At 38.8% G+C, this 144,179-nt stretch overlaps 5 protein-coding genes across 6 annotated transcripts; 3 read left to right on the top strand and 2 right to left on the bottom strand.

Moving 5' to 3' along the window:
- Positions 1 to 57,845: 57,845 nt before the first annotated feature.
- On the bottom strand, positions 57,846 to 75,765 carry plek (pleckstrin). The gene is made up of 9 exons (XM_036573694.1): positions 75,637 to 75,765; positions 72,904 to 73,059; positions 69,198 to 69,379; positions 64,838 to 64,929; positions 63,684 to 63,868; positions 61,222 to 61,326; positions 60,959 to 61,042; positions 59,722 to 59,794; positions 57,846 to 58,228 (listed from the first exon to the last, which is right to left on the bottom strand). Exons 1-9 carry the CDS (start codon positions 75,676 to 75,678, stop codon positions 58,089 to 58,091), a joined length of 1,059 nt encoding a protein of 352 aa, XP_036429587.1. The 5' UTR covers positions 75,679 to 75,765; the 3' UTR covers positions 57,846 to 58,088.
- Positions 75,766 to 79,866: 4,101 nt separating this feature from the next.
- Positions 79,867 to 86,175, top strand: cnrip1b (cannabinoid receptor interacting protein 1b). Its single transcript, XM_036573395.1, has 3 exons — positions 79,867 to 80,130; positions 83,852 to 83,996; positions 85,618 to 86,175. The coding sequence occupies exons 1-3, from the start codon at positions 79,952 to 79,954 to the stop codon at positions 85,780 to 85,782; spliced, it is 489 nt and encodes a 162-aa protein (XP_036429288.1). The 5' UTR covers positions 79,867 to 79,951; the 3' UTR covers positions 85,783 to 86,175.
- A 3,286-nt stretch (positions 86,176 to 89,461) lies between these two features.
- ppp3r1a (protein phosphatase 3, regulatory subunit B, alpha a) lies at positions 89,462 to 124,273 on the top strand. Of its 2 annotated transcripts, XM_036573693.1 has the most exons (6): positions 89,462 to 89,668; positions 108,512 to 108,551; positions 118,132 to 118,308; positions 121,150 to 121,209; positions 121,300 to 121,484; positions 122,657 to 124,273. In XM_036573693.1, exons 1-6 carry the CDS (start codon positions 89,666 to 89,668, stop codon positions 122,702 to 122,704), a joined length of 513 nt encoding a protein of 170 aa, XP_036429586.1. In that variant the 5' UTR covers positions 89,462 to 89,665; the 3' UTR covers positions 122,705 to 124,273. The 2 variants fall into 2 exon arrangements, with proteins under 2 accessions (XP_036429586.1, XP_036429585.1); XM_036573692.1 differs by lacking the exons at positions 89,462 to 89,668; positions 108,512 to 108,551 and adding an exon at positions 112,071 to 112,388.
- Positions 124,274 to 124,294: 21 nt separating this feature from the next.
- pno1 (partner of NOB1 homolog) lies at positions 124,295 to 129,958 on the bottom strand. Its single transcript, XM_036573691.1, has 7 exons — positions 129,642 to 129,958; positions 127,588 to 127,737; positions 127,395 to 127,478; positions 126,667 to 126,727; positions 126,460 to 126,577; positions 125,715 to 125,785; positions 124,295 to 124,596 (listed from the first exon to the last, which is right to left on the bottom strand). Exons 1-7 carry the CDS (start codon positions 129,837 to 129,839, stop codon positions 124,529 to 124,531), a joined length of 750 nt encoding a protein of 249 aa, XP_036429584.1. The 5' UTR covers positions 129,840 to 129,958; the 3' UTR covers positions 124,295 to 124,528.
- A 1,239-nt stretch (positions 129,959 to 131,197) lies between these two features.
- Positions 131,198 to 140,343, top strand: wdr92 (WD repeat domain 92). The gene is made up of 8 exons (XM_036573689.1): positions 131,198 to 131,715; positions 135,024 to 135,124; positions 135,758 to 135,888; positions 136,361 to 136,462; positions 136,569 to 136,684; positions 136,957 to 137,091; positions 138,692 to 138,789; positions 139,956 to 140,343. Exons 1-8 carry the CDS (start codon positions 131,530 to 131,532, stop codon positions 140,161 to 140,163), a joined length of 1,077 nt encoding a protein of 358 aa, XP_036429582.1. The 5' UTR covers positions 131,198 to 131,529; the 3' UTR covers positions 140,164 to 140,343.
- Positions 140,344 to 144,179: the final 3,836 nt, after the last annotated feature.

The raw sequence follows: 144,179 nt of genomic DNA, 5'->3' as shown, positions 1-144,179 counted from the left end.
TCATATAATATGTTCTCTGCACATGCAACATACATCAACATACTTAACTGAGGTTTTCTGGGGAGGTTTTTTTAGCCATGCTAACTTATGCTACATCCTTAGGCTTACGACAGGCTTGTTGTCTTCCAGACTATGTTGACGAGTTCACCAGCTGCCTCTAATTTGAGTTCCACCTTCACGAGACATTGGATTGGCTTTGAAACTCAGTGTGTTCTCACTCTAATAAGTCAACGTTCCCACCCACATTTAGCTCAAAATGTCTCATGTTTGTCCCCAGATGTTCTCAATGTGAGATCACACTTGACCAATGTGTAATGTGACACAAGATCAGGGCTCAGAAACAGATTAAAAACATTTTTTTCTGAGCAGAATCAATATTTTAACTTTTTTTTTTATTAAATTGTATTATTTGTGACCAGGGCCCTGTATTATCATAGTCCAGTGAACAACAACTGAATGGGTATTTTGGAGCAATGCCATAGAACAGAGGTCTTTAAATAAGTTAAAGAAGTTAAAGAAAATTTCCTCAAGCAAAGGTCCGGAACATCATAATGTCTAACTTGCATCATGACTCAGTGCCATATACTGTTTATTGAAGTAGTCTTTGTAGGTATATCAACATCTTATACAGTCAACAACTCAATGTCAAATCAAAAAAAGTACAATTCAGTCATATTTCAACAACATTTATTGTCAGTTTTCTCTTTTTAGATCACGCCATGTAAGATAATCTGGCTTGCATTCTTCTCCACCTGCCTGTCTCGCAGCGTCTCCCCTGGGTGTGCACCGATTAAAATAGGACCACCCCGCCAAAATTAATTCTCCATAGTTATCGTTATAGGTCCAGGTCCGCATAGGACAGCGTCTGGGTCCGGACTTGGACTGCAGTCCGCCTATTAGTGACCTCTGCTCTAGAACAATCTTTTTTGGTTCCCTAAAGCAACGTAGTTCTCAAACCGATCCCCAGACAGCCCAGATATTTTTTGCTTCAACCTAACTGTCAACACATAGGGATACAGCAGCAATGTGGACTGTCTTGAGGTTCCTGAGCATTGGTTTGAGAACCACAGTGGATGGTTCTTTAAAGCACCATTGGTAACACTTCATAATAACTTTGTCTAATAAACCTTGTGAATCTTCCGTCAATCAGAATGTGAAGCTGTTTAAAAACAAAAGTAAAAAAATCAAGCCATTTTCCTATTTTTGCCATTTCCCATTTAAGATAAGACATGAAGTATTAAAATGTATGCAAATTTCATCCAGTCTACTTTCACATGGAGGGATCTAAAGTGCGCCTGATTCCCAATCACACTGTTACACAGAAATACATTAGAGAAGTGCCTGTCATGCGAAACAGAGCAACGTGATGTAGTTCATGCACTCGTTTGGCAGAGTCTCTCCATCTCTTCTCTCTCTCCACCCAGTTGTGAAACCCTCTGCAATTTTAGCTCCAATTTTTCTGTCTCAAACAAAGTTTTTGAATATGATAATCTGGGGAAGACATCGCCAAAAGAGTTCAGAAACTACAACAGCACGTTGCTCAGGCTTCATTTTGGTAAAGTCACGACACTTCTCACCTTTCTTTTAGAAACATGAACTAATTATGAATAGTTTCCACTTTAGCTACTGCAGGAAGGTCTATAACTGAAGAAAATATATTTTACACACATCTGTTAGCAGGTTATATATAGTAATATAATTACTTATCCATAAGGTATTTTTTACATTTTCAAATTCTGATGAACTAATGGTTTGTTAATGGCTTACTAAGCAAAGTTATTCTTAATGATTACTGAACCAGTTTTGTAAAGGAGATCTGTGAGTGTGAAGAACCATTTTAAAAGAGCCCCCACACAGTATAAAGGTTCTATGTAGTTAAAGATTTTTTCCTAGAACTGTACCTGAGTGGTGATGTTGGAGGAGCAGAGAAGAGATAAATAAGCAAGTAGGCAAACAAACAAACACAGTTTTGTGTGGAAATGCATCCACATCTACTCCTCCAATCAGAATGATGAACTTCTTGTCACAAAGTAGTGGTTATTATGTTAGCGTAAGAGTTGTTTACCTGAGGTGGTACAACACAAATTAGCCTCCACAATTAAGGAAGAATGTTTTATAACACAGGATTAATATAAACTGGGATTATTTCTACAGTTCATTAACATATGGAACTCACAAAACCTGGGATTATTTCTACGATTAATTTTATAGCACAGATTCCATAATCACTATTAACAAAATTTGGGATTATTTCTATGGTTCATTCCATAGCATGGGATTAATATAACCTGGTATTATTTCTACAGTGCATTAACATATAGAACTCATGAAACCTGGGATTAGTTCTACAATTCATTTTATAGCAAGGGATTAACAAAATTTATGTTGTTAAGTAACAAAATTTTATGTATTATTTCTAAAAGATTATGGTAACACTTTCTATGAATGTCACCTTTGTAAGCATCTATAAACACATTCATAACATGTTATAATGCATTCATAAGGCATTATAAACATGGCTATAAATATTTATTAAAATGCATTATACGTTATAGCCATGCTTATCATGCATTAAGAATTGTTAACATAATACATTATAAGTACTGATCATAACAAATTATAAGAGCTCATAAGTCGTATTTGTCCGCTCTAAGTAAAGTGAAGCATACTGTACTAAAGCCTCCTCCAGTGTTAAGACCCAATATGGGAAAGTCAATGTACACCACCGTTAGCTTGGTATTTGTCTTTACTTTACGCTCTCCAAGCTGGGACTGACTTCTTTGGCACTGACAGTATAACATGTTATCAACACTACTTATAATGCATTATATTAACAATTCATAATGTATAATAAACATGGCTATAAAGTGTAATTCATTTTTATAAATGTTTATAATCATGTTTATAATGCCGTATGAAGGCATCATAACATGTTCTAAATGTGTTTATAGATGCTTACAAACATGACATTCATAGAAAGTGTTACCAAGATTATTTCTATGGTTCATTTATAGCACAGGATTAACAAAATCTGGGGTTATTTCGATGTTTTTTTTTTATAGCATGGGATTAAAATAACCTAAGGTTATTTCTTATTTCTTTGTATTAAACCACCTATCATAGAGAGAAAACGCTCAGTGAGCTCAGAGACTTTCCCTGGTACCATGTTTCACTCAAAAATACACTAAAGGAGAGAGAAAAATGAATTTCCAATTCATATTGACCCTAAATGAACCTTTCTGTTCTGGAACATAGATGGATGATTGTGTTTTCACCATTGTTTCTGGTTTTCGAACCAGTTTTGAGCACAAGATAGAGCAGATTCCATAATCATTATGCGCTCATTCACAGTGAAGACATTCAGAGAACAGTGCAGCATTGAACTTTTGCTGCATATTGGAGACTTTAATGTGTGGCGTGATAACAGCCCCCATTCTGGGGGTAATAATTACACAGGGGTCAGTAAGGTGGCGAACACATTAGCATACAGTGCATTTATTTATTCATGCTGTGCTGTTACTGCTCCTTCAAGGTCTCAGACTTAAAGAAGGTTTGGGGTGATCAGTGCCGATATTCCAGTATGTTCCACATCTCAGAGACATGTATTTTCTTAAATGAGAGTTTAATGGACTTTGTCTTATAAACAAATTCCTCCACACTGAGAGGCTTGAGTAGAGCTGTAAAACTAAACAGAACAAAAAGGCAGCAGGTCAGTACAGCTACTTGAGGACCACAGACTTTAACAAGTTTCAAACAAGGCAACAAGGATATGAATAAGGCATTTACGGAACCATCATAGCAAAAAATGACACATTAAAGTGGCCGTATCCAACATGTTTCCTTAACCTCTTACTGACCAGGGTATATTTTGGTTTTTTCATCTGAATTTACATGATCAAATCGTAAGGCAAATTATTCAGTAACTGCATGAAATAAATGTACATTTTTTATTTATTTATTTATTTTTTGTAAAAGTTCCCCTCAAATTAACAGAAAATGTGTTTTATGATCACATATATTGCTATATGCTTACAATTTACTGCTGAAAGGCAAACATTTTAGACGTTCAGAGCAGATCACTGAAGAGACGCCATCTGTTTATAGTTTATAGCCCAGATTTGTGGAAAAATGGGTCGACTTTCAGTAGACAAAAAAATGTGAGTTCAGCTTCTTTTATTATAAGGGTTTAAAATTACATCACCCCTCTATTTGACTGGAAAGAAGACAGTTACAGCTCTCATACGACCCCCACCTTTAGAATGTAGCTTATGAAATATGAAAGTTATGAAGAATATGACGAGGTGCGTTTTGGAACCACCGGTGGTCTCAAGGAGTTGAAGAGGTTCCACTTACAATGTTATGAGGATTTATGTATCAAAACAGTCATTATTTATTTTATATGACCATTTTCCACCCTTTCTTTATCCGTTAGAATTAAACAGACTCGTTTAGGGCTGCGCTCTTAAACAATAGGGTTCTTCATAGTTTATTCAGCGAAAAAAATGATTCTATATAGAACCAGGACACTTCCATGATTAAAGCGTTCTTTGCATTGTAAAATGGTATGTAAGAATGTGCTGAAGATGGTTTTATACAGAACATTTTTGAAAAAGGGTTCTATATAGTACCAAAAATGGTTCTTCTTTTATTATTACAATGTTAAGCTTGTAACAATAGCAGAACCCTTTTTGGTGCTATATGGAACAATATGCAACACATTGTCCATCAGTGACTATGCAAAGAACCATGTAATAATGCAAAGGGTTCTTTGGATGTTCATTGTTCTATATAGAATTGTTAGATTATGAGGTGTGTATGAATTGTGATTATGTTTAGTTGTTGACGCTTCTGTGTAATTTCCTGTTAAAAGTATGGTTTCTACTTTTATCTTAAGATGAAAAGGTTTAACTTTAACCCCTTAAAAGGCCAGGAGCAACCAGCCCAAAGTTTTATTACACACTTCTGTAATCTAAGAATAGCTCAGCCAGTTTACACTGAAGTCCCTGTAGTTACTGAATAATAAGCCTGGGATTTAAGGGATTAAAAAGTAATTAAGCCTGCTGCCTTAAAAGTGCTTGTGCTGAACTTCAAATACTAAGTTAGCAGAATAAGACTGATTACTGTTTTGTTTATTTAGTTTGAAAAGTTTAATAGGCCATTTTCTTATTTCTGCATTGTCTCTGCTGAAAACAGTCGTTGCGGGGTGACGCTGCTTCCGCTAAAGCAACATCAATAACAACGATGATGAGTACAGCGTGTACAGCTCACTCAAGTGTTCAAGTCTGAAGCAAAAACAACCTAATATCAGTTTCAGTGGTTTGTCAGCTGACGATGAGCAGAGAAAAAATGATTTAATAAAGGAATAAACTTTGTCGTACGGAGGAGAAGAACCTCTGCGTCTGCATTTCACCACTGCTGAGTTCCGTTAATGTGGAGTTTGTGCTTTAAAGTTGCTGCTCCAGCCGCTTTCAGAGGAACAGTTTTCATTTTGTTCCCCAAAAGCTGTCAGTATCTGAGAGTGGGGAGTAGATCTTTGTTCACTGGAGCTGGTGTTTGTGTAAAACGTCTACAGTGGCGCTACAGACCATGATGACCCGACACGCCCCCTGCTGGTGTGTGTACATGTTTACCTTTTTGCCATCTAGTTTATTGTTAGTGATCTGTTTCAACGTCTCCAGCTAACATGGCTAATCTAATGTTTTGGTTATAGTTATTTTCACCTCCATCGATTTATCGCTCTGTATACGTTAGCTGACGTTACTGTGCTCTGATAGCTGTGAAGGAATTTTTCACACATCATTTATATCCTTTGTTTAGTTTGGACTCCCACATTGTTGTGCGTTTGGTTCTCCAACAGTTCTGGACTCATCCTCAAATTCCAATCTTGGCAACTATGACAAAGACAAAGTGACACACCTTTCTGTGTTGAGCTGAAGTGATACAAATGCCTGTATTTCTGAGGTTAATAACTGACCGTAAGGCAATAACAGAACTTATTTTACCCAGCGTTTACGCACTTCTGTTACTTGTAAAAAGGGCCTAGCTAGGTCTTAATTTGTTTTTTTTACTGGGATTTATATGAAATTATTGCCAAGAAGTAAGAAAACTGAAAGACAAATGAATTTTGCATTATATTTTTGTAAAATAATTTATTGAATTATGAACTTGATTAAAATTCTTGTACATTAAATTACTTTTTAACATACATTACATCACTTTTACATCACTCACGATTCCGTTGACTCCAGTCAGATCACTGACCTGTCGCGTGAGAGTAAGGCAGTGAATGAAAGATGAAACCCTGGCTGGAACTGAATGGACGAATGACTCCACTCACTCCAGCCAATCCTCCTTGAGTCGACTGTCCAATGTCACTGACCTGAGGGCTGTGCAGGCATGCAGACAGGCAGGGTTGGAGAACTGGAGAGGAGACCCTGCGGACAGGATGCTGTAGCACAGAGGGAGAGGTCGACTGTGACTCAGATAAGAGAATCCCAGAAGTGTATGTTGACACTGAGTGAGTCTGAAATGTGGAAACTTGATGTAGAGAAGTACCACATCACTGCGTTTCCCCACCAGACACTCAGACAGACAGACTCTAAGCCTCTGTTAAAAGCTGCAGTAAGTGGCTCGTTCTACCTGCTTAGTTTCAGATAAAGGATTTTGCAGTAAAGCTGGAGCATCTAAAACATCCAAAACCCACTTTACGATCAGCTTTAGCGACTAAATCCTACAAAAGCCAATTAAAACCAGACAAATTAGGCAAGCAAAGGTGATGCAATAGCACAACAGCAAAGGTGATGTATAAAATAATGCTCAATACCCAATTTGTTTGTACTTGTGTATTTACTTTAATAAGCATTATTGTTAATAATAGTAATCATTTTACACTTACATTGAGGCACTAATGATCAACATTAAAGAAAATATTGGTTCAAAATGTTCATTTTAGTTAGTCCAACACAATCAGCCTCTGTTCTAAAAACACACAACATATTTAATCAGATTAAATTTATTTGTGCCTGGCCTAAAATGTTGAGTTACTTGAACATCACATAGTGAGTTAACTCATCAGTCTGTCTTACATTCTGTCATGTAAACTTATCTGATGTTCGATGAACTTAGAATTTTAAATCAGCCATATTACCATATTAATATTAACCCTTGTGTCGTGTTGATGGGTTTGTTAGTGGTCTGCTGGACCCACTGCATTATGTTTTTTTTTTTTATAATCAATACAGCCATAACAGTTTATGTAAAAATACCAGTTGTTTAAAATATCACAAGTTCTCCTTTAGCAGCTGTAGCCAGTCAGCAGCCTGTCCACACACACACATATACAAATGCACACACACACAGACACACACACACTAACAGCAGGCCATGTAGGAGGAGAACAGAGTGGAGGACACAGCACCTCCACACTTTTATTTGCTGCGGGTTCACCCAACACCACATGTGGTTGAATGCAATTACTGATTAATGCAATTACTGATATAAAGTAAATGACAGAACAGAGACACTTTCTCCAGTGTGTACAGCAGAGCATCAATGCAATTGCATGTAAAAAAAGTACAGGAAAACATTACACCTTTACCTTCGCGACCAAATCACAGCCATGATGTTATTTCACGATAATACACTCCGGTAACACTTTCTGTGAATGTCGCATTTGTAAGCATCTATAAACACATTTATAACATGTTATAATGCATTCATTATAAACATGGTTATAAATATTTATAAAAAAGAATCACACTGAATTACACTTTATAGCCATGTTTATTATACATTATGAATAGTTAATATAATGCATTATAAGTAGTGTTAATAACATGTCATAATGTCAGTGCCAAAGAAGTCAGTCCCAGCTTGGAGAGCGTAAAGTAAAGACAAATACCAAGCTAACGGTGGTGAACATTACCTTTCCCACATTGGGTAAAACACTGATGGCAGCTCTAGTTTAAACTCTGACATTTGAAGCCTGTAATGTGCTTTACTGTGAATGTTTTAGTGTTTCAGTAAATCCTTCAGTAAATACTTCAACTTGAAGCCTCATTCTTAACTCTGGAGGAGGCTTTAGTACAGTACGCTTCACTTTACTTAGAGCGGACAAATACAACTTATGAGCTCTTATAATTTGTTAAGATCAGTACTTATAATGTATTATGTTAACAATTCATAATGCATAATAAACATGGCTATAACATAATGCATTTTTATAAATATTTATAGCTATGTTTATAATGTCTTATGAATGCATTATAACATGTTATGAATGTGTTTATAGATGCTTACAAATGTAACATTCATAGAAAGTTTTACCAAAACAAACCACACTAAAAATGTGCTATGATATCCAGTGCCACTCTGGGAGAACCAAATTGTGGACAGCACCAAAGTAATGAAAAATAGACATCACCACGCAGCCACAAAACCAAAATCAGACAAAAGCTAACTACTCTCCTCTGCCCTTGCCAACAACGTAGAGTACATGGGACAGTGTCTGCCCTCTGACCTGGAGAACTAGAGTAGAAAACCCAAATATTTCCCTAAAACAAGAGATTAAAAACATAAACCACTAACAAACAAGCTAAAACACACATGTGGTGACAGCCCTCTCCCCTTCAACCACCATGAATACAGCTTTTTAAGGATTAGGATTTAAGCAGGGAGGGAGAGACAAGGAGAGAGAGACAGACACAAAATATGTGCTTTTACAGGACAATAACAAAGTAAAAGCTCTTTCACAGTAATTAGCCTTTTATAAGAATTATTGATTGCAATATATTTCAGTTTTGAAGAACACATTCAAAATGTTTCCACTTCAGGGACAGTATTACAGAAACATCCCAACCCCAAAATCTTATCTGTTTAATCACCATGACAACTTCAGTGAGGACATAATTTAGGACCATAGCTGTTACAGTATAACAGTTTCTAACTTAGATAAGAACTTAATAAGAAAACAGTATTACAGAAGCATCCTAACTAGACTAAATCTCCTAAATACTGTCCTAACTTTAAGACAACCACAAGTGTCTAAACCTCTGTTTTAACTGTCATTTCTATTGTTTTTAGGCACAAACAACAAGCAGCATCATGACGTTACATTTATTTATATTGCAAAACGGAAGTTTCAACTGTGAGATGTTTTTAAAGCCCCAGACTCTGCAGACACGATCTCCACCACCCCATCTTATTGCTTTCACGTGTTGATGAAAACTGGTCAGATGAAATATTACAGTGATGGTGGTGAATAATGAGGAGACAGAGGTGAACGTGTGGCTGTTTATTAGGAGGAATAACATTAGTACAGCATTATCACGCACGGTGGCTAAAGCTTAGATTAATGAAAACCGAAACTGGGGAGTGGTTGACGCTCTGATAAACAGCAGAGGATACTCTCATAATATTCCTAACTTCCAGTTTATTGCACTTTAGTTTTTGTTTTGGCCATTTTTACATCTGTAATCCCTGCTGAAAAATGACCATTAGAAACAATTGAGATTTAAACCTAATGGTTTTGCTTTCTAACAGGAATTGGCTTAATGGTTAATAGATTCCACTAGTTTCCTGTTGAACACCTTCCTTTAGATCCCATTAGGAAATCATCAGATGCATTTAGAATCAGCCATTGGTTACCTGTTAACCCATTAGGATCCTTTACACTGTGATGTCAACCCATTAAAAAAGCCAAAACACATTACAAAACCACCAGGAACCAACAGACACACTTGGACACTTGATTGCCAACTTTGACCGAGTTGGTTAAGATTTCCTAACTTGAGATAAGAAGCTGTAAGATAAAAAAAAAATCCTAAATTAAGATCAGATTTGCTTCTGCAATACGAATCACATTCAATGTTTTATTTTCCCCAATATGTTAAATTCAGCAAATAAACAGTAGCTGTGCATTAAAATGTGCAGAAGTGTGTCTCTGTAGAGAACACGTTAACATACAACTGTACAACATCATACAACTGTAGTTTATCATAGGCTTTTTGAGAAATTTGTGGCATTGCGCATTTTGTCCACTGCAAACTTTGAAATGTTGCTAAAATATATGGATCATTCCACTGAATTAGATTAGACTGTAAAAAATGTAGAAAATTAAGCATTCAGATCTTAGATATTTACAAGGATTGTTTTATGATCTATTTAGTAAAAACCTTTATTCAAAAACTGTTGTCCCATATTTTATGTCACTACCGAAATACGGGTTTTAGTATGTAGGTGGAGCCTTGTTAGCCACGCCCCTGCATTTTAGAGCAGGAAGTGAGGCTGCATCCCTGTCCCTCATGGCCACATGGTGAGCAGTTAGATCCCTTTGTAAATGTGTCTCAAAGTCTGAAAATCAGTGTGGAACATTAAGAACTGTCACTACCAAAATACACATTTCTGCAATTAAATACTTTTTTGTGTTTTAATGAAAAAATATGATGATTTTATGTGTGTGTAGCTGTTCAAAGCTGTGTTTTTTAGTCATGTACTGGCTGCGTTTTTGAGTTCTGCTAAAAATGAGCTAAAACTGTCACCACTGAAACAGTCACTACTGAAACACTTGGTAAAGTTTCAGTGCTGTTCAGTAATGATTGTTTTGTTATTGACAAAATGGAATGTTAAATCATTTGTTTTAATAAAATAAACATAATTAAGGTATAATCAAAAGGATTTTAGTCTAAAGTCGAAGTCAGTTAAAAATCCAAAATGTGTTTGATCTCTGAATTGGAACCAATTTGGTAGATTGATCCATAAACACATTGTACATTTAGAAAATATCAGGTGTCATATTGTTCTATTTTTGTCACATTGCCCACAGTTAACCCACCCACCGGTGCAGTTTCACCTCTGTTAAACGTGAAGATTTCATAGACTCTAGCCTGCCTTCTAAACCCAAATGTAAGTTAAAGCCAGCTGTGTCTGTCCCCGTTCTCTCCACCATTCACATGTATTATTACTACAGCTCCCTAGGAGCGTTCCTTCTGAAGGTGGGACTGGGCTGCCAGGCCGGTTCCAGCCTGGTTCTCTGCAGCGAGGCTCCGAGGGACGGACTGACTGACTGGATGAAGCATTCTGGTGCATAAGACTCGGTCTCTCCACTCGCTAACACCCCACACAAGCGGTGCCTGACCTAACGCTGTCATGTTCAGAGATTTCGCATTTAATGATGAGCAGCCTGACGGGGAGGAACACGGGGAAGAACGAAGCTCTAACCTCAGACGCCTCTCCGGCTGAGCCGAAGCACTAATGTGTTTTCTTGAATAGCCAGACCTCGACATTTAATTTCAGTCTGATTTTATCAGGTTTATTACACCGCAGATGGAAAGAATGAGCAAGGATCATCTCCTAGGTTCTGCACCTTAACATCGGGCATTAGCATGAAATGAAAGTCACCGAATAAGCTTTGGCACAGTTTTGCATTTTCGTGTGTTTTGTGTAATTTTACCCACTGGGATCTCAATGAATGGGAGACATCAGTAAGAAATGATTCATCTCTCTCTCTCTCTGTCTCTCTCTCTCTCTCTCTCTCTCTCTCTCTCTCTCTCTCTCTCTCTATCTCTCCATCTCCCTCTCTCTCTCCCTCTCTATCTCTATCTCTCTCTCTCTCTCTCTCTCTCTCTCTCTCTCTCTCTCCCTCTCCCTCTCTCTCTCTCTCTCTCTCTCTCTCTCCCTCTCCCGCTCTCTCTCTCTTTCCTGTTTTTGTAAAATCAACCGGGAAAAATGTCTTTGTACTTTAAAAAACCTTCCATTGAAATGCCCATTAAAACCTTCTTATGTTTGTATGACTCATTTTGAACAGCGTATTGTCCACGGAATCATACCAAATCCTGAAACACATTGTGATGGATCAAAGAAGAAATCAATACATTTAAAAAATATCAGAGCTCTTTGAAATGGCTCATCCCCTTTAATGTGAGAGCTCTGTTTTTCACTTACATCAGCAAACTGTCGCAGTCCTTTGATGCAGCTTTTTTGTCCAGCCGAACCAAAATTAAAATAATAATTGCAATTGAGTTCTGTTTGATAATTGGTCTGATGCAGAGACGCTCATGCTTTCTCGTGAGTCGTTTCCATTACCGTGTGGGCACTGATTAGGCTGACAAACAGATATTCTGAAATTGAACATTAATCTGCTGGATTTTGCTTCTCACACTTGGAAAAAGGAAAGCACTGACTGTCACACCTATGAGCTTGTTGGACATTCCATTCCAAAACCATGGGCATATAATATGATGTGCCCCCCCCCTTTGGGGCTATAACAGCTTTGACTTTTCTGTGAAGGATTTCCACAAGATTTTGGAGTGTTTCTGTGGGAGTTTGTGCCCAGTCAAAAGAGCATTAGTGAGGTCAGACACTGATGGGAGATAAGGCCTGGCTCGCAATCAGACAGTGATTCATCACTCCAGAGGATACATTTCCTCTGCTCCAGAGTCCAGTGGCGGTATGCGTTATACCACTCCAGTTTGGGACGATGTTTGGAAACACCTGAACTCAATAATTAGGAGGGGTATCCATACTTTTGACCACATAGTGTGTATCCATAGAGTCAAATGCAAAGGTTTGAACCTTTTGGTCAAATGACATGTTATTGTTGATTTCCTAAGTAAAAATATGTTAACACAACCTTTACATAGAACACACTTAAACGTGGCATTTCCTGCTAAATCTATTGCACAATTTTCATTTATGTGTGATAGACTAGCAGCCTGTCCAGAGTGTTTCTTGCCTTCCATTCAATGACTGCTGGGATAGGCTCCAGCACCCCTGATGACCCAGGAGGATAAGCGGCTTAGAAGATGAATTAAATAATTAATTTTTATTTATTCGCTAAGTTTAACATAAAATATAAGATGTGCCATAACTTTTGCACAGCCACATTTTATGTTTTTCCCCTGATATGTTCAATTCAGTAAATAAACAGTAGGTCTGCATTAAAATGTGGAAAAGTGTGTTCTATGTAGAGGATGTGTTCACTTCTTTTCTCTTAAAAAATCAACAGTTTGACTAGGGGTCCCCACACTTGTGCATATGACTGTATATAAATCAGTCACATAAATGTTTTACACGGCACAGTTGAACCTTTTTTCCATATCTGTTTCGAATTCTGAGGCGATGCAAGCGCTCTGAGGCCGCGTGGGGATATCAGAGGTGATCTATGGGGAATAAATGACCTTGTCAAAGCCACATCTGCCGCTTGTTTTTCATCCAAACAGTCCGCCAAGAGTTTGCAGAGTCACATAGTGAATATGACCTTTGTAATTTGTGAGCTGATCCAAATCCTGAAATGCCAAACCTCTCTAACTTGGTAGAAGAAGCGTTTTAGTGTAGTGTCAGGAATGAAAAATCCTCAGTTGACATTTGCTGTTGTTTTTTTACCCAACTCAGTAATCTTCAGTTGCCAATCTTTGTAAGCTCACCCTACATCATGCTGGCAAGAAAGCACTAAACATTTCACTTACTCTGTGACGAGATGGATGCCTGACTGAATTAGTATGTCAGAGAGGAGAGACGGAAGGGGAGAGATTGATTCATATCTTCAAGTCCAGTCGTATCCCTGCTCGTAAGGCATTAGAGGCCTGCCGCCTAATCTCATCCACAGACAGCTGAGTTGCTGGTAGATTAATATATTTCTGCACTATGTTCATTGTCAGGGTTCTGAACATTATGTTGGGTCATCTTTTTATCGGTCATCAATATTGCTACCCCACATGAATGAGAATGATTTAGACCAGGGTGAGAATTACGAGGGAGTTTGGAAGACTCTACTACTGAATGTCACCCAATCCTCTGAAGTACAAGTTCATTAAGGAGATGAAATATTAATTTTGCTACTTTTGCCACTGACAATACAAACACTGTAATGTGCCTGACTGATATTCTCTCAAACTAAAAACAGTCTGTTGTAGAGACGTTTGAAAACTAGCATTGCTGGCCTTGATAAAACTCACTGGTTTATATGGTCTTTTTCAGCTGCTGCCTGGAAAATGACTAATAAACAAACTGTAAATCTAGACTTCTGATTTTAATGATTTTCTTTTGGTTTCTTTTTGGTTTTCATTTGGTAGGTGAACCGTTAACAGAAAAGCATTTAGTAGCTTTTGTAAGTAAACTTAATTTAGAGAATTTGCTAGACAATAGAATCACATTCAAATGTTTGGAATCAGTGTTTTCAAATAAAAATAAAACTCATTTGGATGGAGATAAATGTATAAAACAATTCAGTAACATTTTCTATGAATGTCACCTTTGTAAGCATCTATAAACACATTCATAACATGTTATAATGCATTCATAAGGCTTTATAAACATGGCTATAAATATTTATAAAAATGCATTATACGTTATAGCCATGCCTATTATGCATTATGAATTGTTAACATAATACATTATAATTACTGATCATAACAAATTATAAGAGCTCATAAGTCGTATTTGTCCGCTCTAAGTAAAGTGAAGCGTACTGTACTAAAGCCTCCTCCAGTGTTAAGAGTGAGGCTTCAAGTTGAAGTATTTACTGAAGGATTTACTGAAACACTAAAACATACACAATAAAGCTCATTACAGGCTTCAAATGTCAGATTTTACACTAGTGCTGCCATCAGTGTTTTACCCAGCATGGGAAAGTCAATGTACACCACCGTTAGCTTGGTATTTGTCTTTACTTTGCGCTCTCTAAGCTGGGACTGACTTCTTTGGCACTGACATTATAACATGTTATTGACACTACTTATAATGCATTATATTAACAATTCATAATGTATAATAAACGTGGCTGTAAAGTGTAATTCATTTTTATAAATGTTTATAACCATGTTTATAATGCCTTATGAATGCATTATAACATGTTATAAATGTGTTTATAGATGTTTACAAAGGTGACATTCATAGAAAGTGTTACCAACAATTCTAAGGCTGGTCCTGTGGGCCTTCACATGCTTTAAATGAGCAGAAAACTGAGAATCCAAAAAAGAAGAAGTAAGCAAGTGTTATATTTGTCCAGAATGTAGACTGATATATTTGTATAATATAAAGAACAACAGTATAATAAATTAACCCCTTAAATGCCCCCTAAATTAACCCCTAAAGTTTACTACACACTCCAATAACCTAAGAACAGATCAGCCAGTTTGCACTGTAGTCTGTGTAGTTACTAAATAATAAGCCTTATTATTGTATGTAAAACAAAGTCTGGGATTTTAAGGGATTAACATCCAAAAGCCTCAGGTGTCAAAGGCGGTGGTCAAATTCAAGGCAGAAAACTTTCTAAACAGATAATTACAGTAAATGTTTCAGCATTTTATCATTACTTTTTGACCCCTTATGCTTAAATATCCTTATGCTCAAAATATTGAGTAAAACATCATTAATGCCTTCTGTTGTGTAGTTAAAAATATTTAAATTTACAATAAATTATTAGTAAATACAAATGTAATGTATTAATATGGCTTCCAAATTTTGAACTGCAGTTTATTCATATTCAATTTTTTTTGCCAGTAGATTGTCATCACTGGTGCTTCCCCAGGTCAGAAAGCACGAGCCGCCACTGGTCTGTATCCCCCAGGTAGCCCTACCACAGATACAAGCCAAGCTTCACTGCTACCAGTTGGAAATGGTCTCTTGATCTCACCCTTTGCTGCTACCAGATGTGCTCTTTGCTTACACAAGTAAAATATTTTCACCCCACGACATGAAAATTGAAGTTCCTGATACAGTTAAAAATATGCAGCATTAGTCTGAATCCAATAACACGTGGGCTTGTCATATCATGAAGCTCTCCATATGATACTGCCTGTACTGGGGCTGTGTTATAACACCTCTACTTCGCAGGTGATGTCTTGATCATACTAATCAGGAGCCTCCCTATTAATGGATTTGCAATAAAGACATTATTATGAACTTCTGGATGTCTCGTCTTTGTTACAGAGACGTGTGCAGCTGTTTAAGCCCCTGTCTGAGTGTGAAATGGATGAACGGTCGGGGGTGGGGGGTGGGGGGTGTTGTCTGTGGGAGGGTGGAGGAGGATTAGTTTTGTACTGCTGTCTGTGCTGCTAGGAGACTCTGCTGAGTGCTTTTCATTTTCTGCTTCTGTTAAGGAGACCTCATCTCAAGATCTCTTTAGAAGAAAAAGGTCTGCCTTTGTGTGCCTTTCACAAGCTCGCACGCTGCTTTTCCATCAGTGTGCACACTGTAATCAATGAAACTTGCAAACCGGTCAATTTCATCAGCTTTTAAGCCGTAAAATACGATTTATATACAGTAAGTGGTGCTCTGGGTCTGACTTTGATGAGCAGGCTATACAATGATGGATTGTGTGGTATCTATATGTAAAAATATGTCCCATGTATAATAGGTATGTATTATAAAGCAAAAAGTGCTGTAAAAAAGTGCAGTTTGTTGCTTATCCTGTCGATCTTTCATCCAAAATATCAACAAAATCTAACCTTTATTTGAAGTACAAAAAACAAATCTTGTCATGAAATAAATGTTTTTCTCAAATCTATGTGAAATCAAATTAAATTTAACTGTTGGCACCCTTTCAATTAATACTATGTGCAACCTCCTTTTGCAACAACAACAGCTTTTGAGTCTTATCTTTTAAAGCCTGGAGAACACATGGCAAGGAATTTCAGCCCATTCCTCCATACAGAACGTCTCCAGATCCTTCAGATTCTAAGGTCCACACTGTGGACTCTCCTCTTCAGCTCATCCCTCCGGTTTTCTATTGGGTTTAGGTCAGGGGGCTGGGGTGGCCGTGGCAAAACCTTGAGTCCGTGGTCTGTGAACCATTTATGTGTTGAATTAAAGGTGTGCTTTGGTGCATTGTCCTGTTAAAAGATCCAACCACTGCACAGTTTAAACCTCCTGGCTGAGGTAGTCAGGTTTTGATTTAATATATCGCTGTTGTCAGAAAAAACCTTGTATCTCCAAAATGATGACTTTACAGGAAAAGGAAAAAAACTTTACTTTTAATGTAAGTCAGTAGAACCAGACATTTTTCCAAGTCATTTCAGGGCATTTCTTTTGGTCCATTCTTCATGAAATTTACATACTATGTAAAGGGCAACAGACATTTTCAAATTATGTTAAAAACAGAAAAAAAACTAGAAAACACAAAGAAAAACAGCCCCACAACATCACAGATCCACCACCATATTTCACAGTGGGGCGAAGGTACTTTTCTGCATGCTGTCTTTGTGTCTACACCAAACCCATCTCTGGTGTTTGTTGCTAAAAACGCTATATTGGTCTCATCTGACCACAGAACATTGTCCCTACTGACAGTTCCAGTATCGTTTGGTGAACCATAGGAGCTTGACTTTGTTGGTTCTTGACAGCAGATGCTTTCTTCTAGCAGCCCCCACAAACAGCCTGTGGTTATATAGGTGGTGTTTGCTGTATATGAGATGCTCTGACCCCAAGACCAAACTAATTTCTGTGATCCATGTGATTCTTTGTCCACTCGAATCATCCTACTCAGTGTGTGTGGAGTCAATATAGACATACATTGTCTTCCCGGCAGATTCTTAACATCTCCAGTCGTTTTGTCGTACATCACTGCTGTTTTCTCTGGTCTTTCTTATAGTGACGGATGACTGAGGGCGATTAGCCTGTGTGTCACCTTATATTTATACCCCAGTTAAGTGTTCCTAATCGCTCAGGCGAAGTTTGAAATACTTCAGTTAGATTTCACTCATGAGAATTTTTAGGGGTGTGAACAATTGTTGCATCTCTTCTGCTAACCAGACCTCAATCTGCTTCATTTTGATTTTGCACTAATTCTGGTTTAGGTGTTGTTTGTGTTTTGTTGCACCATCAATGCTGACAGATAGCCAGCGTTTGCTTGATGGTCAGCTCTGCAGCTTTGCACAGTGCATAGTTGGGATTGAGGATCTTTATTTTAAACATAAGAAATAATTAAAAATATTTAAAATAAAAAAGACATATTATATTATACATACATACATCATCTAAACCGCTTATCCTTCTGGGTCGCGGTGGGGTGCTGGAGCCTATCCCAGCTGTCATTGGGCGGAAGGCAGGATACACCCTGGACAGGTCGCCAGTCCATCGCAGGGCAGACAGACAGACATACACAATTACACACTCACTCACACCAAGGGGCAATTTTAGCATGTCCAATCAGCCTGACTGCATGTCTTTGGACTGTGGGAGGAAACCAGAGTACCCGGAGGAAACCCACACAGACACGGGGAGAACAGGCAAACTCCACACAGAAATGACCCTGGTCACCCAACCAGGAATCGAACCCAGGCCATTCTCGCTGTGAGGCAACAGCGCTACCCACTGCGCCACCGTGCCACTATATTATATTATATTATATTATATTATATTATATTATCATTATTTAATAAATAAACATCCACTTAAGTAATACATATGTACACTGCCCTGCACAGATATTGGCACCACCAGTAAACATACTGCTATATCAGCATCAAAAGCTAGACCTTAACCAAAAGAAATTTCACAATATTACAAAAGTGTCAATTTTGATGCAATTCTAGCTTTGATCAAAATGTATTTGTTTTTTTGTGTTTTTTTTGTTTTGGTTTTTTTCATCAGGAACAAATGCACTCAAACACACTGTAATGTCTACAGAGTCTTTCTATTAGCTCATTTATTCCAGTAGCTAAATGTCCATATGTGTAAACCAAAGCCTACCATGACCACAGGTGGAAGATACTTGAGTGATTGTGCTTCATACTTCAATACAATATGGGGACCAAATCTAACAAACAGCAATTAAAATGTACCTTGTGCAATTACTTATTTAACAACAGAGATTATCTTGTCCTTGGCAGAAAAAGTGAGGCATCAACAACCAGGTGATACAGAATAAGTGTTTTTATGGGTTTTTTGGTCTCTAAAATCAATTGGGAGCAATGTTGTTGGAAACTTTGTGATGTTTGAAGGTTTTCTTGCACAACTAGCCCACCTTAGGTACACCCCCCTCAGCATTTCATTTGAATTTAGACTTGGGCTTTGCCTGAACTAATCCAAGACCTTTTTTTCTTCTTGAGCTTTTTAGTTGAGGATTTCAAGCGTTTCAAATTGTTGTCCTACAGCAAAGTCCCGTTTCAGTTCAGCTTTTTTTGACAAAAGCTTCATTCTCTCAGTAATAACTTTCTGCCTTTTAATCTGCTTTTATCCTTTAATGAAGTGATTTCTCAGTGCTGTTGTCACATTTACTTTGATTTGTAAAGAACATGAGCTAACAAAGCTAAAAATGTGTCCTATTTTAATTTTGTTTGTGTCACAAAGTGCCACTCTTTTAACAAGAAAGCACATGAATGTGAACATATTTCACAATTCAGTGGACTTTTATTGTTACTCAATTGAAACAGATCAATAATAGCCATTTTCATAGAGATGTGAATTGTGTTCTGAACGTGTATGCATGCTTGAAACGCACAGTGACAGAATAAATCATGAGCGAGGCATCCGAAAACCAGGGAGGGGCAGCAGCATTTAGAAAAATTGCCCGACACACAGCATATCCCAGTAATGCAGCCAATACAGAGAGTCTGAACCACAAGAAGTCCGTCTGTGAGGAGTTGAGCAAAGCAGAGGCAGAGCAGAGCGGATCTTTATGGGTGGGAAGTTCAGCTAAACAAACCAACACTTATTGCACTTTTTGGAAGAGAAAGATCAGGAGAAAAAACGTCCAGCAGGTTCTTTTCTACTGAGCTCATGTGACCATTAGCAAAGTACACACCATCACATTTCTACCTTACAGTAAACTACTCCTCCAGCTGCGGTGCTGAGGGGCACTCATTGTCTATTTCTCAAGATCTTTTAGCAAACCTCAAAGCATAGATAGCAACGGAGAGGATGCCGGTCAGTTAACAGTCACTTTAACTGACTTCGCATTAATTCACATTTATATTTTTATACTGCAAATGAGAGCAAGACTGTACTACTGTACAGGCCTGTGTCTGCTCTCCACTTCGGTTTAATCCCACTTTTTTGACTGGTTATCTCATGAAAAGTGGCTCATGGCGTGCAGAGCTTATCTGCTTAAGCATATTTCCAAAAACTCAATTAGCAGCAGAACGAGAGGAGCCCACCAAATCCAAGTCATGCTGTGGGATGAACAGCAGAGGCAGCACACACAAATTTCATTAAAGCATTGTATGTTTTCTTTTCCCTCAACTGTGGCTTTAAAGTTTAATCTGCAGCACCTGCAGTATCAATCAGGACCCTCTGTGACTGTAAAGGGAGTGAAGGGAGACGTGGACATGCTAACACATTTTGGTTTTGATTCAATAAAAATATTAAACAAAAACCAATAATCAGTTTATATACAAGCAACATATACATCTCTGCTACAAAAAACACCTGAACTTTGTTTCTAGCACCATGTTCATGTACAGTCTCACCCAAAATGACAGGAAGTGCAAAGCTATGGTTTAGCATATGGGTGGGTTAACTGTAACAGACAGAGGGTCAGTTTAACTCCTACCAGAAAAGTCTGATGAATTAGTAGGCACTCACACATGCTAGCACTTTTACATAATTTGCATCTGTGCTACCTGTGATTTTCATTCGGAAACAGCTTTGTAAGCTTGATATTATCTTCTTAAAGTTTTAATTCAAGGCAGCTGTTTATTTCTTTCTGCTATTTCTACTGACTAGTTTCTTGGTTTTCAAACAGCCATTCATCATTTCAATCAGCAAAACTGACTGTGTCTTATTCAAAAACAGGAAGAGTGGCAGACCTTTTAAGCGATGTTTACTGTGATCAGGTATTTATTATTAAATAAAGGACTAAAAGGACTATTCCCTTTGCTTTTCAGTTGGTACAGTCCCACAAGGTTCCGTTTTAGGGCCTTTGCTTTTCTCTTTGTACATGTTACCTCTAGGTGATGTCATTAGGAAACATAATGTCAATTTTCATAGCTATGCTGACAACACACAATTATACATTTCCAAATCCAAAAAGGATTCTGTAGACAGACTAACCAGCTATGTGTCAGATATTTCTTAGCCACAAAATTTTATACAACTAATCACAAAAAACTGAAATACTGATCCTTGATACTAAACCTCTGCAGCTTTATGAGAAGCTTGGCTCTTTAGCTTCATATACCAAACCTGAAGTACGAAACCTGGGTGTGATCTTAGACTCTGAGCTCTGTTTTGTCCCACATGTAAACACAGTAACTAAAGCAGCTCTTTTCCCAAGTTCAGCCTTTTCTATCTCAGAGCGATGCAGAAAAACTTGTTCATGCATTTGTTACAGCAGAGTTGATCACTGTAATGGTCTTCTTACTGGACTTCCTAAGAAAACAATACATCTCTTACAATTCGTACAAAAGGCATCGGCATCCTAACAAAAACTAAACAGAGATCACATCACTCCCGTTTTAAAAGGGCTACGTTGGCTACCTGAATCATTCAGGAAAGTTCTGCTACTAGTTTTTAAGGCTCTAAATGACCTTAAAGCACCGCTTACATCACAGAGTGTCCGTCTGTTTATGATCTTAGATCTGCAGATACTGACCTTCTGCAAACACCTTCTGTAAAATACAGAAAACATGGAGAGACTCGTTCAGTTATTCTGCCTCTAAACTCTGGAGCTCAGTTCACCTTTTATTAGACAGTCAAGCTCTGTGCTCACTTTTAAGAGGCACCTGGGTCATTCTACAGAAATGTCCACTTTTTACCTATCCTGAGGAGTCAGTGGTGTTACTGATCCTCATTGGTGTTACACATAAGAAAGGGAACACCAGAGACATTTTTAATGAAAAATGCTTTTTACAAAATGGCTGCTACAGAGCATCAAACCACATGTTGTCAATCATGGAAAATCCACTAAAATATGTAATTTGATCCATTTGTATTCTATTTTTTCACAATGACCTCAGAATAAAGTAGATCACACCAGTGACTTCAGCTAAAAGCTTCATATGAAATCATGAGCTAAATGAGAAAATCTCTGATAACTGAAAGACACAGTGGACTCACCATGTGCTTTTCTTCATGGATAAATAAGAGATTTTTAGTTACGCAGTAACACCAGTGACACGACTCCTGGGGACAACAACTATATTATATATTTTATAATATTTATTTGGCATTTGTTTTCTTTATGTCATTTAAATCATATATTTTATGGTCATGTATAGATTATTGTAGTTAAAATTGCAGAAAAACATGTTTTTTACCTCAAAATATGGCCTCATCCTTCACACATGACTGTGAAGATGAACACTTCTGTGGTGCGTGGAATTTTAGATAATTGATTTAAAAACTAATATTGATAAATTGAGGCTCAAGAATGTGTAATAGTTAAAATAACATTGTTTTATTTTAAAATATAAATAAATAGTAATCCTAATGTTTTTCAAGTGTAATATATCTGTAAATGCTTTTTAATTTGATCTGTCATTTTCTTATATGATTCTAAATGAATACTGATAATTTCTTCTATTACTCTTAAGCTGCATCACCTGTCTGTAAAGCACTTCGAGCTGCCACCGGCATGAAAAGTGCAATATAAATAAATATTATTATTATCATTATTGCCACACATCCCTCTGGCTCCAACTCACCATGGGACTCCATTTCCCAGAATCCCCTGGGTGATCATGTGACTGTAGAGCCTCCGCAATCCACCAATTACCATTCACAATCACCTGAATACTGATGTTTCTCCTGCTGTTTGTCATGTGACTAGTCCTAGTTTAGTTTTTAAGCCTGGGCTTTAGACTACATGCTTTGCGAGTTATTGCTTCTCCTAGTGGAGCTACTCAGCATTTCTTGTGTGCTATTTTGTCTTATTGTGAACTTGCTGGTGTTTCTGGACTTTCTGGCTTTGCCTTTTGGCCTTTTCTCTTCTTGTGGATCTTGTTTGCCTGAACACATCTTTGTTACGTTTGTCTGCTTCTGTATTTTGTCTTTTTTGGATTTGACCTACGCCTGCTTACCGACTACAAGTACTGTCAAACCCTTTACAAGTAAGGCCTCATTTCCTGTTTTTTGCCACGAGCGTCTGGCTGATTCTGTCCTGTTACAATCATTATTATTATTATTTTAGAATTGGAATTTAGAACCGTTGGCCAACTGTGCTTTAGTCCTCCTCATTTTACCCATCTGTGCAGTGCAACACCCACATACATGCACACTAGTGAACATACACACTAGGGGGCAGTAAGCATGAGGAGCGGTTGGGGGTTAAGTGCCTTGCTCAAGGGTAGTCAAGGCCAGCGGCCTTCCGGTCAAAAGGCTGGTTCCCTAACCCTATTATTGTTGTTATTATTATTATTATTATTTTTATTTTTTTATTTTTTTAGGTTTTAGAGGTTAACATGGAACTAAGGTTGTGAATAGTTTGTGAATAGATCCAATTCCACATGCCAAGTCATTTTTCTGCACATGCACATGTTCTAGCTGCTCTGTGAGCAGAGCTGAATGAGACAAAGCCAAACTCTCTCAAAGTTCTGCTGACGACTCTTTAGGGTCAGGTTATTTATATGCATCTTGCTGAGCAAAGCAATGACAAAGCACACATTTTCACCACACTGTACTAGACTGTTTAAACGTGTCCACATATATTAGGAAAGGCATCACTTTTCAGAGGAATTATTTACTTTCTCACCTCGCTCACCCTGGGTACTTTAGCAGCAGCGCAGTGTGTTGATCCAGCCCATATTCCCTGCTCTATTAATATTTCATAGCAGCATGAGTTACACTATCACTGGCCTTCACGCATCAAGCACATAATCAGTCTCCTCACCAGAACAACAAATGCCTCTGTATGACATTATTAGATTTGTAGATCCAAGCTCCTGATGAAAGCAACCACACTGATCATCCAGAATGAATCCTACAGTGGGATTCTATACACTGTAATAAGTGGAATTACAAGATGCTTTAATATCTCAAAGCCATTCAGTCTGTAGGGGGTTCCTCCAGGTACCACATATGGTACCTGGCATCTTCTAAAATCCTGTGATTTTATTTTTGTAACTATGTTAAAAATTCAACACCTATTCAGAAAGGAGGCTGATGATTCATAGGCCCTCCTACTTCACCTGTTCAGGTTGTAGTCCTTCACTGAGAGGGGCGAAAGGTCTTCTTCTGTGGGAGAAAGACTAAGTTTATATGCAGTATTGAAGTGGTACACTGGCCTTTTCAGAGTGAATAACTAAAGGTTATGGTGCATTATGCAGCAGTCTGCTGGAAGCACTGTCCGCACTGATTTAGTGCAAAAGCCAATATAGTTCTGGTCTTTGGTTCTGCAGATTAAACTAAAATTTATAGCTGTACATACCAGCGCAACAGACGCTTCAATGCCACCACCACGTCATTGTCCAATGATCCACATTTTGGCCACATTTACATTTTTCTTGTATTATTTCCAATGATGTCTACTTGTTTATGTGACGCACAATAAACTAAGTACAGCTATGCAATTACTCAAAGGCATCACCATCTCCTGGGTATTTAAAGTTTGATGTAGAAGGATTTCATTTGTCTTGAAACATGTGACAACATCAAATGTATTAAAATGAAATAAAATCATTTTTAAATAATTTTATTTTGGTTTTTAAATAAAAAAAAAAATGAATGCAGTTAGATTTGGTTTCATTTAGATGTTTAGTTTAATATTTAATATTGTTATTATAGACAACATTGTAACAGCCAGGCAACCTGCTAGGCCACCTCCGGCCACTAGAAGGGGCCAGAGAGCCAGGACTGAGTAATTAAGGCTAAGTGGTTGCAGCTGTGGGCACCCTACTTAAGGGATGCTCACAGGTTGCTTGTGGCTCAGTCTTGAGTTCATGCCGCTATGTGCACGGTGCTCTGACTCAGTGCTCTGACTCGGTGCTCTGACTCGGTGCTCTGACTCGGTGATCTGTTTTAAGTCGTTGCTTTTCTCAAATTGTTCTCCAGAGTGATTATTAAAAAAATGTAGTTAGCACAACTAGTGATGGCCGTTACGAAGCTTTTCGAAGCATCAACACAGTTGAACCAACTGTATCGGAAAATGGTTCAGTGTTTTGAAACATTTGACACCTGACTCCATGCTGCCATCTACTGTCCAGTTCAGTTTCCTACAATGAATGTTTCCTATTGATTGTCATGTTTTTATTAAAGCTTATTCGCACAAATAAACCTTTATTACAACACGAATGTGTTAATTTGATCATTTGAACATTAAATAAATATACCACTGACATATGATTTTCATAGTTAGAAAGAAAATCGTATTAAAAATAACTTTATTTGTCTTCTTATCATAAACTTAAGCGTACATAAACTTCCTAAGTAATGGAGAGTCATATTGTAATATTTGTGGTAATGGAAATAATTATAATGATGTCAAGAAGCATTGAAGAGGTGTTACTTGAGTATCATTGCATTTGGTCACATATCACACATCTCACTTTATTTTGGCTGGCTAAATGAAAGTGATCACATACTTGAGGCCTGAACTCTCACCAGTTCACCAGTTTAACTCCATGGAAGAAGCCCAGGGTATTTGAATTGGTTTCAGTGACGTACCGAAGCTGCGTTGGCAGTTATCACGTGACTCCAGCATTAAAGCGAGGCACCGAATAATTGTATTGACACAATTCGCAGCGCGAAGTGTCGACACTGATTCGATGCTCTGGTGTCAAGCATAACATCTTTAAGCACAGCCATTGCCCTTTTTGGTTGGACGCCGCATGGCATGTTAGTCTGGCAACGCAGTGATTGAGGGTTCAATCCCCCCTGTGACCAGTTGCTTTCCATGTTTATTGTGTTCCCTTTTTAATTTGTTTCTTGTCTTGTTTGTTTTCGGCTCTTAGCCCCTTTCAATTGCATTTGTGAGTTGCACCTTTTTCCCAACCCTCAGTTGTTCTGCACTTGAGGCCTTCCTCTAGTGTCTGCCAGGTGGTTCGCCCCTTAGCGCTCCTAACTACAAACATAAGGGTTATGAGTTTGGTCCCTTCTTAGGGCGAACCCGCTTGTGTGTTATAAATATACTTTTTTTTTCACCACTAGTTTTCATTGTAGTAATAGTTTTTGTTAATGTAAATAGCATTGATGTGGTTTTATGTACCAAAAATGGTTTAATTTTACTCAAACATTTTCTGGCTCCCCTTCATCCCTTAAAATGAAAATACTGTTAAACAGGACACCACACTTTTCAACTCCTATTAGAAAAAGGAGGTGGGTGATGGAAAACCTGTAAAGTGTAATAAAAACCATCAGTCAATGTTTTTGTTTTGCTGTCTTTAAGGGCCCTGACACAGCAGTCCCACTGTTGACCATAAAATTCCACTGGGCCATCACTGAGCATCTGTGGCCAGCCGCCACCGCCTGTGTGTTGGTGGTGTGTCCCGCACCATTGGCTCTAGTCGACGCTTGTCAGCACCAGCTTGGCCAACTAAGCATTTTGAACCCACAGTGGGAGAGAGAGCTTGTTGATTGTCTTTTCAGTCTAGCCAGTCAGCACATGAGCAGAGCAAACAACACTTCAAAAGAGTCGCCTAACTTTCCAACAGCAGTACAACTTAATTGTTTTATCATGTTTTATCATGATATCAGTGATGGGCATTGGGCTATTTTTGCTTGAATATCTGAATTTTTCAACAAGACATATTTTAATGTTTTAATCTCAGTGGAAAATACATTATATTGTTATGAAGAGACACACAAAAGCTATTAAGGTGCTCAGGATGGCAACACACTAAAATATAATAACACATTGGAGACTCAGGGACTTCTTATTTTCAAACACATAATATTCATTTAAGTACATAATTGTGCCAGCTGTGCATTTATTTTCAGTGTTTAATGTAGTAATCTTTATTTTGTAAATTTTAATCTGAATAAAGCTATTTCTGCTGATGTCTTTATGGGATTTTCTATGTTTTGTTAGCACTGAGCTACATTGAAAACATATATAGAGCTTCTAAGACATTCAAATAAAATCCTCTACTTTTTATGTTACAGTTACAGTTTACACTGAACCCTTCAGTAAATGTTTCATCTGAAAGCATAACACCAAATATTACTGGAAAAGCCTGTTAACCTGTGGCTGAGCTGGTCAGCCTACATTTTTGCAGGATGTGCAGTTTTCTTTGTTTTATTAAAATTAAAACTACAGACTACTGCCACCTCCAGGTGTGGAGAGTTATTTCCTTCCACGCAGGTGCAGAATTTATTGTGGCATCTGCCATGGGCTGCATTACTGTGAGAAACTTAGGAGATGTGGCTATGCAAAGCGGCTCTCAGGAGGTGCCATGCTCCCAGGTTTAAAACTGTATTGCTGCTGCTGCTGCTGTTATTGTTGTGTCTATGATGATGTTAATGTAGTTGTGTTGTTTGGAGTATTTGTGACTGAGGAGGGTGGGTTAACGGTGTGTTGAAGTGTCCACCCTTCATGCAGGTGATGTCCTTATGTCAATGTTTACTAGCTTTCTCTTGTTTACACAACGTCTGTAAATGACTAGTTCTTGTGACTGAAGAACTTCTTTCCAGCACTAAAAGAAATATTTTGTTGAGTTTGCCTAAGAATGTTTGTTGTCCTTATAGGTACAACTAGTCAAAACTCATCCCAACTTTGCTCCTTCCACATTTACAGCATTTTGCAGATGCCCAGTTTGCTGCTGTAGAATCTGGTAGTAGGGAAACCAAGGTAAACGCCTGAGTAAAATATCTTCAAGGAAACGCTGCATCACAAGTGTCCAGCGTAGGTTTTCCTTTAGCAGCTGTAGCCAGTCAGCAGCCTGTCCATGTTGTCCACCCTCACACACACACATATACAAACACATACAGACACAGACACACACACACTAACAGCAGGCCATGTAGGAGGAGAACAGAGTGAAGGACACAGCACCTCCACACTTTTACTCCCCGCAGGTTCACCCAACACCACATGTGTAATATAGATGTGTGGGGGGTGAACAGAGTGAAGACACTGAAAATGGGTTATTTTATATGTTCTTCACAGAAAATGGTCAAAGGCCAAGAATCTGAGGCTGAAATAATAATAAATCTCATCATTTTTCTTTTGGTAAACTTCGAAAATGGGTCCCACAGACCTGAACACCACACAAGGGTTAAAAAAAAGCAATATGGGGGCTTTAGAGTCAAATGATAAAGTGGAGGTATGAACTTGTATGAGGCTACCAGCTTAAAGATGTCATAATTTTTTTGTAAATAGCTGATGTGCTGTTAATCATTTATGTGCAGGTTAGTGAGCCTCGGCCTGAGTTGTCAGCTTCATGTGAATTCCTCATTGCGCTGGGCTGTTGGAGCTCTTGTGTTTAGGTGTACAGCATTCTGGTTGTCTGAGTTTCTTATGGCGTTGAAAAACACAGGAATGCGATATTTTAGAAAATCCTCCTGAGTTTCTATGAACTCCATCCACACACAGAAAACTGATGTTCTGTTCGCTAAGTTTCTCCCTTCTGTTACTGTTGGACCTTTTTGCTGTTTTCACAAAGACCCAGTCTGGGCAGCCACAAGCTTTCAAAGCATTTCAGAGATATTTGATCTCCTTGAATCTAATGATTTTCAGCTCAGTGGTGTTTTTGCTCTAATTACCTCTGCTTGAATTCAGGTCTCTGGTGGGAATCAAGCAAATACTGATCTGTATGAGTAGGATTAGTGTAGACTAAGTTTCCATATTCTTTTATGAATACTGAACCATATTAAAAGGCCATTGTGTGGTCTTGTATGTCCTTCCAAGAGAACCTGATATAACTCTCCTACGAGTCAATGTAATTCATTGACCTTGACCTGAGTGTCATCTATGTACCTACAAACCAAAGATAAGACGTTTTTCCACTGCACAAAGTACCAGAACCTTTGGTACCAGAAAACTGGAACAGTGCTTTTCCCACTGGTCAGTGGTCCAGCAAGGATTCAGTTTTATGGTTTTTGAACCTAAGGGCAGGGATGCGGGGAGATTTCAGGGTTGGTTAACTGCAACAGCTAATAATAATTTAAATAGATCTGAATTTGAAACTAATTTAAACATAGTAAAGACCTACATCTGCTTGTTTTGTATATTTATGTTTTATTCATATATTTTAAAAACGTGCAGTAGCTGCACTGTTTATGTTAACAGTGTATTTTCATTACAGTAAGCCAAAAACGCTTTCCTCGCCCCCTGCTGGCTGCTTTTTGAGTGCGACACTAAAACACTTGTGGGTTGAGGTGCAACAAGGGAAGAGTGTGCAGAGCTTTAGGAAATTTTATGAGCCACAAAGCAGTCTAATATTGTTTTGGAACTTAAAACAACTGCAGTGAATGAATAAATTCTTGTTTCATGAGTGCACTGGAGTGTGTGACTGACAATTGGTTACTGTGTCACACATCAACAATCTGATTGGACGTAGCTCAACTTATCTGCATAAAGTTCATCCAGAAGGAAAAAGAGCAGAGAAACCAGGGTGTGCATCAGCAGTCTGAAGGGTCCATTATGGGTGTATATAATCAGCAACACTGACGTGGTGGTGGTGTGTTAGTGTGTGTTGCGCTGGTCTGAGTGGATCAGACACAGCAGTGCTGCTGGAGTTTTTAAACACCTCAGTGTCACTGCTGGACTGTATATCCAGCCAACAGCGTCCTGTGGGCAGCGTTCTGTGACCACTGATGAAGGACTAGAGGATGACCAACACAAACAGCAGCAGCAGATGAGCTATCGTCTCTGACTTTACATCTACAAGGTGGACTGACAAGGTAGGAGTGTCTAATAGAGTGGAGAGTGAGTGGACACAGCTTTAAGAACTCCAGCAGCATTACTTGCGCCAGCGCAACACACACTAAAACACCACCACCACGTCGGTGTTACTGCAGTGCTGAGATTGATCCACCACCCAAATAGTACCTGCTCTGTGAGGGTTCGTGGGGGTCCTGACCACTGAAGAACAGGGTAAAAGGGGGCTAACAAAGTATGCAGAGAAACAGATGGACTACAGTGTCACCATGTTATACCACCAAAACCCCCTACTGCCCACCTCCACGAAAATAATAACATAGTCTTAGCCATTTCCTCACACTCTCAATTCTGCCTGTAACTGCTGTGGTTGGAAATAATGATATGATGCCATAGGACACAATTTCTCATCCATTTCCTGTTCCACTCTTGAACTTTGTTACCAAATCCTAAGACCTCTGCATATGATGTTCCATGTTGCTCATGATGGCTCAGTGTTTAGCACTGTTGTGAAATAGTTCATCATGCTGACAATGGACCTGACAGGGGCTCCTTCTCTGTGTGTCTAAGGGATCTTCAGTATTTGGCTGGACTTTCAAAGAAACTCAGGAGAATTTTCACCAAACATCACATTCCTGTGTACTCAAATCAAACAATGCGCTAAGACAGACCCCTCAAAAGACCTACACAAAACAATTTATGATAAGTATAAGATTTTCTAAGCAGTCTAGAACAGGAGTGGCCAACCCTTCGAGCCACTCTAGTGAAACAAAGTAAGACAGTCAATTATAATCAATGAGAATCTGCCATCAGTTATGATCTGAGGCTGCACTCAATAATCAGTACAACTCCTTGTACATAAACAAGCTCCAGATGGTACAGAACTCTGCTGTCTCCTCACCTGCACCCGTTCACACCGTCACATTACACCCGTCCTGCAAAATCTCCACTGGCTCCCTGTAAAATATCGCATACAATTCAAAAGTCTTCTCCTCAATTACAAAGCCCTACACAACCTTGCTCCTTTCTACCTGTCTGATCTCCTCATTCCCTATAAACCAATACGTACTCTCAGGTCCTCATCTGCTGGTTTACTCACTATCCCACCATCCGACCTACATGGATATGGCAATCGTGCTTTCTCTAGGTTGGCTGCCTGACTCTGGAACTCTCTTCCTCCACATGTCCAACAGGCTAATAAAAGGCTCATAACTATCCACAGCCTTAAATTTGCTCTCTACCAAGTCCCTGCTTGGGATCCTATGTTTTGTGTTCTTGTCTCCATGTCTGTCTCTTCTGTTTTGAAAAATTTGTAAGTATCTTTGAGTTTGCAAAAAGTGCTATGTAAGTATGTATGTATGTATTATTATTATTATTATTATTATTATTATTATTATTAGTAGTAGTAGTAGTAGTAGTAGTAGTTGTAGTAGGAGTAGGAGTAGTAGTTATAGCAGTAGTAGTGTTAGTGGAAGTAGTAGTAGTAGTAGTAGTAGCAGCAGCAGTAGTTATAGTGGTAGTAGTGTTAGTAGTAGTGTTAGTAGTAGTTTTAGTGGTGGATGTAGTAGTAGTAGTAGTAGTAGTAGTAGTTATAGTGGTAGTAGTGTTAGTAGTAGTAGTAGTAGTAGTAGCAGTAGGTATGGTGGTAGTAGTGTTAGTAGTAGTAGTAGCAGTAGTAGTAGTAGTTATAGTGGTAGTAGTGTTAGTAGTAGTTGTAGTGTTAGCAGTAGTAGTAGCAGTAGTTATAGTGGTGGTAGTGTTAGTAGTAGTAGTAGTAGTAGCAGTAGTAGTAGCAGTAGGTATGGTGGTAGTAGTGTTAGTAGTAGTAGTAGTAGTAGTAGTAGTAGTAGTAGCAGTGGTTTTGGTGGTAGTAGTGTTAGTAGTAGTAGTAGTAGCAGTAGTTAGTAGTTTTAGTAGAGGTGGTGGTAGTAGTAGTAGTAGTTATAGTGGTAGTAGTGTTAGTAGTAGTAGTAGCAGTAGTTATAGTGGTGGTAGTAGTAGTAGTAGTAGCAGCAGTAGGTATAGTGGTAGTAATGTTAGTAGTAGTAGAGATAGTGGTAGTAGTAGTAGCAGTAGTTATGGTGGTAGTAGTGTTAGTAGTAGTAGTAGCAGTAGTATTAGCAGTAGGTATAGTGGTAGTAGTGGTAGTGGTAGTAGTAGTAGCAGTAGTTATAGTGGTAGTAATGTTAGTAGTAGTAGCAGTAGTAGTAGCAGTAGTTATAGTGGTAGTAGTGTTAGTAGTAGTAGTAGTAGCAGTAGTAGTAGCAGTAGTTATAGTGGTAGTAGTGTTAGTAGTAGTAGTAGTAGTAGTAGTAGCAGTAGTTAGGGTGGTAGTAGTGTTAGTAGTAGTAGAGGTAGTAGAAGTAGTAGCAGCAATAGTTATAGTGGTGGTGGTAGTAGTAGTAGTAGTAGTAGTAGCAGTAGTTATAGTGGTAGTAGTAGTTATAGTGTTAGTAGTGTTAGTAGTAGTAGTAGCAGTAGTTATGGCGGTAGTAGTGTTAGTAGTAGTAGTAGTGGTAGTGGTGTTAGTAGTTGTAGTAGTAGTTATAGTGGCAGAAGGTGTTAGTAGTAGTAGTAGTTGTAGTAGCAGTAGTTATAGTGGTGGTAGTAGTAGTAGCAGTAGTTATAGTGGTAGTAGTGTTAGTAGTAGTAGTTGTAGTAGCAGTAGTTAGTAGTTTTAGTGGTGGTGGTAGTAGTAGTAGTAGTAGTTATAGTGGTAGTAGTGTTAGTAGTAGTAGTAGCAGTAGTTATAGTGGTGGTAGTAGTAGTAGTAGTAGTAGTAGTAGTAGCAGTAGGTATAGTGGTAGTAATGTTAGTAGTAGTAGAAGTAGTAGTAGTAGTAGCAGCAATAGTTATAGTGGTGGTAGTAGTAGTAGCAGTAGGTATAGTGGTAGTAGTAGTAGTAGTAGTAGTAGTAGCAGTAGTTATGGTGGTAGTAGTGTTAGTAGTAGTAGTAGCAGTAGTAGTAGCAGTAGGTATAGTGGTAGTGTTAGGAGTAGTAGTAGTAGTTATAGTGTTAGTAATGTTAGTAGTAGTAATAGTAGTAGTAGCAGTAGTTATAGTGGTAATAGTGTTAGTAGTAGTAGCAGTAGTTATAGGTGTGGTGGTAGTAGTAGTAGTAGTAGTAGTAGCATTAGTTATAGTGGTGGTAGTGTTAGTAGTAGTAGCAGTAGTTATAGTGGTGGTAGTGTTAGTAGTAGTAGCAGTAGTAGCGTAGTAGTGTAGTAGTATAGTGGTAGTTAGTGTGTAGTAGTAGTAGTAGCAGTAGTTATAGTGGTGGTAGTGTTAGTAGTAGTAGCAGTAGTTATGGCGGTAGTAGTGTTAGTAGTAGTAGTAGTAGCAGTAGTTATAGGTGTGGTAGTAGTAGTAGTAGTAGTAGCATTAGTTATAGTGGTGGGTAGTAGTAGTAGTAGTAGTAGTAGTAGCAGTAGTTATAGTGGTCTTAGTGTTAGTAGTAGTAGTAGTAGCAGTAGTTATAGGTGTGGTGGTAGTAGTAGTAGTAGTAGTAGTAGTAGCATTAGTTATAGTGGTAGTAGTAGTAGCATTAGTTATAGTGGTAGTAGTAGTAGTAGTAGTAGTAATAGTAGCAGTAGTTATAGTGGTAGTAGTGTTAGTAGTAGTAGTAGTAGCAGTAGTTATAGTGGTCTTAGTGTTAGTAGTAGTAGTAGTAGTAGCAGTAGTTATAGGTGTGGTAGTAGTAGTAGTAGTAGTAGTAGTAGCAGTAGTTATAGTGGTAGTAGTGTTAGTAGTAGTAGTAGTAGCAGTAGTTATAGTGATTTTATTCTAGAGCTTTCCTATTGGTCCACTCATTGTAACATTTCCATGCATGTAAAGTACAGGTGCAGTGTTCAAATGATGTGAAAAAATCTAAATCAGGGAAAAATGAGATACATTTTTCTTTTATGTTGTTTTTTGATTGTTTGTTTTTGGACAGCGACACTATGAAGTCTAATGCAGTGTGGATTGCTCAGACTTCTACACTGGTGAGACAAAACAACCGCTCCAACATGCATGTCCCAACATAGAAGGCTAATTTCTGAGATCAGCAACCTGCATCTAATGAGGAAGAGACGTTCCTTCAGTGACACCAGTGCAGACATTTTGAACTGAGCAGATCACTGGTTTGAAACAAGTATGAAGGAGGCCATCAAACCAGCTAGAGACACCACTTGTCAGCTACTAAACACTGTCATATCATCTTTACCTTGCCATTTTAGACCAGTTCACACCCTGAATGTCAAAGGCTGTCATGTGACCTTAAAAAATTACTTGACACCATAGGTGTGTATCCTGTGAGAGGTCTGAATTCAAGAGAATATTCTGACCACTTCTTTGAACTGATGAAGGCCCCTTAAACATTTCTGCACAATTAATTGTTTAAGACATGAACAAAGTCATTCAGGGTGGTTCGGTGTGAAATGCTCCGTTCTAGAGAAATGAATTATGAATACACTGCCTGCTAACGACACATTATAATAATTTTGGCATGAAGGTTTGGCCTACATTGTATATTTTGTTTTTCAATCCATTCGTGGTGCAGAATGGATAACTTGTAGGGCATTCTAAGGCAAAATATTCAGCCAATTACTATTTTACCATCAATATTACACATAAAAACTCTTTTTGGTCTTTTTGGATAGTAAATAAAATGGTTAGAAATTGTGACCCCTGGTTCTTATCAACACCACTGTAAAGGAATCTAAGTTGATCATTTTCACTACAGTGAACCATTTCACATCAAACAACTCCTGTGACGGTTTAGATCTCATCGACTTAATTATGCAGAAATTCTGAAAAATCCCTTTAAATGAGCAGCAAAATATTTGCCAAGTCAAGTTGCTTTGACCTACTAAACTGCTAAACTATATTATAATGTGTTTTATTCACTAAAACTGAATACTATTTGAAAAACATATATAGATTGTGTTATAATAGTAAAGATACACTACAAAAAGTATTTAACAGTGTTATATTCAAGAAACATATATAAATAGATACTATTTAATAGCAGGTAAATGTTCAAAAACTGTGTGGGTGTATCACATATCATCAACAATGACTGACAGTGGCGTCTCTCTGGAAATGTGAGAGACGCCAGAACAACCTGGCACCAGTGAAGTGGTGACTAATACCAGAGCCGGTTTATGAGGAGCCTGGCCTCTTCCTGTTTCCCCTGTTATATCAAAAACGTGAGTGCAAAACAGCAGAGGGCGCCCACGAGTGAGTCCTCAATGAATGGGAGTAAATGGAGCTCAACGGCTAAAAATGAAAACTCAAAACAGTTTCTAATCACTGAACCAGAACGTTTCTTTAATTTTAGAGAGTAGAAGAATGTATTTAACTAAAAAAACAAAGAAATCTCACCTGTATGTTTCCTTTTTTCTACAGCAAACGGGTTTTGGGCAGCGGGAGGCGGGCTTGACTGCTGCTGAGTGCTGATTGGTTGGCGAGTGGAGCAGTTTATTGGCTGTTCACGCTCACTGACGTCATGAACTTACATGAGGCACGGTTTTAAACTCCTATAACTCGCGTTTAAAAGCACTTAGAAATATAACAGCGGTGTTAAAATGCTTTATGCTGTTCTGTGTTCAGGAAATGAATGAATTCTTCTACATTAAAATATTTAAGCATTTATAACTATGATTTTGCTCAAATGTTCCTTCTTAACCCATTCATTTCGGAATCACTCGGGAGCGCCCTCTAGCGTCTAGAAACCCAGAAGACATTACAGAGCGGTAATTCTCTCTACAAGCTCTCTGCTGACACCGCCAACAATACTAATGATGGCACCTGCTGGACTGAAACTGAGGTCACATAAGCTCTCATTATGGGTCTGCATGGTTGCATTTGCAGACACTGTGGAGAAATTTTGTGTGTGCCGCGTTGTGCACCATGTCTAGAAAGTACAACTGCAAGGAAACACTGCAAGCCTTGATGTTGGGGAGGTAGCTAACATAGCACTAAGCTTATTTAATTAATAAATTTTATTCCTACAGTGGACTGCAAGCTATCGCACTCTCATAAATGAAGCTAATCACTTACAGTAGGATCCTGCAACAGGACGCTAACACAAGTTGGAAGCACAGTCTAGCTTTAGTACAAACAACGGTGTAATAAACCTTCATAACAAGCACTATTAGCAAATTTAGAAAAGCTAAAAGAGTCATGTCAAAGTTTATTTATGTAACGCTTTTTACAACAGGTGTTGTCACAAAGCAGCTCTACAGAAAAACCCGGGTCCGAGCCCCCATGAGCGTCGCCAGTGGTGACAGTGGCAAGGAAAAACTACCAAAGAGCAAGAGGAAGAACCCTTGAGAGGAACCAAGACTCAAAAGTGGAACCCATCCTCGTCTGGTCGACACCGGATAGCAAACAGCGTTAGTACAAAATATTAAAATACAGAGAGAGACTGATTAATAGGACAGACAGGTAACCTAAATAACCTTGCTGGGAGGTTTGTCTGGGACTCTGAGCGGGACAGCAGTCGCTTTATGTGAGGGAGAGGAATGTGAGTAGCCGACGTAAACATACTGCTAACTCTGACTGGTACTTTGGCAGATCTGATGTCACCTGAGCTACATTTAGTCCCACCCAAATCAAACCAAACTGAAGAAAACTACAGAAAACTACAAAAATCAGTGGAAAAAAGATTTGGAAAAGAATGGTACCCTTTTAATACCTGTGTTAGAAATCTGTCTCGGTCATACTTTCTTATCCTGAACAATCCTAACTGCACTTAATGTGGAATGAATTTTTATATTATGCCCTTTGACTCAACTTAGCCTGAATACAATGGACTAATCTTTTTGAATGAAACAATAATCAAGGCCTATGCCAAGCACATGATTTTACTTGTTAAGGCATCTCTAGAGCAGCTGTTTGGTTCTTTGTCAATGACAGACTCCAAAGGTACATATTAAGGGCTCTCAGTCTCAAAAGATTCTCATGCAGAATACAGGGCTTCATTATCAAAATGCTCCCTATTGAGTTTCTTTCTTTCATGGTTGAAAGAATTTAATTTAGTTTTTAGATTTTTAAATGGGTGCACCATAAAGGCAATGTCATGTCAGTGAAAGGCTTGTCTGACTCTTTCAATACTATTTTTAACACGCTTTCACCAGCTTCGCCTCATGACTATGAAGAATGTAGCACCTACACAAGGGGTCACTCACAAGATGAAGGGCGGAAGGATGACTAAGAGCAGATTATTTTTTTGTAGGAACATATTTGCCTCAGGCTAGCCTCGGTGAGCTAATCGGCAAGCAAACCCTGAAACTCAAAAGTCCAAGCATAATGTACAAAAGATTGAGATTCAGATTGAGAATGAAAACCGAGGTACACTGCCTCTTTTGTTGTTTGCTAGCTGTTGTTAGCTAGCTGTGTAGTATGTAGCTGCTTACTAGCATGCTAGCAGGGTAAAGCAGGGCTCTGAGTCAATCTCAGAAATCATCTACAACTCAGTTCTAAGCTTTTGGGAATCAAAAGTTGACTCCAAAGTCTCAGACTCGATTGCACACAGTCATTCATGTTTGCTGGCACTCAGAGTGAGAGATATTCTGCTGTCATATAGACAGTCTTTATGAAAAATACCCATGACGATACAGCTGTATTTTATGGGGAAATAAAGTCATTTAAAATGTAAAATTTATAATGAAAAGTTAGCTATCGAACAGTCCTGAGTGCCAAAACCCACCTGAAACTGTTAACTCAAGAGAATCAAGTACAGTTTAGCCGCAGTTAGTCAGCTAAGTTAATGTAGCTCATTCTATCTCTATAAATTACCTTGCTAATGTCAAATCTGATTTATGCTACATGTCTTGGCTATTGGAATTAAGATTATGTGGTATCGACTCTTCCTATTCCAATTGCAATTAAATTCCTGTTGCTTGGAATCGATATCAGAATCAACTCCAAAATTTCTAGATTCAAATAACTATAGAATAAAGTAATAGAAAATCTGGGATTTCTTTTCATTCAAACCTGGAAATAAATAACAGAAGGTTTTAGATTTTTTAACTTAAAATAAAGAAAAGTTATGACAAAAAAATTACTTACTAATCACTATTCAAATTTAAGCAAGTTTGTGGCATTGACTATTGAGTCTAACTTGAGTGCACGCTGTATTTAAAGCAAAAAGGGGGACATACTGTAACAAATACTAAGACATTATACATTTTCTAAAATTTGTAAAGCAAAATATTGTATTAAATTAGAAAAGAATGGAAAATAGAACCATTTTCAGTAGTGCTCTCAGACTTTTGGACCCCAATGTTTAACAGATGGACTAGTTTGCACCGTAAGGTCAATTTTAATGGCGCAAATTGAATGTTATAATTTTGCAATATGAAGTATTTTACATTGCTTCACTACTCTGGTTTATGAGCTGCTCTGTCTGTCTCACTACAGGTTTGAAAAATAAATGGTCTCAGATTGCAGTGATTTCTGGGCAAGTTCTGCTGCTGAGGTCTACTTTTATGTTGTCTTGATGTCTCACTCTTTTAAGAGGTCATCTAACAAACTTCACACAAGCTAATACAGTAATGGAGCTGCCTTTAAGACGGCATCAGGGATTCCCTCAAGAGGAAATTTTAAGTACAAAAAATTGTGCTGAAATGGAGGGATATTGTTGTAAGACATGCAGTCCTTTGGTATGACACTAGTATGAAAGCGGTTGCTTGTATTCTCTGTGCACTGCATGCATTATAACTTTGCTCCAAACATTGCAGAGCCGGTATCAGGTAACAGTCGCTGACATCTCTGCAGGCATGAATAGTCATGAGTTCTGCAATAATCTCTCAGCATCATTCAGTGACCTTTTTCAGCACAACAGACTGACTGTAAACCACTGAGTGCACAGCAAAATCTGCAGTACTGAATGATCAACAGAGTTAAACAGTCCCTCTGAAGCTTATCAGAAAATTTGGGAGACCCAGTGAAAACGAGCAATATGAACGTGACTGAATCCTAATTTACTGCAAACACTATTTAGAGAAACAGTCTAGTCTATTTTTTAGAGGAAATCAAATGTAGGCAGCCAAAAATACAATCTTTAAGGCCCAAACAGGGATATAAAAACCAACATGCAGTGTACTAATCCTCATCATTTCCCACTACACCATCATATATTCACCTATTCGGCCTATAGCTGTTTAGCCCCCCTAGGGTCTGTCTGTGCACGTGCCTGGCAACTCAAAAACTGTCAGAAATTTGAATTATGCCGTGATATAAACTTTTGGTCATACTGCACACCATTTCCTTCAGGCTTAATTCAGAGTCAGACAGTGCTACTGGATGTTCTGTAAAAAGAGTCTTTCTACAGAGTCTTTTTACAGAGAGTCTGAAATCACCTTTTAACTTATTTTTCCTTTTATTATCCTAATTTAATTTCATTTTTTAATTTGATTTTTAATTATCTTAATTTAATTTCTAATTTGATCTTTAATTTAATAATTTTCTCTTTTAATTTTATGGTCTAGATCATAGCAGGATGGTGGTGCAGTGGGTAGCACTGTTGCCTCACAGCGTGAAGGGTCTGGGTTTGGTTCCCCGGCCGGGTGACCAGGGTCCTTTCTGTGTGGAGTCTCCCTGTGTCTGTGTGGGTTTCCTCCCACAGTCTACAGACATGCAATCAGGCCAATTGGAGATGCTAAATTGCCCCTCAGTGTGATTGTGTGTGGATGTATATGTCTCTCTGCCCTGTGATGGACTGGCGACCGGTCCAGCGTGTGTCTCACCTTCTGCCCTATGGCTGCTGGGATAGACTCCAGCTTGCCCTGCGACCCAGAAGGGTAAGCGGTTTAGAAAATGTGTGTGTTTTAATCATGTTTTAGTCATGTTTTTCATTTCTATTCTTCTTTACTTTACCTTTTAAACGAATTTTCTCATTTCTAAAGCACTGAATGTCAGCAGTGTATGAAAGGTGCTATATAAATAAACTTGCCTTGCCTTCTTTACTTCATGTCAAAACATTTGTTCATTTGCAGTCTGTATGTCTGTATGTTCTTTTTTCTCAGAGGTAAACTTTAGCTTTAATTTATAAAGTAACTGATTATACAGTTTTTCTTGAGTAAACTGCACTTAATGACATTAGAATTCATCCAACTCAAACTTCTGAGTTTAGTCAAAAGTTCTCTCAGCTCCCTTTTCTACTTCTGCATCTCAGTTTAGTAAACCATCCTCCTCACTAGCTGTGGTTCTTTCTATCACACAATCCCACCAGGCATGTTTTCCTCTCGGGCTTCCAGATATGGACAGCTGTGGCTTTGCTGGGCTTCAATCTCACATCCTCCTGATGTTGGGACTGTCAAATGTTAGATAATTTGCACCACATGTGATGATGCTACATCAAGCGTCCCTGTGGTTCAATGGACAAAGCCAGGAGAATTTGAGTTCGAACCCCAGCAATCTGATGGGATGTGTGATGGAAAAAGTCCCAGCTGTTGGAGAAACCGAGTAAAAAAACATATTCTGCATTATTTTTGAAACTCAGAAGCAGAACTAAAAGATTAAGACGTTTGGGTTGGGTGAACTCTGGTGTCCTTAACCCTTGTGTGGTGTTCAGGTCTGTGGGACCCATTTTCAATGTTTACCAAAAGAAAAAATGATGCAATTTATTATTATTTCAACCTCAGATTCTTTGGCCTTTGACCATTTTCTGTGAAGAACATATAAAATAACCCATTTTCAGTGTCTTCACTCTGTTCACCCCCCACACATCTATATTACACATGTGGTGTTGGGCTGAACCCGCGAGGAGTAAAAGTGTGGAGGTGCTGTGTCCTTCACTCTGTTCTCCTCCTACATGGCCTGCTGTTAGTGTGTTTGTATGTGTGTGTGTGTGTGTGAGGGTGGACAACATGGACAGGCTGCTGACTGGCTACAGCTGCTAAAGGAGAACCCTACACTGACCACTTGTGATATTTTAAACATCTGGAATGTTTACTTAAATTGTTATGACTGTATTGATTTAAACAACAATAATGTGATGGGTCCCCATCAACACCACTCAAGGGTTAAGTTAAATAAACTCAAGAAAAGCTGTGTAATCAGTTACGTTGTCATTTTTAGTTGGGCTGAATTTGATTTTAATAATGTAATTTTTTATGAGGAACTAACAAGACTACCTTCAAAACAAGTAGAAGAAATGTCTCAGACTCACAATCATGATGAAGTTGTATTGCCCTCAAAAAACAAACAAAAAAAAACAATCATAAAGAAAAACAGTATGCAAATATTGTCATTAATACTGAGAAAAGCCACTGCAAATTCAAGCATTTTTGCCCATAACAGTCACAAAAAAGGTGTGAGATCCTGATGGGACTGAAAAAAGTTGCAATAAATCAAACTGTATGCTGTTATGTAACACTTCATTCATACATGAGTATCATGTATGATACTTATGTATGAATGCTATCATGATCATGTTTATAGTGCTTTTGCCCTGATGTTCTGCATATTTTGGAGGAAAGTTATCAACAAGGCTGGTTCTAGCATTGTGGAGATGCATTGTAAAAGTGGAGAGAATAATTTTTCCTCTGAGGCCTCAAGCTTTGAATTTGAATTATGAATTTTAGTAACTCATTTGATGTGTCCGATTCGTGTTGTAGCTGTCTATGTCATAAAATAATGTAAAAAAAATACGTATTGTATTTTGTGTGTTGTTGATTGGATGCTCGCTTGTGGTTCTAACAGTTTAATTACACAACTTCACAAAAAGACACCAGACTGCAGCTCAGGTTACCCTAAATAGTTTGCGTTTGATGTCCCATCTAGAGGTAAAAAACAGCAGAGGAGGTGATGCTACATCAAGCAACCCCTTCACGTCTTTAATGTAGACAAATATATGTGTGGTTGGGGTGAGAATCTCTGAATGTCTATTAAAAACCACAAGCTTTGTGGCAAACAGGAAGAAGGTTCTTGTTGAGTAGCAGAGCTGTGATCAGATATGACTTTCACAAATTTAAAATGAAGTAGAACAGTTTAACCCGTTGAAGCAACAGCTATCATTGGTGGTAATAATAAAATGGTGTAATTAGAGGTGAATTATTTTCACTTGTATCTTATTGAACCAAGTGGAGAAAATGAGTTGAAGGTGAGGATTTTTCTGACAGTTCATTTTATCACTTTGTGAAAAGAAAAACATGACTGGTTTTGCTATTTGTCGATATCAAAACAAACACAAAAACATCTCAGATGCAGTTCTGTTCAGGTACATTTTTCATTCTTCAAGGTACAAACAATGTAAATGTTCCCTCAAAGGTACAACAGTGATTTTAAGGTCTGATTGTGAAACTTAAATAAGTTTTTCCAGGTAAAAAGTTTGTATTTGTTCCTTTTCATAACCGAATGTTTTAAAACAGAACAGTAAAATAAAAGCCTGGAGACGAGACGGGGTGTGTGGAGTCAGTACAGCTTAGAACATATCATTTCAGTGGTACATTATGGTTCAGTTATGTTCCCTGACTAAAGGTACTGAGATGTACCACCCCAGTGACAAAAGGGGAACTGCCCCAGTGACAGTTTAGTACCTTTTTTCTGAGAGTGTAGTTTGATATTTCTGTCAAATGTGTTCCACACACAGATCACACAGTTCACATTTTCCCATTCAAAGTACAGAACCCCTGGTTTTACTTTTGATTCATCAGTCCACAGAACATTATTCCAAAAGGATTCAGGGGTTATCAAGGTGTGTTTGTCAAATCTGGGACACATCTTTATGCTCTTCTTGGTTAGCAGTGGTTTTCACCTTTCAGCTGTCCCATAGATACCACTTTTTCCCAGTCTCTGTCTCAGACACGTCAACCTGGAACCCTTTCGGGCCAAAGTGCTGCGGAGATTAACGTTTTCCCTCATCTAACACTCTAAATTCAGTTAATGAAGGTCTAGCTAATTAGCTGATGAGTCAGGTGTGTTCAATGAGGCTGTGAGCTAAAGTCTGCAGTGTTTTGACCCACGAGGACTGGGTCCTGACACGAGTACTCTGTCTAATAGTGGAATTATGAATGCTGACCTTACCTGAGCTGAGCGAGGCCTGCCGTTAGGTGTTTGGGTTTGAGGTTCGATCCCTTACCTGGGCAAGCCCCCTACACTACACCGATAAGAGTCCTTGGGCAGGACTTTTGCCTACCTCTGTAAAACGATCAAATTGTTGTTGCTCTGGATTAGAGCATCTGCCAAGTGCCTTAAACTGTTCTGTGACATCCTGGATGAGTTGTTGCTGTGCTCTTGGTAGGTCAGCCACCTCTGGAAGATTCATCACCGTTCAAAGTTTTTCCATTTGGAGATAATGGCTCTCACTGTAATTCGCCGGAGTCTCAGAGTTTCAGAAGTGGCTTTCTAACCATTTCAAAACTTACATTTTTCAACAACTTTCTTTCTCATCGCTTTCATAAGTTCTTTTGATCATGGTCATAGTGTGCTGCTTGTTTTAGCCTGCTTCACATTGCTGGAAAAGTTCAATTTAAGTGATGTTTAGATTTAGCAGGGCTTGAAGTAATCAAGCCTGGGTGTGTCTAGTTTAATTAATCCCAGTTATCAACTAAATTTGTTCAATTGAGTGGTTAAGGAGTACAGGTGGGTGATATGTCAAAATGTAATATCACAACACTTGTGGAAGTTTTTTTACAATACATGATGTGTCTATGGAGTTCACTGTGTGCCAAAAGTTTCAAATAAAATAAGAAAATCCACAAGCAAAATATTACGTATCAAAATGTCCCAGCAGTGGAAGGCAAGATACACCCTGGACAGGTCATCAATCCATCGCAGGGTAGACAGACATATACATCCACACACACACAATCACATTCACACCTAGGGACAATTTGGCGTGTCCAATAGGAACTGCATGGCTTTGGACTGTGGGAGGAAACCCACACAAACAGGAGGGGAACATGCACACAGAATGGACCCTGGTCGCCTGGCCAGGAATTGAACTGAGGCCCTTCTTGCTGTGACCAACAGTGCTACCCACTGCGCCACCACACCGCCCGCAAATACAAACAATGAAAGTTAAATCAAATCAAACCAAATCAGTTGACCAATAGAGTGCAGGTGGACGCCCTCTGCTAAGACAGAAGCAAAAAAAAAAATCCAGAAACAAAAATATATCAGCAAAATCAGCAAATATAAACAATTAAAGCAAGTAAAATGAGTAATACATTTGTCAGAATATTTTTTAAAAGTTAAATTTGATTTAAATCTTATTATTTGTATTTGCAATATATTTTCATATTTGCCTGTGTATTTTATTATTTAGTTTGAACCTGTTGGCACAAAATTAACTCCATGTGTGTCATGATGTTTATTTATTTTCTGGCATCTGGTAAGTCAACACAGACAAAATAGTGCCACATTTTTAAAATACTAACAAAAAGTATAAAACTTGTTACTATTGAACATTTCACACACTGTACTGCACTAAATTCAGTTGGCCAGGACTGATTATGCTTAATTAGTAATCAAACACGCAGTTGGGAAATGTTTTAGGTACTGACAATATCGACAATCTGCTCAGAAAAGGATATTGTGACATATTGTGATGCAATTTATCAAGATAATGATAAATATTGTCATATTAGCTCTATTACACACGGGTCCAGTTGGTGTAGGCTAACTTTTTTTCACTCTGGAAATGAAACGTTCATTTAAAAACTGTATTTTGTGTTTATTTTTGTTTGAAGATCTGAAACAAGTGTTAAAAATATGCAAGAATAGAATCGGTCAAGAGGGGGCAAATTCTATTTCACAGCACTATATTCAACATCGATTTTTTTACAGTTTAAATTATGACTTTAGGGGGACTTTAATGTAGACTTTGAGGCAGCCATAGGCCCTCAAGAGTGCTTCCTTTGAAACTAAGAGAGACTATCTATGCTCATAATTATATTCTCCATTAGCCTGGCAGTGTGAATGGTGCTGCCTTCTGAACATGGAATCTAATCAGTGCTCTCAGAACCATCCTAGCAAATGTGAAAATGTAAGAGCGAAGTAATAAACTCATGTACATGCTTTTCCTCCAACTTTAAAAGCACGGGAGAGGCCAGACTTGAGAATAAAGCTGACAGAAGTTGATGAGTTCAAACCCTCAGAAGGCGATGTGACCTGAGGCCTACTGTGTCTGAGTCCTGGTAAAACAGTGAGCTTCCCATGACTGTGCAACTTCAAGCGTGTCCAATTTGAAATTTCATACAAAAGCACTGGAACCCTGCTCAAGATTATCTATTAGCGGCAGGAACAGGACAAATTCAGGGAGGTATTTTAAGATAATATCTAATAAACAGGTCATCTCCACAGCAGGGCTGACATTTTCTTTTTCAGTCTAGTACCTACTGATCAAACTCATCTCTGATTCAAATGTAGATCAAGGGAGGCCAAAGTGGGCAGCAAGGAACGGCGCCATTTCAGATCTTGGATACAAAAGCAAGTAACTAGTTATCCAACCAGTTTACCGTGGAGACGCTGCCATATTAGTCGACAAGGACAATGCAGAAAGGACAATCAGACAGATGTTTATAAAGGTAGTTCCTGATATGTTCTTTAGGGAGAGAAATGATAGTGTTAATTTTCTGAGAAATTTCCATTTGTCCACTTGTGGGTGCTGTCGTGACTGTTTACTGTATATAGAATACAGCACATAACTGCTTACTCTGCTTACTCTGTTTACTTACATAACATACTCTCTCTCTCTCTCTCTCTCTCTCCTCTCTACACATATATATTTGTATATACTTGTATTTGTATATATATCATTCATAGATATATTTGTAATTGTGTATATATTGTACATATAGTTATATATTTCATAGATATGTCATATTTATGCCTGTTATCACACATTTGCACTGTCCGATTTGCACTATTGCTACTATTTGTACTTTTGGTAGATGCTAACTGCATTTCGCTGCCTTTTACTTATACTGAGCAATGACAATAACAGTGAATCTATCTATCTATATATAAATATAGATAGATAGAGAGAGAGAGAGAGAGAGAGAGAGAGAGAACACACTTCTGCACATTTTAATAAAATTTAACATGCTGGGAAAAAATAAAACATACATTGTTGCCTGTGCAGACATTATGGCACATAAAAAAATGCAGAAAAATGTCATATTTAAGTGTATTCTAAGTAGATACACTTATCTCCACGTATATACTTATGTGAACTTATCTCCAACTGTCCTGTTCTCTTGTAGACACACCAAAAAAAGCATTCCAGAAAACTTAACAAGCAACAGATAATATAATAATGAGCAATTAATAAGCAATAGACACGATTCCAAACATGATGATCAATGATTTCATCACATCAGTGACAGAAAGAGCAATCTGACACAACAGCAGGGATAAATAAAGCCGGTCTATAGTTTACTGGGTACTGTAAATAATGTTAAAAGCCCATATCATGGAAAATTGAATTTCCTTCTCTTTTTTTGAAGTAAAAGAGTTTGATATTGTTTACAACAATAACACTGCTCAAGTTTCAAAATGTACCATTCACTTTCCAATCTGTACAGTTCATTTATGGAAAATAAGCTTCATGAAAAAACAGCATTGTTTTCTATGATGTCACAAAACCACCTCTTTTATGTAGATTCACATATTCAGCCTACAGTAGTTTCACTACGCCCACTCCTACTGAGTGTTTCAGCTCTGAGTGCTTCTGAACGCACAGTAAAAGGCACTGTGTCAAAAGCAGCCTGTTTAAGTCTAAGAGATAAAGAGAGGTTGGGAAATAGTCATGTGTGATGAATTATGACTGTTCTTTGGTATTTAAAACACAAATATTTTAAGTGGTGCTTGAGAGAGAAAATAAAATACAAAAGGATATAGGCCCTTTAGGGAGGCTTCCATAATATATGTATATATATATACACACACACACACACACACATATATATATATATATATATATATATATATATATATATATATATATATATATATATATATATATATATATATATATATATGGTCGATGAATAAAGACACTGGTCGATGAAAGATTCTAAAACAAGTGGAGAGCAAGATATTATAATGAATTAATAATTGTCATAAACTTGAAATGATAATACTCTGACATTATAGTTTGTGTTCTTTTAGATCCAAGTAGAATTATTGATGGTTCTTTAAAGGAGGGTTTCTGCTATCAATATAGTAATAATAAGAAGAAGTTTGATTTATATAGAGCCTTTCACAAACCCAAGGACGCTGTACACTGGGCAGTTTATTAAACACCAGGACTTGGATGAAAAGAAGAGCATGTTGTGAAGAGCTTTAAAGGAGGACAGTGTTCAGCAGTCATGAAGAGACTGTGCCAAAAGGTTCCAAAGTTTAGGAGCAGCAGCACTGAACGACCTACCGCCCACTGATGACAGTCTTACGCGTAGGACTGCAAGAAGTCCAGAGTCAGAAGATCTGAGGGAGTGAGATGGACAGTCAGGGAGAAGCTCGGTGAGGTAAGTAGGAGCAAGAACATGAAGGACTTTGAAAGTTGATGCTGGAAAATAATGGTAACCAGTAAAGCTGATGTAGGATGGGGGTGATGTGACGGGGACCATTTAAAGGGGAACTTCACAGATTTTTCAAATTCCCAAAATCATTTTAGGCATTAAGATGTAAAAAACCCTTTCAGAGTGGTTTGGTGTGAAACGCTCTGTTCTAGAGAAACTTGCAGAGACAGAATTGTTCACAGTGGTGGTGATAGGAACCAGAAATCCACCTCTAAAACAATAGTTTTGCAGAGGATTCAGCCTAAAAACCTATTTTTAATCCATTCATGGCAGAGATGTACATGCAGGACGTTGTACCCAAAGAAAGCTGATCTTTTCAGATTGATCACTTTTTTATTTTTTACCATCATCAACATTCCACATAAAAGCTTAGAAGCTCCATTCACTGGTGGTTCTGGATAGTAAATAAAATGGCTATATCTGTGTTGTAGTCATGGCGACCCCTGGTTCCTATCACCACCACTGTAGAGAAATCTGAGTCTCTACAAATGAACCATTTTACATGAAACCACTCTGAATGACTGTTTACATCTCAACAAATTAATTATGCAGACATTTGTATTAAATCAATTCTCTTTTAATGTGGGTGGGCAATTTAACCAGTTCAGATATATTTGTGCAATAAATATAGTCAGTAACTCTCAGACTCAACTACAATAGCCTACAATCTCAGAAATAAAGGTACTAAACTGTCACTGGGGCAGTCCCCGTCTTGTCACTGGGGTGGGACCCTCAAGAGTACATTTCATTTACATTGTTTGTACCCTGATGAAAAATATACCTGCACAGAACCTTTATTTCTAATAGTGTAGCATGGAAGTGTTTCAGGATTAAAGGTGGACGTTTTTGAGTAGCATCTTCTTTTGTGCCACTGTAGTAAACACATGACCAAAGGTCTTTGAGCTTAAAACAGCTTCAAGAAGAGCAACTTTTGAGGTTCTTCAGCTTGTCGGTGTAGTGGATTTATTTGTGCCAGCAGGTGCTCAGTAAGACTACATTTTGTCATCAATGATGAAGCAAAAATGATGATTTCTTTACAGTGGTGGTGATAGGAACCAGGGGTCTCCATGTCTACAACACTGTTATCAGCATTTTATTTATTATCCAAAATCACCAGTGAACCTACACATATCTTATTGTGTTAATATGGAATGTTGATGATGGTGAAATAGTAATAAATCTAAAAAATAAGTTTTCTTTGGAGACGATTTTGCCTTGACAGCATTGTACCCTCTATATATTTTATACACCTATATCTTCATAGGATATAGGCGTCTAAGATCACAGTTACTGTAATAATAAAGTGATTAAGGTCATCAGTGCAGCTCCTAACTAACTATTACTACCTTCTAACTATTACTACTACTACTACTATTAATATTAGTAGAATAATAATTTTGTACGTAGTTTGACCAGAGGAGGATGGGTCCCCCCATGTGAGCCTTGGTTCCTCCCAAGGTTTCTTCCTCAGCTCTGAGGGAGTTTTTCCTTGCCACTGTCGCCCCTGGCTTGCTCACCTGGAGGATTTACATTTCATGTTGAAACTTTGTTCTAAACGGATTTCTGTGAAGCTGCTTTGTGACAACATCAGTTGTAAAAAGCGCTATACAAATAAATTTGATTTGATTTGATTTGATTTGGAATGAATTATTCACTAATCACTTATTTGCACAAACCAATGACAGTGAAACATCTTCATAAATAAATGAATTGGTTACTGCAAATGTTTTGTTAGAGACCCTGACGATGTGACAGCATGGCTTTTTATATTTTCTTTTCTGTAGTTTTTAACCAAATGTCTGTCAGGTTTGTTAAACACAGGTTGGTGATGTTACAGTATTCAAAACAAGACATCAGCTCAGCCCAACAGCATGGAATGGTAACCAAACCTTCCATACCGAAAAAGCCCAAACCTTCGCCTGGCCTGCTTCACTTCGCTTGCTCAAGTGTAATTTTTGACATATAGTGCCTCCCTGTGTTGAGAAGATGAACTTTGAAAAATAAGCACACAAAACAGCCCAAAAATACATGAAGTACATGGTGACACTCAATGCTCATGGTTTGCTTTGAGGGAATGCGATCGGAATCCATCCCCATATTTATAAATAAATAAATAAATAAATAAATGTTTAAAAATGAGATTTATGCTCCAAGTTGCCCTGGATGCAGGGGTTTGTAGAGTAACTCCCTGTCTTCTAGGTGAGTTCATATTTTCAAGATTTCATTCAGGTGCATGTTGGATCAAAACATCCTGATTCCAGATCAACAGCTGCCACATATACCGAAACATGGGAAAACATCTGAAACATTTCTCAATATCTTGATTTATTCATATCACTAACATAACATAACAAACACTGGGCCTCATTCGCCAATACCTTGCTAATCTTTTCTCTTTAGTGTGTTCTTGAGAAAGGTCCTCAGAAAACATCTGCGTCAGATTCGTGACGTATCTGGAGAACGTCATAATCTTCGTTAAAACTGCGTAAGTGGGTTTTTAGAAGAAATTTCTTCTTAAGAACGGCGGGTGAATGAGGCCCATTGTTTTACTGAACATGCATCATGTTATGATAATAATATAAATAATTGAACATTCTAAAAAAGCATTTATTTTGTTGTGGTAATGACACGAATATTACGAATCACGAGAAAACAAATGTTTATAGCTCCTGGAAAAACAAAGTAAAAAAAAAAAAGCAAATCCATGGACCTTAGGGGCTTCCATAGTTTGCCTTTGTGATGGGAGCAGTGAGACTCTCTGAAGTTTCAAAGCACTCCAAACTCTATACTCTCCACCCGCTGGTAAAATTGCTGTGTATGCAAAACTCAAATTCATTATTATAGCATATTGTTGCTGTCAGAACAAAACCTTGTGTCTCCAAAATAGCAACTTTACAGGAGAAGAAAGAAACGTTCTTAACTATAAAGGAAGTTGACGTAACAAGATTGTTTTCCAAGTCATTTTTCACCATTTCTAAAGGTCCATTCATCACAAAATTTCATTTTTTTTCATTTTAATGAAAAGCTGGTGTTTAAAAAAGAAAAAAAGTAGAAAACAACAAAAGTGGAGATAACGTTTCCACAATACCGACAACATTTTTTCATTTCATTTAATTTTTTTATTATTATGTTATTGAATACGTCTATTGTGTATGCCCTGTTATAAAAATTAATGTTTTGTACAGTACAAATCATACATTATATTTACATACTATATGAAATCAACATATATGTGTGTAAATTCTTTATTGAGTAGGTTTTTAATGAGGACACCCTTTTTTTTATACATTTTTACTCTCTTTTACAAAACGTACAGGTAGGACAGTGGCATGTAAGGTGACAAGTTCAAATGCTGGTACTGACTGACTCCCAATCAGCCACATGTCGTCTGAATCAGCGCATAGTGTGAACTAAACTTATGACTAATGATTCAAGATCAGACATCTTTTTGATTTCTTTTAAAGTGAAGTTGAAAGATGCCTCACAGCAAGAATGGCCTGAGTTCGATTCCCGGCCAGGTGACCAGGGTCCTTTCTGTGTGGGTTTCCTCCGGGTACTCCGGTTTCCTCCCACAGTCCAAAAACATGCAGTCAGGCTGATCTTAGATGCTAAATTGCCCCTCGGTGTGAGTGTCTGTCTGTCTGTCTGCCCTGCGATGGACTGACGACCCGTCCAGGGTGTATCCTGCCTTCCACCCAATGACAGCTGGGATAGGCTCCAGCACCCCACCGTGACCCAGAAAGATAAGCAGTTTAGATGACGTGTGTATGTGTGTGTGTGTGTGTGTGTGTGTGTGTGGGTGTGTGTGTGTGTGTGTGAAGTTGAAAGATTTAGATTCATCATGAGTTTATTTTTTAAATAAAAAATGTTGTTCCATTATTATTATAAATGCTGAGCCTTATTTTAGCTACATCTCTCATTTTAGAGCAGGAAGTGAGGCTGCATCCCTGTTCTTCATGGCCACATGGTGAGCAGTTAGATCCCATTGTTTTGAAGTAAATGTGTCTTAAAATGTCTAAAAATCAGCATTTAAGATGAAAAATTATCACTACCGAAACACACACGTTCTTCAAGTAATCTTTTTTATGTTTTAATGAAAAATATGGTGATTTTCTGTGTGTAGAGCTGTGTTTGTTAGTCATGTACTGGCTAGTGTTTTTGATTTCTGCTCAACATTAGCTAAAACTGTCACTACTGAAACATTTGGTAAAGTTCAGTGGTATGTTGTGTTATGATTGTTTTGTTAGTGACAGAATGGAATGTTTAATCATTTATTTTAATAAAGCAAACATAATCAAGGTGTGGGATCACTTATAACAAAAGAATTTTAGTCTAAAGTCCAAGTCAGTTAAAAGTCTGAGATGTGTTCTGAACCAATGCGGTAGAATGATCCACATAGTCTACTCAAAGTATAAGATGAGAAATATCTGAAAAGGCTCTTCCACCTTCCCTAAAAAAACATACATCAAAAAAGTACATCAACAGTATATAAACCCTCAGGACCATTTGAGCCTACCAGCCCCCCCTTGCTTAAAATGGTTAAGAGTTTGACCACCGTCTATGGTAAAGACTGCGTAGGAGTCTTGTGATGCATTGACACCACCCAAGTAGTGATGCATCCGTGTAATTTCCCTCTAACGGTGGTATGACACACCTCAAATTAAAGCAGCTTCAGGGAGGGCACTGAGTAACTGAGAATTTGTGTACACAATGACTTCTCATTGACTGGGGTCAATCACAGTCATGAAGAAAAATGACTTTATTCATTATTAGTCCACCAGTGCCTCTTCAGTACCCCTTTAACCTTCCTGTGCTGGGACAGCTTCCTGTTTCTCACAAGAAAAGATGAGTGCAAACAAAAAAACAAGGCAAAAGGGAACTGTGAGAAAATGGCTCAACCCAAGTTGAGTTTCTGAGGGTCATATGGCCTTCAGACTGATACTAAAACATCTGAAAACAGGCCTTGAATCCTACATATCCACTCTCTAAACCCAGCAATGCATAAGAGAAGAAATATGTAATGATTTGGTGCTGTATTGTCATGTGATGTTCCCTTTGCTACACCAGCTTTTGTGACTGAATGATGTTAATTATTAATAAATGTCACTGTGAAGTTCTCCATAAACCTTGACTGGAAGTAATGTAGTGAAGCCTAGAGTGAATAGGAAGCATGTTTAAAAAATGATGTGAATGGGAAATTATAACTCATTCTTCCTCTGTATCGTGACATATTTGTGAGTGATGAATGATCATGTTATTACTCTGCTGGAAAAAACAGCACAGACCAGTATAGCTAGTCACCAGCAAAATCAGCATATGTTGTGCTCTGGATGCAGAGTGTGCGTCTTAGCCGGTATGACCATGCTGGGTGACCAGCTAAAACAGCACCAGACCAGCACTAGACCAGTAAAAACCAGCTAAAACAGCACCAGACCAGCACTAGACCAGTATAAACCAGCTTAAACAGCACCAGACCAGTGCTAGGCCAGCATAAACCTGGTAAAACAGCACCAGACCAGCACTAGACCAGTATAAACCTGCTAAAACAGCACCAGAACAGCGCTAGACCAGTATAAACCAGCTTAAACAGCACCAGACCAGTGCTAGGCCAGCATAAACCTGGTAAAACAGCACCAGACCAGCACTAGACCGGTATAAACTTGCTAAAACAGCACCAGATCAGCGCTAGACCTCTAGAAACCAGCATAAACCAATTTAGACCAGCTGCTCTATGCTGTTTTTTCAGCGGGGCAGCTAGCTGAGCAAGTTCTCTCCCTGATAGGTGGGGATGGTGGGACATGATATTATTGGTTAATGTCATCCTTCCCTACCTGCTGGTGCACGGTGACATTTTAGAGTCAACGCATTTTAATGAAAGAGTTCAGGAAAACAGGGGTTTTGTCTTTTACATCAAATGGTATGACAAATCCTGCTATGACCAAAGACTGAACTAACAAGATTAAAGGCCAGATTTCAGACTGACATTAAAGATGAACTGCAGTGTCAAATTTCATCTATTAGGGGTGTAATGACATTCTGTTCAATACAGTATTGATTAAAAAACTGCTTAAAGTTCATGCCGTTTCTATGCTGTCTGCTGCAATGCATCACTTTTCTGAGCCTTATATCTTTTTGCCTTTTTGTGAGTTCAGATCATGGCTTCAACATGGTGGTAGTATGAGGGCTGACTGATTGAGGGAGGGGGGAGAACTCTGAGAACTTGGGCTGGAGTTCTAGGCAGCTTCTGCCTGTAGCTACAAGGCCAGACCTCCTCATAGCTGTAGCGGGACTGATGTAAGACTGAGGAACAGGAAGGAGATGAGGTGGCAGTGGGGATTGCAAACACTTCGTCACAGGAACAGAAGGTGAGGATGTGAATTTATAGGGTGTTAGATTGGAAGAAGGAGGGGTTTCAGGCATGTTCAGGTATAACATAACTACAATTTGTTCCGCTCAGAGTTTAATGGATGCTGCCCAAAATATTCCTTCAGTGCGGCACTAATTCCCCACATGTAAAAGGCTGTTATAGCTCAAATTCATGTCTATACAATGCAACCAAGTGAAGAGCTGCCATTTGAGAGTCATTGGTTGCTGTTTAAGGCTGTATTTAACTGGTTTATATTCACCATAACTGGACTACATTCTGCCCCACTAGATAAGGCCAGCAGGTTGCTAACAGGCTAAAAGGCTGCTTCAACAACATTGAGAAACAGGCTAAAAGTCCAGCTCTGTCCAGAAGAGTTACTGTAAAACTGCATATAGAATGAAGCATACACTACCCGTATGCCTGTTACGAAGTTCACATGCCTGTGTTTAAGCTAAAATTGGCATAAAGTCCTCAAATAGGGATGCTAGCTGGAATTAGCATTATGCTAGCGCTAACTGGACAACAGAAGGCTGCTTATAAAATGAATTACAAGGTTTCTGCATTAACGATTGCTGTGTGACACAGCTGGCAGATCTTCCTGATTGTGCAACTGTACCTGGTTCACAGCATGAACAAAACTATGTTCATTCACCAGTGTGTAGGCCAGTTTTGATCTCAGATTGACATTAAAGATGAACCGCAGCATCAAATTTCAATATCATCAAGGTGTAATGACGATGTTCGATGAAGTATTGATTTAAAAAAACTGCCTTACATCTTTTTGCCTTTTTGTCCTGCCTAGAGTTTAGTGGACGCTGCCCAAAAGTCAGTGCCGCACTAAAGCACTGCATGAAAAAGGCTGTTATAGCTCATATTCATGTCTGAATAACTGCCATTTGAGTATCATCGGTTGCAGACTGTATTTAACTGGTCTACATTCTGCCCCACTAGATAAGGCCAGCAGGTTGCTAACAGGCTAAAAGCCTGCTTCAACAATATTGAGAAACAGGCTTAAAGTCCTGACCTGTCCAGATCAGTTATTGTAAAACTGCATATAGAATAAAGAACACTTTACTTGTATGCCTGTTACAAAGTTCACATGCCTGTGTTTAAGCTAGAACTGGCATAAAATCCTCAAACATGGATGCTAACTGAAAATAGCATTATGCTAGCAGCTAATTGTACATCGGAGGGCTGCTTATAAAATTAATTACAAGGTTTCTGCATTAAACATTGCTGTGTAAATGACACAACTCTTTTAGAACTGTACCTGGTTCACAACATAAACAAAACTGTGTTCATTCACTAGTAGGTGGTGTTCTCAATATGAAAGAAACAACAAAGTCTGTTTTTTTAACAGTATTTTTATTTTTACAGTATTTTATTAGGTTTATGTATCAAAAGCAGTCATAATTCATTTTTTACATGACATTTTCCAACTTATATTCATCCCTTAAAATGTAAACAGGTTGTTTTTGTTACTGAGCCTTTAAGACTGAATATGTAAATGACCTTTGTACTAAACTGTATTGTGCCTAATGAGTGGATGGCGCCAAACTGCCATGGGCTGAAAAGGTGAATATGTGTAAATGTGTTTGTTTTTGTGATAGCGCATTTCAAACCAGGCTGGTTTTGCAGCTTACTTTGCAAACACAAACTGTACAGACCAGGGAATGAACAATACCCTTTACAAAAAATTTAAATATTCTACATCAAAATATTCTATAAAAAAATCCCTTAATATGGGCCCTTTCATTTTTGTGCGCATGTGCATCACTCTTTCAGAATGGCAGATACAAGGCTGGTGTGTGTGTACAGTTGTGTGCAAAAGTTTGCACAACCCTCTTCAAATTACATGTTTTGCTGTGGTAAAAATAAGTTACATTTAAAAAAAAAAATGAAAGTAGCATTACTGAGTGAGGAGAATAAAAACAGGCTAAAATATGGTGAGTGTGCGCTGCTGTGAGTCACCCTGTAAAGCCTGAAATAATCATTTAAAATACAAAGGTGTTCTTCAGACAATGTTGTACATCTTTACATGCCTAAATATCAAGCCAGACCTTCTTTTTGAGTCGTGTGATGTGTTGAGTCGTGTGATGTGATTTTTTGTGCGTGTGATGTATTAACAGGTCCGGCTTGATGTTTAGGTCTCAAATGATCTCAAAATCAATGTTATGCTGATGAGGATATGATGATAATAGTAGATGATTCACTCACATCCTCAGTATATGTATACTTCACCACGTTTTGGCTTAAACGAGTTCTCCTTAAATTCTCAAATCACAACCCAAGATACAAAATCTTCTTCTGCACATTGCATGTAATTAATGATGCATCGATACCGTCTTTTTCAGATTGAGTGTGAGTACATATATTTTTGAAGTACTCACTGATACTATGAGTAATTACTTACAATTAAGCAGATGTTTGTATAAATGACTGCAATGTTCCTTAACAGTTAAATCGTTAAATTACCGCATTTTAAATGAAGTGCATTAGCTAGCTGTGCTACATTAATTATGGTGGATTGTGTAGCACTGCAGTGGAGAGCAGGTTTTATCAGAAAAGTGCATCTGTACAGCTGTAAGTAAAGTATGTTTCATAGTTTTGATCCTCATCTGTCTCTATCAACATTTGTCTCCGTAGCACAGCGACAGCAGGAATCACATCCGAAAAGCTCACTTAAGGAGTTTTACGTCATGTCAGAGTCTTTTGTTTGGCTGGCTGAGCTGTAGTTGTATGTCCACTAAAGCCAGACATACTGTATGATTTTACATGTCTTGTTCTTTGGTGCCTAACGCTGTATTTGAAGAGTACATTGTGTGCAGACAAAGCCTACAGTTACATACGCTGCACAAAAATGCTCAGACTGACCTGCTACATGAGACATAACCTCTGCAGACAGCTCTGTTTAGGGAAAATGATCAATAAAGTTCTTTCATTCAAAATAACATGCTTTGCATCCGAGTACTGAGCAGAAATGCTGAGAAACTGTGCAGCGCTGCTAACACTGTGCACTGAAAAAGCAGGCAGTGGTGTAGACAGTAGGATAATACAGTCTCTCTACAGCCTATTTTACAAAGACAGTTAAAAAATCACCATATTAATGTTTATACCTCATAATTCTATTCAATAAAACGTTGCAAATACTGACTTTGGTAGTAAATTCCAACTTTTTTGCCTCTCTTTTGTTAGCCTACAAGTCTCCACCCATATTAAGGAAGCGGGTGTGTTTGTAATTGTGTGTGTTTAACAATGGGCTGAAATTGCACAGTGAGCTCTTGGCAGGAATATACCAGGTGGAATGTTTAAAGTGACTGGTAGCTTTGTGACCACTAGCAGCACTTCTCTGTGTGAGCGGACCCTCGTTCAGCTAATGTTACATCAGGTATCAGGTGGTATCAGATATTAGTATCGTTCATTTTTATGAGGATGAGTATTGGGCTAATCCCCGATACCAGTATCAGTATCGATCCAAGTGTAATTACAGATTTCCACCAGAGATGTCTCCAAATCCCAAAGACTTCTAGGTGTAACTTTTTATATGTTTTATTTCTTTAAATGTTAAATTCAGCAAATAAACATTAATTGTGCATTTAAATGTGGAGACGTGTGTCTCTGTATAGGATGTGTTCACTTATTTTCACTTACAAAAGCAACAACACATGTAGTTTGACCATAAGACTGCATGTGTTTGATATGGCGAGGCATACAGTGATGGTCATGTCCAACCTTTAGCCACTGCGTAGATAAACGCAGTGAGCAGTTCATTTCGGAGAGGCTAACCACACAGTGGCAGATTCACAGACAGGAAATGATGCATGTGGAAATAGAAACAGGAAGTTGCTGGACTGTGAAGATGCTTTCCACTCTTATGTTCACGGTGTCACTGTCTCATTTAAATAGAATCACTGATAAATAAACCATATCCTGTGTTGTGTCCTTCTCTTAGTCCATTAAAGGCTTGTAGAGGGGAATTTTATGCACTTAAGTGAGAGACTGATGCTTCACATTAAAACAGCAATGCAGCTGTGTGCAAAAGTTTGAGCACCCCGGGCAAATGATATGTTTTGTTGATTTTCTAAGTGAAAATAAGTGAACTCATCCTCTCAGAGAACACATTCCTGCACATTTGAATGCAAATCACTGTTTATTTGATGATTTTGACATATTTGGAAAGAAATAAAACATAAATTGTGGCTTGTGCAAAAGTTATGGCACATTATATGTTTTATGTTTTATTTTTTATTAGAAATAAATAGAAATTTTGGCCTAATATTTGCAGAAAAATGCTATATTTAAGTTCCTTGTGGAGGATGGGATAACTTTTTTTCACTTAAATTATCAACAAAACATTATTTGACCAGGGATGTTTGCATATGGCTGTATATGACAGAGTTATACAGTGTTGTTCGGTCAATTTGTATCAACATTTTTCCTGCAAGTTTGAAAGGAATGACAGAATTCTTTGAAATAATGTAGATTTTCATTGTCAGGGTTGCTCTTGAGTCTTTTGCAGTTATTTTCCAGACTTAGCCACCGCTTGAACGGCTTTGATCCACTCGTTGCGCTCTTCGGAAGTCGCTGCCTGCAGGTAGTAGTGTACCTCCTCTGAAGTGATGATCTCAAACAGATTTCCCTCCACTTCATGCCTTTTAGCTGCAGCAGAGGTAGCATAGTGTTAAAAGGAATGTTCTGAAATTCTTGGAAACATCTAGATTTGCAGAGAGGCTTCGGTAAATCAGTGAGAGGTTTGTTAGCATTACACAGTGTCATATTTAAAGCATCAAATTAATTACTCTGGAGTTGTTCAGTCTAATCTCTGTCTGCCTAAACATTAGCATACAGTTGATTACAGACATGGTGTGAGACTACTTATTCTTTTCAGATACTGATACTGAAACCTTGATTGTCAGTTGATATTAATACCACCCTGCTAGAAAGAAAATAGCATAGTCCAGCATTGCTGGTCACCAGCAAAACCAGCACATCATCACTGTCAGAACAAAACCTCGTATCTCCAAAATGTTTACTTTACAAGAGAAGGCAAAAACATGCTTTACTTTTAATGTATGTCAATGTAACCAGAATTTTTTTCCCAGTAATCTTGGGCCGTTTCTATTTTTCCATTTATTATGAAATTAACACAGCATAAAGGGCAACTGGCATGTTTACATTACGTTATTATCATTCTGATCACCAGCAAAACCAGCACATCACTGTTGTGGGAACAAAACCTTGTATCTCCAAAATGATAACTTTACAGGAGAAGGAAAAAACCTACTTTGCTTTTAATGTAAGTCAATGGAACCAGATGTTATTCCAAGTAATTTTGAGCCATTTCTGTTGATCCATTCATCATGAAATTAACACACAGTGTAAATAGAAACAAGCATTTTCAATTTATGTCAAAAAGTTAAAAAATGACAAAAATGGAGATACGAGGTTTTGTTCCGACAACAGTGACATGTTGTGTTTTGGAAGCTGGTAAACCAGCACCAGACCAACACTATGGAATGCATGCTGGTCTGTGCTGTTTTTTTCAGTAGGGCAGTCAAATATTTGGAAAAAAAACTAATTAGATTTAAAATTAACCATTTTAAACTGAAGCACTGCACTAAAATACACCTGTGCCAGTGACAGAACCCTCTAATGCATGCGGAAAATAACCATAAATACTTAAACCAAAGAACTTCTACTGAGGAAAACTACCACTCAGTAATGTTTTCCAGGTTTATCAGGTCCTAGAGGGCAAGACCAAAATGAACGTGTTTCTATGGAGTTTTTGTGCACAACTGTAGTTGGTAAACAATGTCTGATCGAGCAGCAACAATACTGATAGCCATCAATATTGATAGGCCTTCTATAGCTGATTACCACAGACAATAATTTTGTACTTATTAAAAGAATGCATCTACCTCTCAGCTTCTACTGTAAGTGTCTTTTAAGACAATGAGTCTTTATGTTCTTTTCTAAGTGCAGGAAACTGACCGTCCACTACAGATGCAGCAGATTAAGCTGAGGTTAGGCTGAAAACCGCTGGAGTGTTCCCTTAAGTATGACATGCTTCAGTGTATTTAGACCATGTCTTTGAGTCTTATTGTGCTGAGCGATGAATGATCAGTGATTGACTAAAATCATTGTTCTCTTACCATCTGGCACGTAATCCACTGCAGTCACGACGGACCCACGCAAGTGAATTGAGCCAAGAGGATCATCCTCACCCTTAAGACAGAGAGAGAGGGGGGAAGAGAGGAGAGGGAGAGAGGGGGGCGGGCAGAGGGAGAGAAAGAGAGAGAAAAAGAGAGAGACAGATAGAAAGTCAGAATGAGGGAGGGCGACAGAGGGAGAGGGAGAGGGACAGAGAGGAGTAGGGAGAGAAAGGGGTGGAGAAAAAGAGAGAGTGAGAGAGAATGAGTGGGGAAAGAGACAGAAGGAGAGGGAGAGGAAGAGAGAGGGGGAGGAGAGAGAGAGGATGGGAGAGGGGGACAGAAGGATGGAAAGAGAGAGAGAAAAAGAGATAAAGAAACAGAGAAAGGGAGACAGAAGGACGGAGAGACAGGAATGGAGAGAGAGCGAGAGAATGAGTGGGGAGAGAGACAGAGGGAGAGAGAGAGAAAGAAAAAGAGAGAGAAAGAGAGAAGAAGGGACGGAGACAGAGAGAGAGAGACAGACGGAGGGTAAGAGAGGAGTGGAGAGAGAGGGGTGGAGAAAAAGAGAGGGTGAGAGAGAGAGAATGAGCAGGGAGAGAGACGGAGAGAGAGAGAGAGAGAGAGACAAAGGGAGGGAAAGACAAAAAAGAGAGAGAAAGAAAGAAGAGGAAGAGATAGAGGAGGGGAGACCGAGAGGGGGGAGAGAAAAAAGAGAGGGAGAAGTAAGAGAGAAACGTGGAGAGAGAGTGAGTGGGGAGAAAGCAAGAGGGAGAGAGAGAGAGAGAGAGTTAGAGAGAGAGACAGGAGAGGGAGAGATATATGATATATGTAAATAAGCTTTGTTGTGATTGGCTGCCCTGTACTGTACTTAATTCACAATATAGATCTGGTATACTGTGAGTCTGGGCTGAAACACTCCTTATAACTTCAGTATAAATGGGCGGGGCTAAACTGCTGTAGGCTGAATAGGTGGCTACATTTACAGGCACTGGTTTTGGTGAAACCAATGAAATGAAAAAATGAATTCATACCAGAAAGCTTAGTTTCCATACATGGACTGAGAGCGAATGGTTCACTTTAAAACAGTTACAGACTAACTTAAACTCTTTTATCTCAAAACAAAAGAAGAAAATTCATTTTCAGTTTCAGTTTCAAAACTTTTTTTTTTTTCAGTTTTGCTATGGTCCCTTTAAGAGATCAACTCCAGGCCTACTCTTGATAACAGAACCTTCCTCACCTTAGCAGGGTCGTAGTAGTGGATGTACGCAGGATCGTCTCTCAGGATAAACTTTCTCACCTTCCAGTTTTTTCTTCGGTGACCCTTTTGAACAAAAAGAGGAAGAAGTTCAGGCTTCCTCTTTGAGCGTAAACCTCTAGTGGACGGAGGATGATGGATAGTGGATAGAGGATAGAGGATAGCTGTCAACAACCACAACTTCTCTTATGCTTCCCGTTTCCTTGTTTAGATGATGAGCAAGAGTCATACTGTAAACCCAATACCTGTTTGAGCAGACAGCCTTGTTTGACTATGGCTCCTCTGAACTCCTCCTTCACAATCACGTCCTCGTCACTCGAGTAGCCTTCGCAGTAGAAGCCGCTGTCAGCCTGCACAGAAACATTTTCACCTCCTGAAAAATTATTATTATTTAAATATATGCAGCACTGTTTCCAGTCAAAACTGCAAGAACAAGTTAATCATTTTCAGATGTTTCTGAGGCGTTTAGATATAAAATAATCCACTTGCACGAATAAGGAAAAAGTCAAAGTATAAAAATAAGAGTTTTCAAAACTGGAGATCAAAAATTATTGAAAGCTACAGAGAAAATGTAGCTCCTAACAACCACCTGGAAGACCTGGTAGACACCAAAACTGCCCCCATCAGATAATCAGCACTTAAAGCTTTCATCTCTGAGAGAGAGGAGAAAATCAAGCTGCTTCAGATCTGAAAACATCCACAGGTGTTTCTCAACATCACTGAATGTGTTTGATTACTTCAGAAAACCAACTTCTAAGACTGAACTTTGGAGGTGTGTCTGCAGATTTCTTTAAGAAACTGAAAGTGAGTCTCCTGAAAAGAATAGAAGCTGGAATTAAAGTAAAGAACGACAAAGTAAATACTGAAAAATGTGATTTAGTTGTTGAAAATTCGGTGTAATTTTCTGTTAAATTTGAATCTTATTCCTGATGCTGGAACATGGTACTATAACTGGTACTTTAAGGCAGTTCTGATATTAAGTTAAATAAACAGAGCAATAAAAACAGTACTCTATTTATTGCAGTTAACCTCTTTATGCAGGAACTTTAGGCAGAAAGCACCTCTTCAGTGCAGAAAAATATAGGGGAGATTTTGGCTTTGGTTCGTGTCTTATAGCTGGTTTTCTATAAGATGTACAGCATTAATTAAAGTCAGAAAATTGTTTACATTTAAACAAAAATAAAGTGTAGCTATCAGTGGACTTCTCTTTTGTAAATTCATGTTGTATTGATTTAAACATGAACCACTGAAAGGCCCATGTTCTAAATTTTTCTTGTATTTTATTTGTTTCCCTGAGATCCACTTCTAACGCTTGCCTGGGTTTATATACCAAAACAGTTATAATTCATTTTACATGAGCATTTCCAACCTCTCTTTACCTCTTAGAATTAAACAGGCTGTTTTTGTTGATCTCCCTGTAAGACTGAAATATTGTGCCTCATTCAAAAAGCAGTCCAGGCTGAAACACTCCTTATAATGTCAGCATGAATAGGTGGAGCTAAACTGATATAGGTTAAATAGACATATTCAGCCTACTGCAGTTTAAAACCTTGTATACGATTGTATTGTGTCATGTGACTTTTTCCATTATCTTACATTCAATGAAAGTTAATGTGTATAGTTAATATATATATATATATATATATATATATATATATACACTGATCAGGCATAACATTATGACCACCTCCTTGTTTCTACGCTCATTGTCCATTTAATCAGCTCCACTTACTATATAGGTGCACTTTGTAGTTCTACAGTTACAGGCTGTAGTCCATCTGTTTCTCTGCATACTTTGTTAGCCCCCTTTTACCCTGTTCTTCAGTGGTCAGGACCCCCATGGACCCTCACAGAGCAGGTGCTATTTGGGTGGTGGATCATTCTCAGCACTGCAGTAGTGCTGATTTGGTGGTGGTGTGTTAGTGTGTGTTGCGCTGGTCTGAGTGGATCAGAGACAGCAGTGCTGCTGGAGTTTTTAAACACCTCAGTGTCACTGCTGGACTGAGAATAGTCCACCAACCAAAAATATCCAGCCCACAGCGTCCTGTGTGCAGCAGCAGATGAGCTATCGTCTCTGACTTTACATGTACAAGGTGGACTGACAAGGTAGGAGTGTCTAATAGAGTGGACAGTGAGTGGACACAGTGTTTGAAAAGTCCAGCAGCACTGCTGTGTCTGATCCACTCACACCAGCACAAAACACACACTCACACACCACCACTACATCAGTGTCACTGCAGTGCTGAGAATGACCCACCACCAAAACCTGCTCTGTGGTGGCCTTGTAGGGGTCCCGACCACTGAAGAACAGGTTGAAAGGGGGCTAACAAAGTATACAAAGAAACAGATGGACTACAGTCTGTAATATAGACTATGAATATATTTATAGTCTATAAATGGAAACTATACTGCATGTTCTTTTTTTGTGGTCATGAAACCGAACACACTTATATGTATACACACACACTCATATACACATACAAATATATGTATATACAAATAAATGTACACATATATGTACATATATTTTTAGAGCTATATATGTCTATATATATGTAGACCTTTTAGTCCTTTTAAAGATGTGCAGATTTTGGTGAGATTGTTGGTGTGCTCTTAATATGAATGTTATTTTTAAAGTGATCAGACAGGCTCTGTGAAGAGGCTACTGGTGTGTGCAGTGTCCCACGTTCCAGTCAAATTCACTCACAAAGTAGTAAAGAGCGTCATGCTGGTCCAGCAGCACTGACTCTGCACCACCCTCAGCGGCTTCTTTAGAAATCTCTCCAGCGGGCTGCAGGAAGCCCTCATTCAGCAGCCCTGTGGCCAACATCACACCTTCTGCCCTGTTCCTGACCTTCCCCTCAGAGATCAGCCAGTCAATCACAGTGTTACCTGCACAGGAAATGAGCGTACATTGTAGATATCATTCACAGACACAGACGAGAAGCAGCACAGATACTGCATAACCACCACAATGACCTGTTATGGCATAAAGGAAGCAATTTATTAGGCCTGCATGAGCCTCCATAGAATCAGTCTATGCTTATATATATATATATATATATATATATATATATATATGACTGCGCAAAAGTCAGAGACTCTTCATTCATTTAATTCCTGGTCAAAGTGGATATTAAGTACAAGTTATTCATTTTTCTGCATCAGGGAAAATGCAGAAAACACTTTAAAATGTGTTAGGTCTGGACTCTGGGGTGGTCAGTCCATTGTTCAGCTTCTTTGTTTGATGTGTCCGTCTCCTTTTCTCAGTGAGGTTCTTCTTGACAGCTACACATCCTTTCAGACCCACAGCGCTGAGTCGTCTTCTCACAGTGGAAGGATGGACAGAAACACCTGTGGATGTTTTCAGATCTGAAGCAGCTTGATTTTCTCCTCTCTCTCAGAGATGAAAGCTTTAAGTGCTGTTTATCTGATGGGGGCAGTTTTGGGGTCTAACAGCTCTTCCAGGTGGTTGTTAGGAGCCCCATTTTCTTTAGAGCTTTTAATGTTTTGTGAATTGCAGTTTTGGCAAACTATTGTTTTTATCACAAGTGTTTTGTCTTATATCTAATCTACTCAGAAATATCTCCTTTAAGATGAATAACTTGTACACTTTGAAATGAAGGGTGGTCACTGATTTTTGCGCAGCACTCTGAGTTCTGTAGATCTTAGAGTGAGGGGCTATAGTGTGGGCCCACATAAAGGCCAAAAGGTTAAGTGGTCTTGATGATACAGTTTGAAAGACGAATGCTGCAGGCTTTGTTTCTCCAGACTGCTTTGATGGTTTTTCACAAACATACTGGAAGAAACTTAATCAAGTGTTTAGGCTGCACATTGATCATTCTGTCTGATATTTCTTACCAGTGAAGCAGTGGCTGAAGAGCTTCTTGTCCTTTTCAACTTTCATCTCTTTAATGCCTGAGTCTTGGTCTTTCATCAAAACGTAGAGCTCACTTAAAAGAGAACACACAGCAGCTACAACATCACACATTTACCAAAAGTAAAACCATCTCTGCTCATGTGTGACAAAGTCCTATCTATACTCTCTTCTCACAGAAAGACGAGGGGGTAGCATTACTTCTATTTATTTATTTATTTATTTACAAATTCACAAAATTACAAACTTCAAAAAAGTTAGGAAAGTATATGTAATGTTAACAAAAACAGAAAGCAGAGGTTAACAACTTCCATTTGACCTGTATTCAGCTGAAACCGGTGTAGTATTTGATGTTTTACTCATGAACTTCATTGTGTTTTTGTATATATACTCATTCCAAGTTTGATTTCTACCATAAGTTCCAAAAAAGTTGGGACAGGAGCATGTTCACCACTGTGTTACATCACCTTACCTTTTAACAGCGCTTATTAATAGTTTTGGGGACTGAAGACACAAACTGATCCAGTTCTGAAAGCAGAATTTACTGCCATTCTTCTGGTACAGAAGTCTTCAGCTGTGCAGCCATATGGGGCCTTCATAGTCATATTTTACACTTCATAACGCACCACACAGTTTTGGTAACACTTTGTTTGGGGTGGTCCTTTGTAGATGATTAATAAACTCTTAAGAAATTATCAGTAACACATCAACAGCGTATCAGTGAAGCAGCAGTAGTGAAATATCTGAATACACTGAAGTAAACATCTTGTAGATGTTCTGTTGATACATGAATCCTAACCCTAACCTTAACCTTAACCCAAAACCTAATCCTAACCCTCACCCTGGCCTAAACCTAACCCTCACCCTGGCCCTAATCCTAAACCTGACCTTAACCTCAACCCTAAACCTAATCCTATCCCTGGCCCTAATCCTAACCCTAATCTTAACTTCAACCCAAAACCTAATCCTAAACCTCACCCTGCCCCTAATCCTAACCCTAACCGTAACTTCAACCCAAAACCTAATACTAACCCTCACTCTGGTCCTAATCCTAACCCTGACCTTAACTTCAACCCAAAACCTAGTCCCTAACCCTGACCCTAATCCTAACTCTAACCATAACCTCAACCCAAAACCTAATCCTAAACTTTACCCTGGCCCCTAATCCTAACCCTAACCCTAACCTCAACCCAAAACCTAATCCTAACCCTCACTCTGGCCCTAATCCTAACCATAACCTCAACCCAAAACCTAGTCCCTCACCCTGACCCTAATCCTAATCCTAACCTTAACCTCAACCCAAAGCCTAATCCTAACCCTCACTCTGGCCCTAATCCTAACCTTAACCTTAACCTCAAACCTAAACCTATTCCTAACTCTCACTCTGGCCCTAATCCTAACCCTGACCTTAACTTCAACCCTAAACCTAATCCTAACCCTCACCTTAATGCTAACTCTAATATTAACCTCAACCCAAAACCTAATCCTAACCCTCACCCTGGCCCTAATCCTAACCTAAATTTAACTAAAACCTAATCCAGTGAAGCTCCAGGTACAGGATGGTGTCAGTGTGTCTATAACAGCTTGTTGAGGATGTTGATGGTCTGTATTAAACCTGTTACATGTTCGACTAATTTTATTTACAAAGTTGATTAAACGTCTGTTGATAATCTACTGAATGTATTCACTGCTTCTACATCATGGATATGTTGTTGATGTTACTAAGAGTCTGTCGAGTGTTTATTTCATCTAAATAGGACGACTCCAAATAAAGTGTCACTTGACAATGCTTTGCTGAAATATTCCCAAGCCCATGTGACGACGTCCATCACAGAAGCATGCTGGCTTTTAAAGCAGTGCCATCTGATGGATCGAGGGGCATTTAGTTTTAAGTTGACCTTTATGCGTGGAGATTGCAATCGCTTGTTCAGGAATGTTGTTCTTAGTCTGTCTGCATGTTTTGGCAAAGCGAGCCTCAGCATATCCTAGAAAAGAGTAGGATTTCCATGGAAGCTCCTTTTATACCCAACCATGATTGCTTCACCTGATTAAGGTGTTTGAACATTTCACAGTGTCTCTAGTCCCTAGAGAAGGGTCTGACTGTACAGCTGCAGAGCCGCAGATTTACATCTGCAGTTTCACTCCAGCGGTGTCAGGCCTGTGGAACGCATGCGCAGTTGGACAGCACGACTGTGCTGTGTAAACAAAGTCCTTATGGGAAAGTTGAGCGTTACAAGCTTCCTATTCATATTACAGCCAGTGGCTGGTCTCCTCATTTACAACGTCTCTGATGTAAACAGTGACTGTTTGTGCTCATTGTATGTGTCGCCATGCATGTCACCATTCAGCAAGTGATACCGTCACCAATATATAATCAACCATTGGTAATCAGGTAAACCATAAGCCAAAACACATTACAAAACTATCAGAAGCAAAAACAAACACTTAATGGTTTCCATGGATTTTTTCAGCAGGGATACATTCAAAAGCTAAAGTTTGTTTTAGCCTAAAGCTTAATATTAAGCTCAGTTTAAGTCTGCTTAAGGTAAAGTTTTATTCCTGCACATTTGTACACATAAAGCCCCCTTATTAAGGGTAAGTTAACTGAGCTATATGTGCACTTACTCATCGTACCCATTGATTTTCCCAGGCCACATCAGCTGTAGTTTGTGTAATATTTACCCTGTGAATCTGCACATGCATTCAAACCAAAGTTTGTTTTAACCTAAAGCTTAAAATGTAACGTTAGCCCAACCCAAACTTATCATAAATTTATTGGAAACTCACATAAAACGACTGAAATGTTGATTAGCCTAAAACTCGCTAAGAAAAACCAAACCAAGTGTGGGTGCATGCGCTGAACGCCACTGGCTTGAAACTGCTGGTGTGAAACTGCAGCTCTGAGGCTCTGCAGACAGATATTACTGAGTCCTTAATTGGCCCGTCTCAACATCAATTTCAGAATGGCTGTTTATTTACAAAAAACAATAATGTTGAAAAAATAACATTAAACATTAAACATCTTGCTTTAGTAGGGTTTTCTTCAAATACCGGTCAAGTGGATTTACAAATCACTGCTCTCTGTTTTTACTTGCATTTTACAGATTGTCTCAGCAATACTGTCTCAATTTATAGTAACTGAGGTTCAAGATGTGAGTGACAAAATGTGACATTTTATATTGGAGTATTTCTATGATTTTTTGATAACACTTTCTATGAATGTCACCTTTGTAAGCATCTATAAACACATTCATAACATGCTATAATGCATTCATAAGGCATTATAAACATGGCTATAAATATTTATAAAAATGCATTATACGTTATAGCCATGCTTATTATGCATTATGAATTGTTAACATAATGCATTATAAGTACTGTTCATAACAAATTCTACGAGCTCATAAGTTGTATTTGTCCGCTCTAAGTAAAGTGAAGCGTACTGTACTAAAGCCTCCTCCAGTGTTCAGAGTGAGGCTTCAAGTTGAAGTATTTACTGAAGAATTTACTGAAACAGTAAAACATTCACAGTAAAGCACATTACAGGCTTCAAATGTCAGAGTTTAAACTAGTGCTGCCATCAGTGTTTTACCCAATGTGGGAAAGTCAATGTACACCACCGTTAGCTTGGTATTTGTCTTTACTTTGCAGTCTCCAAGCTGGGACTGACTTCTTTGGCACTGACATTATAACATGTTATTAACACTACTTATAATGCATTATATTAACAATTCATAATATATAATAAACATGGCTATAAAGTGTAATCCAGTGTAATTCATTTTTATAAGTGTTTATAATCATGTTTAAAATGCCTTATGAAGGCATTATAACATGTTATAAATGCATTTATAGATGCTTACAAACATGACATTCATAGAAAATGTTACCGATTTTTTAATTTATTTGCAAGGACTGTGTTCAGTATTACCATTTTAGGTTGAACACAAACATAATTCTGAGATAATAACTTTACTATAAACATTAGCATTCGGTCTCATATGCCTTGCTTTTAGTGGCAACTTAGAGCCAGTCACCCACACACTTTCCTTCAGCCACTTTCAGTTCTTGTTTGTTTCAGGGGGTATCCAATTTAAGTCTACTTTTCAAGAAGTGAAATGCATGTGTCACTGGATATTCAGTTTCGCTCTCCCAGAACACGTGCTCCAAGAGCTAACAGCAAACTTATTCTGTTTAAATACTCAAAAATCATTGGTATTATCTTCTTTTTCATCTTTCAGAATTTTAAATGACAGTAAAAAATGTTTTCCCCACTATACTCAATCATTTTTGGAGGACACTATATAAGAACAGTCTCTTTTCCTGGTATTCAGTAAATCATACCTTAGATTAACTGTTTCAGGCAATCGAATGGACCTCCTGGTAGACTTCCTGGCAAACCTCTTGCCTCCCTGCAAACACGTGATGGCTCTTTTGATGTCTTTGACCCAGAGCTCCCTCTCCTCCAGGTGAGTTGCTTGAAAGAAATGGTCCTGCTTCTTAGCTGTGCTCACCTTAAACACGAACTGTTAGAGAGCAAGAACACAATTGTGGCAAACAGCTTCTCACCATATAACTATACACCGATCAGGCATGACATTATGACCACCTCCTTGTTTCTACGCTCATTGTCGATTTTATCAGCTCCACTTACTATATAGGTGCACTTTGTAGTTCTACAGTTATAGACTGTACTTTGTTAGCCCCCTTTTACCCTGTTCTTCAGTGGTCAGGACCCCCATGGACCCTCACAGAGCAGGTACTATTTGGGTGGTGGATCATCCTCCGCACTGCAGTAACGCTGATGTGGTGGTGGTGTGTTACTGTGTTACTACCTTGTCAGTCCACCTTGTAGGTGTAAAGCCAGAGACGACAGCTCATCTGCTGCTGCACAGTTTGTGTTGGTCATCCTCTAGTCGTTCATCAGTGGTCACAGGTTGCTGCCCACAAGACACTGTTGGCTGGATATTTTTGGTTGGTGGACTATTCTCAGTCCAGCAGTGACACTGAGGTGTTTAAAAACTCCAGCAGCACTGCTGTGTCTGATCCACTCAGACCAGCGCAACACACACTAACACACCACCACCACGTCAGTGTTACTGCAGTGCTGAGAATGATCCACCACCCAAATAGTACCTGCTCTGTGAGGGTCCATGTGGGTCCTGACCACTGAAGAACAGGGTAAAATGGGGCTAACAAAGTATGCAGAGAAACAGATGGACTACAGTCTGTAACTGTAGAACTACAAAGTGCACCTATATAGTAAGTGGAGCTTGCAGTTTTCAGCTCTTTGACTGCTTGTTTTATGTTAAAGAATATTAAATACTGCACTTAAAAGTAACTTTTATCCATTAACTGCTTTTGTTTTACTCTGAAACCTGAAATGACCAAAAGCAAATTTTCAATAAAATTTAATTTTGTAAGTTACCTGTAGTTATTTTTACTTAGTCAGAACAACGGAATTACAGTCTAATTGATTTTACCTGGAATGCATAATAAAAAAACATGATTTATGAAAATTCATTAAAATAGAAAGATCTGTTTTTGCTAATGAACTCTCTCTCTCTCTCTCTGTAAATATATATACATATATATATTTACATATACATATATATTGTGTGTGTGTGTGCGTGTGTGTGTGTGTGTGTGTGTGCGTGTGTGTGTGTGTGTGTGTGTTTTAATACGCCATTTTCACATTGTTCCTGCTGGAAGTAGTCAGTGCAGGGTGATGCAGGGTGAAGCAACAACAATAATAACCATGATGAGTACAGCGTCTACAGCTCACTGAAGTGTTTGAGTCTGAAACAAAACCAGCCTTATCTCAGTTTCAGTGGTTTGTCTACAGAGGCAATACAGACCATGGTGCCCAGGTGTACCACTGCCGGCATGTGTGCGTGTTCAGCTTTTTGCCTACTAGTTTATTGTTAGCGAGCTGTTTCAACATCTCCCTCTAAACCCAGCATATTGGTTATAGTTATTTTCACCAATCCATCGATAAACCACGCTGAAGACGTTAGCTGATGTTACTGTACTAAATAAAGTTCTTGTTTGTATCATTTCAGTTCACCATTCTGGACTCATCCTCGAATTTCAGTCTTGGTGACAAAAATAAAGTGGCGCACTTCTCTGTGGTGGCTGACGTGATACAAACATCTGTATTTCTGAGGTTAGTAACTGTCCATTAGGCAATAGCGGATCTTATTTTACCCAGCGTTTTTGCACTTCCGGTTCTTGTGAAAAGGGCCTATCACAACCCAGACTTTATCTACATGCTGCTTTAACATTTACCAGTTTTTTGTTGTCTAGGAGCTTTATGGCATTTACTTTTGTTCTATTATTGTTCTTTCTGTTCTTATCTTTATGTGTTGATCAGTATTAGCACTAGGAGTAGCATTAGTAGTAGCACCTACAGTAGCACTAGCAGTAGCAGTAGCAGTAGTGCTAGTAGTAGTAACAGTAGTAGTAGCAATAGCAGCAGTATTAGCACTAACATTAACACTAGTAGTAGCAATAGCAGCAGTATTAGCACTAACATTAACACTAGTAGTAGCAATATCTTCAGTATTAGCACTAATATTAACACTAGTAGAAGCAATAGCAGCAGTATTAGCACTAACATTAACACTAGTAGTAGCAATATCTTCAGTATTAGCACTAATATTAACACTAGTAGTAGCAATAGCAGCAGTATTAGCACTAATATTAACACTAGTAGTAGCAATAGCAGCAGTATTAGCACTAACATTAACACTAGTAGTAGCAATATCTTCAGTATTAGCACTAATATTAACACTAGTAGAAGCACTAGCAGCAGTATTAGCACTAACATTAACACTAGTAGTAGCAATATCTTCAGTATTAGCACTAATATTAACACTAGTAGTAGCAATAGCAGCAGTATTAGCACTAACATTAACACTAGTAGTAGCAATATCTTCAGTATTAGCACTAATATTAACACTAGTAGTAGCAATAGCAGCAGTATTAGCACTAACATTAACACTAGTAGTAGCAATATCTTCAGTATTAGCACTAATATTAACACTAGTAGTAGCAATAGCAGCAGTATTAGCACTAACATTAACACTAGTAGTAGTAATAGCAGCAGTATTAACACTAACATTAACACTAGTAGTAGCAATAGCAGCAGTATTAGTACTAGCAGAAGTACTGGTAGTAGCAGAAGCAGTAGTTGTAGCAGAGGTGGCAATAGCAGTAGTAGCAGTACTTGGAGCAGTGCCAGTAGCAGTAGTAATAGTAGTAGTAGCACTAGCAGCAGTATTAGCACTAACAGTAGCACTAGTAGCAGTAGCAGTAGTAGTAGCAGCAGTAGTAGTAGTAGTAGCAATAGCAGCAGTATTAGCACTAGCAGTAGCAGTATAGTAGTAGCAGCAGTAGTAGCACTAGTAGTAGTAGCAGTATCCAATGTCCTTAATAACACAGAACGTTTAGTCATCCAAGGCAATTAATTTTATTTTATTTTATAATTTTATTTTATAATTTTCATGTTGACTGTTATTTATGAATTTTTTGTCATTTTAAAAATGAGTCTACAGATGGCATCAGAATCAAACTGGTACTGGAAAAGTTCTTGTTTGTGTTATATTCTCTCCTAATACTCAACATGAACAGAGATGATACATTTTGTGTCTAATGTCCCTCATAGAAACTGTGATAGTTACACATGGGTGCTCGATGCTGATCTGCTGCCGCTCAAACTGTTTGAACACATCTGTGCTGACTGGCACAGGAAGCTGAAGAAAACTGTGTTTTTAATCACTTTCTCATTTTAATTAACAGATGATTTTGATGCTTTGTTGTAGGCCTATTTATTTATTTATTAATTTATTTATTCATTCATTCATTCATTCCTTCCTGTCAAAATTTTGGCCATTTTTCTATTTTGGCCAAAAACTGAAATTGTCATTATGAACTATTTTTGGAAAATAGTTTTTGGTGACTGAAAGTTCAGTGCATCTTGTTATTATCATTATTATTATTATTATGTAGTAGTAGTAGTAGTAATTGTCATGTTTGCAGCGTGTATCACCATTCTCTTGTTGAAGTCCTGGCAGGGGCTGGTCAGCGTGGCTCCCTTTAATGGAATCATCCCCTTTGGATTGCTGTCTGTTTTCTTCTTATAAAACTCTATTCCGTCATCTGCTAACACCACCCACACCACCTTCCATGAGTTCAGTACAGTACCCTGCAGGAAGAGATAAAAAAAAAAAATTAGAGCGTGGTGTAATACATGCACTTCACAGTTCTAGCTTCCTCATAATGGCCACTTTTTTCTTTCAACATCAAAGCCTAAATCATTTGGTTTTCTTTTATACTCAGGTGATAGTGCTGGTTTGTGCACACTGACTCTAAACAAACACACCATCTGCAGAAAAACACCATTCAGACAATCGATAACATCAGTGAGTTGCAACTTTAATATGGTTTTTAGGGGTGAACATCTCTAGGAACCTGGTGATTTAATTTGATTTCAATTCTGGGTGCCCAGGTGTGATTATAAAACAACTCTCAATGCATCTTGATCTTTTATTTCTATAGCCTACACTGTGATCTTTTTCCTGTATTTGTGACTACAACACAAAAATAGCTATTTTATTTACTATCCAAAACCACCAGTCTTCTGAGTTTTATATGTAATGTTGATGGTAAAAGTAGTTAAAAAGTGGCTATTTTGCCTCACAACACCCAGGTACCTCTCCACCCTGAATGTGTTTTAAGAATATTAACTTTATTGCAAATGTGTCCTAAAAACAATGTCTAAGGCAGCAACCATTTTGTGTTAATAACTTTCTGTGAGGGAGCTTTTAGAGGTGGACGTCTGGTTCCTATCACCACCACTGTGAACAGTTCTGACTCTGTACAAGGGGCATGAAACCATCGCCCACAGTCACAAAACAGATGAAATACTGTAAATGGGGAACACAATTCTAGAGCGGAAAGCAGATATTGAAACGTAGTGAACAATTTCTTTCATTTTCATTTCTTCAGGCAACGTTCTGCTTTTTGACTATTCTTAGTCTCTACATGTTCTTGTATAAACCCCGCAGGCTCTTTCTGAGGCTCAGAACACTGTAAACAGCAGCTGGGACAACTTAAAGGAATGATTTTGATTTTTTTTTATTGTGTTTTCTTATGCAGCAAAAAATACAACAACTAGAACAGACATGTCTCTGTTTTACGTAATTTTATCAGAGTTCTTGAGCTCCATTTCAAGTAGACTAAGTTTTTATTTGCCTTTAAATCTTTAATTTCCCAGGCTTATTACAACCTTATTAAGGCTTATTACTCAGTAACCACATTGACTACAAGGCAGATTGGCTCAGTCACCCGTGGGCAGGTCCTGGCCATTTATTAGGCAAGCTAACAAATATAGCAGCTTTTTCACAAAATGTGAGGGAGTTCTATCTTTATCTCACACCCAAATTTGAGTCTCTTGTGACTGACCTTAATGCGCAGTGTTGCCCATCTGACACTCTACTCATCAAAACCTGACAGTTACAGAAGTATTTTTAGCTGTGGTTTAAGGGGAAGTTGCTGCTTTGTCTTCTCCACCCCAAATATGAGCAAAAAAAAAGGAAAAAACATTGAAGCCGAGTGTTCTCGCTGTCTGGCTGTTTGTCTCTCGGGGCCAGAAACCAAAATCTTACTGGTCTTTTGCCCAACCACGCATAGAAAACAACGGCCAAGAAGTACATACAGCCTCACTTTCCATACATACAATAACTCATAACCCATATACTGTGCATATTATATTCAGCAGCTGAGGCATTTGTGTAATTTTCCATTTTCAGCTTTTTTTCCTGATGCTGAAAAATGTATTATTACTAAAATTATTACACTGCAAGGGACTCTTTGTAGGCAGACACTTAAATTTATCTGCATTACTACATTATTCATGGATTAGTTTCATAGTAGATATGAATACTTTATAGCAGTTACTAAACCATTTTCAGCAGTTCCTGAATACTTCAGGGTTATACAGTACTGAACAGTTTATAGTTGTTACTGAATCATTCATAATAGTAACTGAATCATTTACAGTAGTTACTGAATCATTCCTACTAGTTATTGAATCATTCACACTAACTACTGAATCTTTTATAATAGCTACTGAATCATTTATAGTAGTTGCTAATTTATAATGGTATCTGAATCATTTATAGTAGTTGCTGAATCATTTATAATAGTATTGAATCACTTATAATAGTTATTAAATCATTTATAGTAGTTACTGAATCATTCATAATAGTTATTGAATCATTCACTCTAATTAATGAATCTTTTATAATAGCTGCTGAATCATTTATATTAGTTACTCAATCATTTACACTAGTTACTGAATCATTTACATTAGTTATTCAATCATATATAGTTACTGAATCATTATTATTATTATTATCTTACTTTTATAAAAGTTACTGAAATTGTTCCTGAATCATTTATATTAGTTGCTGAATTATTTATGATAGTTACTGATTCATTGTAGTTACTGAATAATAAGTCTTACGATTTATAACTGAATAATAAGCCTGCAGTTTAAAAGTTAATGACTAATTATATATATATATATATATATATATATATATATATATATATATATATATATATATATATATATATATATATATCTTTGTTTCAGTCAAAAACATCACTCATCAGTTCAAAATGGGTGCCAACACAAAATGGGTGCCTTCTGTATTATGAAGAGGCATCTACTACAAACCAGAACTTTGGTTTTCTGTTTAAATCTACAGGCTCTTACCTTTTTCACCAGGTATCCTTCTCGAATGGTGCTGGGCTCCATGGCTGTGAGCTGTGCTCAGCTGTGTGTCTGCTGCAAGGTGTGGTGAGTGTGAGGACTAAGGCTCCAACAGTAGTTTTTATGTCTGCTTGCATAATAACCGTATACCCTATCTTGACAAAAGGGAAGTGGTTGTGTGAACATGAGTCACACATGTTCATGGTCAGCTCGGCTGCTGTGTAGTTTCAGCCGACACACCAAATGAGTCGCAAAGATACTTGCATGTCTTAACCTCTAGCATTGCTAAACGATGAAGAAATAATACGAGCTTATTCCAGTGAGTCAAAGCAGTTTGTCTTAGATAGAACTATGACACATATTTTGGCATGTGTTGAATTAGTGTAGACTTAGACACAAGGCATCTTCTCTGAAACAGTAGCAGCAGTGCTGACTGGCAGACAAATGTATTTGTTAGTTGATTTTATTACTTTATGTTTTGCTTAAAGGGCCCACATCATGGAAAATGGTTCACTTTTGTGGCATAAAACAAATTTGATGTACTACGTAAACCTTGTTCAAGTTTAAAAACATTTCATCCAAAATCTCCAGTCCATGCAGTCCATATATGGAAAATAAGCTGCAAACATGGCCTGTTTTGAATTAATTGTTTTTGTGATGTCATGAAAACAGACACATTCACATATATCTGCCTATTCGGCCTACAGCAGTTTAGCCCCACTTATTTAGGTTTAAGTTATGAGGAGTGTTTCAACACTGTGTTTTTTAACAATAAGGCACAATACAGGGCAGCCAATCAAACAGCTCATATACATATATCTGTCTTAAAGGCACAGTAACAAAAACAGAATGTTTAATTCTAAGGGATGTTCATGTAAAAATGAATTACAACTGTTTGTGGGGCATGAACACACACACACACACACACACACACACACACACACACACACACACACGGACACACAATATACATATTATATATTGCTGTTGTCAGAAGAAAACCTTGTATAACTTCACAGGAGAAGGATAAAACCTACTTTACTCTTAATGTAGGTCGATTGAACCAGACTTTTTCTCCAAGTCATTTTGAGCCAAAAACTAAAAAATGACAAAAATGGCGATACAAGGTTTTCTTCTGACAGTACTATTTGGATGGTGGATCATTCTCAGCACTGCAGTAGCGCTGATTTGGTAGTGGTGTTTTAGTGTGTGTTGCGCTGGTCTGAGTGGATCAGAGACAGCAGTGCTGCTGGAGTTTTTTAAACACCTCAGTGTCACTGCTGGACTGAGAATAGTCCACCAACCAAAAATATCCAGCCAACAGCTTCCTGTGGGCAGCGTCCTGCACTGATGAACGACTAGAGGATGACCAACACAAACTGTGCAGCAGCAGATGAGCTATCGTCTCTGGCTTTACACCTACAAGGTGGACTGACAAGGTAAGAGTGTTTAATAGAGTGGACAGTGAGTGGACACAGTGTTTAAAAAATCCACCACCCAAATAGTACCTGCTCTGTGAGGGTCCATGGGGGTCCTGACCACTGAAGAACAGGGTAAAAGGGGGCTAACAAAGTATGCAGAGAAACAGATGGACTACAGTCTGTAACTGTAGAACTACAAAGTGCAACTATCCATCCATATATATATATATATATATATATATATATATATATATATATCTTTTTTTTCACAGCTCTGCTCTGTAGTAAAAGAAATATATATATATATTTCTTTTTTTTCACAGCTCTGCTCTGTAGTATCTGTCAGACGCTTCATGCTCATTTCCTCAAAGACAGCTCTGTGTAGGTTCCAGGGTGCCCTCTTTTGGTCACTGTGATGTCCTACATAAATTAAGGTCACAGCCCATTTTACAGATGAAGAAATCTGTTAAAACAGTTCGGTATTGACAGTTGAGTGATAAAAGGAGAGGATTCAGCATTTTGCTCAATGGTGTTTGCAGCCTCATTAAATCTCAGTAGTCCAGTGGTTCTTAGTTACAGTTTAGCAGTTTTTTTTTTAAATCATTTTGGTTAGAAATAAAATGTTAAAGTTAGAAAATAAAAGGTGTGAACAGCAGTGAAGTAGCGCAGGTGCTGAACCAAAGCAACAGCATGGAATGAACACAAAACGGCCTTATGAGCTTAGCGCTAATCACTGAAATGGAACTAAACATAGGAGAGTTCTGACACCAAAACATGCTTCCCCCCGAGGAACAAGCTGATGTTTTGATGCTTTTTAAAGTATGTAGGCCACGCGCTGCATTTAGTAACTTCATATGAATTACTAAAATGTAACTGATTAAAAAGTAGATCCCCACAAAATATGATCATGTTTAAGCAAAAGTATTGAAAACATTGAAATATTACTTAAACAGATGTAACTGAATGCATGTATCTGTCTCAGAAGGTAAATATTAAGGCTATAATGCTGTAATTTTCATCATTTAAAGGTGCAGTGTGTAAGATTTAGGGGGGTCTATTAGCAGAAATAGAATATAATCTACAAAACCATGTTTATATTAGTGTATAATCACCTGTGTCACAAATCGTTGAGCTTTCATTAGCTTAGAATGAGCCCTTCAAATCTATATAGGGAGCAGATCCACGTCCAACAGAGGCCATCATGTTTCTATAGTAGCCCAGAACGGAAAAACCAAACACTGGTTCTAGAGGGCGCCTTTCGTGTTTTACACTGAAGCGGCAGCTTAAATCTGGTGGCGCTGTAGCTCCTGTTGGAAGACATATAAAGAAGAAGAATCAGTGGTTGCTACTGGCGGAGAACTTGTAGAGAGGAGAATTACCACTCTGTAATGTCTTCCTGGTTTCTCAAACGCTAGAGGGCGCTCCCGAGCAAGTCCAAAATGAATGGGTTGATATGGAGCCTTTGAGCAAAATCATAGTTTATAAATGCTGCAACATTTTTAATGTAAAAGAATTCATTCATTTCCTGAGCACAGAGCAGTATAAGACATTTTAACACCGCTGTTATATTTTAAGAGCTTTTAAACTCGAGTTATAGGAGTTTAAAACGGCGCCTCATGTACACCCATGATGTCAGTGAGCGCGAACAGCCAATGAGCTGCTCCGCTCGCCAATCAATCAGCACACACTAGCAGTAAAGCCCGCCTCCTGCTGCCCAAAACCTGTTTACTGTAGAAAAAAGGAAACATAAAGGTGAGATTTCTTTGTTTTTTTAGTGAAATCCATCTTTCTACTCTCTAAAATTAAAGAAACGTTCTGGGCGAGAGATTAAAAACTATTTTAACTTTTCATTTTTAGCCATTGAGCTCCATTTACTCCCATTCATTGAGGACTCACTCGTGGGCGCCCTCTGCTGTTTAGCAGTCCTGTTTTTGATATAATAGGGGGAAGTGGCCAGGCTCCTCATAAACCGGCTCTGGCTGCCGGTGCTGGCCAAACATTTTGTGTTGTGAGAATTTTGAGAAGCCAAATTTTGACAAATGGACAAGAAAAGGCGAGGGAGGGTGAATCACCATCAAAGAAGCAAAAAACATGAAGCAAAACGAAATTGTGACAGGCGACGGCAGAAAACCTACTACACGCTTGGAAAGGGAGATTCAGTTGGTTGCAATCTGTAACCTCGTGCATCAAAAAGGGTTCTGTTATCGTTACGATGTCAAGCCTGTACCAACAGAAGAACCCTTTTGGTGCTATATAGAAGGACACAACGTTCTCCATCAATCTGAAGAAGCATTTCAAGATGCAAAGAACCTTTTTTATTATGCAAAGCGTCCTTTGAGTGTTCACGGCTCTATATAGAACAATTTTCTGTATTAAAGAACCTCTGAAGAACCATCTTTTTTAAGCGTGTACATGTATAGACTGTAAACACTGATTTCAAAGATGCACTGAGAGTCATCAGTTCTTTCCCTTAGGACGTTTTTTGTGTTGAACTTGATGAAAGGGAAACTCCACTGCTTCTCCAAAATTTCAGTGGTTTAGAAGTAAGTCATTTAGGTTGGTTTGATGCGTCTATGTAACACACACACAAAGAGAAGGCTCTGATGTACAGGTCAAAAATCGCCTCCTGACCGGAGGAGGTTATTGCACGTCTCTTTGATCTCATTAGACTGGCACGCGAGTCCGCGGAGGATTACGGCTCGTGCGCGGGGGATTACGGACAGGCAGAGTAGGAATTGCATCAGGGCTGTTTGTTGGTCTTGTGCTGCTGTGTTTTCACGTCACTGGCTGCTCTGTGTGTTTTTCCTCCTCCTCCTGACCTCGTTCATCACAGCCGGCGGATCTCGACCTCCTCCTCTCACCTGCTCGCGCTCCTCCGTACAGCATCTCCGGGAAGCATGGCCCACCTCCCGCAGCTCATCAAGATCGGAGTGTCCCTCAAAACCACCCCCAACAACGGACCCGTCTTCTTCAAGACGGACGGGACGAGGTTCGGCCAGAGCCGGACCATCAAATTACTGACGGGCACCAAGTACAAAATCGATGTGGTGGTCAAGCCTGGCGCCGTGGAGGCGACGTGAGTATCGCGATACCGGGGACAGGTTCTCTCCTCCTCACTGAGCATCGTCTGCTTAGCCTACTTTCAGCCTACTTTCTCTTAGAGCGGGACACAATGGGATGGTTAATGCATTGTGAATGGCGCCCACTCTCAGTGTGACCGGTGTGGTGGTCAGTCGGTTGGACAGAGCAGGGAGAACAGAGGGAGAGGACAGATTGTGTACTCTGGCAGTCAAATCCACAGACGATTAGGAAAGACATCCACCATGTTACAGCTACATTAATGCTGCCTGTTATCACATGTTGGCCACACTCTTAAAAAGATGGTTCTTCAGTAAAGAAAAATGGTTCTAGATAGAACCATGAACACTCAAAGAACCTTTTGCATGCTTAAATGGTTCTTCGCATGGTGAAAGTGTTCTTCAGATTGATGGAGAATTTGCTGTAGATGGTTCTATACAGAACCTTTTTGAAAAGGGTTCCATATAGCACCAAAAAAGGGTTCTTCTATTGTTACAAGCTTGACATCATAACAATAAAAGAAAAATGGATCCATATAGAACCATAAACACTCAAAGAACCCTTTACATGATTAGTGTTCTTTGCATGGTGAAATGGCTCTTCAGAATGATGCATAATGTCTTGTGTATGGTTCTATGTAGAACCATTTAAAAAAAAAGGGTTTTACTATTGTTATGTCAAGCTTGTAACAATAGAAGAACCCTTTGTGGTGCTCTATCAAACCATACACAAGACATTATACATCAGTCTAAATAACCATTTCACCATGCAAAGAACCATTTGATCATGGTTCTTTGAGTGTTCCTGGTTCTATATAGATCAATTTTTTTCCTAAAGAACACTTGAACCATCTTTGAGTGTACATTCTTAAAAGGTTGTTCAAATGTTCTTTATAAGAACCATAAACACTTGAGCCACGTGCATGCTTATATGGTTCTTTGCTTGGTAAAATGGTTCTTCCGATAGATGGAGAGTGATTTGTATATTTTCAAAAATGGCTGTAGCACCAAAAAGGGTTCTGCTATTGTTACAATCTCAAGTTCATAGTTGAAGAAACCTTTTTGGTGCTATATAGAACCATATAACGTTCTCCATCAAGCTGGAGAACCAGTTTACTATGCAAAGAACAATTTAAGCATGCAAATGGTTCTTTGCATGCTAAATTGCTTCTCCAGCTTGACGGAGAATGTAAAATAGCCGAACCCTTTTTGGTGCTAAATGGAACCATATAAACATTCTCCATCAAGCTGGAGAACCAATTTACCATGCAAAGAACCATTTGAGCATGCAGTATTCATTGTTATATATAGAACCATTGCCTTTACTAAAGAACCCTTGAAGAACCATCTTTAGAGTGTAAGGTGCTGTGGGATCAGTAATGTGGCAATAAAGTATTGGACTGTTGACGCAGAGATGAACCATGGACAAAGTTTTAAAAATAAAAATAAATAAATAAATTTATTTATCTATTTAAAAAAAGAGGGCAGCACGGTGGCGCAGTGGGTAGCGCTGTTGCCTCACAGCAAGAATGGCCTGGGTTCGATTCCCAGCTGGGCGACCAGGGTCCTTTCTGTGTGGAGTTTGCCTGTTCTCCCCGTGTCTGCGTGGGTTTCCTCCGGGTACTCCGGTTTCCTCCCACAGTCCAAAAACATGCAGTCAGGCTGATTGCTAAAATTGCCCCTAGGTGTGAGTGTGTGATTGTGTATGTCTGTCTGTCTGCCCTGCGATGGACTGGCGACCTGTCCAGGGTGTATCCTGCCTTCCGCCCAATGACAGCTGGGATAGGCTCCAGCACCCCACCGCGACCCAGAAGGATAAGCGGTTTAGATGATGTACGTATGTATGTATGTATTTAAAAAAAGATGGTTCTACAAGGATTCCTCAGTAAAATGAATGGTTCTATTTAGAACCATGAGTTCTATATAGAACCATTTCATTCTTAAATGGTTGTTTGAATGGTGAAGTGTTGAAAGTATTATGTATGGTGCTATATAGAACCTTTTTAAAAAATGGCTCTATATAGCACCAAAAAGGTTCAAGCTTGACATCATAATAGCAGAACCCTTTGTGGTGCTATATAGAACTACTTTCAAAAAGGTTCTATATAGACCCACATACAATTCTCCATCAATCTGATAAACCATTTCAGCATGAAACTGGTTCCATGTAGAAATTATGGTTCCAGGTAAAACTATTATTTTTACTAAAGAACCCTCGAAGAACCTTTTTAAGGTAGCTAGGCAGAGTAGACTCTTATATGGTGCAAATGTAAAGGCACACCCCTCTTACCTGTTTGAAACCCCAGCTGGTACAAATAACCAAGCAGCTCCTGTAAACGAAGGTGGGAGTGTGCTGGCAACATAAGCCCACCCCCAACACAAGAGACAAGGTCTCCTGTGAACAGAACAGAGGTAGTATACTGGTAAAACACCAAACCTAGGCACACCCCAACACAAGCTGCAGTCTCTTGTAAAACAAAGCTAAAATGTGCAGGTAAAATAGCTGCTAATGCACAAATTAACACAAGCGCATTAAAACAAACTCAAATTTAGCCTACATATGATAACAGTTCTCGCTTCTTCAGCCAGCTTTAATGCAGTTTTAAGGATTAGGCTCCTCCTCCAATTACACCTGCCAGAATTCTGATTGATCAGAGGTTTTCCTCACATCACTGAGAGTAGCAAGCAGGTACACCTGTGGAGAAAGAGACAGGGCGAGAGAGACAGACACAAACAAAAACAAAATACATGCTTACATGTAACACTGCCTATCTTTTTATATTCTTCTTAAAGGCACATTATACAGTTCTGGAGGACGATTGTTGATTGTAAGTGAAGCTGAAGTTGGCTTCTTTTTTCCAGCTTGTTGGTCAAAGTTTCCTGTTCCACCTTTAAAAAGTGTAGCAGCTAGACTACATTCAGCGCCTCAGCTTCTTGTTTGAATTTTCCTGCTCCACCTTAAGTGGTGCACGCACACTGCTGTGTGGGTGGTCATTGTCTGGGGAAGGCAAAACAAATTATGGGGAGGGCCGACGTTTTCACAAGGCACGACTAACATGCACGCGCGGCTGGTCCGGCTATGAAAACAAAAACCAGAGCAGCTCAGATTACACACAGGGGGGTGACTTCATTTGCTTCTCATCACGCCATAGTGGATAGAAACATGACTTAATTAGCATTTTTTTCTGTCAAAATTACATAAATGCACAAAATATTGTGAAACATTTCAACAATAACCCGGCCAGTGTTTGTCTATAGAGATTGCATGGCTATCTGCTTGATTTTATACACCTGTCAGCAAAGGGTGTGGCGGAAACACCTGGACTCAATAATTGGGTGTCCACATACTTATGGCCATATTGCGCACTCACAAGCCTACCGGTCTCACATTATTTATGTCATAAAATTGCAATGCAGATCAATATATAAATTTGCACGTCCGGAGCAAAAGTCTGCCGATTGCGATGAGGTCTAACTAATTTTTATCCAACATTTCACAAACATTGTTGCACTAAATGCAATTAAACAGCACTAATTATGCTGTATTTAATGTTGCACACTCAGTTGGTCAGTGTTCTTTAAGTACTGACAATATGCACAATATACGTAAATATGAAATAAGACTTAATTTATCATGTTAACAATAATCATCACCATATTGTATTCTTGCCTATAGAATCCTTCATTTAAAACGCTCCCTACAAATGTCTGAACCTTCAGGTCCATGACCATTGGTGGTGTGACTTTTCCCTTGGAGCAGCAGTCCAAAGACCCCCAGTCTGTGATGTATTCAGGAATGTATGACACTGAAGGAGTGGCCCACACCAAAAGTGGAGAGAGGCAACCTGTCCAGGTCAGCATACAGGTAAGGCATCAAACTATACTGATGTCTTACCAAGGCATGTCGTCCCCTTGGACTTATAAGGTTTTATCTGAAATGTCTGTCAAAATTGTCAAAAATATTCTGATTATGTGACAACTTCTTAACTTTACGTGAGGTGTTTTTTAAGCTGTATGCATTTTTGGATTCTTTATCTCCAAAGTCAAACTCTAACTTAGTTCTATAAAGTTCTATCTTGAGCCAATCAGCACTTTGAATACACAGAAGAGGACCAATCAGGTTCTCCTTCTCCAATCAGGAGACGTTATGAAACATGAAAACATGTTGCTGAAACTCTGCCTGTTGTCTTGCAATTTTTTAAGCCTTATTGTCTTAAATTTTATAAATATTAAGCCTTAAAGGTCATTAAATAGTAATTGAATTGATGGGGTCTTAATTACATCATGAACATTAATTTCATTTATTCATCCATCTTTACATTTTCTTCTTTTTCCCATGTAAGACATTTTGGCTCATTAGAGTCACATTTCTGATAGAAAACAAAACCTGACGCTGCCTTTAGACTGACCTGCTACACTGACCTGCTGGGACAGTTTATTACAGTAGCTGGTTTCTGTCTAACTAAAGGAAACTTTAACTAATGGTTCAAATCTAGCATTGACCTATGCACTGGGCAAAATATTTAGCACTGACCTTTAGACTTAATTCATCAATCAATGCTTTTTTTTAAAAAAGAAAAAGATGACTCAAAGCAAGAAATGGCATGATAAATGAATTAATAATAAAAAGAAATGTGATAAAAATGCGGGGGGCACGGTGGCACAGTGGGTAGCACTGTTGCCTTACAGCAAGAATGGCCTGGGTTCGCTTCCTGGCTGGGCGACCAGGGTCATTTCTGTGTGGAGTTTGCCTGTTCTCCCTGTGTCTGCGTGGGTTTCCTCCGGGTACTCCGGTTTCCTCCCACAGTCCAAAAACATGCAGTCAGGCTAATTGAACATGCTAAAATTGCCCCTTGGTGTGAGTGTGTATGTATGTCTGTCTGTCTGCCCTGCAATGGACTGGCGACCTGTCCAGGGTGTATCCTGCCTTCTGCCCAATGACAGCTGAGATAGGCTCCAGCACCCCACCGCGACCCAGAAGGATAAGTGGTTTAGATGATGTGTATGTGTGATAAAAATGTCATGTAAAGCATTAAATGTAATGTCCTGCTAATGTAGACAGACTAACGTAGTTGCAACACTAAATTTATGTTTTAAAACAAATTACAAGTATAAACTGTTTGTGTTCCTTGAAAATCGATTCTTCTTTTTGTATTTTGCCAGATAGAACTTTATAACTCCAAGCAGAAAGTGAGGCCTTAGGATTAGGTTCTATTTGCATTTGACCTTGTCCAAAAAAACTCATTTACAGATGTGATAGGATTTTGATATTGTACATTTAGAATAAATTTAGGGTGTCTGTCCTTTTCGTGTATCAAAGAGGTGTGTTCCACATATCAGTTGTGCTATTTGGAATGCAAAATCTTTGAAGCTCAGTATCTCAAAACTTCCCAGAACGCAGATAGAACCTTATAATTCGTAAATTCTTTACTTTGTAAATTAACCAAACTGAGAAACTCATTTGACTTTTTTGTTGCCCTCTACAGTTTAACGAGGCTGGCCTCTTTGAGACTGTGTGGCAGGTGAAATTCTACAACTACAACAAGAGAGACCACTGCCAGTGGGGAAACAGCTTCAACAGCATAGAGTACGAGTGCAAACCCAACGAGACGCGCAGCCTGATGTGGATCAATAAAGAAGTGTTTCTGTGAGAAATGACCCTCAGCCGTATGATGAAGTGACATCAGGCAGAACCGGAGACCCATCGCTCTGTCTGAGAGCTGTCTGGCCACAGTACCTATCAATGATACAGCGTAAATGAACATATCAGCTCTTGTAGGATCAAAGAACGTTGATTGAATCCTGTGTAGCATCGCCCTGTCTAAATGAGAATTCTGAATTGTGAGGTTTTCGGTGGTTTAAAGTGGTACGAACAGTTAAAAAAAAAGAAAAAATGCAGAAATGTTTTCCCATTTAAGGCACTTTACCTTCTTTGTTGTTTGTCCAGTTTGTTGTCTGTTTTCTCTACCTCTGAGGAGTAGCCTCAGTTTCCAGGTGACAGTCTGCTGGTCATGGCAGATGCCACCAGTCAATCACTTCCACAGTGAAACTGAAACATATGCAGAAAACCTTCTGGAAGGAGTCTGGAATTGAGACTTACCTGAAGTAAACAAGGTTTACTTCATATATGTGTTTACAGTAGAGGTGGGCGATATGGCAAATATGTAATATCATGATACTTTATGACCTTTTTATGACATGTGACAGGTCACAGTATTTACTGCTCTTTGTTTTATTGTTCCACACCTTTTGGTACTGTTTTTAGACTAGAACCACAAAACTTCACAGTATCATAGAGCCTATACAGCAATAGTGCTTGTGTCACATGTCACAATACACATCTCTCTCTATTTATATTAGGAACCACGTGTAATACCATAGCAACAGCCGAGCAGACCACCTAGGATAACACAGCAACAGCATAGCTACTGCTGGGACCATTGCTATGGTTTTGGGATAACGTAGCAGTGGTCACCTGGGATAACAGCAATGACCAAGCAACCACCTGGGACATCATAGCATTGCCTAGCAACAGCTTAGCAACCACCTAGGATACCATAGCAATAGCCAGGTAACACCTTAGCAACCAACTGGGATACCATAGCAACAGCCTAGCAACACATTAGCAGCCACTTGGTATACCATAGCAACAGTCTAGCAACACATTAGCAACCACCTGGGATACCATAGCAATAGCCTAGCAACACCTTAGGAATCACCTGGGATACCATTGCAACAGCCAGGTAACACCCTATCAACCTAATGGGATACCACTGCAACAGCCTAGCGACACCTTATCAACCAACAGGGATACCATAGCAACAGCCTAGCAACACATTAGCAACCACCTTGGATACCACAGTAATGGCCTTGCAACACCCTAGCAACCACCTGTAACACCATAGCAACAGCCTAGCAACGTATTAACAGCCATCTGGGATACCACAGCGATGGCCTTGCAACAACCTAAGCAATCACCTGGAATACCATAGCAACAGCCTAGCAACACCTTAGTAACCATCTGGTATATCAGAGCAACAGCCTAGCAACGCCTTATCAACCACCTGGGATTTGGTAACAATGGCTTTTTTTCCTGACATCTGATCAGTTTTAACAGACAGAGAAGTGCCACAATTAAAAATACTATCAAAACCGCATACAGTCATCTCACATACTGCACTGCAGTAAATCAAATTAAACATGACTAATTATGCTCTTTGTTAAGCAACCATGCTGTGAAGTGTTTTTAAGTACTGATGATACGAATAGAGAACAATATTGTGACATCATTTCTCACAGTAACAACTAATATTGTCATATTGCCCAACCCTAGTTTACAGGTTTATCGAATATTTGTGACAATCCTCTAAATGTTTACATTTATAGTCAAAGTGTGAGTACAGGTGAATGGACTTTACTTTCTGATATTGAGTATTTTTGAAAAGACTACCTTGTACCTACCTTCTACCTGTAAAAACAGCCTAAACAACTATGCTTAGTGTTTACCTACCTTATCAATTATGCAGTGTTTTTCAAATTTGTGTAATATGAGAAATAGACTTAATTAAACATTGTGTATGTTGTGGTACAAAGGCATGTGTTACCATTCTGTCAATACTTAAAAGGGGTATTTTATGCATAATTCAGTCTTACCAAATGGCTTGGTGTGAAATACTTCCTTCAAGAGTCATAGTGGTGGTGACAGGAACCAGATGTCTGAAGAGTTTAATGCCTCTGAAAGCCTTGAGAAGGTTTTGACCTAAAACTTTTTTTAAATACATTCATGATGCAGGATGTTGTAAGGTACAGTAGTCCCCAGTGAAAACTAATTTTACAGATTCACCACTATTTTACATTCAACTTTACATAAAAAAACTCAGAAGACACACATAGGTTCACTGGTGGTTTTGGATAGTAAATAAAATGTATTAGATGTGTTTGTTGAAAACATCACAACCTCTGGTTCCAGTCATCACCACTGTACAACAAAACACCCTGAATGACTTTGTTTCATCTCAATAGTAAAGTTAGGCAGAAATTCAAAAATTGGGTGGAATCCTCCTTTACGCAAATCAGTGAAAATTATACAGGTTTCCAGCAGGTGGCGATAAAACATCAAAGAATGTGAAACTGCCGAAAATCAGCAGTGTTGTAGGCCTATCAAAGGAGGAATGATGACTTTTCATGTAGGTTGGCTTACTATAACTTATGACATGAATTCATCACAATCTGTTTGTTATCCTCAGATACATTTGGGGTGTGTAATAGACTGCAAAAGAAGCTCGTTAATTTGGTTAAATTAAATTATCTTTAGTGAACCATTGCTTTAATATGTAATTAAAGTCTTTAATACATATAATAAATCATGTTCAGTCCTATAAAGAGAGTATACAGTGACCATAAGCCCCAAAATCTGATATATGGCCATATATGCACATATAAAGAGTCAGGCATATATTTCAAATTATGTGTACGTAAGTGTTAAGTACATATGTATATAAACATAAAATATTGGACATATATGCACTACATATTGACCATATATACATGTCTGATAGGTTGATGAACACATCTATGCATAATTTATGGACCACATATATACAATCTGATGTAGGTATGATACAAACACTGACTCCACAACCCACATGCAATAAAAAACGTATATTATTTAACATGAAGCAAGCATATATGAGTAATATATGTCTTCCATATATAAATGTTTTCTATCATATATTGTTAAAGATATGTATTACACATATATGCCAATATATGACGGAAATATGTCCCATATTTGAAGAAGATATGTCACATATATGTCCATATGTGACATACTTGGCGATAATATGAGTTGGATATAAGAGAGAAATCCATATACATGATATACACACACATCTTCTAAGCCGCTTATCCTTCAGGGTCGCGGGGGGGTGAGCTGAAGCGGCCGTCATTGGGTGGAAGGCAGGATGCACCCTGGACAGTTCCATATACAAACATATATATAATATATATATATATATATATATATATATATATATATATATATATATATATATATATACATATATGTATATGTATCAGATCTCTGTATGTGCCTGTGTGCTCACTATTGAGCACATGATATTTTACCTGAAAACTGCCCTTTAAAAACCAAAACAGAAACACAAATTTTTAAAAAATATTAAATGTATAACCAGTTTAATCGAAATTGAAGCTGGAGCACAAATCATAAACATGTTATTAAATAATAAACCTCCACATTTGGTGCGTTTATGAAAATGTGGGCTATTTGTTTTGTCACGGAGGTGCCCGGATGTTGTGTGGTAGCCCCGCCCCTCCTCTCGCGGCTGGCTGGTCGCTCAGAGTCTCTGCAGTGGAAACCCACAGAAAAGAAAGCAGCACAGAGCGGCCTTTTCCCACAGAGGTGTGCGAAAAAACAACATTTGCTTGAAGAAGAGCCGATTACTCGACCTCATTTTCTGCAGTCATCTGCTGCTGCCCGTTTTCGAAGCGGAGTTCTGTCGCGAAGGCAACAAAATGGTGAGAAAACGCCGTTTGTCGCCGGCTTCTTAACGAGGCTGAAGTTGTTGGCTTCCTATTCGCCAGCTTCTTGCTCTATATGTGCCGTTCCACCTTAAATGGTGCAGCAGTTACATTCTGGCGCCTGAGGCGAGAGTGTAACGGCTGCACCGTTAAGGTGGAACGGGGAATTCGAATGAGAAGCTGGCTTCGTGGCTTCTTAACGGTCGCCAGTTTAGTTTAAATTTGCAGCTTCCACCGCGACGACAGTTAGCAAGTGTGTGGAAAATGGTTGAAGGCGACTGTAATTCCCAAATATCCCAAACATTGACGACCTAAAGTCGAGTTTGTATTCGCCAGCTTTTGTAATTCGACATTTCCGTTCCACCTTAAGTGGTGCCGCAGTAACTGCTGCACTACTGCACTATTTAAGGTGGAACGGGGAATTCAAATAAGAAGCCAACCTCAGCCTCGTCGAGTTGTGCTTAACGAGACTGTAACGGTAACCTAGACTCTTAAAAACATGGTTCTTGTTTTGTTTTTTAGTCGGGAATGGTTCTGTTTAGAACCACGAGTCCCACATAGAACCATTCTGCGCTTAAATGGTTCTTTACATTGTAAAATGGTTCTTCAGATTGATGGAGTTTTGTGTATCGTTCTGTATATCACCATAAAGGGTTCTGCTATGATTGTCAAGCTTGTAAACAATAGCAGAAACCCTTTTTGGTGCTGTGAAGCAGCATTTTTTAAAAGGGTCTTTAACTGTAAAGCCATGTACAGCACATTCCTCATCAATCTGAAGAACCATTTCACTGTGCAAAGAACCATTTAAGCATGAAATAGTCCTATATAGAATTCATGGTTCTCGATAGAACCATTGTCTTGAAAAGAACCCTTGAAGAGCATCTTTTTAAGAGTGTAGCTTTAGTGGCTGGGTTTATTTCCTCTGTTTTCCATATTTTATCAGTCCTCAGTGTGGCCCAGGTAGGAACTCGGCTGCTGGTTGTGTTTTGTTTTGGTACAAAGTCGTGTCTCACTTTCGAAACAGCCTTCAAAACCAGTGCTTTGGTCACTGTCGCTGTTAAATTGACAGTGGTTGGTGTAGTGTAGTGAGTAACACCTCTGCCTTCTGCGCTGTAGACTGGGATTCAGTCCCCTGCCTGGGCAAGCAGCCTACACTATACCAATAAGAGTCCTTGGGCAAGACTTCTAACACTATTTTCGCCTACCTGAGTAAAATGATCAAATTGTAGGTCGCTCTGGATAAGAGCGTCCGCCAAATCCCGTAAATGTGAAATGTAATGTAAATGTTAAATGGTGCGAAATGCAGTTCATTTCATTTAGCACTTTGCAGAAAAGGCCGCTTTGTGTATCGTCGCTGTCCAAAGAAAAAACATGCATCTCCATTTTTTGCGATTTTCGCTTTTCTGCATCATTTCAGCACGCCAGCTTTTCTTTACATTGTGTGAAAATTTTATGATGAATGGACAAAAAAAAAAATGCACCAAAACAGCTTTGGAAAAAAATTCTTGCCATTGGTTTACATTAAAAGTAAAGAACATTTTTGCCCTCTCCTGTAAAATTACTTTTTTGGACATACGTGTTTTTTCATTGGTCAGCGACGATATCATTTTGTCAACGGCTGCTGTATTAAGCAGTCTTCATTTTCAGCAGTGCACAATGTGTAGGATTATCAGTAGATGTCAATCCCTGAAATGTAATGAAACTTACTGTGTACACCTTAAAAAAGATGGTTCTTCAAGGGGGGTTCTTTCGTAACGCAGTGGTTCTGTTTAGAACCATGAGTTTTATACAAAACATTTAATGCTTAAATTGTTATTTACATGGTGAAATAGTTTTTCAGATTAATAGAGAATGTGTTGTATGTGGGTTTATATAGAACCTTTTTGAAAATGGCATCGGAACAATACACACTTGAAAAGGAAGGTTCTTCAAGGATTCTTTAGTAAAGAAAATGATTTTATGTAGGACCATGAGTACTCAAAGAACCCTTTGCACAATTGATGGGTTCTTTGCATTGTGAAATGGTTCTTCAGATTGACGGAGAATGTGTTGTATGTAGATTGGTGTAGCCCCTTTTTGAAAAGGGTTCTATGTAGCATCAAACAGGTTCTGCTGTTGTTACAAGCTTGACGTTGTACACTTTTATAGACATATAAAGCTGTTTATGGTTCTGTATAGAACTTTTTTCAAAAATGTTCTATACAAAACCATATACCGCACATTCTCAATCAATCTGAAGAACTCTTTCACGATGCAAAGAACTATTTAAGCATAAATTGTTCCATATAGAACTTTATTTAGCTTTTATTAAAAAACCCTTGAAGAACCAGCTTTTTAAAGTATATGTGCAAATTACACGGTTATATTTTTTGCTCAGTGGTTTTTAAAAATGTTACAACTATGCAGATTAAATATTGCTGCTATCGCTCCACTGATATAAACACTGAGCTGTTTATTGGTTCTACGATGCTTTTACACTTTTAAGACATTTCGCATACAGATGATACAATGAACCTCTCAGATTATGGGTTTTATTTTATGATTTTATTTGTTTTGCTCTTGAAAGGTCTCATCAGGTCTAAGAAACCACAATTTTCTGTTTTAGTTATGTAATATTGGCTTTGATAGTGATGGTGATGGCAAATAACAGCAAAACAGGGGGTCGTCTGCCAGGGCCTTGGCATTTGGACTGGTAAGATGAGATTCCCTTCAGATTTTTAACAGATAGATTTAATGTACTTTTTTAATGTACTCAAGAATGTCCATATTGACTATGGTTAAAGAAAGCTTTCTGTTATTTTCTTATTATTATTCTTTGTCGAGAACTTTCTTATTTCCGTACACGATCCCATGCCAACAGCATGTCGGGTAGAGCTGGGCTATATAGCAAAAATGTCAATACTTTATCACGATGCTTTAAAAAGTCTTCACAACTACAATTCAAAATACTATTAAAGCTATGAATGCAGTGGTGTATATTCAACATTTCACACACTGCAGTGCACTAAATCCTATAATATAGGACTAATTCTGCTCTCTTTGTAATCAAACATGCAGTTGAGAGGTGTTTTTAAGTACTGGTGATATCCACAATATGTTCAGAAAAGCATATTTATAACGATAAAGATAAATATTGTTATGTCATTTAGGCCTTTCATTTTGCCATGTGTATTGAATACATAAGAGAACCATCTCAGCTGTCAGCTGCTCATGGTTGCAAAGGTGAATAAGTTAAATTTGAGGGTAATCATATTGTCAGATTTTTGTTTAATGTAGCTCTAAATCATTCTAGTTATAGATATAGTGTTGTATATAAATGTGCCATTTATAAAGACCTGACAACCGTCCACTATCCCATTGGAAAGAAAGTAAAGCAGTCAACCTTGTACAGTGTATGAATCAGCTTGACTACAACATATCTAAGATGTTGCAAAATAAACCAAAGTGAAGCTCACCATGTGCTAATTGTACCTTATGGTTAAGCCTGTTTATAATATGGCTGTTAGAGTTAGGCAGAAGCTAAACGAGGTAAATCGAGGTGAAAGTCGTGTAGTGTAACCCCGGCTTAAGCTAACAATAACTTGGTTAGCAGGCCAGACTTGCCACACACCACAGCACAGGCTCAGTTCCAGCTAACTGGTGCTAAAATGAAAACTGTTTAGAGGATATCTGAGAGCACAGAGCTGAGTGACTGGTGTGAGAGTGAAAGCTGAAATTGATTGTGCGCTATCATGCTTAATTTTTCTGAGGTTCTTCCGCTTCTGATTTTCTTCTCCTTCTGTTAGTGGCAACTGTCAGTGAGCTCTCAGACCACCAATCAGTGAGCCTTCCAAAGTATATATATATATCCAGGGTGATTTAAAAAAGAATCATCTGATTTCAAAATGGTTTATTTTACTTGTAAATCATTACAGAACAATGCAGTGAACTGTAAATGGTTTAAATGAGCATAAAGTTTATTATGTAATTGTACAAGGTCTCAGTATGAACCTCCTCCAGCTGTACGGACAACATCAACGCCATAGACAAACTCATCCCATACTGGATTGAGCATGTCGGGTGTCGCTGCACTCACAGCTCTTTCAGTACGATTTCGGAGATCATCCAGTGTTGTGGAACCAACTACGAACGCTCTGAGCTGTTGGAGGTTCACTGCCCACGAAAATCACGTTGCACAGTTATGACTGATTCAGTCTTATTGAAGTGGAGAACGCAGAACGCTTTCTGCTCAGGGGTCTCATCTCCTCTCAGACTGAAGGGAGCCATCTTCCGGTGACACTCAAACTCTATGACCCCCTCTTTCAATTGGAATGTGATTGGTTCCTAGGCGCCTCACGGTTGTAAAAATATGGCACTTTGAAATCGGATGAATCTTTTTGAATCAGCCTGTGTTGTATGGGTGGAATGTTTATTTTGTCGTTCAGACTAATCAATTTTAAAATCTATCATCATTTAAAATTACCGCGGTTTACCTTATTACCGTTGTACTGCTCAACCCTAATAGTCGTTCTTTTAGGTGCGCTAACCACTGAGTACAGAAGATCATACCTAAAAATCTGTGCTCATTTTAAGAAGATACTGGAATATGAATTAGGTCTCTACTCTCATGGGCTGCTCAAGGTCTCCAGGGGTTTATATTAAAACAGTTCTGCACACAAGCAGCTCATGTCTTTTTCTGGATGAGGGGAGTCTTGTGACTTTGCAGAAAACTGACAGCATTAGGGAGGGGTGTAGTGAGTGAGACTAGAAATACACATGAAATTATTCTAACAGCTCTATTTAAGTATGGCCTACTAATAACCCATTACAGCAACATGTGATGTCGACCCTTTAGGATTTGTGTTTGGACATGATTGAAGGTAACAGGCCATCAGGCTCAAATTAATGCTGCCATAGCTATACGTATAGCCTATATCCAGCAGCATGAGGTAATGGTAGTACGTTGTAGAGGATAGTCATGTTACTTTTGATTTTTGTTTGTTAAAAAAAAATAAATAAATAACATTACTGGGGGGAAATTCAGGAGAAAAAAAACAGGCCAAAATGTGACTTGCATGCGCTGCTGTGAGTCGTCTTGTAAAGTCTGAAATAATAATTTAATAGATGTGATACTTCGCTTACTTTTTCCTCTTTCTGACTCATCTCTTTTCAAATTTAAATAATAGTAATTAATAGTCAGAGGCAGGGATAATAGTCAGAGGCAGGGATCCAGTCTGATGATAGGACCAACACTTAGATGTTTTCTCAAGGCTTAGTGCTTTTATGCTCCAGAAGCATTAAGAGGTTATATCATGTAAGGTAGAGTTATTATGAGAGTTATTGGTTCATCACAGCTATCGTTATTTCCAGTGTTATTGTCCTATTTCCTTTTCCCGACTCATCTTGTCAAATTAATAAGCAATAATTTAACAGTCGGAGGCGATAATTTGCTCATTTTTTTGGCAGAAAACACGTCTTTCACAAAGTTTTGACCAATTTCTTGTGCAAAGTGTGTCACAGCTACATTACACAAGTGGCCACTTGCAGAACGAAGGGGGAGTGGGACAACGAGGGGCAAATAATTCAAACAGAACACGCTCGCTCTCTGCTAGGTTAGCTTCAGAGTGCTCATCAGCTGACCATGCAAACTTTGCAATGCAAACTGTTTTGAGAAGTTTGAAGAAGGGATGGGTGATACGAGGAAAAAGCAGTTCATCACAATTAGAAATTTACATGCTATAAATACGGTGAATATTGTGTAATATTTCACATACTACACTACAGTCAATGCAGTTAAATAGGACTAATTATGATCTCTTTGTAAGGGCACATACAGTCTTTCAGTTATCTTTAAGTTCTTTCTGCAAAGTCACAAGACTCCCCTCATCCACAAAAAGACATGAGCTGCTTGTGCACAGAACTGTTTTATTAGAAACCCCTCGAGACCTTGAGCAGCCCAAAATATCGCTGTTGTCAGAACCAAACCTCGTATCTCTGAAATGGTAACTTTACAGGAGAAGGAAAAACGCTACTTTAGTTTTAATGTAAGTCAGTGGAACCAGACTTTTTTCCAAGTCATTTTGGGTCATTTCTTTTGGTCCATTCATCATGAAATTTACACACAATGTAAAGAGCAACAGGTATTTTCAAATGATGTCAAAAACTGAAGAACGTCAAAAATGGAAATACGAGGTTTTGTTCGGACAACAGCTTATATGCTTATTAATGCATATTGTGTATCCGGTGACGATAAAATACTGCCATATTGCTCACCCTTAGTTATAACATAACTTGCATATGTTCTGCAAATAGTTTCTTTATCTGGCTATATGTGGTTTCTTAGCCATGTGGCTTTTACTGTAGCTGAGTGAAGTAAGGAGGTTTATCAGCAGTCTTCCTTGAACCCACTGTGAATATAGCAGATCTATTGTTGTTTTGAAATATTAAGCATTTTACAGTAATTTACTATCACTTATGAACATCTTTGTCCTGCCCTTTAACACTTCACTCGGTCCCTCGGCCCTCTGAGGATTCATCTAATAAACTTCCCTTCAGCTATTAAAGTAATGAAACGGCACTTACGATGGCGCTGGGAATTTCCCCAGATGGGCCAAGTGGATGCTTATTAAATCCAGTATTAGAGCGGGCTGTGCCGTTGCAGGGGATCGAATATGATGATAGGACCAACGCTTAGATTGTTTCTCAAGGCCTAGTGCTTTACGCTTCAGAAGCATTAAGAGGTTATATCATGTAAGGTAGAGTTATGAGAGTCATTTGTTCATCATAGCTCTTGTTATTTCTGTATATTTTTCACCTTTTCCAGAATCATATCAGGATCAGCAGATATTTGAACAGATGATTGAACATTATTTACTTTTTTTTTTTTTTACTCCAGAAAAAGCAGATCTGTATTTTATCTATATTTTTACTGCATTTCCAACCCTTAAAGTGTTTCATTTATCTGCGATGCAAATCTTGGTGAATTTAGTTGTGATTTTGACATTTTATAAATGATGTTTATTGGTAATCGGGAGATACGTACATGCAAAATACAGGATTAATGACATCGGCCCACAATTGCCATATGCATCTTTAGTAAAACATTTAATAATAGGATGAACTCACAAGCAGACTGAAATTGTGGTAGCACCTGTACCATTTGAAGAGCTTTTCTACCCCCTACTTGTTCACCACAACTCTTTCAGCCTTTTTTTGGGTTCATTGTAAATAATTGAACAATGTTCTGTTTTTTTCGCCTCTCCAAATATCAGCCTTTATTCTGCATTGTATTCTCGTCGCATCTGTTGAATGGAAAAAGTCTATTCACAGGGAGAAGAAGCTCATTACTGGAGAGTGCTTGCTTTCAGCCTGTGGTAGCTACAGCAAATGAAGTGGTTTAGAAGATACTGTGCCTTTAAGGACATCCATAAATTTTAAAGCTTGGCATTAGCAGGTAATTAAAAACCAGAATGTGAGGTGCATTAATGTGAAATTCATATGATTTGTCAAAGCCTGACATCCTAGACAGGCTTAGGTGAACAGCACCTCCGGCTGTGAAATATTGTTTTGTGCTTTATTCATTTATTTTTAAACTTATTTGTAGACATAATCAGGTATTTAGTATTCATCACCAAGGTTATGCACTGTAAGTGGCCTGGCCCACACATCTTGCCTGAGTATTCACCGTTCAAAGCATATTTTGTGTAGTCTAATTGACTCTGAATGAAGAATCCATTATTTATGAGACGCACTGATTGTTTCGCCTCTTAGCCTTCCCAGACGATGTTCAGCTCATTAAATCGGCTAGTTCGTTCAGGAGGAGGACTCGCCCGAGAAAGGCTGACTAATGATTTGTTCATTTCCGGCCCTGTTTTATGGTTTGGAATGGTTTATAGTTATTATTTCACAATAGCAGAATGTGTTTATTGGCAAGAACCATCCTGTAAACTTGACTGACTCTATTTTATTGCGCAAATTTTGGCTTCTTTAATGCCGTTTCAGCTTTTGTTTGGAATTCAGTTTACTGACCAGAATAGAGCGAATGTTTGAACTTTCCCTAATTGCTGTGATGAGGAGCTCTTGAAAATCTTTGAAAAGGGCCAAAAAAAGCATCCAGTGCTTTTGAAACCAGCATTAACACAGCTATTTTGCAGGAACATCATGCACCTGGACTGACTTAGTCAGAAAGTAATCCTAAACCCCCAATCCTTTTCACCTTAAGTCATTACCTCTCCCAGCTGAGCTTACCTCGTCATTGTGCTTTCCAGCTAAACAGTCTTTTGATAATGTAACACAAGCCTAAAGAATGCAGCACTTGTCAAGAATATGATGTTTAGGTTCAGCTAACATTGCAATTAGTGCGCAAAAGCATGCGCAACTGAAGCGTATTTTGATTTTGAACCTGATGACTGGACAAACAATTTAGATTGGATTACGTTCCATTCGCTTTCACACAGTATCAAATCAGCATTTGGCTTGACTGAAAAAGCAATAATACATATGTTTGATGTCAAAAACGTAATATGAAGTGTTTGAAATTTTCGAAAATGTAATATGAGCAAAACCTTGTATCTCCATTTTTGTCCATTTTGTGTTTTTTTTTTTCTTCTTCTTCAGTTTTTGTCATAATTTGAAAATGCCTATTGCTCTTTATATTGTATGTAAATTTCATGATGAATGGACCAAAAGAAACGGCTCAAAATGACTTGGAAATAAGTCTGGTTCCATTGACTTACATTAAAAGTAAAGTAGGTTTGTTCCTTCTTCTTTTAAATTACCATTTTGATACGAGATACTAGGTTTTGTTCCGACAACAAAATATGTATATGACACTTTATTGTTCCCACTGGGGCTCTTTAATGTTTCAGGCAGAAATGTACAGGTTTTTCCTTTACCCCAAATGTAGTTGATCAGTCAAGTTGTATCGTCGAACATTTGCTTTTTCAGTTTTGCACTGGAACTATGACCCCTCAGTGCAAACTACAGGCTTAAACCATCAATCACTCGCTGCGTAAGTGATTAAGAAATAACTTAAGAGTCATTAAACCTTTACATGGATAGGGCCAGTTTTATTACACAGTTCTATAACCTAAGAATAGCTTAACCAGTTTGCATTGAAGCCCCTGTAGTTACTGAATTAGTAGTTACTGAGCCTTAGTATATTATAAGCCTGGGATTTGTGTTTAAGAAGTGTTTAATAAATCACTAATAGGCTTGCTTTTGTGGTTTCTGACACTTTGTGACAAATTGCCTATATAAATTTGGTAGTATATTGTGTAAAATCAGATACATTTCTTATTAAAGCTACAGTATTTAGTTTTTTTTTATTTATAGTCATCAGTGTTTTTATATCAATTGCAGTTTGAAAGAGTGCAATTTTCATATCGCAAGAGCTGCAGTTTTTATTACAGTCTTACAGTCTATTATTAGTCTACTAGTTTTAAGTAGGGAAATTTTACCCAATAACATTGGGCCTTGTGAACTGCTGTGACATCACAACCACAAATAAATTGCAGGCTGGCACGCTGTGTTAACAGTTCACGTCTCAAACCAGAAAAACATACGTTGGTCTTCCTAGCCAAAAAAAAGGTCCATACCTCAATTTATACTTCAGTTATAAACAATTGCAATTTAAATCGTAATCTCAGTATTGGTCAGAAAAATCGAAATTGTGTATTTTGCCAAAGGCGTTCAGCCCTATTGTATGGATGTACATGTACAGATATCTTTCGCAGGCTAAGCTGCCCACAGCTATCAGGGTTTTGTCAGTTCCCCCTTCTGCGGACCTACTGGGATTTCGCTGCCATTTTATGTGATTGTTGAAGAGTAAAATTCTTGATTTTGCAGTGGTGCTTATCAGAATTTGTGGCAATATTTTACAGTAGGTTTTTTGGGGTTAGGTTGGTTAGGTTAGTAGAGAAATTTGTGAAGATTATGAGTCTGATATTAATTTAACTTTGTTTCGGTCACGCTTTTTGCATCTTTCTCGGTTGAAAAGCAATCAATCGTCAATGTTCTTTTTTGGTCCAGAACAGTATTGCATAGTGTACAAAAATGCCCTCCCCCACTGACCTGTTATGAGTGGCTTTACACTCACAAAGAGAGACTTCTGCTTAATGTGGCCGAGAACCACCTACTTTGAGGAAAGGCAAAATAACCTACTGGCACACAAAATAACAAACAGACTGGTGTTTTAATGTGACGTGTAAAGGCAGGTGGGAAACAGATCAGTAAGTGTCAGCCAGCATGTAAGGATATCTCACTGAAAAGCTACATAGCGGTTCAAATGAAATTACTGAATAACTTTTAAATATGTTATGCTGGGGCGGCACGGTGGCGCAGTAGGTAGTGCTGTCGCCTCACAGCAAGAATGGCCTGGGTTCGATTCCCGGCCGGGTGACCGGGGTCATTTCTGTGTGGAGTTTGCATGTTCTCCCCGTGTCTGCGTGGGTTTCCTCCGGGTACTCCGGTTTCCTCCCACAGTCCAAAGACATGCAGTCAGGCTGATTGGACATGCTAAATTGCCCCTAGGTGTGAGTGAGTGTGTGATTGTGTATGTCTGTCTGTCTGCCCTGCGATGGACTGGCGACCTGTCCAGGGTGTATTCTGCCTTCCGCCCAATGACAGCTGGGATAGGCTCCAGCACCCCACCGCGACCCAGAAGGATAAGCGGTTTAGATGATGTATGTATGTATGTTATGCTGTGAACTTCAAGCCAAATGTTTTTCAATCCAGCCTCCATGTTGCTACAAAAGGCTCAGTCACAGCACAGAGAGCCGGCAACTTCAGTCAAAAGACATGGAAGAGGGTTCACGCAGATAGGCAGTCAGAATGGAACTAACAAAATCACGATAGTTTTTGCCAGCCTAGCCTACATAGCAGACTCTCAGTCTAAGTTAAGGCAGAGTGGCTGAGACTGCGGCTTCCTGGCATGTGGCGTTTAATCTGAACGCTTCATTTTGAAAGTACCTAAAAGATTAACATGTTCCATGCAGAAATAATATGGTAATTTGGGCAGAATTGAGATCTGGCAAATACTGAAAGGATTCGTTTGAATTTACGTGAATTCTTGGGATTACAAGATCGCAGATTCCTGGAGGGTCTGCCTCTGATTGTCCATGTCGATGTGAACGACACACCAGTTTTATGAACGACAAACACTTTTTTGTAACTCGCAGTTGCGTATTCATAACAGTAAGCCTTTCAAAAGCCACGTTTACGTGCAGCCTGATAATCCGTTGATAATCCGTTAATAATCCATCTGAAAGCTCAATAGAATAGAATACGTCCATTCGGAATACAATTTCTGTCCAATTGAACGAGGTGGGTAATCCTGTAAATAATCAGTTAAATAGAAGAATACTATCCATGTAAACGCCTGTATCTGATTACATTCCCTATCAGAAAGTTTAAGTACATTCTGAACATGTTCGTTGCCTCATAGCGAAAGTTTATAACGTTCAACATGGCGGAGCAGAAACTGGTCTGCAGAGAAAGTTTATGCTCTGGTCTTTAAAAGACGGCGGTGGGACGGATGTCCAGCTTATGTGTCTCAGAACACGACGTCTTCCTTTCGGCCTTCTTTAATAAGTACAAGTGAAGGACGTTTTCCTGAGTCTGACGTCATTTTAAAGGTATTAAAACCAGAAGCACTGCTCACTGCTGCTCATCTCACTCTGACTGGACTCTGTGATGCTCGTTGTCATGGTAACGTCTACACCAAGTGGTTCTCTATTTTGGATCGAATTTCTTGTAGTGAAAATGTAAACAAAGATTTTCCATCAGATTGTGGAGTAGAGTGAGCATAAACACCTCAGTCCTAATCTATAGTCAGAATATATTCAGTCATATTGGCAGAAGTCCTTGCATGTAAACACAACCAAAGTGAGGTACAGTCACTAGACTGAAAAACATCACAGTTCATAGCATCAAATCCTTATAAGTTATTCAAGAGCTTTCTTTGGAGCATCCAGTAGCTCTTAAGTGACATCCTTGTGTGTTTGCTAATACACATTTGTTTCTGTGGTTGGTCGGTTGGTTTGCATGTTAGTCAGATAACCCTTTCCTGTCAAAGTAGGCAGTTCTTGACCGTATTAAACTCTTGATGTGCAGAAATCTGGCTTGCCGTAACTTGCCGACACATTCAAAGAAAGCTGCTTTCTTCTGTGCTTGTACTGCCCAGTTCCAGAGCCTTTTAGTCTCTTAATTAAAAGGGGTCACTGTGTTTTTTGTTTTTTTTTGTTGTTTGTTTTTCTAACAGTCTCTCAGTTCCCATTAAAATACAGGGGTCTGATGAAAATGAATCAGTATAGCAGGCAGGGAAATATGAACTTCATATATCAGGTGTCGGATGTTTTTCCATGATAATATCGCTTGTTTTGGCCACATTCACTTAGAGTTTGCTTGCCTGATTCCAGTTTGGGAGCATCGAAACCTAAACAAACTCCTGCCTTTTAACAGAAGGCCATTGAGGCCGCCGTCGTCAACAGACTCCGAAAGACTTTCATTGTTGGGAAGAGCAGCTGGCTCATTTGTATAAATGGAAAAGAGCAACGCGTTTAACAGGCCTGAGGTGCAATAGCATTTATTAATTTGTTTGATATCCATACGTATATTCAACAAAAGCAAGACTACATTCAGTAAAAACAAGACTGCATACAGGAAAGTGTGAAAATTATCATCACTTCAGGACAGATTGAGCATTAAGCAGAGGTACCTACACTCTCAGGAAAAAAAGGTACTTAACTGTCACTGGGTCAGTCCCCGTCTGGTCACTGGGGTGGTTCCCTCAAGGGTACATCTCAGTACCTTCAGTCAGGGAACATAACTGAACCATAATCCACTGAAATGATATGTTCTAAGCTGTACTGACTCCACACACCCCGTCTCGACTCCAGGCTTTTATGAAAAAGTACAAATACGAACTTTTCACCTGGAAAAACTTATTTAAGGTGCACAGTTGGACCTTAAAACCACTGTTGTAGCTTTGAGGGGACGTTTACAGTGTTTGTACCTTAATGAACAAAAAATGTACCTGCATAATACCTGTATTTCTAACAGTGTAGGTGAAGCTCTGGAGCTCTCTCCTTGGTGCTCGGTGACAGTAGGGAGAAAAAGGGGGCATCATTATGTTACTAACATGAAAGTGACATTGAACACTTGTTTTATTTATTTATTTATTATTAATTATTAAAGTGAGAAAGGACAGCAAAACGCAAAGCAAAATATCTTTTTAACAAAGTGGTTTGAGTTTGTGCGGTGTGTGCTGCTTGCTGAACAGGGCTCTTAATCACAGCATCATTTACTCAGAGAACACCACCCCCCAGTCTACACTGCCAGCTTTAGTAGAACAAATAAGCTTTAAAAGCTTTGCTCAAGAGCACAGTGAAAATGTTCAGGAGAAGGATCCACTTGCATCCGAATCCCTTAGTGGCCAACATCCCATTTCAGTGCCGGTTTTAACAAGCCTTCGTCTGTTTGGCCTCATTATTTCTCCTCGGGGGAATCCCTGATCTTTCAGAACCACAACATTCACTTTGCTGGGCCTCACCAGACTTCTCCATCTGTTACTTACAATCATTGCTGTACTCTGCCAGCTTGCTAGTTAGCAAGCTGAACCCTACATGACTAAGGGCTAAAGCCTACATGACTAATGCTGTGGTTCTACACCAGAGCTTGCAGCCAGACAAAGCAATTATGCTCAAGTTTCATGTTTATGTTCAAACTTATTTGCACCCCATTTGTTTTCGATGGGAAGTGCTGGTTTCGTCCGCTGTGGTTCAAGTGGCGTATAATGGCTCTGATTGTGTCATTTGGGGTATGCTGTGCGTCGAATAATGCAGGTGAATCTGGTCAGTGTGATGCGTTCACCCAGTCAGGAGGCAGGTGGTGTTTGCCTGATTCATGGAAGCTGCTCAGTGTATTAAAAAATCGGGTAACGCTTTTTTGGATAGGACACTGCAGATGCTTTGTAGATACTTAGGCCCAATCCCATTTCACCACTCGCCCCTACCACTTAGCCCTTAGCCCTCTGTTTTGCATGTTCACATCTAGGGTTAGGGTGTCCCAATTTTTGTTGAGATAGAGGGGTAGGGCGAAGTGTTAGGGTTACATGGCCCTCCAAACGGAGGTTTTTCAGAGACTCCAAACAGAGAGTTATGAGAAAAAAGAAAAAACCGGCAAGATGTCTGCACGAGTGACCAAAGAAACCCACAAATGTGAGAATTTTCTTCATTAAAAAAATTACAATAACCACTGTATTATCTTAGTTTAATGTCGTTTCAGTGTATTATGGTCGTTTTCTTCATAACAAGCATAAAAAAATCGCTAATAGCATGCTAATGTCTCGGTAGCTAGCTAGCTAACTTTCCCGTTCCACCTTAAATAGTCCAGCAGTTCTGAAGCCTGAAGCGCCAGAATGTAACTGCTGCACCATTTAAGGTGGAACAGGGAAAGATTTGAACAAGAAGCTGGTGAAAAGCTGACTTCAGCTTCATATCACCAAAGAATTAGGGGTGGGCGATAATAAATAATTGTCTTATACCCGCCTCTTTGAAGGCATATGGTGCCCTAAATGTAACTAAAGCTCAGCAGCCAGATTGCTGGACCATTCCCTTCTCTGCTATCACTGAAGACTGCCCGGTTCGCATACAGAGCAGCGCTAGTAGCCTGTTAATGAAGCAAGTTTTGTTTTGTTTTTTTTTGTTTTTTTTATTTGAGGGTCCCATATCATAGGGCAAGATTTCAACCAGGGGTAAAAAGAAGAAATGGGATTGGGCCATAATTTACTTTCAAGTAACATTTAACTAAATATCTTCTGAATTGACCATAATTTTCTCTAACCCTAACCTTAACCTCAACCCCTAAACCCAGCCTTCATCCTGGTCCAAATCCTAACCCCAACTCCACCGCTGTTTAGAATCAATAGATAGCTTGTTAACAATTTAAACATCTGTAGATAATCTTTAGTGGACTATGCAAATAAAGTGAGACCAAAATTCGTTCCACTTTTCAAATGTTCTCCTCCTCCTCCTCCTTTTTGCTGCGATGGAGGAACAGCAGCAAAAGCTCACATATTTCAACACAACTGTTTTACCTACAAACTTTGAAAACAAGCAGTTGAATGTTAATAAACTTAAAAGCTTAACCCTATGAACATTCTTTTTAATGATGCATAATACTTTGACTTAGTATTTAAAAAATAAAGAATTAATTAAATAAACATTGACTTAGCAAGACTACATTTCAACTGGATTTTGCAAGGAACGCCCTTATGCAGCCAGCTGAAAAGACAGGATGCATTCTGTCATCTCTCTGGACCAATAATTGCACTTAATTGCACTTAAATCATCACACTTGCTTCAAACCACAATGCGTTGTTAAGTAATCTCATACACACTTGCAGTTTCTGACACTGTATGGGCAAAATTCAGACTTCAGCAGCTGCTGCTACTGTATTAGACTATGTGGCATTTTTCTATTAGTCTATGTGAGATTTAACAAGTCGACCTGGTTTGATGTAAGTATATGCTGATTTGCACAAGACTAGTTGGTGGGATATAAGCTTCCATTGCTCGTTAACTACATTAGCCTCATAGAGCCAGTGCAAACATAAACAAGCAGTTCAGACATCAAACATGTCTTGGCTGATCAAAGGAGAGAGCTGTGCAAATTTGATGTTTTGCTGCACCCTTTCTTTAAGCTGCATCAGTGGGCGATGGCTGGCGTGCAGCTGCAACCTTAGACAATGAGCATCAATCAGGCTAAATTCCCCTGGCTGGCTCTGGAGTGGGCAGCGGTGACTGCAGTGGTTGATGGAGGAGCAGTGCGGGGGATCAGATCAGGCTACTCTGCAATCAGCAGCAGTTCCACCCCACTTTACACAGTGGATGGTACGTTCCGTTGAGCCCACGCTGCACAGCGTTGATCCAACAGGACTGAGATGTTGAATGGCGTTTTCCAGTGGATGAACATCAGTAGATTTCACCTTAAATTAAGGCTGGAAGTATGTTATATGGCATTGAATGTGCTGCTCTGGCTTTGGTGTTGCATCAGACAATGCAGTTGCATTAGATGCAGCTTATCCCTTATTGTATGCATCACAATGTATATGATGCCCCTAATAGTTGGTGAAAGAGATTCAGTATGAACGGGACAAGTGTTTGTGCTGGTAGGATGTTGAACGTGGCCTTTGAGCCCCTGAGCTGAGCTGAGCTGAACATTGTAAATAATAAATCAAAGCATAAAATAAAGCCATGAGTTCTTCTGTACGTTGTGTGAATGAGTTTTTTGGATCACCATGTAAATGATGTGTTTACCTGGGGCGTTTTCAGTCGTCTCCATGCTGACAGTTTTTCTTTTTGTTTGAAAAAGCACCTTTTGCTTTTTACTGAGGGAAACATTTTGAAAGAACTGCGCACAAGGCTTAAAGCAAACCGTCATATGATGATGTTTCCAGAGTTTCTGTCAGCACACACTGACAGCACTTTGTGTCTCTCGGCTTTTATCCCTGGTGCATAATATTAACTTTGAAAGTGATTTGAAAGGTGCTTCATACATTTTTGTGAATTTCATGCACATCTTACAGATGTATTTTTCCTGGGGTTGTATTAGGGCTGAATGGTTTGGGGAAAATATTGCAATTGCAATTGAAATGTGATCATTTTCTGTGCATTAAATGACTGGCAAATTTTCTGCACAATGAGTTGTAATCAGAGTCACTCACCAACTCAGATTTCTTTGCAGGGTGGTGATAAAAACCAGGGGTCACCTTGTCTGCAACACAAATATAGCCATTTTATTTACTATCCAAAACCACCAGTGAACCTACACGAGTCTTCTGAGTTTTTATATGTAATGATGATGGTAAAATGATGGTAAGTCTGAAAAAAAAATCTTTTTGGGGACTGCTTTGCCTTACAGCCTACACCCTGCATACATGCTTCCACCATGAATGTATGATAAAAAAAATTACATTTTAGGCCAAGACCGCTCCAGATCTAAGAACTAACATAAAACATTATTTCACTTCTGTTTGTGACAATTTTGGGTAATAGCTTCATATGATGTAGCTTTTAAAGGCACTAAACTCTTCAGACGTCTGGTTCCTATCACCACCACTGTGAACAACACTGACTCTAAGTTTCTCTAGAACGGAGCGTTTCACACCAAACCACTCTGAATGACTTTGCTGACAACAATTATTATGCACAAAGTATAAAAACAAGAACATTCCCATTTCAGCTCCAGTGGCAGTAAAACATCTTAAGTATTTAAGTTTATAACAGTTGCAAAATTCAACTTTATAATTTATTATACAGTTTTAAGTGTATTTCATAAGCATGTAACTTCATTGCAGAGGCTTACACTTTTGTTCTAAAGTTTGAGTATTGATTATTTTGACTTTCCACTTAAACATTTTCCTAAAGAGATTTTACACAGCTTACGTAAGATATAGGAAAAATTTAAGATGCTTCTTTTTCACCAAGAAGATAAACACGTTAGCTGTTTTCAGACCTGTCACATGAACACAATGTAGAGCGCGTGACTTACAGTTGACAAGCTCTATATTGTTAGGTCACGTTTTTCCCACTTAAAATTTAAGTCAGTATTAAATAGCAGGACATGCTTGGAACCGCAACTCTTGCGATTTCAAAAACGCTTTTTATCATTGCAATTTTGATGAAAATTTTCTGCTGTAGTTTGTATTTTATGCTCCTGAGTGATGATTGTACTGCTTTTCTGCAAGTGTGGTGCGTAAATGGCTTTATTGTTATGTGCCGCAGGTTTTCTGTTGTACGTGAGACTCGCCCATCTCAAATGCCACCGGTGGCTTTTAGCTCGTTAGAACCTCATTCAGATACGAGCACTTCAGAGTCTTCTAATTAACTCGCAGCAGTGATATAAGTGAGAGTGGTGAGTTATAGCTACATGAGCTAACACACCTCATGTGAGTCATCCGTTTAATCCATGCCTTTTCTCCCTGTGGTATGTAAATAAGAAGCTGTCGGGGGAACATCACAGATGTGCCCACAGAGCACCGAGCCTTATCATGATTACTGAGACTGGTGGGCAGAGATGCAGAAACACAACATATTTTGCCTATGAAGAAATTTAAGGGGAATTCCAATGATTTTTAAAAATTTCTACATTATTTATTGTAGAGAAACTTGGCGACTCGGCTTTCTTTACAGTGGTGGTGATAGGAAACAGGGGTCACCATGACTACATATAGCCATTTTATTTGCTATACAAAGCAATTAGTAAACTTGCACATCTGAGTTTTTATGCATAGTGTTGATGATGGTAAATTGGTGATAAATCTGAAAATGTAAGTTTATTTCTGGATGATTTTGCCTTACAGCGCCCTGCATATACCTCTCCACAAATGAATTTTAAAAAATATGTTTTAGGGCAAAACTATCATAATTCAATGTATCAGGTGTCACGTAGTGTATTCATATCCATTTCTTGCAATAGCTTCTTGTGAGGGAACTTTTGTAGGCATAAAACTCTTCATAGGTCTGGTTCGTATCACTACCACTTTGAACATTTTCTGATTCTGAATTTCTCTAGAACAGAGCTTTTCACATCAAACCACTCTGGGAGGCTTTGTTTACATCTTAACCATGGAAATATGTGGATAGATAAATCAATAGAATTCCCTTTTAATTTGTTACAGAATTGATATATCTTTATTATATAAGGCTGTAATTAAGCTAGGATTCAAAACTCTGTTCATCTGGTATCAAATCTCATTAATGTTCTTGCAAAATAATTTTCTTTTTTTTTTTTTACTGAAGAACAGTGATATGTTATAATTGTGTAATTGTGTTGTATAACTGTGTTTTTCCTCTTCTGTAGGGAAATGAAGCAAGTTATCCCCTGGAGATGTGCTCGCACTGTAAGTAGTAGTTAATTGTGCCCCCTTGCTTTTTCCACACTGAACTCATGAATATCATTATTGTTTTGTTGGGATGTTTGTCACAACTTCACTTCATTAAAACAAAAAAATAGGAATTGCAGCGTCTGGTAGCCGAGGCCTTGCAGTGAAGATATAATAATGCCACAGTATCGTATGATCTGATTCAGCACTTATGATGGTGTAATTCTTATATAATCTGTGTGGTGCTGAGTACATGTAGATTTGAATTATTGATCTCTTTCAGCCTATATTTAACACATTGCTGCTGTGCTATTCTTACAGGTAGCTAGGACTGAACGATTTGGGGAAAACGGCATCACTGTCCAAAATAGCAACTTTACAAGAGAAGGCAAAAAATGTTCTCAAGTTTCAATGCATTAGATTAGATCCAATTAACTAGAGCTAATTATGGAGCATTTCTGTTGGTCCATTCATCATCATTATGCACATCTTATGTAGAAAAAGGAAAAATGGAAAAAAATAGGGATACATGGTTGGTTTTTGTGGGTTTTCGACAGTGACAATGTCAGAAGATTTTTCTGACCAATATTGTGACTGAGATTTGAATGATTTTCTATAAATTAAGGTGCAGACTTATTTTTTTTAATTTATTTTTTTAACATAGTGTGCCAGACTGCCAGTTAGCTGTGGTTGTGATGTCACAGCACATGATTGGTTTGGTTTGGTTACTTTTGATTGGTCTAATTTCATCTACAGGCAGCTCATAAGCTCTGTGTTAGAAGGTTAAATTTCTGCACATGCAACTTGTTAAGACAGCGTTGTTGATAATATAGGCTGAAAGTACAATACCAGCTCTTGGGATTTGGGAGTAGGTGGGGTTAAATGTTACAGACTGAGGGGCTAGCTGTAACAAATGCTAAAAAGTCTGGTCACTTCATGCAAGCACAATTAGTTCAGTGCGGTTCTATGTTGCTTGAAACCAACCAACTTTCTGACTTAAATGCATAAAGAAAAATCTGCATCAAAATAAATACGAACAGTGAAAAGGAGCTGTATTAAGTAGCGTCAGCAGAGGAGCAAATGTAGTATGTATAGTATGTTTTTGATGAATCTGTGCATAAAATCCTCCGAAAAAACAACTGTTTTAAATGTACATGGGGGATTTCGACTTCTCTCATTTCAGTTTTAGGAGGATTAATTGCCACACTATGTTAAACAAACCTCTTCCACCCCTATAAGCCTCCCCTCCCTTCCTGTGGAGGCTGTGCTTTAGCCCGGCTAGCTCTCACTGTGAGTTGTGATCGGTTTCAAAACAGTGCTAACTGAAGATTAAAATAATATAGGAGTGGATTCTGTAACTTGTGCACACAGGTCAAAACATATATGATGAAAAAGGTTATTTTATGGTATAAAACAGTCTACTGGAGGAATATTTATCTGACTGCTGTCAAAACTCACAGGTGAAGTTGCTATGAGAACACGAGAAAACCATGACTAAAACCATGAGCTACTGCAGCCTATTTAACTACATATAACTTCCATGTTACTTTTTACCCCATGTTGGTTTGTGCTCTGCTCTCATTAACCTGTGCCTTACATCTTCATTCCTCATAATAATATGAAATGGAGTTTGAAAATCGAGCTAGAAACCAAGAGGAGTTCCACTCAGTGTCCTGGCTAAAAATTCCCTCCTCTAATGTGAAGGTCATTTCCAGTGCTGCAGATGGAGACTCGCTTATTTTTAGTCCTGATATGCCATTTTAATTTGTTTCTTGCCCCTCGGTGTCCCGGGCATCATGGACACGTAGAACACAAGCAAATATGAGTACGAGAGATGGGTGCAGGAAGGAAGTGTGCTCATTAATCGCTTCATGAAGGTTTTCGTGTTATGAGCATGAAGTGTATAAAGAGCCCATTTAATAGAAAATCACGTTTCCTGTGCTTTTTTAAACAAGAGTAAACACCCTACCCTTCCATCCACTCTCCAGTCTATAAACAGAAACTAAGCTGCAAAACAGCCTATTTTGGGTTCATCGTTGTTGACATCAAAACCATGATGAACTCAAAGTGCCTGAAGAATTCAAAGCCCCCCGTCCCCCAGTGTCACTTAAACTTACGAAACTTAAGTCTGTGTTTCAGCATGGATGTTGTTTAATGAGAGACAGTACAAGGTAGCCAATCAGAACAGAGGCTATTTAAATACAGTTGTAAGTTTGAACATTCCCAGTCAAATTGCATGTTTTGTCAATTTTCTAACACTCCTGCACATTGAATTTAATACATCTTCTACAGAGATGCACGCTTAAATATGGTATTTTCTTCTACTTTTAGTGCACAGTTTCTGTTTATTTGCTAAACTTAACATAACATTGGGGGAAAAAAACAATATAAAATGTGCCAAAACCTTTGCACTGGCCTTATTTAATGTTTTTTTTTCCCCAATATGTTAAATTCAGCAAATCAGCAGTAATTGTGCATTAAAATCTGCAAAAGTTTGTACATTGTAGAGGATGTGTTCACTTATTTTTACTTTTCAAAGTCAATAAAATGTGTCATTTGTTTAGGGTTCAAACTTCTACGTGCAACTGCATATCAGTCTTGCAGTCTGTTTTAATTCTGAGGGATTAAGAGGGATTGGAAAATTGTCATGTCATTTAAAAAGGGACTGAAAAGATCACAAAAATTATAGTTAATGAACTCAATGGAAAAAAGCACAAGACCAGAATTTATGTAGACACTTTAAGGGTCCCAGTGCAGTTTCTAATGAGTTGCAAGGCCTCAGGGACCTGCCCCAGCTTTCAACACAGACTTTCTTCTTTACTTTATCTCTAAACTCGCCTTTTAACTGTGAATCTGAAACCTCTCGCCCCCTTTCTGCCTTAATGGGAAATTCCACTGATTTTTACAAAAAATCTGCATAATTAAAAGCTGAAGATATAAACGGTCATTCAGAGTGGTTTGGTGTGAAATGCTCTGTTCTAGAGAAGCTCACTGAGTCAGAATTGTTCACAGTGGTGGTGATAGGAACCTGGCGTCCACCTCTAAAAGCTCCCTCACAGAAAGTTGTTAGTACATGAAATGGTTATGAATTCACTGCCTGACGTCTGAAACATTGTTTTATGTTTATTTTGAGAAGCTTTTGGACTAAAACGTATTTTTTAATGTCCAATCATGATTGAGGGATGCATGCAGGGTGTTGTGAGGCAAAGTAGAGTCCAAATACAACTTATTTTTCAGAGATTTATCGCTATTTTACCATCAACATTACTTATAAACTCAGATATCATGACCCCTGCTTCCTATCACCACCACTTTAAAGAAATCTGAGTCCGTAAGTGTCTCTGTAATGGATCATTTCTGATCAAACCACTCTGAATGGCTTTGTTTACATCTCTAACATTGAATTAGGCATAAATTATAAAAAATTAAGAACACAGATGAGACAGAGTTCTCTGAAAGCCCTGACTTTGGAGTGTGGTAGGGTTTATCTGCTTGAAAGGCCTCTGTGTCTGTTAGTATTGTAATGCGTCTGGAAAGACAAGAGATAAACAGGTGTATAACTGACCTGCTGCAGGCCTGGTGACTTCAGTCGTATGATATTCGCAAGTCCCTTACACACACACACACACACACACACACACACACACACACACACACACACACTCCTGCACTCCCACTTCCTCAGCCCAGCTGTTCAGCCTGTCAACAGCACAGCCAGACAGACAGTCTCACACATACAGACCTGTCTGCATGAAAGGCTGCCAGAACAAGATTGGTTTAATCCCTGGCTAACCTTCTTTGTATGTGTCTGGACCCTGGAGTCCACTACACCGCATACACAGACCACCACAGCAGGTGACGCTTGTGTTCACATATTCTGCTCTTGTGTTGCGCTGGCTGTGAAGACTTTGGCATGTTAAGTACATTGAGAAATGTGCTGATTTACTAGAAGAATGCCTTTGGGAATTTTGTAGCAGGATATGAAATTTTCTCACAAGCATGACAAATACGAATTTATTAATGTATTATGAATTATTTTAAATAGATTTAAATAGATTTTGACAGTCCAACGTAAGTGTCCACATTCTCGTAGTCACAATTTGGAAATGAATGTTTAAATAATGTTTTGTCTTTTCAAAATTTTGAAGCCAATTGTTTTTATAGCTGTCTCTTCATATATATATATATATATATATATATATATATATATATATATATATATATATATATATATATATATGACCCACACTACCTTACTGATTTTGTTAATGCCATTACAAAAATTATGTATATATACTTTAACATAATTAGAAAACTCCAATTAGTCCTTTTGCACTGTTTTTATATTTCATGATATACAGACTAACAGAAACAGTCCAAAGTTATATGAGAAATCTTATTAGATTTAACATTTTGTTGCTTAGAGTTTACAAGGAAAGTATTAAAGAAGTTCAGTAGTTATAAGCAATACAGACACATTATTCTTTTTTTTCTAAATAAAAAAAAGCAAAGTCATTAAATAATTGAAATAGTGGTTAATGAGAAACACGTATGTGGACACCCTGTGGTAATGAGAATTAGGGTAAAATCTAAAATCGAAAAATTAATTGAACTTTTTACTGTACCACATAGAGTTCCAGTTAATCTTCTAAATGATATGAATATCTATCTGCATTATGATTGACACTGAAATATATACAGACATGGTCTAAGGCTGTTTTATGAGAATAACCCACACATGCAGCATCCTATTACATTTGCTTGCTGCTACAACATTGCAAGGAGAACCTTAATTCCTCGTTCTGAGCTGAAATGCATTGCTCGCGCAAACAGATACAGTTAATGCACTGTAGATTCTCTTGGCAGGAATTGCTCAGCTAGATGACACTGTAGGGCCTCCACTTATTGCAAATAGGGGATCTTTCACTTAAATCTTGACTGAAAAATGCTAATCCCTGCTATTTATAATGAGTCAGTTTATGACTAATGTTGATGTGCCATTGACATCTAAGAGAAACTCCCTCTCTGAGTTACGATCGGATTGGTTTTCACCTCTCTGCTCACAGCAGTGGCGTATTTTATGAAGCATACACGGCATGAGGTGACCTATAGAGGCACACAGCAGTGCCTAAAACCATCCTCGGCTGCCTGCGACTGCTCAAAATATCCTGCTCTGCTGGAGTCCCTTGTTGCTAAGGGTTTCCCTGCCGGCCTTGAGGGTCAGGGCAACAAGGACGGGGCTTTCTCATGACCGCACAGTTAAAAATACAGCGTTCTAGCTGTTGCCTAACCCGCCTACCCTGCACTCATTAACGTAATGGTGTCGGCATTCGGCTCTTCAGACAGGATCATTTTAGTAATGGCTTTAATGATGTCGGAAAGCTGTGACATGAAGGAAGGCCATTCTGTCTGGCTGATGGGTTTTAAAAGGAAGGTTGCAGCTTGTTTGACATGTCGGGAGGCCTTTTTTCCTAGCCATTTGGGAGAGCTCAGTTTTAATTTCTCTCCCATTTAAACACTGTGAGACACGTGGGCATCACCGGAATCAAGCATGACTCTTTTTGTCCCTCCATCATGCATTTTAATGCGACACATTATACTAATGGAATGGATGTGTTGACCATACGCAATTACCAGGCCAGTGGGTGACTTCTCTTATTGCCATAATTGGTGTTATAGATTGTAATTATTGCTGCGATACAACCTGCAATTCACTCAAGCTGATTTCAGCAGGAAGGAGCTGACGAGGTTAATGCAGGATATTCCCCTGAGAAGGTGTTGATGTACAATACAACAAAGCTTTTAAAAACAATTGTGGAACTTGTAGTTATTTGTTCCTCTGCCTAATGGACCAGCATGTACAGGGAGTGTACAAAATAACAGAAATACCACAGGAAATACTCATTTACCATATGAGTATGAAATAATTGTGTCCGGCATTGCTGAGGTTTTAAAACACTGAGTGCGTTTACATGCACCCAATAATGCGATCATAATTTTCTGCAGTTATTTGATTATTCAAATGGTCATGTAAGCTGCATACTCTGTTTTCTTAGATCGGAGTAAGGTCTAGAAATCTGATTAAGAAATCCAATAAAGAGGCTGGATTTTAGCTCAGTAATGAGATTTCTCAGTGCATGTAAACTCTTACTCTGATTTCTTTTGGATTTCTCAGCCTGCGCATGTGCGAAAACAGATAGCGGTACCGGAAATAAGCAAGCAGCGCTGCCTTGAGATGCAGCAAAACACTTTTGGAGTGACACTGAAACTAAACACGTGCTTGACGAAATGAAGGATTTAAATATTTCTCATTTTCTAGATGATGTATGTTCATATTTTCAGTTAAAGTGGCACGATTTATTAAAAAAAAGCCATAGCATGAAGTTTTACATTACGTTTACATCACGTCTACTTCTGTGAGTTTATTGGCTGGTTGCAAAGCAGAAATCTGATTACTGTCTGTCTCGTTTAGACCCAGAGTTTCCCCATTGTCTGATTAGCCCAGTGCATATTGATCGTATTACTGACAAAATCTGATTTTCTGCAATGATCGGATTATTAAGTGTGTGTAAACGCACTCACTGTTTACACTAATTAGACTCCTCATTAGACACACCTGCCTTGATATTGATACACCTTGTTGGTGAACAGTTAGAGACTGAAGCTCATCTTGTTCCTTGCACAGTCTGTCATCTTCTAGCCCTTACCAGAAGTCAGTTTCTGACCACAGGACCACTGTTGGCTGGATATTTTTGTCTGGCAGATTATTTTCAACCCTTTGAAGGCCCATTCCTGCCAGGTGGAGCAAATACAGTTTTCCTCCTCCTCTGTTTTGGACTGCATTATCTCATAATAATGATTGTATTTCAAAATGTAGACTTAGTATCTTAGAATAATAAATTATTTCCTCAATATATTGACTTAGTACTTCTAGGACCTCGAATTGTTGACTTAGTATCTCAAAATAATTACTTGTTTTCTTACAATATTAACGTCAATTACATAGTACCTGACTTAATTACTTATTGTTCCAAAATAGGTATTACTTTTTTGAAATGTAATAACTCATTATTTTGGCACATTGTCTCAATGTGACTGCTTAAAATATCCAGCTCAAAGTGTTTCAAGTCATTAAAGGTAATGATTTGAGATACTAAGTCATTACTTTTAGATATTTAGTTACTATCTGAAGACAATCAGTCATTATTGTAAGGTATACTTATATTAATATTTTGATTAAAAAAGTAATTATTAAAAAAAAGAAACTAAGTCAATATTTTGACATGCTGCTGTCTGAAAAAGACCCCACGTCCCACCCTCAACCAGCACCTGGCAGGAATGGGCTTCCATACAACCCAGAAGGGACACTTTGTTCCTATCTACATTGATTCCCTGTGTGTAAGCATGGTTTAGTCGGTGGTGAAAGTAATGCTTGTGTACAGTTATTTATGCTACTTTTCACTCTGTTGTAATGGACCACGTCTATTAGGTTGTCAGTGCTTGGTAACTTGATATTATATCAAGTGCACTGATATCAGCAATTTAGTCATTCAGCCTGTTAACCAAAAAAAAACAGCACTAAATCTTAATGCTTTCACCTTTTGCAAGCAAGACCTAGAGGCTGAGTGAGCTGGAATCCATACCGCACACTGAATGACCCAGAAACACGCTGACAGCCTGCCGATCTGTGTTCACACTGCAGGGTGATTTAGATCACGTCTCCAGCAGTATTTCTCAGAGGACTGAATTTATTGATCTTCACCTCACTCGGCTGTCGCCAGCTCTGATGTACAAACAAAGACAAGCAACCACAAAATGCTTAAATATGCATTTGTGCGTTTTATGCTGGTGTACAGTTGTTAGATAAATAAACCCATTTTCTTTCAGATCTATGGAAACGTATGCATTCTAACACATACATTCAGTCTAATTGTGAAGAAGCAGTCAAATCTAATCAAATCTTTTTTTTTTGTAAACATAAGAGCTTGATGTAAGATGTAAAGAGTTATAAAGTTTCATAACATCCATTCTGTACAGTTCATAAATGGATACTAGCCAGCAAAAGCCCATTCTGAATTCACTGTTTTTGTGATTTCATGAAAATGAGTGCATTTACATATATCCACCTGATCTGCCTACAGCAGGTTGGCTCCGCCCAATCGTATTTAAGTTATACGCAGTGTTTCAGCCTGGACTGCTTTTATAATGAGGCATGATACAGGTGAGCCAATGAGAACAAGCTCATTTACATATCATCCTCAAAGACACAATGACAAAAGCTATGTTCACACAGCAGGTAAAAGTGGCCCAAATCTGATTTTTTTTGTTTGGTTGTTCACAATATCTTTTAAACGTGATCTTTATGTGACATCAGTCTGAACAGATCAGCTCCTAAACTGACCCACATGCACAAAAGAACAGAGCTTCACGTTACTTCAGGTGGCTCATCCAGAGGTAAACAGTCATGACCACCAACGAAAGCCAGTCGCTCCCGGAGGGTTCAGCTTCATCTTCACCAGCATCACAGGAGCCGTCATGAAGCTTCACTGACTGACAGCTGGGCTCATCACCCAGAATTTGTTCGAGCTCACTGTAAAAAGGGCGCGGTCACTTGGTGGTTTGTGTCCTCGGATTCTTTAAACTTCGCTTTCAGACTTTTAACTGTTCTTTGACGCTGCAGCCTCGTTCTCCTACGACTGCATTCGGACATTTCTTTCAAAATCTCTTTAAACATGGAGGGTTTTGGATGAATCTCTTCTAATTTTTTGTCCAGAAACATCACCCCAAATGTTTGAAGTCTCAGCAGCGCTAAAATATGACAAATGTGGAGCTGGTTTGACGTAAAAGTCGCATGAATTCTGATCTGGCTGTTCAAACTGAGTCGCATTGCCGCAGATCGGATACGTATCGGATTTCAGTACCACATATGAAAGCGTCTCAAATCAGTGTGTTTTTCAGTTCACACTGACACACAGACACATATCTGTGTCACATATGAAGAAAAAGATCAGGTTTGGCCACTTTTACCTGCTATGTGAACAAAGCCAAAAACAGCTTTGATACATAAAACCACAGAAATGTTATAAGTAAACCTCCTGGGGGAGGAGAAGGATTTTGGCCCTTTAAGCTTTGCATGAGTTTTGTCATTTTTCTGTTTTGTATTTGCAGTTCCATATGCTGCAGTGTTGGAGATTAAAGAGATACATCTTTCGTAGAACTGATTAGAGTTCAGGAGTAATGGTGTAAAGGATTATGGGACAGTGAATAAGCTTATGGTCAGTAAGGGAGTTATCTTATAGCTGAGCTTGTCAGTAGTATTGTGCGAGGGTGCAAGGAGCAGCATGGCTTGGAGGTGTAACGCAATGATTAAGCCCCTGTTTGGAAAAAGGGACCAAACTACAGAATGTAAGTCTCTACTGCGTTTAATTTACCATTAGAAATTCATTAGGTTGCAGTTTGACTCCATTAAGGTGTTTACATGCAACAGCTTTGTCATTCAGGTCATTACAGTGGTCATCTAAGAGGACACAGGTGGTGGGTTGTTAGCTTACTATCTGTTTGTTTACTCTTGTCTCTCTCTGCCTTTCCTTCACTCCAGTCGATGCTGATGAGATTAAGAGGCTAGGAAAGAGATTTAAGAAACTCGACCTAGATAACTCTGGATCCCTGAGCGTGGAGGAGTTCATGTCCTTGCCTGAGTTGCAGCAGAATCCACTGGTGCAGAGGGTTATCGATATATTTGACACGGATGGCAACGGGGAGGTGGACTTCAAAGGTGAGGATCCAGTGAATACATAGACTTAATCATTTGACAATACACAAAAAACACTGGCCAGTCGTTACTGACTGAGTAAAACCTGGGATCTCCCACAGTATTCTGCTGTAAAGCGAATGCATCTCCAATCTAATGATGGATTCACTCTACAGGAGAATGAAAAAAATTTCCTAACTTTCAATGTAAGTTAATGTTACAAGGTGTTGTCATTATGGACCATTTCTATTAATACATTTATAATGAAATTTTAACAGTGTAAGCAGCAGCTGGGATTTTCAAATTGTGTAAAGAAATGAAAAATGTCAAAAAAGGAGATATATTGTTCTGATAGTGACATTATATGTCCTGCTGATGTTCGAAATGCTTTTATAGGACAAATCAGTGTTTATTTCACAACAACAAAGTACTTCTGGGTGGATAACACTGGTAGCGCTGCAGTGGTACAACAGGATTTTGTACAAATCTTGATACAATCAACATTATTTAGTAGAGAGTTACTAAACCTAAGGTATTTGAAAAAAACAAATTTTTTACTGGCTGTGTTTACATGCAAAGATTTTTGCCAATCCGATTTAATACATTCTGCTTATAGATTTAAGACTGAGGTGTTTATGCTCACTCTGCTCAACAATCTGATGGAAAATCTCCGTTTACATGCTCACTACAAGTAATTGGATACAAATTATTATGCACATGCGTAGAGAACCACTTAGTATAGACGTTACCATGACAACGAGCATCACGTGAGTCCAGTCAGAGTGAGACGAGCAGCAGTGAGCAGTGCTGGTGTTTTTTATGACTTTAAAACAAACGTCCTTCACATGTCCTTATTAAAGAAGGCCGAGAGGAAGACGTCATGTTCTGAGACACATAAGCTGGTCGTCCGTCCCACCGCTGTCTTTAAAAGACCAGAGCATAAACTTCGTCTCCTCTGCAGACCAGTTTCTGCTCCGCCTTGTTGAACGGTATAAACTTTCACTATGACGTGACGAACATGATCAGAACATACTTAAACTTTCCGATAGGGAATGTAATCAGATACAGGCGTTTACACGGATATTATTCTTCTATTTAACGGATTATTTACAGGATTACCCACCTCAGTCAATCAGATAGAAATTGTATTCCGAATGGCTTCAATGGGACGAGTCTATTTCGATTGAGCTATCAGTCGGATTATTAACAGATTATCAGGCTGCATGTAAACGTGGCTACTGGTCTTGTTGAAACATCAAAATAATCAGATAGTGTGTATGCCTATTACCAAACTATATGCTAATGTCGTTGTTGTTGATATTGGCAAATCTGTGTACTAATTTACTAAAGCTGTTCTGGTGCACGTTGGCTGTTACATTAAACCAATCATGCCACTCCGATAACCACGATTACCAGTACTATGTGTGGTAAATTTTTTGTCATTTAATAGTGAGCATGCACCAGCCACATATTATTAATGCAGTGTTTAATGCAAAAAAGAACTTTTATAAGTAGCTATGATTTTACCTGCTATGATAATGCTAATTGCTGTTATGTTAGCGCCAATCTAATGATGCATTCACTGTCATTCTCAGGGTTTCATATTACTTTTAGCAGCTCCATCAGCTTTTGAAAACTGGAAAATGAGAAAAAATGAAAACTGAACCACTGTCTTGGTTACACATGGTATCTTTCTGATCCTGTCTCCTGGATGAGGGGAATGTTTTTACTCCTAAAAGTCCAGAAGCCAGGGCTAACTGCTCTGAGGTAATAGTCACTTAAGCGTGCTTTTTCACTGCAGTAAAATCACACTAAAGCACGGTGGCATTTATTTGCAGATCAACTGAAATTAAATATATAAAGGAGAGTCGGGGGAGCCGTGGGGTGAATGAAACAGAAAACAAAAAATCTGTTTTCTTAACAGACTTTTTCATTCACACTCTCTCTCTTTCGCTCTCTCTCTCTCAGCAGTTACGGGAACAAAATGGGACACCTTTGCACTTCTTAAAAGCATGTGAACCCCATTTTCCCCAAAAACATTGGACATTACAGCCTGAAGTACTACTAAATTGTACCATTATTGACCGTACTTCGGTTTAGTCTGTTCCGTTTGTATTTACCACTTAAAATGAACTGCTTTTCCCGCTGACTGAATGAGTTATCCACCCAGAAGAACAGCCAATGTTTATGTTTACAAACATTCTGATTTGGTCTATTTAGGACAAGTGTTAAATAAAGCTAGAGGTGGCACAGTATCACATTTTTTTCCCCCAACACTGCATTTACAGTGCATGTTTTGTTGATTTCCTAAGTGACAATAAGTTTAACACATCCTCTACAGAGAACACACTTAAATGTGCACATTTTCTGTTTGCTGAGTTTATCATATTAGGGGGAAAATAACATACTACACATAGTGGGACTTAATTTTTTGCACCGGCCACATTTCATTCTTCTTCTCTTTTTTCAATTTCATTTGTTTATTTTCTACTTAGAAAATCAACAAAACATGTCATTTGTACACAAAATAGTACTCTATATATATACTTGTTATATTAAAGAGTTCTCAGCTACTTTATCTAATCTCTTTTTTTTAGAGGACACAGGTGTCAGTACAATAAAGCAGATAAAGGGTCTAAGTGTTGTCCAGAAAAGTTTCTAGCACATTCATTACTGTTAATGCTTAGCCCTTATTTAAACTTGACCATTTAAAAATGTTCTGTATAAAATGTTCTCAGACTTAAATTCACCCCAGAGCCAAAGGCAAGCTCTTTTCAAATGAATGAGTAAACCGATTCTTCCACTTTCATGTCTGAAGTTCCTCGTGCTTCTTAACTGCTTGTATTCATGCTTTGCTTCCTACAGAGTTTATCGAAGGTGTCTCGCAGTTCAGCGTGAAGGGAGATAAGGAACAGAAGCTCCGATGTGAGTCCAACAAATAGCACTGTCTTTATTCATGCATGCTGTAATCTAGTGGTGCTCTCTGAGTCTAAACCCCTTTCTGAACGTCTCCAGTCGCATTCAGGATCTATGATATGGATAAGGACGGCTATATTTCCAACGGGGAACTATTTCAAGTGTTGAAGATGATGGTGGGGAACAACTTGAAGGACACACAACTGCAGCAGATTGTAGATAAGACCATCATCAATGCGGACAAGGATGGCGATGGGAGAATATCGTTTGAAGAGTTCTGTGCTGTAAGTGTCTCTTGTTTTGTGCTGCCAGGCTTGAATAAAGTTAATGCTAAAATTAAAGGAGGAGGAGTTACCTCAGCACACATCCAGTCAAACAGACAAGACAGGATATGTGTGAAATTTGCTTCTTTAGTTTTGCACTGGAGCTACGAGGCTAATGTAGCTAAGAAGGAAAGGAAGCTTATACCCCTCCAATTAGCCTTGTGCTAACTGACTCTAAGCCCCAATCTCATTTCACCCCTCGCCCCTACCACTCAGCTGTTAGCTCTCCGTTCTGCGTGTTCACGTCTGGGAGTAGGGTGTCCCAATTTTAGTTGAGATAGAGGGGTAGGGCGAAGTGTTAAGGCTACATCACCCTTCAAATGGAGTGTTATGAGGAAAAAAAGAAAAACCAGCAAGATGGCTACGCAAGCCACCAAAAAACCACACAAATGTGAGAATTTTCTCCGTTAAAAAATTACAATAACCAATGTATTGTCTTAGTTTAATGTCTTTTCAGTGTATTATGGTCCTTTTCTTCACAGCAAGCATAACAAATTGTTAGTAGTTTGCTGGTGTCTCGGTAGCTAGCTAATTTTCCTGTTCCACCTTAAATGGAATGTGAAATTTTGAACAAGAAGCTGGTGAATATCTGACTTCAGCTTCATATCACTGAAGAATTAGGGGTGGGTGATAATAAATAATTGCCCCCCTCTTTGAAGGCATATGATGCCATAAATGTAACTAAAGCCCAGCAGTGAGGAGCTGAACTTTACCCTCCTCTGCTGTCACTGCAGACTGGCAGGGTCGCCTACAGAGCAGCGCTGGTAGCTGTTAATGAAGTGATGCTCTTTTTATTTGAGGGTCCCATTTCATAGGGAAGATTTCAATTACTAACCCCTGTAACTCAGTTCCAAGGGGCAAGGAGACACTTGAAAACAAGGGTAGGGGTAAAAATAAGATGGGATTGGGCCTAAATCATCCCTTGCTTCAAATGACCTCTGATACACTTACATACACGCAAACTTCTACCCTTCAAAATTCACTGTTTTTAAATGATAAGCATGCCGTTCACGTTAAACCTGAAGATGTGATGAGTTTTTATTTTGGGAAGGTGGGGAAGATTATTCTGCAGAGAAAATCGCTCCTCGGCTGTTTTGGTAGGATGTTGACGAGCTTCTCATGTTCTCTTGCAGGTTGTCGGTGGTCTCGACATACACAAAAAGATGGTAGTGGACGTGTGAGCGTCCAGCCAGTCCCCCGCCCCCCCCCCACAACACGCGCTTTCCTTTCCATCTCTGACGATCTGCTCAAGATATCCAGCAAATGCTCTCTATATTTCAACGGAAGTATTTACTCTGTGAAGCTACCTTTTTGCTAACACGAGCCTGGTGAAGCCAACGTGTAAGTGTTATTGAACTCTAGTCCTCTCAATAACCTGGTGTAGCACTTTACTGACTGAAGAACGACTTAGAGCATCTTTATCCGGAGACGGGAAGACGAGTTGGCTTGTTCATTTTTGTTTTGTAATGGTTAATTTTTTGGAATATTTATTGTCTGTGTTGTTTTTTTTTCTAAACAAGTATATAGACGGCTTTCAAAGGAGGAAAATAAAAATCAAAATCTCAGTACAGAAGTAGGTTATAATGTGCCAAGCAGAACCTTGAAACCAGACAGAAATACTGCCTATTATTATTATTATTAGGGGAATCTGGTTTGAATTGCATTCTGTTTTGATGCAGTTTTTATTTTCAAGTGAACAGTTTTTTTCCATTTTACATTTTGTGATATGAGATGTTCGTCTCTTGCATTTAATCATGTTCCACAATAGCATTTTTTATTGTGATAGAATGTTTATTTATAAATGTTTATATTATTGCAGAGTAACTCTCTTCTGTTTAACTCAGTGAGACAGTCCAGTAGAAACAGATGCCAAGAAAACAGCTGTATTTATGGTTTACATATGGTTAAACGTCTTATTTAAGGCAACGTCTTTTTAAAAGTCACTATTTCATTAGGAGTGTTTCAGTTCTCCCATCAGTTGGGAAGATGTACTGAATAGATGTTGACAGTTTATCTGCAGGCAGCACTGTTCGTTTAAATAATGTCTGAGATTTTATCATCGTTAACAGTACATTTAATTTTTTACTCGTGATGCCCCCATCTGGAAGAACTGTGCACTGTAATTTAAATACGACACACCCAAACAGTCAACTGCGTAACCTCTTTAATAGCGTTAAGATTTTGGCATGATGAGACTAAATAGTTTGGCTGAAAATAAGGTTTTGCCTCTTTACCCGTTTCTGTGCATCTTCATCTTTCTTTAATCGCAACTCTCTGCGTCCTGAAACCCTCAGAGCTTCTCCAGTGCTTGCATGCACATTTTCCTTTCTGCATGTTTTCCGATTTACAGCACTCCTACTGTTTACACTTAGGTTACGATGTTAAATATCACAGATCTGAGAGTCGTGAATGTTGCCGAAGTTTAGTTAACTGGTAACTGATGATATTCTTGAATAAATAAACAAAATTAGTTCTTTGCGAAAGTGGCACTGAACTGACTTGAGACGTATTCATTCAAGCAGAATACCTTGTATAATTAGCGTGGAGGTTTCTTTTTTAGATTAAAAGACTCATCTTTAATATGAGAAAGTTAATTTCACTCCACTTTAACAGAATGGGTATTTCACTCATGAGTCGACATCTGAAAATCACCCCGTTTTGGGTGAGGGATGTCCACAGTGCATGCTGCATTATATTGCCTACTGTGGGATACTGTATGAAAATGAATAAATCTTTAAAATACCATCTTTCTTACTGAATTCACAACTTGCCTCATTTCCAGTGGTATGTGGTTTATTTTTTTATTATGTTTTCTGAATTATACTCAGTGAGTGAATGTTCATAGCAATTAGTGAGAAGTGATCCATACGAATCAAAGACAAGTCTTCAGATGACTGGACGAGTCCAGTCGGTCGATTTCAGGCCGGTATTCCCGCAAGTCTATAATTTGCCACATTTCTGTATCAGTCCATGAGCTGTTCAGCACGTTATGGTTCCAACCAGCGTTAGAATCTCTCAGCTGCACGACTGGCAACCGCCCGAATGTTCCCATACACCTTTGATGGCGGGCTCCCTGTTGGGGCAAAAAGAAACATCAGTCCAGTTCCTGCTGTTTGTTCCAGCACCCATGACACTCAAACAAAGGCCATTTTTCCACTGCACGAATACCAGAACCTTTGGTAGCAAAACTAGAACTGGAACTGTTGGCTGTCTGCCCAGGACAAAAGGTTCCAGTTTCATGGTTTTTGGTAGCTGCTCAAGGTTGGCATCAACAGGACGTGATGGCACTCAAAGATGTTCTATTTCTGCTTTTGCTAATGAAGCCAACAACAGTTTAACAAATTCTTTACTTTTCCAGGTGAAGACAAAGTCTCCCTGTTACATCTCACTCCTATTACAGAAGCAAACCTCTTTATTTAGGAGTTATAGCTTATTTTACATCTTCTCAAGTTGGGAAACCCTGAACTACTTATTCAAGGCTGATAATCAAGTGCTATATCTGTTACCAAGCAACCAGAGATACGCACACAGCTGAAACTTAATCATGTAATAAAAATAACATGAAAAAATGTTAGCTAGACAACAACTGTTGTTAAAAAAGCAACAAAATTATAGTACAATCAACTCAGAAGTTAAGAAAATTGGGCCTCATTCTCAAACCGTTCTTAGGAAATTTCTTTAAAGCCACAGTTTTCTACAGAATGTTCTCTTATTTGGGGTTTGTTCTTAGAAGAACAGAATCTACACACACTCGAGCACAAAGAACTGAACAGTTCTGCGCTTTAAGAACACGTCATGAATCTGACGTAGACTTTTTCTTAGGACCTTTATCAAGAACACATTTAAGAAAAAATGTAGGAAGATATTGGTGAATGAAGCCCATTGTGAGTGCGCCTCCTGCTGTTTAACAGGGCATCGCTCCCCTAGTTTCAGTTTCCATTTCACAGCGCTTCTAGCTTTTTGTATTAGTCAAGATGTTAAGCTATATTTATCAAGAAAAGCCACTAATTAGCCAGAATAAACTAAATTAAAAATGATTGTTAATCTCTGTTTATGATGGTTTCAGCCAGTCATGTAGGCAGAAAATGAACTGGAACTGTAAGTTCTGTTTGATGCATGTTTGGGACAAATTATTGTTTTTGAGTGTGCAGCGGAAAAACTCCCAAAGTATCAACCTTTTACTTCACTTACCCAAGATGAGGTTGCATATCGCTGTCCGTGCCATTTTTATATTCTGAAAAGATCCCAATATATGAACTTTCCTGCAAAATATAAAAGGAATAGATACAAATCTTAGTCTATGCTATGCAAATGTTTTTGTTAAAGGACCCACAACCTAATTTTTCTTCCATCTTACACCCCCTTTGAGGTCCAGTTACAATGTTAGTTTGGGTTTATTTAGCAAAAACAGTAATAATTCATTTTAACATGACCGTTTCCATCCTCTTATCTCTTAGAATTATCTTAGAATAAGATAATCTTAAAACATCTCAGACTTTTTTTTGTTACTGTGCCTTTAAAATATGTAAATAAGCTCTGGTCTAATTCGCTGCCCTCATTCAGAATGTAGTCCAGGCTGAAACAATCCTTATAATATATAAGTTGTAAGTTAGAGCTAAACTGCTATATGAAGTGCTGAATTGGTGTGTTTACGTAAATAGGTTAAATTGTGTGACATCACAATTTTGATTTTTTTTTTTAGGTTTTTGCAGCTTTGCACCATATATTTTCCATATATGGACTGTGTGGACTGGACAGTGAGCAGTATGTGTTGAAACTTTTATTTCAGAAAAACTAGGAATATTCGGTTTTCCACAATACTTACCCTTTAAACTGATAATGTTCACCATTGGTCATTTATATTTGTCTTGACAAAAAAAACACCTTAAAATCAAGAGTGAATAAGTGGAGGTTCAAGATAAACGTTTGCACTCACGTGTCTGCAAGGACAATCCTGGTTTTGGTGACATTTTCAATGGTGAATTTCGTTTTTCCTCCTTTGCCTGCTATTCTACCAACAGCTCTAGACAAGTGATCTCCTTTGAGAGGTTTAACTGCAACAAAATACATGCAGACATTATAATGAGACATTTACAAATTAAAAATAACGTTTCCTCTGAAAAAACACTGGGTATAAATTTACCATCTGTGACATCAAATGTTTCCAGGAACAGTTCGTCCAATCTGATGAGCGCGAGAGCGTCCTGTAGGATATTCATAAGGTTAGTGCTGATATGAAGAAAACTGCTGCTTCCAACAGGGCAGCTAACATTACATAATCAAGAGCTGTTTTAAATACAGAGTGATTCAAAAAGATTCATCCGGTTTCAAAAGGATTTATTTCACTTGTAAATCATTACAGATCAATGCAGTGAACTGTAAATGGTTTAAATGAGCATAAAGTTTATTATGTAATTGTACAAGGTGTCAGTATGAACCTCCTCCAGCTGTACAGACAACATCAACGCCATAGTCAAACTCATCCCATACTGGATTGAGCATGTCGGGTGTCGCTGCACTCACGGCTCTTTCAGTGCGATTTCGGAGATCATCCAGTGTTGTGGAACCAACTACGAACGCTCTGAGCTGTTGGAGCTTCACTGCCCACGAAAATCACACTGCACAGTTATGACGGATTCACTCTTATTGAAGTGGAGAACGCAGAACGCTTTCTGCTCAGGGGTCTCATCTCCTCTCAGACTGAAGGGAGCCATCTTCCACTGACAGTCAGAAACTCTATGACCCCCTCTTTCAATTAGTATGTGATTGGTTCCTCAGCGCCTCACGGTTGTAAAAATATGGCACTTTGAAATCGGATGAATCTTTTTGAATCACCCTGTTTAACCTGCACAATACTGTTTAAATACCCACCTCGACTTGAAATCCTAGAACAAACGCCTTTACGAAATCTGCTGCTTTCGTCAGAGCACCAATATCCTGTGTTTCCTTGCATGTCTGTAAAAACACAGGAACAGTAAAGGAGGGAGTTACAACATGAACATGCATTCAGAACAAAACAAAGCACTTTATCACAACGTTAATTACTGAGATTCTTTGTTCTTACTTTAATCTCTACGTTTCTTGTTTTGAGATTAAATCGGACTTGAAGTTGTAGGTTCTCAACAATGGGGGTGAATATTTTGAGCCAGTTCTCCTTCAGAGGCGTGTATCGGTGGGGAGGAACGGGTATTTTCCTCATTTCGACAGCACCTCCCTGAAAAACAAACCAAAACACAGTTAAATCATCAAGAACTAGCTGATGTGGCTAGAAACACATCTTGACAGACGGCCAACACTGAGGGAATAACTGAAGGCTGAAGAAAGTTCTTGCAGGAACGATTACTTATGGAAGCTCATATCTGCCAGGTAGAGGAGAAAAAAATGCCTGTTTTTTCTGCTTTTCCATTTCTGGCAGCAGCATTTCAAAATAACTTATTCTGACTTATTTTCTCAAACTTTTAACTTTGTATGTCAAAATCACTTATTTTACTGAAGCTGAAACATTGACTTACTATGTCAAAATAATGAATTCCTTTCTCAAAATATTGACTTACTATGTCAAGAATGACTTATCTTGTAATATTAAATTAACATCCTGAAATAATTTTTCTAATTTGATACTCAATCATTAAACCTCCAAATATTCAATGCCTTGATGTAGTATCTCAAAATATCAGGAAAATGCCATAATTATGATATGCTATGTCAACATAAGTCATTATTTAGAAATATCAACATTTAGTCAATATACAAAAGACATTATTTTGATATACTAATTCAACATTTTGCTTCCAGAAAAAAAGGGGGGGAAAAAACAAATGATGCGTGTTTTTTTCTCCTCTATCTGTCGGGAATGGACCTCTGTTTAGATCTCAGTGTGATGTTATTTGGCCAAGTGTCCTAAGATCAATGACCTCTACTGTGGTGAAGTTTTTTTCAGTGCAACTTCACTTATTTACTATGTGTAGCAGGTGAGCATCCATCCCTACTAACACCTTAATCATTTATTTAAGTGGCACAACTTAAACTTCGTTTACAATTATGGACATTTTTTTCGCTTTCCACTTAAACATTACCCTAAAGAGATTTAGTCACTTAAAAGCATGTTTAAGTGAAAATCTGGGGCCAAAACTCACTTAAAGGGTCAATTCTACTCATTTTTCAACATTTGTTGCATAAGTCAATGGCTGAGATGTTAAAACGTCATTCAGAGTAGTTTAATGTGAAATGCTCCGTTCTAGTCAAGTCAAAGTTTATTTATATAGAGCTTTTAACAGCAGCTGTTGTCTCAAAGCAGCTTTACAGAGCTCAAACCTCACTGAACAAGACAAGGGCAAGAAAAACTCCCTCAGAGGAAGAAAAAGCACTGAGAGGAACCAAGACCCAAAAGGGGAACCCATCCTCCTCTGGTCCACACCAGGCAGCAAAACAATAACAAGACCAAAATGAACAGAGAATACGACTTAAATGTCGTCGCTGTCAGAGAAAACAGAGAAAAACTAAAAAGAAGCCAGTCTGTCACTGGTTTATCTATGAATGACAGCCGACGACTACTGTTAGAGTCCTATCAGAGTATTAATGAGAAACAGATTAATGAAAATCAGTCTCTGTTACCAGTGAAAACCAGTGACTGCAGTTAGGAGCGCATCACAGTGAAAACGAGGGTTAAACTCTTAGAAGCCCCTCATGATAAAGAACCTTACTGAGTCAGAGTTGTTCACAGTGGTGTTGGTAGGAACCAGACGTCTGAAGAGCTCCGTGTTGTAGACATTGTGACTTCTGGTTCCTATCAGCACCACTGTAAACAATCCTGAAGCAGTAAGTTCATCTAAAGTGAATCATTTCACCTCAAACCACTCTGAATGACACTGTTTACATCCCAAAGACTGAATTATGTGTGCAAAAATCAACGAATTCCTCTTTAAACTGTATAATTGATTAGACAAAAAGGCCACGTTCACGTGTTCACTGTGGGAATCAGCTGGGTTTCGCGCATGCGCGGAGAGACACGTGGAGGGCTTTAAAGCCAGCTGCGCCTCCAGAAAGCTGAAGTTACATTAATTTACACGGCATTAAAAGTGTGAACTATATTCGGTTTAACACATGACTGTCCGTTACCGTGAGTCTGTCCCCCGATATGGGGGGGAACTGCGGTCTCTTCGGCGCCGCCGCGTCTTCACTCTCCATCTCCGCTTCAGCCGCGGCGCGTTTGCGCTTCTGACTTTTCTTCGATTTTACTTTCTCGAAACTCTCCGTTCCGCCCTCACAGTCCATAGCAGCGGTCACTTCAGATGTGGTGTTGTCGGCAGCGGCCATTGTGAAGATAAAGGGTGATTAATTACTCAAAATTAACGAAAAACGTCCAAAATACTCCAGCGGGACTGTTTATCTCCTACATGCGGCCGCGGCCATTATACTGAGAGGACCTCAGCCTCGTCTGAGCAGAGCTAGTGCGCGAGTAAACAGCCGTGTCAACGCAAAAATAGAATAAATCCTCCTGGATAATATGAGTGATATTGTAATGAACCGGTTAATGAGTTCAGACCAAAATTCCCTCGGCTAAAGTCTCGATAACAGTAGTGCATATCTTGGGCGAGCGATCAGGCAGGAATGCGAACAGCTATCTAGGGAGTCGAATCCAAAAGAATCGGTTCTCGACTCCAGCACGTCCAGGCGTCGGGGTCGACTCTCGGCCAACGACTCTAAGAGTCGAATTGCTTGGAGTCGACTCCTCGTTTTTCTCTGTAATTGATGGAGCAGTGTGTAAAAAATCGCAATAAACCCTGATTAGGAACAAACAAAACCAAAAACCAAAATTTTTTGACAGAGAGTTGTGGAAAAGAGGATGAAGCTGAGATTCGCTCCTTATTTGCCATCTTATTCAGATTACCGTTCCACCTTAAATGGCTCTGCAGTTACATCCTGGTGCCTGCGCTTCATTGAAGTAACTGCTGCATCATTTAAGGTGGACCTGAAAAGTGGAATGCGAAGCCAACCTCAGCATCATGAGGAACAGAACATCCAACTTTCTCTTTCTCACAGAATTGAAAATGGTCCCATTTCAAAGAATTCTGACCATAGTAGCTAATGTTTTTATCAGGTCATCACTCCAGACCTCATTTGGTGAAATAAACAGAATTTTCTTCATATATCGATATAATCCGTAGCTATATGGTAACTGAATTTAGGATGGTTCAATCTCTGTTGCCACCAGCATTGTGGACGATCCCGTCCATCACTCACACTGACTTTTTCCACTGCTGCCGTCTGGCAGAAGGTACCGGAGCATCCGTGCCATCACTGCCAGACTCTACAACGGCTTTGATCCTCAAGCGATCAGGGGGGGTTCCACAAAGCAGGATTTCTTAGTTAGCCAGATAACTTAGGCCCAAAGAGGACTGTCCAATGGGAATGCCCCTTAGCTCTTTTTCTATTGGACAGGCTTGACTTTGGGTTTAAATTATCTAGCTAAACTGAGAAATCCTGCTATGTGGAATGTTGCACCGTGTTGTTCCTGGAGGAACGTAATTTCACTCCACTGTGTATTTGTACACGGATGGAATGACTACAAAAGCCTCTTGACTTGACTTGCCTCGATCACCGGCTCAGGAGCTGTCTTGGTTAAAACCGAGTCGAGGAGTCGATTCCAGCGGCAGGAGTCGCGAGTCGGAGTCGACTCCAGCAAACTCGGCACCACTTGTCCGGCCAGGGACAGAGTGCGAATAAACAGCCACATCAACGCAAACATATACAATAAACCTGCCTGACTCATATGAGTAATATTGTAATGGATTGGTAAATGTGTTCAGACCAGGGTTTCTTCGTAAAGCCTAATTAACAGTAACGTTCGCGCATATCGTGGGCGAGAGATCAGGCAGCAGTGCGAACGGCTCTCCCTGCGCCGATGGACCCCGCTCGGTCAGTCGGAGTGGAGCTGTGATGTGAGATTTAGAGCAGGTTTCAGCGGTTTGGTCTCATTTTTGTCGGATATCCCGTTGTATCCAGCATGTCGGCGCCTCTGGAGAAGCCGCAGATTATCGCTCACATCCAGAAGAGTCTGAACTACACCGTGTTCGACTGCAGGTGGATTCCCTGCAGCGCCAAGTTCGTGTGTTTGGGTAACTTTCCGAGAGGAACCGGAGTCCTGCAGATCTACGAGGTCCAGCACGGAGACGCCCAGCTGGTGAAAGAGGCGAGCTTCGTCCACTTTTTAATGTTTCTGATGTTTTTGACGGCTCTGTTTGCTGTTTACTGTTTACCGTCAACCAGCTGATTTCTAGAAAACTCTCCGCGCCTCGTTGTCATAGCAACAGGAAAACGGCAGCGTCCTGCACTGTAAACTGTAAACCGATCAGGCATAACATTATGACCACCTCCTTGTTTCTACACTCACTGTCCATTTTATCAGCTCCACTTACTATATAGGTGCACTTTGTAGTTCTACAGTTACAGACTGTAGTCCATCTGTTTCTCTGATACTTTGTTAGCCCCCTTTTACCCTGTTCTTCAGTGCTCAGGACCCCCATGGACCCTCACAGAGCAGGTGCTATTTGGGTGGTGGGTCATTCTCAGCACTGCAGTAACACTGACGTGGTGGTGGTGTGTTAGTGTGTGTTGTGCTGGTACGAGTGGATCAGACTCAGCAGTGCTGCTGGAGTTTTTAAACACTGTGTCCACTCACTGTCCACTCTATTAGACACTCCTACCTTGTCAGTCCACCTTGTAGATGTAAAGTCAGAGACGATAGCTCATCTGCTGCTGCACAGTTTGTGCTGGTCATCCTCTAGACCTTCATCAGTGGTCACAGGACGCTGTTGGCTGGATATTTTTGGTTGGTGGACTATTATCAGTCCAGCAGTCACACTGAGGTGTTTAAAAACTCCAGCAGCACTGCTGTGTCTGATCCACTCAGACCAGCACAACACACACTAACACACCACCACCACGTCAGTGTTACTGCAGTGCTGAGAATGACCCACCACCCAAATAGCACCTGCTCTGTGAGGGTCCATGGGGGTCCTGAGCACTGAAGAACAGGGTAAAAGGGGGCTAACAAAGTATCAGAGAAACAGATGGACTACAGTCTGTAACTGTAGAACTACAAAGTGCACCTATATAGTAAGTGGAGCTGATTAAATGGACAATGAGTGTAGAAACAAGGAGGTGGTCATAATATTATGCCTGATCAGTGTAGTTGCTTTCTAGGTTTCAGTGATCAACACCTCTGCAGTTAGTAAGGTTAACTAGCCCATTCATTTTACATAGTGTCCATTGAGCTAACAGTACTCTACACTCTAAAAAATATGGTTCTCCAAGGGTTCTTCAGTGAAGGCCATCTGTTTAGAACAATGGGCCTCATTCACCAACCATTCTTAAGATGAAAGTTCTTCTTAAAACCCACTTATGCAGTTTTCAGAAAGATTCTGACATTCAACAGTGTTTTATTTGGGATTCTTGGGACTCAAGCAACAACAGAATCTACTCACACTCAAGAGCACAAAGGTGAGAACAGTTCTGCGCTTTAAGAACACGTCATGAATCTGACGTAGACTTTTTCTTAGGACCTTTCTCAAGAACACATTTAAGAAAAAGGCCCATTAAGTTCTATATAGGACCATTTCATGCTTAAATTACTCTTTGCATGGTGAAATGGTTCTTCAGACTGATGGAGAATGTGTTGTACATGGTTCTACAGAGCACCAGAAAGTGTTCTTCCGTTGTGTACAAGCTTGACATCGTAACAGTAGCAGAACCTCTTTTTGATTTTCAAAAAGGCTGTTTATAGAACCATCAGCACATTCTCCATCAATCTGTAGAACCATTTCACCATGCAAAGAACCCTTTAAGCATGAAATGGATCTATATAGAACTAATTGTTCTAAATAGAACCATTGCCTTTACTAAAGAACCCTTGAAGAGCCATTTTTTTCAAGTTCTGGGTTAGAAAAAATTTCTTTTTTTGAATTAGGTTAACGTGAATCTGAATTTATGTAATGTTTTGGCAACAATTAAAATAACTCCACTATTTTAAATGGACTGTGTTTGTACAGTAATGAATAAAAGGCTTAAATAAGACTGGAATCATCATTTATGAGGAGCTTTAATATCTTTAATGCATGTTTGCCGCTCCGTTAGTGTTCAGGGCCCCAGGCTGAACTGATAAACCTGAACATAGAAGGCCTTCATGGTGAGAATAACAAACATGTAAAATGCACTAAAACTCCATATTTATCACGAGAGTACGCTCTGACACAAATATAACACTTTACGAAAGGGATTATGTTTATAAAGTAGAAAAATAAGTGTTAATTAACAGAAACCAACAAAACAGCTGACAATGCAGGGAAGCTTTTGGGGCTCAAGACTCTTCAGTCTGTAGGATTTATCCAAACAAACTGATCTTAACTAGATTTACCTTAGTAACTAATGATTATACAAGAAATAGTGTGAGTTACTGGATTTGTATTAATAAATTTAACAAATTAGTAAAGCAAACCTCCCAAAATTGTATTTTAAGTGTTATTTTAAGTAATTATTCTGTTATTATAATTATACTGTTTTACACTGATTTGACTTTAAAATGTTCTCAAAGATTTGTGGGAGGAAATTTGAGTTGTAACTTATTGCTTAAACTTCCATCTTATTATCTTCTCATGTGGAAACTAATTTAATAAGTGAGATCCAGTGGTTCTAAGTGCATAACGTGCTGGAATGGAGGCTAACTGTTAATGTTATGTCTTGGGTTTTCCTTTTCTGCCCACACTTTGATGTTGTTGCAGAGTAACATGGATTCCCATGAGTATTTTCAGTCTTCAGTATTATGTTGGTGTATGAAATAGCAAAAAGATTTCAGACTCTTCAAAGTAGCAACCATTTGCACTGATGCAGCTTTGCCCAAACTACTTTATAGAATATTAGGTTGTTTTTCCTTCATAGGCATCAAATTCGCTCCTTATATTGCTCCTAGAAGCAACGTTCAAGCATTTAAGCACAAAACTTCAGACCAGAATGTCCTTTTATTATTACTATTAAGTGTCACCAAGTCGTTTCTGACTCCTGATGACCTTGTGGGTTGTTTTTCTCCAGACACTTGTCTTCTGTTTGGGTCCTCAGGCTTCCTAATAGCCTGTTCATCCATCCATCTTATTGCTGACTTTCCTCTTTCTTTGTTTACTCTTTCAAGCGTAGTTATATTTTTCACTGAACTGTATCTTCTGTCCAAAATAAGAGCTTCAGTTTGGTAATCTGGGTTTCTAGTGAGAGGAAATGAGAGACTTTGGTCGAAGATCCATTTGTTTTCTCGGCCGTCCAGGGTGCTCTCGAAAGTCTCCACCGACAGGCATCACTGTTTCTCATCCTGTTTTTTTATAGAATGACTTTTAGATTATAAAACGTGCTGATTCAGGTGCATCCAATCAAATCAGGTGTGTTCAAATCTGTATGTTAGCAGAGAGCTGCATTAATAGACGCTGTGTTTATGTACTGATTTCTGTCTTTCAGATAGAGAAACCTAAGCCAATAAAATGTGGAACGTTTGGAGCTACATCTCTCCAGCAGAGGCATCTGGCCACAGGCGACTTTGGTGGCAATCTTCATGTGTGGTATGTTCAAATTAATTACATTTGTCTCCAGTCTTACCCTGCGTTTACACTAGGAGGCGACAGAGCGACAAGCATCCAGTCATTTCCTGTGGGTGTATAAATAACAGCAGTTGCCAAGAGTCTAGCAAACTCGGATGTCGTAGCTGCTGAATGAAAGTGGTCAGGCTATGCCTCATATTTATACGGCTTTTTCCCTCCAAATATATACATTATAGGTGGAAACAGAAGTGATTGGATGGCCAGCTGTTTAACAAACTGTTAAACACATAAATTAGACTGTTAGCCACATCTGATTTAAATGTATTTATTTAAATTTTTTAATTTATTTTAAATGTAGTTATTAAAGTACCCAGTACCAGGTACCAGATTTGCCTAGTGGAAAACCAAAAAAAGGCAAGTAGAGTCGAGTCGAGCCGGTACCATACAGTGGAAAAGCGCTTTACAATTTTTTTGTCGGAAGCTGGATGTTGTGCATGTCCACACGCAACAACACGAGTGGCCTCAAACACCGCAAGAGACAGTTTTGGGATGACGTACGTGACTTGCCACTTGCTAGTGTGAACGCAGTGTTTCTACTTTCACCATCCTGGGTTTTCGGTAACACACAGACTTAAATTTGAATTGCTTCTCCAGGAATCTGGAAGCACCAGAGGTGCCGGTGTACTCGGTGAAAGCCCACAAAGAAATAGTAAACAGCATTGATGGAGTTGGAGGGTTGGGTATCGGAGGCGGCGCTCCAGAAATCGTTACAGGAAGCCGAGACGGTAAGTGTGCAGTTACTGTCAAGAGGGATGTTTGTGGTGGCAGTTTAAACAGTGCAAAACACGCTGATTCCCTCACCTCCTGCATGGTGAGCTGCAGTCTGAGGTAAGTCAGTCCAGTTTATTGTCAGAGGACCAGACATCAGACTGTAATGAGTTGGTGAGTTAACAGGGGAAAAGAGAGTGGAAGGAAAAGCCAGTCTCTTGGGGTTAGCTGTTAGCCTTTAGCCTAGCATGGAGACCAGCCTACGGTGCTCCTCGCTCAGCCAGCTGCTTTAGGCAACACCTCAGCTAAAACTGATAGTGTGAACAGCTATAATATTTACTAAAGGGTTAGAGGGTTGGGTATCAGAGGCGGCGCTCCAGAAATCGTTACAGGAAGCTGAGACGGTAAGTGTGCAATTACTGTCAAGAGGGATGTTTGTGGTGGCAGTTTGTGGCCAAATGTGCATATTCTGTGGGCTTGTTTTTATAGGTACAGTGAAGGTGTGGGACCCAAGGCAGAAAGACACGCCTGTGGCAAACATGGAGCCAGCTGAAGGGGAAACCAAGAGAGACTGCTGGACAGTTGCCTTTGGTATGTATTTACAGTATATCCAATAAATGCATGAAAAGTATGCCAAAAAAGCCAAAAACATTTTATTCAATTTAATGCCAATTTTTTTTTTCCATTTTGTTAAAAGGTCACGCTTTCAATGATCAGGACCGCTGTGTATGTGCTGGTTACGACAACGGTGACATCAAGCTGTTTGACCTCCGAAATATGTCTGTGCGATGGGAGAAGAACATTAAAAATGGCGTAAGTGGCAGCAGGTTTCTGTGCCTTGATTGGCTTTCAGAGATTTCTTTTCGCTTTCCTTCATACATGTGAGTTGATGAATCATGTAGCACACCTGGCTATGACAGATATACAGTCTTTGCTCATTAAACAGTGCTAATGTGTTGTAGAGCTTTGTAATGTAACAATCATTTTAAAATTTGTTGATGATAAACACACTGAGACAGTGCGTGTCTGTGAATTCTGAGGTCCTGACAGTCTGAATTACAATGATTTTTTTATGCCTCTGATAGGTGTGCAGCGTTGAGTTTGACAGGAAGGATATAAGTATGAACAAACTCGTGGCGACATCTTTAGAGGGCAAATTCCACGTCTTTGACATGAGAACTCAGCACCCGACCAAAGGCTTTGCATCCGTTTCTGAAAAGGTATATATTTTTCCATATTTACCGCAAACCGCTACAACATTTCATATAAACACACAGAAGACGTGTTAGTTTACTGGTTGTACATTTGTGTTGTAGACATTGAAGAAAGATTATAACTTAAGTATTATGTGGAATGTTTTGTTTTTTTTTTTAATAAAATCCGTGAATTTCCTATTAAACTTGTGCAACGGATTAGACTAAAAACTCTTGCTCATATATCAGACTGTTTGAACTGGCTGACATAAATAAAAGTGTCTGATGTAGTTTGTAAACATTATTAAAGTTTCACAATGTACAGTTTACCTTCGACTCCATACAGTCCATATAAAGAAACTGAGCTGTGCCCATTTTAAATTTGTTGTTTTGATGATGTCATGGAAACAAACACACTCACACTTATCCACCTATTCAGCCTACAGCAGTTTCAGCCTAGGCTGCTTTTACAATAAAACACAATTAGTAGTTGGCAAACTATCAGTTCATCTGATAAACCGGCTGAAATTCTTTTTAAGGTATTAGTTGTGTCTTTACTGTTACACCGGTATGCAAATAAATGCAGATAATGCGACGTATAAACAGTGCAAAACACACAGATTCCCTCTCCTCCTGTGTGGTGAGCTGCAGTCTGAGGTAAGTTAGTCCAGTTTATTGTCAGAGGACCAGACATCAGACTGTAATGAGTTGGTGAGTTAACAGGGGAACAGAGAGTGGAAGGAAAAGCCAGTCTCTTGGGGTTAGCTGTTAGCCTTTAGCCTAGCATGGAGACCAGCTGGCTTTCTGTGTACACCGCCTACGGTCCTCCTCGCTCAGACTTTAGGCGACATCGTAGTCTCTGCCTACAAGCCGAGCGCCTCCACAGCTTCTCAGCTAAAACTGATAGTGTGAACAGCTGTAATGTTTACTAAATTCTGTGGGCTTTATATACACTCGCCTTTATCTCGTCAGGGTTACAAAGCAATAGTGACATCTGTTTGTATTGTTCATTTTTGTTTTTACTGTTTCGTCCCATAAAAATGTTTCAGATTTACTTCAGTTGTTAAATATGGTTCTTATAAAAAGTGAAAGGGCATCCAGAATAAAAGATCACTGTTAGTCTATAAAAAACATTTACTTAATCATCCAACAATAATACATAAATACACTATACCATAATATATACTGAAACCATCCGTAATCTTAATTATACCATGATAAAAATATTTTCCATACTGCCCACTACTAGGCACAATACAGGGCATCAAATAAGAGCAGATATTATTTACATATCAACTTTAAAGGCCCAGCAACAAAGACAGCCTGTTTAGTTCTAAGCGATACGGAGGGGTTGAAAAAATGTGTAACTGACTGTTTTTAGTACAAAAACTTCATAAGTGGACCTCAGGGGGACAATACAGTTCAAGAATAAAAATGATATGAGCCTTTTTTTTTTAAGGAGTGACATGCGAAAAATAAAATACTGATTGATTTGATTTACTTTATCTTACAGATTATTAGTCAGAAAGCCTGAAATAAAGCTTCAGAAAACTCAGCCCACCATGTCTTGTGAACCTTTTACCTGCACACTCGTTTACTCTTTGTTCTTTTGTTTTTTTGCTTTTAGGCCCATAAATCTACAGTATGGCAAGTGAAGCATTTGCCTCAAAACCGAGACATCTTCATGACGGCAGGTGGAGCGGGCAACCTGCATTTATGGAAATAGTAAGTCGATCAGTGCTAAAAAGTTTTAGAAAGTTGAGTGTTTTATCATTTTGGTCTATCCAGGCTCCGCCCACAAATGGGTTCTTTAATTGCAACTACTGCGGTGTTGGAAAAGCTTTACAGAGTGTTGCCAAAAATCCCGTTCAACATAATGAGAAACTGTGGCACAACTCGGTGTTTGACATAATGCCTAAATCATACATGCTAACCTGGGGACCTTCCAGGCCAAAGTGCTGTGGAGATCAGCGTTTACCCTCATCTAACACTGTGAATTCAGTTCATGAAGGCCTTGCTAGTTAGCTGATGAGCTGAATCGGGTATGTTTAATGAGGCAGTGTGTCGAAGTCTGCAGTGATTTGGCCCACAAGGACTGGAGCCTGACACGTGGCATAATTTATTCTCATCAGACTGCTGAAATGTTTATTAAGAGTTGATAAATAACACTGAGTTTTCATTTAAAATGCCGTGCTGCTAAGCTGGACTGAGTTGTTGTAGCTAATTGAGACCGTGCAGGTGAAAAAACAACAACAGACTTTGCCATCATGCTGACATTGGCTTGATTAGATGAAATTAAAAATGACAACAAATACATGCTAACAGCTTGACGTGTCACACATAGAATGTATTTATTTTGACTTATTATTTATCATACAGGGCTGGTTAGCCCACTTACAGTGGGGCCCTGAAAGAGATGCAACAAAATACAGTGCAGTAATATAGTAATTAAGCAAAAGAACACGAGAGGGCGTGTGTTATCGTGAAATAACATCACGGCTCGTGCCTGCGACCAAATCACAGTCGTGATGTTATTGGCGATAACACACTCCTCGAGTGTTCTATTGCTTTAATACAACAGTTAAATAAATAAAGTAATAAATTAATAAACTGGGCCGTGAACGCGGCGTTTAATATGTTTTAATGTTCGCAGTTCCTTCACCAAATTATAGTTCCTTAACGAGCAGTGAAAAACGAGTGAAAAACCCATGATGTTATGGCGAAATAACATAAATAGAAATAAACGAACATTTCTGTTAACGTTAAGAACACGTTTAAAACAACAAAACAAAAAATCTAGATCAAATAAAATGTATTTAAGACTTTTTGTGAGGTGCAGTTGGTCCAGCACTGCTTTATATTGACGCTGTAACTGTCCTGACCTGCTGCAGTGAGTATCCAGCCAAGAGGACTGAAAAGGGCACAGACGGGGTGGACAGAGGAGTGGCTGGGACGCTTAACCTCCTGCAGAACGTCAACTTGTCCACACAACCCATCGCCAGCCTGGACTGGAGTCCGGACAAGCAGGGCCTGTGTGTGTGTTCTTCCTTCGACCAGTCTGTGCGAGTCCTGATCGTCACCAAGCTGAACAGAGTCTGAGCAAAAAGCCTGTGACTCGAAACCTGTATGAAGTTCCTCTGTGTGTTTTTTCCACACAAAATCAATCAACTTAATATGCAAACAGACTTGAAGCCTCAGTTTAGAGACGTATTGTGTCTCTGTTCTTTCAAACTTCTTTCTGACATTGTTTGGAATTATTAAATGAATTTTTACACAGTAGTGACGTGACATGGTACGTTTTTCTTCAGTTGCACACGCAGAATTCTCATTTTTAACTTGTTTCTATTTTTTTTAATTTCTGATACTTTCCCACACTCATGCTGAGATATGGCATATGCAAAAGTTTGGGCACCCCTGGTCAAATTATGTTTTGTGAGAATAAGTGAACACATCCTCTACAGAGACACACTTCTGCACATTTTAATACACAATTACTGTTTTTTGCAGGATTTAACACATTGGGGAAAAATAAAAGTTTTGGCACATTGTTTTATTTTTTTCCCAACAAGATAAAATCAACAAATAAATAGATAACTGTGCACTAACATTTGAAGAAAATGCCATATTTAAGTTTTTTTTCCCTGTAGAGATTTTCACATGCTTATGTGTGTTCTCTGTAGAGGATGTACTTTTTTAACTTGGAATATAGAAAATCAACAAAACGTAATTTGACCTTGAGTGTTCAAACTTCTGCCTATGACTGTATGTTTCAATGTATTTAGACTAAACCCAGCCAATAAATTCAAATACAAACACTGAGCCTCATTCACGAACCGTTCTTAAGAAGAAATTTCTTCGTAAACCCATTTACGCAATTCTTTTGTCAGAGCGAAGATTCTGACATTCACCAATGTTCTCTTTTTTGGATTTGTTCTTAGGTAAGAACAGAATCGACACACTATTAAGAGCACAAAGGTGAGAACAGTTCTGTGGTTTAAGAACACGTCATGAATCTGACGTAGACTTTTTCTTAGGACCTTTCTAAAGAACAAGTTTAAGAACAAACTTAGGAAGATACTGGAGAGTGAGGCCCAGTGTCCTCAAGATCAGTGCCAAATGGACATGCTATTTTGACTTTTTTCCCCTCGTGTTTTGGACAGTTTCAGGTACACATGGCTCTCACAGTTTTCCTACCTTAATAACCATTTTTGGGGGAGTACATCATCATCATCATCATCCTATTGAAATTGTGACACAGTGAAATATTTTTACTGGCCATCAAACTCCCTGTTAACGAGGTTAGACACCTTCCAACTCGTTTTTTTAAAAGCAGGTTACCCGTCTTTTGTGTGGAAATGCCCAAAAATCTAAAACAAAAACTTGGGCATGTTATGCTTGATGGAAAACAACAAACAATTAATGCTGAATAAAAGTACTTTTGAGCATAGCTTTTGTGAAGGCTTAAATGATAACAGAATATTATTTTTAATACTAAATAAGCTGATGTGACACAGTGGAAAGCAAAACTCAAGGACAGAAAAATGTATTTCTTAAAATTAATGTTTCTGTATTAAACTGTGTCATATTTAAAATATGTAGTGTTAATGTGGAAAAAGACGTTAGGGCATGAAGAAGAACTAATGTTAAAATGACTTATTTACTGATATTTAAAGTGAAACAATAACAGTCTATAAAGGTAAAAATGCACGTTCTTAGATGATATACTTTAAAAATATTTTTTAATAGCTATAAATAAATCATGTTCTATGTTAATGTTAAGCTTTAAATGAATGTATTTAAGATTAAAAAACACTCATCAGATTTTTGTCTCTTACATGGCATCAACTCTTGTGACTCCATTTAAGTGCTGGAAAGTTCATATCCAGCACTTAAATCTGAAAAACTCTTGAAGGTCCTCGTCATCCACTGATTTGTCATGGATTCCTGCGTAAACAGTCTTCAGCAGGCTGGTCATGAACTTCCCATCCAGTATGTCAATGTACTTTTCAAGGCAACCTTAAAAAAAGAGACACAGACTCAGTGAGAATGACAGAGGCACTACAGAGAGGGGCGAGAGTCTCAAAGCTACACAGCACAGACAGCAAGCATCACTTTAAATGGTGTGACTGCCGAGATGACCTTGACACATGAAAGAAACAAGGCTGTAATGTAGATTTAGCCTGAAAGATTTTGTATTTTTTCTGTTAAGAAGAAAAAGTGCCCAGAAACTTACTGAGCCCCATGACTTTTCCATAGGCAATCAGGTTAGAGGTCAGTTGTGGGTGGTCAAACAGCTCTTGTTTCATGAGGATACGAACAATCTCCCCTGTAATGAAGGCGTCATCAAACGTCTGTTCATTAACAGGCTTCAAGGGGAACCTGCTGTAAACGTCCACAGCAGCCAGAGGGTCAGTCTTCACCAGCAGGTTCGCCAGCTCAATGTACGCATCGTGGACCTGAAATACATCCGTATGAACTACGATGAGCATCAAATGTGAGAAATGAGTACCTAGTCTATGAGCCATTTTACTTTTGCCCTGGAGCTACAATGCTAATGTAGTTAACATAGAAGCCTATATTCCCTGTAGTCTGTAGTACATCTGTTTCTCTGCATGCTTTGTTATCCCCCTTTCACCCTGTTTATCAGTGGTCAGGACTCCCACAGAGCAGGTACTATTTAGGTGGTGGATCATTCTCAGCACTGCAGTAACACTGACGTGGTGGTGGTGTGTTAGTGTGTGTTGTGCTGGTCTGAGTGGATCAGACACAGCAGTGCTGCTGGAGTGTTTAAACACCTCAGTGTCACTGCTGGACTGAGAACCAAAACTATCCAGTCAACACCATCCTGTGACCACTGATGAAGGACTAGAGGATGACCAGCACAAACTGTGCAGCAGCAGATGAGCTATCGTCTCTGACTTTACATCTACAAGGTGGACTGAGAAGGTAGGAGTGTCTAATAGAGTGGACAGTGAGTGGACACAGTGTTTAAAAACTCCAGCAGCACTGCTGAGTCTGATCCACTTGCACCAGCGCAACTAACATGCCACCACCATGTTAGATTTGAGCAGCTCTAAGTTTCCTGTTGCCATGTCGTGATCCTCTCATAATCATATTTTAGTATATTTAGCATATTTAGTGGTTTTGACTGTGATAGTTTCAAACTTATTCATGATGTATGGAACTAAGCCCATATGTAGCACTGCACAAAATGCTTTTTTCACACACACACACACATCTTCTAAGCCACTTATCTGCCTGGGTCGCGGGGGTGCTGGAGCCTATCCCAGCTGTCATCAGGCGGAAGGCAGGATACACCCCAGACAGGTCGCCAGTCCATCACAGGGCAGACAGACAGACAGACATACACACTCACACCTAGGGGCAATATAGTATCTCCAATTGGCCTGACTGCATGTCTTTGGACTGTGGGAGGAACCCCACACAGACACGGGGAGAACATGCAGACTCCACACTGAAAGGACCCAGGTCGCCCAGCCAGGGAATCGAACCCAGGCCCTTCTTGCTACCCACTGCGCCGCTTTTTCAGATTTACTTAATTAAAAAAAAAAAGAAATATGATAGAAATATCAGTTTATATAATCATAATAAGGCCTCCAAGAAAAGTTAACCATTTTAAAAACACATTTTTGAGTGCTTGGGGTCTTTTGTCATGCAGTGATTTAATCATGCAATTGCATAATGTTAACTGGGGAATAGGATTCTCTGTTAGCTACGTTAGCATCGTAGCTCCAATGCAAAACTAAATAAGCAAATTTCAGACCCCAAACATGTCCTCGCTTTAGCCTACATTTGGGGTAAGGGAGAAAACGGTGAGATACTCATTTCTCAACATCGCTTCAGGCAAGTGTGTGATAACACAGATTGCCTGAGGCTAATTGGTGACATATAGCAGTGGTGTTAGCCTTGTAGCTCTAGCACAAGACAGAACAAGCAGAGTATGAATATCAAACATGTCTGGTTGGTTAACCGGGGCGTTTTTGTAAATTTGATTTTTATCACTTCTATCACTTGACCTCTGGAGCCATGGCGATGACTTCTTCATAGAGACCGCAGGCCTGCTGAGGCGAGTCTGGGGAGCGAGACAGGGCCCT

This window comes from Colossoma macropomum, unplaced genomic scaffold (genome assembly GCF_904425465.1).
Source record: "Colossoma macropomum unplaced genomic scaffold, Colossoma_macropomum, whole genome shotgun sequence".
Lineage (NCBI taxonomy): Eukaryota > Metazoa > Chordata > Actinopteri > Characiformes > Serrasalmidae > Colossoma > Colossoma macropomum.
Note: the sequence above shows the minus strand (reverse complement) of the source record. Positions and strands in the feature narration are given on the sequence as shown.

Coding starts and splice junctions, on each gene's coding strand:
- plek (XM_036573694.1), bottom strand. CDS start 75,678: ATGGAGCCCAGCACCATTCGAGAAGGATACCTGGTGAAAAAG. Junction 59,795..60,958: donor ACTACTACGACCCTGCTAAG/GTGAGGAAGGTT, acceptor CTCTGTCTTAAG/GGTGAGGATGATCCTCTTGG. Junction 58,229..59,721: donor AGTGGATTACGTGCCAGATG/GTAAGAGAACAA, acceptor CCTCTGCTGCAG/CTAAAAGGCATGAAGTGGAG.
- cnrip1b (XM_036573395.1), top strand. CDS start 79,952: ATGGCCCACCTCCCGCAGCTCATCAAGATCGGAGTGTCCCTCAAAACC. Junction 80,131..83,851: donor CCTGGCGCCGTGGAGGCGAC/GTGAGTATCGCG, acceptor CTGAACCTTCAG/GTCCATGACCATTGGTGGTG. Junction 83,997..85,617: donor CTGTCCAGGTCAGCATACAG/GTAAGGCATCAA, acceptor TGCCCTCTACAG/TTTAACGAGGCTGGCCTCTT.
- ppp3r1a (XM_036573692.1), top strand. CDS start 112,127: ATGATATTCGCAAGTCCCTTACACACACACACACACACACACACACAC. Junction 118,309..121,149: donor CGGGGAGGTGGACTTCAAAG/GTGAGGATCCAG, acceptor TGCTTCCTACAG/AGTTTATCGAAGGTGTCTCG. Junction 121,485..122,656: donor CGTTTGAAGAGTTCTGTGCT/GTAAGTGTCTCT, acceptor GTTCTCTTGCAG/GTTGTCGGTGGTCTCGACAT.
- pno1 (XM_036573691.1), bottom strand. CDS start 129,839: ATGGCCGCTGCCGACAACACCACATCTGAAGTGACCGCTGCTATGGAC. Junction 127,479..127,587: donor CAAGAAACGTAGAGATTAAA/GTAAGAACAAAG, acceptor GTGTTTTTACAG/ACATGCAAGGAAACACAGGA. Junction 126,728..127,394: donor TTCTAGGATTTCAAGTCGAG/GTGGGTATTTAA, acceptor AATATCCTACAG/GACGCTCTCGCGCTCATCAG.
- wdr92 (XM_036573689.1), top strand. CDS start 131,530: ATGTCGGCGCCTCTGGAGAAGCCGCAGATTATCGCTCACATCCAGAAG. Junction 137,092..138,691: donor TTGCATCCGTTTCTGAAAAG/GTATATATTTTT, acceptor TTTTGCTTTTAG/GCCCATAAATCTACAGTATG. Junction 138,790..139,955: donor AACCTGCATTTATGGAAATA/GTAAGTCGATCA, acceptor GACCTGCTGCAG/TGAGTATCCAGCCAAGAGGA.